The 144,179-nt window shown below is 43.5% G+C and overlaps 2 protein-coding genes across 4 annotated transcripts in view; one reads left to right on the top strand and one right to left on the bottom strand.

Moving 5' to 3' along the window:
• LOC115153633 (potassium channel subfamily K member 12-like) overlaps positions 1-9,469 on the top strand; it is a 50,519-nt gene extending 41,050 nt beyond the window's left edge. The window contains exons 2-4 of the mRNA XM_029699271.1: positions 5,415-5,778; positions 6,961-7,108; positions 7,265-9,469. Coding sequence (XP_029555131.1) covers positions 5,415-5,778; positions 6,961-7,108; positions 7,265-7,660 — 908 coding nt within the window. The 3' untranslated portion in view covers positions 7,661-9,469. The remainder of the gene's footprint in view (positions 1-5,414; positions 5,779-6,960; positions 7,109-7,264) is intronic.
• Positions 9,470-98,039: 88,570 nt separating this feature from the next.
• On the bottom strand, positions 98,040-142,775 carry LOC115152814 (F-box only protein 11). Of its 3 annotated transcripts, none has more exons than XR_003867583.1 (21): positions 142,448-142,775; positions 124,569-124,699; positions 123,761-123,842; positions 123,323-123,467; positions 118,590-118,719; positions 118,134-118,217; positions 117,371-117,503; positions 113,861-113,967; positions 112,194-112,305; positions 111,821-111,927; positions 111,580-111,717; positions 107,389-107,606; positions 107,030-107,210; positions 106,680-106,802; positions 106,195-106,280; positions 105,911-105,987; positions 105,384-105,638; positions 100,978-101,085; positions 100,760-100,810; positions 100,132-100,230; positions 98,040-99,843 (listed from the first exon to the last, which is right to left on the bottom strand). XR_003867583.1 is itself a non-coding variant. In XM_029697649.1 (21 exons), the coding sequence occupies exons 1-21, from the start codon at positions 142,533-142,535 to the stop codon at positions 99,714-99,716; spliced, it is 2,643 nt and encodes an 880-aa protein (XP_029553509.1). In that variant the 5' UTR covers positions 142,536-142,775; the 3' UTR covers positions 98,040-99,713. The 3 variants fall into 3 exon arrangements, 2 of the variants coding, with proteins under 2 accessions (XP_029553509.1, XP_029553511.1); XM_029697649.1 differs by having other exon boundaries at positions 100,702-100,810; XM_029697651.1 differs by having other exon boundaries at positions 100,702-100,810; positions 123,323-123,464.
• Between the last annotated feature and the right edge of the window lie 1,404 nt (positions 142,776-144,179).

Below are 144,179 nucleotides of genomic sequence, written 5' to 3'. Positions count from 1 at the left end.
ACATTGTTTGCATCCATGAGGTAGCAAATTTTTTGTATGACGAGCACTATCCCAAAGCTTGGGGAAGTGTGTTTCTGACCAGCACTGTCCCAGAGCTTGGGGAAGTGTGTTTCTGACCAGCACTGTCCCAGAGCTTGGAGAAGTGTGTTTCTGCCTCATGCAGCCTGCCTGCCTGCCTGCCTGTCCTACTCTGCTTAATGAGATGTGCTGATATGTAATTGGGGCGCAATGAGAGCTGTTCATTTCTGTTGGGGACAAGTTGGAACTCCTTCAGAACGACAAGTGGTAACCTACTGGACACTGACATCAATTCAACGTCTATTCCACGTTAGTTCAACGTAATTTCAATGAAATAACGTGGAAACAACCTTGATTCAACCTGTGTGTGTCGATAACCATTGATAAATACCAATTGTTGTCAGACTTTTGTATACAAAACATTAAGAACACCTGCTCTTTCTATACCATAGACTGACAAGGTGAATCCAGGTGAAAGCTATGATCACTTATTGATGTCACTTGTTAAATCCATGTCAAATGTGTAGATGAAGGGGAGGAGACAGGTTAAAGAAGGATTTTTAAGCCTTGATACAATTGAGACATGGATTGTGTATGTGCGCCATTCAGAGGGTGAATGGGCAAGACAAAAGATTGAAGTGCCTTTGAATGGGGTATGGTAGTAGGTGCCAGGCGCACCGGTTTGAGTGTGTCAAGAACTGCAACGCTACTGGGTTTTTCACGCTCAACAGTTTCCCGTGTTTCAAGAATGGTCCATCACCCAAATGACATCCAGCCAACTTGACACAGTTGTGGGAAGCATTGGAGTCAACATGGTCCAGCATCCCTGTGGAACGCTTAAGACATCTTGTAGAGTCCATGCCCCAACAAATTGAGGCTGTTCTGAGGGCAAAAGTGGTGGGCAGAAGGGCTGAGAATGTTTTGTCGATGGGCCGGGGGCCTGGACAAATCTTTTTGCCCACGCTGGGGCTGTAGACTGCTATATCGGTCCACTAATACAGGACTAATAAAGGCCCAGTGAAAGTGCCCTTTAATAAAAACCTGAGGGTGGATAGCACTTGGATGTGCACCGGAATTGCAAAGCCTTTTTAAAGTAGGTTTTAAATCCTCGCAAAGATCCTATAAAACTGGTTTTGGGAAACGATATCTGATGAGACAATCTGTACTTTCTGCAAAAAAAGTCCCACCTGTCTCTAAAAACGCTCTCTCTGTGAAATGCAGCGTGTGCCAAATGATCCAACAGAGCAAGATCAGCCATCTTCCATCAGAGCAAGATCAGCCATCATACAACAGAGCAAGATCAGCCATCATCCAACAGAGCAAGATCAGCCATCATCCAACAGAGCAAGATCAGCCATCATCCAACAGGGAAAGATCAGCCATCATCCAACAGGGAAAGATCAGCCATCACCCAACAGAGCAAGATCAGCCATCAGAGCAAGATCAGCTATCATCCAACAGGGAAATATCAGCCTTCATCCAACAGAGCAAGATCAGCCATCATCCAACAGAGCAAGATCAGCCATCAAATGCATCTTGATACCATGGTCTGGAATAATGGCTCTGAAACAGCACCCCCTATTCCCTATATACTTTTTAATCAGGACCAATAGTTTATAGTCTTTTTTACATTTTTCTATTTTACCTTTATTTAACTAGGCAAGTCAGTTAAGAACAAATTCTTATTGTCAATGACGTCCTAGGAACAGTGTGTTAACTGCCTTGTTCAGGGGCAGAATGACAGATTTTTACCTTGTTAGCTTGGGGATTTGATCTTGCAACCTTTCGGTTACTAGCCCAACACTCTAACCACTAGACTACCTGCCGCCCCTTACTATTTAGCAGATGCTCTTATCCAGAACGACTTACATTTTCGTGTGCATACATTTTTGTACTGGTCCCCCGTGGGAATCGAACCCAAAACCCTGAAAGCGCCATGCTCTACCAACTGAGCCTCACGGGACCATAATGCATGCACTAAATAGGGAATAGGCTGCCATTTGGGACGCACTCTGAATCAATGCCATAGAGAGGCTATTCTCCTCTCTCAGGACAATTAGTTAGTAATGACAGCTGGAGCAAAAGGGAGAGGAGAGATTTAATCTGGTTTCCTTTGGAGCTTCTTCAGGTCCAGGAGGAGAGAGACAATTAATTAACAACGAAACACTGAGACACTCAGACATGTCTTCATTGAATCTCTTAATTTGGGCTGCCCCTGTACTCTCTAGCAACTCACCCTTTTCCCTCAGCTCACAACCACACCACTGTCGTATAGAACTCCACTACTACAACCACACCACTGTCGTATAGAACTCCACTACTACAACCACACCACTGTCATATAGAACTCCACTACTACAACCACACCACTGTCGTATAGAACTCCACTACTACAACCACACCACTGTCATATAGAACTCCACTACTACAACCACACCACTGTCGTATAGAACTCCACTACTACAACCACACCACTGTCGTATAGAACTCCACTACTACAACCACACCACTGTCGTATAGAACTCCACTACTACAACCACACCACTGTTGTATAGAACTCCACTACTACAACCACACCACTGTTGTATAGAACTCCACTACTACAACCACACCACTGTTGTATAGAACTCCACTACTATTTGCAAAGCATTAAGATCATCACTGTGCTAGAGTTTCTTTTCAAACCAGTATACAGTTTTTCTCCATGCATCTGGAGTCAAAGACTCCATCCACCCAAGTCATAGACTGTTCTCTCTGCTACCGCACGGCAAGCGGTACCGGAGCGCCAAGTCTAGGTCCAAGAGGCTTCTAAACAGCTTCTACCCCCAAGCCATAAGACTCCTGAACAGCTAATGAAATGGCTACCCAGACTATTTTCATTGCCCCCCCCCCCTCTTCTACACTGCTGCTACTCTGTTATTATCTATGCATAGTCACTTTATTAACTTTACCTACATGTACATCAAATCAAATTTTATTGGTCACATACACATGGTTAGCAGATGTTAATGCGAGTGTAGCGACAGGCCCCACACATTGACTCTGTACCGGTACCCCCTGTATATAGCCTCCACATTGACTCTGTACCGGTACCCCCTGAATATAGCCTCCACATTGACTCTGTACCGGTACCCCCTGTATATAGCCTCCACATTGACTCTGTACCGGTACCCCCTGTATATAGCCCCGCACATTGACTCTGTACCGGTACCCCCTGTATATAGTCTCCACATTGACTCTGTACCGGTACCCCTGAATATAGTCTCCACATTGACTCTGTACCGGTACCCCCTGTATATAGTCTCCACATTGACTCTGTACCAGTATCCCTGAATATAGTCTCCACATTGACTCTGTACCGGTACCCCCTGTATATAGTCTCCACATTGACTCTGTACCGGTACCCCTGAATATAGTCTCCACATTGACTCTGTACCGGTACCCCCTGAATATAGCCTCCACATTGACTCTGTACCGGTACCCCCTGAATATAGCCCCGCTATTATTATTTACGGCTGCTCTTTAATTATGTTATTCTTATCTCTTACTTTTTTGGCGGGTATTTTCTTAAAACTGCATTGTTGGTTAAGGGCTTGTAAGTAAGCATTTCACTGTAAGGTCTACACCTGTTGTATTCGGCGCATGTGACTAATAAAATGTGATGCGTGTGAGGTATCTCTCTCTCTAACTCCGCTGCACTGGGCTGATGGTAGAGAGGAACGTGTCAGTGGTTGTGTGGGTATCTATGTGTGCGTGTCTATGTATGGGTGTGTGTGTTTGTGTGTGTAAGTGTGTGTGGGTGGGTGGGTGTGTGTCTATGTACGTGGGTGTGTAGGGGTCTATGTACGTGGGTGTGTGTGTGTTTCTGCCTTCTTCCATGAGTGTGTATTTGCTCTATTAATAACGATCATATTTGAGTGATTTCCGATATAAACGACGAGGTAAAAATAACATTGTGAGTCATAAAGGGAGCTCATCACATTAGTATAATTTATTACTGTAGTTATTAGAGGGATGGAACAGAGAACAGCTACTAAGCCCTGGGTGGAAAGAAATAGTACCCATAAATGGTACCCTATTGCCTATATATTGCACTACTTTTGACCAGAGACGATTTAGAAAATAGGGTGCCATTTAGGACGCAGCCAAAAAAAGACAACGATGGAAAAATCATTTCACCTTCAAACAGAATCTCACTCGATGATCTCCCTGCACTTTGTTTATTGCTTGACAGAATACACCACAACAATCACTTATCCAATCAATTACAGTATGTACTGACAGGTAGAATTGAGTGGCCACAACTACTATACACTTAGTAGGGTGGTGGGTGGTGGCTGGTGGCTGGTGTGTGTCAGCTGCAGAGTCTGTCTCTGACCTCTGACTTCCCATAATAGGAAGTGTCCTTGTTTTGTTCAACTCAACTCAACAAATGCAACACACACACACTCCACAGACATCTAATCCTCATCTTTCGTCACCTCTCACAACTTCTCATTTTTTACATTACATTTACATTTTAGTCATTTAGCAGACGCTCTTATCCAGAGCGACTTACAGTAGTGAATGCATACATTTCATACAATTTCATACTTTTTTTTTTTTTTTTTTCTTGTGCTGGCCCCCCGTGGGAATCGAACCCACAACCCTGGTGTTGCAAACACCATGCTCTACCAACTGAGCAACAGGGAAGGCTTCTCCACTTATCTTTAACACCTAATTGACCAGGAAATGAGTTGACGGAACAAAGGGCCAGATCATGCATCTACAGCAGAAATGTCAATAATTTACAGAGCTTAGCTTCATTACTGTGTTACTCACAAACCCTCCCAAATACTGATGGCCTTGTCTTCTGAGGATGTCCAGAGGAAGTAGAAAGACATGCCACATCGAATATTGCCAGATATTTCAGTTGCAAAATATCACTCACTTTATTTAACTCATCCAATGGTGGTACAGTGCTGGTTAATATACATGCTAGTATGTACCGAGTAGAGTCTAAAACATCTTACCCCAGGCCAGGACTCACTTGGGTTGCGTTTACACATGGAGCCCAAATCCTATCTCTACACATCAGATCTTTTTTGAGCTGATCTGATTGGTCAAAAGACAAATTACTGAAAAAAATATCAGAATTGGGCTGACTGTGTAAACGCTACCTTAGTGTCGATCCCAGAAGAAGGAAATAAGGCATTCAGATACCTGCAATGACCTGAGGATTATTAGGAACAGACAAACAGACTTACATTGTGGTGTGTTAGATGCCTTTCTCTGGGCCATTAGTAGTCTAATCTTCTTTCATCAATCAATCAACCAATCATCCAGTCAATCAATCAACCACTCAATCAATTAAGCAATCCATTACTCTAACCCCATCTCTCTGTCGCCACCTGTAGGTTTCGGGATGTCCACTCCAGTGACGGTAGCAGGGAAGGTGTTCCTGATCTTCTACGGTCTCCTCGGCTGCGCCGCCACCATCTTGTTCTTTAACCTATTCCTGGAACGCATTATCACCCTCCTGGCCGTGGTCATGAAGGCCGTGAGGGAACGGCGCATTCGGAACTCCGGCCTTCTCCCGCCTGGTATCCGCCATGACTTCTCAGCGTGTTCTTTCCCGGGGTGGAAGCCATCGGTCTACCACGTCATGTTGATCCTGGGGCTATCCGCCATCATCATCTCCTGCTGCGCCTCGGCCATGTACACTCCCGTGGAGGGATGGGCCTACCTCGACTCACTCTACTTCTGCTTCGTCACATTCAGGTAAGGTCGGAGGTCGGAGAGGTGGGCCAGACAGTAACTGGCTGGAGGGTTCTCTTTACGAATCTTGAGTCTGACTGAAGGGAAAATCTAATGGGTAGAGTAAATATCCTGTCGTTTTGCCCTTGATCAAGGCACTGCACCGTGACTGGCCCTGTTCTTCAACCTCTTCTTTGGTGTGTGTATGTCTCTTTCCTAAACTTATCTGGTTTTCCAGAAATCCCAGTTGGAAGATTCCTGAGTAGAACTTTATAATAACTCCACGTAATAAAGGAATTATAATGGATTAGTAAATCGTTATTAATCATTACTTTCACATTTGTAAGTGTTAGTAACCTAGTTATTCACACATTTATAAACCACTTTTAAAGTATTTAATAATGATTTATAAGATCATTCATAAGATATTTAATATAGGTCCTTATAAACCATTTCCTAATCATTATTCAACTATTTTTGCGTAGCCTCATCTAAAGTGTGGGCTTTTTGTACTTTATAAATACTTTCTAAATGTTTTGAGTGAAAAGTGTAATTTCTCACCAATAGATGGACATTCCAGCAGTACCTGATGCTCCTTAAGAGTACAGCGACTGCAATTAGAAGGCATCATGTTGATGTTACTACTTAGCGTCGGCTGGTGGAGGTCCTGACGAACCACGTCCAGATAAAGCATCCGGAGTGAAAAAGTTGAATGAAAAAAAGTAGAGCGAGGGAAAAACAAAAAATATAAACGGTAATTAAAAAGTAAAAACCGTAAAGTTGCCAGGTAGCAAAGTAAGGTTAGCAACAAAACGCACAGCAGCATGTAAACAAGTCTGCAAGTTGTGACCGAAAATGACGCTATGAAAGAAGACTTTATGAAAGAAGACCATGACGCTATGAAAGAAGACAAAATGACAAAACATCAAAATGACAAAACATCTTATGAATGGAGTAATGATTCATCAATTAATAATAAACTCTTTAATAATCCATTATTGATGCTTTATTAAGTGGAGTTGTCATAAAGTGCTACTGATTCCTGGAATTAGGAGGTAATAAGTAAGAAATCCTCCAACCGGATTTCTGGAAAACTGGGGAATTTGGGGAAAGTTACTGGAATTCTGAACTCTAGTCTCGGGGGGGATAAATACAGGCAATAAAGTCATACTCTTCTTTTTCTACTTTTTCTTCCTCCTCCTCCAGTACCATCGGCTTTGGGGACCTGGTGTCGAGCCAGAGAGCAGACTATGAGTACCAGCCACTGTATCGTCTGGCCAATTGCCTGTTCATCCTTATGGGCGTGTGTTGCATCTACTCTCTGTTCAACGTCATCTCCATCGTCATCAAACAGGTAGATGTTGAACAATGGAAATTAGTCTGTCAACAATATTGTATTTTTAATCCTCCATCATTTTGTATGTATGCATTGTTGTACTCAAATGGCTGAGGCAACTCTATCTGCATTTTAAATGTGTAATCAAATTCCCTCCATGCTTCTTTCATTCAGGTGCTCAACTGGATGCTTCAGAACTTATGCTGCCAGCGGTGTAAAATAATTTCCAACTCTTTCCCATTGGGTCGCCGCAACGCCATCCGGCCTGGTTCGAGAAGCCGTAAAGGTCGCTTCCGAATCAGACGCACGCCGGACTCGGGGGATTCGGGACCCTGCGAAAGCGATGTGGAGGGAGGAGGACGCAGACTCTCGGGAGAGATGATTTCAATGAAGGACCTGACGGCCTCAAATAAGGTCTCACTGGCACTCATGCAGAAGCAGTTATCAGAGTCCGCTAACGGTTATCCAAGAACGGTGTGTGGGGGCTCGAGACATAACGGGTTCTCTGGAGGAGTGGGTGCTCTGGGGATCATGAACAACAGGCTGGCAGAGACCAGCAACTCCAGGTAGAACTGAGCAGTGTTTCTCGACTTCTAGTCCGTGGACAGGCACTGGTCTGTGGGCTGGGACTTTCAGTCCGAGAGATGAGTAGCTGACTTAATTTAAGCGCTCCCTCAAGGAGTAAAGACCTCAAGGAGTAAAGGTTGAGACACACTGGAGAGAACCCTGCAGGAGAATGTGCTTAAGAAGACATCCTGATGGAGAGAAACAGAGGCGCTTTAAGATTCTGCAAGGTTTCATGTGATGAACTGTACTTGCTATCACTCTTGTCATGCTTGATTATGTCTGGTCCTTCGTTGGAAGAGCATGATGATATGCATGACATTTTTGGGGATGGAATCAACATCCTGTGATGATTGAGGGTGATGATGATGATGATGATGATGATGATGGACAGTTGTAATGATACTGTGGGAAGGAAAGTAACCTTCTTGTAACTGAACTTTGGAAGGTTAAAACACTTGAGGATGCCATGAGGCTATGACCTTCCATTTTTCTCTGACTCAAAGCAACCGGAGAACATTTTCACTGATATAGCAGTGGTATTCTTCAGAATAATTAGTTAGTAGATCTCTGAGGCTGTATGTATCATGCGTCTTAGATAAGATACAGAGAGAGAGAAAGCGAGATAGAGTAGGAGTGCTGATCTAGGATCTGAGACTTGATACATTTTGACTTCTACAGTGTACTGTACTGGAAGAGGCAACTCTGTGTGATCATTATTAGGCTACATCATTATCGCTTCTGAGCTTTTTCAATAAGTATGGCATTTATAAGTAGATTTGAATGTAAAGGTTGAGTTGATACTGTAGCTGTCATTTCTGTATGGTATAACTATGCATTCCATGTCTCATGGTGAAGAACAATAGAAACTCATCTACATATCAGATCCACTTACAGACCTGTCCTGAAGTATGGAAGCTAAATCACAGAGAGACTAACCTTACAGACCTGTCCTGAAGTATGGAAGCTGAACCCTAGAGAGAATAACCTTACAGACCTGTCCTGAAGTATGGAAGCTGAACCCTAGAGAGAATAACCTTACAGACCTGGCCTGAAGTATGGAAGCTGAACCCTAGAGAGAATAACCTTACAGACCTGTCCTGAAGTGTGGAAGCTGAACCCTAGAGAGAATAACCTTACAGACCTGTCCTGAAGTATGGAAGCTGAACCCTAGAGAGAATAACCTTACAGACCTGTCCTGAAGTATGGAAGCTGAACCACAGAGAGACTAACCTTACAGACCTGTCCTGAAGTGTGGAAGCTGAACCATAGAGAATAAATAACCTTATAGACCTGTCGTGGAGTATGGAAGCTGAACCATAGAGAGAATAACCGTAGGGATGGCAAACCTAGTCTCAACTATGTGAATAGAATGACTTGAATGGAGAGTCAAGCTATTCATGTCAATGTTCTGTGATGGGTGGGCCGGCGACCATATTGATTGTACCCATGCGAGGAAGTACAAGCAAGAAATCATTATATTTCTATGGTCTCAACCAATCATCTTGATACTAGTCTAATCTTAAGCTCAGGTGACTGATTCTGTTGGGGAAGAGGAGACAGGTTCAGCACGTCCCTAATCGCCCCACAACCCTTCCTTCTGGCCCTAGCTCTTTGATGTTTAACAATCTGTAAGGTAGAAGCAATATGGTGGAAGCTCCAACACTTCACTGCTGATACCTATCCAAACCCTTCAGATTTGCCAATTTAGGGCCAAGGGGAAGGGTAAAACAAATAATTCAGACTGGCTGGTGTTTTCGTATGGGGTTCATGCTACTGCTGTACTGTGATGTAGCCTACAGACCAGCTCTGTTATGCCAGTCAATTCAGTGAGCTCCTAGTAAGATATTCCGCAACTGAGCCCGAGTGCAGGTCTTCAAACAATCATTTCCTATTTCTCAAGATGGATGAGTGCAGCGAGGAGAGGGGAGGTAGGGAGCTCAGATCATGTTTCAGGTCAAAGAGTATTCTACTTACTTTATGGATGTCTGCAGGCTAGAACTCCTCTCCTCCTCCTGTTCCCCTCTTTCCCTCTCCTTTCCTCCTCTTCTCCTGTTCCCCTCTTATCCTCCTCTCCTGTTCCCCTCTTCTTATCCCCTTCTCTCCTGTTCCCCTCTTCTTATCCCCTTCTCTCCTGTTCCCCTCTTCTCCTCTCCTCCCCTGTTCCCCTCTTATCCTCCTCTCCTCCTCCTCTCCCCTCCCCCTCTCCTCTAACTCCCCTTCTATTTCTCTTCCCTCTTCCTCCTATTCTCTTTTCTTTTTGTAAGAAAGAGAATAAAGACAGGAAAAAGAACAAGTGCTAAAAGTGTGCAACCTGATAATTACAGTGAACATTAAATAAGATGTATTTCTGTAAAAGGACTAATGAAGAAGAGACTCGTGGCCAGAGCAAGGTGTAGCTACTGCAGCTAAGTGAATAAGGGGATCCTATACAACAGGGATCAACTAGATTCAGCCGCGGGCTGATTTTTTTCTTGAGCAGATGATCGGGGGGCCGGAACAGAATTACAAATAATTTGTAGACTACAAATTGACCGCAAGAAGCCCAAACAGATATAATGTTTGACTAAAACATAATAATTTTAAAACTTACATTTGTATACAATCACGTCGTATCTCTCTGTTATGGGCGGGAAAACTTGGAAGCCGATTTCTTAAATTAAAATCACAGCTAATTTCCTGGTGTTTTTTATGTCCAACAGTGAAAATTCGGCCCGCGGGCCGCCAGTTGGGGTAGCCATCTATACAGGTACTTTAACATTTTAAATGGAGCAACTCTGGGGGAAGGGGTGTCGATTAAAGAGGAACATTTGTCTTGTAGCCTTTCATCGAAAAGGATTCTCACACTTCACTGTCATTGTTTCTGAGAAAGAGAAAAAGAGAAAGAGGGAAAGAAAGAGAACAGAACACCAGGTCCTGTCCATCTGACAGTCTTGAGGAGGGGGGAGGAGACAGAGAAAGAGAGAGAACAGAACACAAGGTCCTGTCCATCTGAAAGCTCTGTCTTCAGGAGGGAGAGTCTTTGTGTGCATTCCAAATTACACCTTATATCCTATATAGTGCAATACTTTTGACTAGGCCCCATAGAGTGCACTACATTGGGAATAGGGTTCCATTTGGGACACAGATGGTCTTTGTTCTGGAGACAAAGAGCACTCTGATCCACTATAGAGAAAAGACAGACATGCTCAACAGGTCAAACCTCCCAGATGTCATTATAAAACCCTATATCTTTCAGGCTAATGGTCTCAAAGACAGCTTTTACTATAAGTGCACTGTTTGGGCAGGGAAGGTCATAGGAAGTACGCACTATGAGGAACAGAAAGGAAAATGGAACACTGCTGTTTGGATATAATGGGGGAGAGAGAGAAAGAGAGAGACACCCTAGCAGATACACAGAATAGCCAAGAGCTTAACACAGTCTGGCATCCATCGTTAGCATCTCTCTAGTCCACCAATGCCTACTACTGCTAGCAGGCTCTGCCATCTCTGCATTCAGCTCAGTCACACACTCTCAGTACCCTCTCCGACCATCCTGGTAGGTTTGTCTTTCTTATCAGTCAGCCAGCACGCTATGCATATAACAACACCCTTACTGGAAATATAGCAAATCAAAGTTTTTGGTTGCGTACACAGTTCATCAGATGGTGTAGCAGGTGCAGCGAAATGCTTATCTTACTAGCTCCTAACAGTCTAGCAAAAATGTCAAACACGTACACAAATAATAATAAAACAAGAAATCAGGAATGTCAGAACGAGTCCAGTTAACAACCCAAACATCACTGTATCAGTAATCCAAATGCAATCTGTTTATATACTCCAACAAGATATACTTAGAATGATATGTACAGCAGTAGATATATTACAGTGAGCCATGTTAAGAATTCAGCGTATAAATTAACAGTGGAACTAAATCCAATGTACAGTGGAAAATCCAGTGCATGAATACACAGTTTGAAAACATTAAGAAACTATCCAGTGTTTAATGTCTCTACAGTATATACATGGGACAGCAGAGTTGTGTTTGTGTGTGCGTGCGTGCGTGTGTTTGTGAGTATTGGCGTATGTGTGAGTGTATATGTGAGTACAGGAGTTTGTGTGTGTGTGAGAGCTTGTGTGAGTGAATCTGTCTCTTATTACAGAAGATGGTGCGATGACTGTTTAACAGTCTGATGGTCTGGAGATAGACACCATCTATAACAATAATTCTAGTACGAACTCGAACCCAGGCGCAGAGAAACACAGCAAGCAAAAACATGGCAACCGCACACTAATAAATCAGGGTAACCTGGAAACTATAAAACAGGGTAAGGGTGCCCTTCAGCGGTAACCTAAGGAAACAAGGAAGGGCTCCTGATGTTCCTCCAGGGGTAGCTGAACGGCGACGGAAATCCCAAATAAGTCCGGGGTCCAGAATGTCCCAAGCCGGAACCCAGGATCGCTCCTCAGGACCGTAACCTTCCCAGTCCACGAGATACTGAGTCCCACGCCAGAACTGGTGACTGGAGAGGATGCGTCACACAGTGTAGACTGGCTGTCCCGCTCTCATGCGAGGCAGAGGTGGAGGCCGAGTGGCCGGAACCAGAGGACTGAACACCACAGGCTTGAGTCTGGAGATGTGGAAGGTGGGATGAACCCTTATGGATCGGGGAAGATGAAGATGATAGGCCACTGGATTAATGCGCCGTAGAACTTTGAATGGCCCAACATACCGGGGTGCCGACTTCCTTGATTCCAAGCGCAGAGGCAGATGCCTAGTAGACAACCAGACCATCTGGCCGAAACGCAGGAGAGTACTTGAACGGCGATGACGGTTGGCCTGTCGCTGGACCCGAGCTGAGGACCTCAGGAGTGATGACCGAACCCTCTTCCAGGTCTGACAGCAACGAGAGATGAGACGTTGAGCGGATGGAACCGCCACTTCAATCTCCTGATCTGGAAACAGAGGAGGCTGGTATCCGTATAAAACCTGGTGATAGCCAGAGGACAAACTGGCCAATGACCCCAGAAGAGTACAGAACTCCCTCCAGATACTGGAGGCAAAATGGGGGCCCCGGTCGGAGACGATGTCCAGAGGAAGTCTGTGAAGGCAGAAAACATGCTGAATGACTAGCTGAGCAGTCTCACGGGTAGATGGAAGCTTAAAAAGCAGCGGAATGAAATGTGCTCCTTGGAAAAGCGTCCACAATGACCAGGATGACAGTGTGACCCTCTGAGGATGGAAGACCCATGATGAGACCAGGGTTGAGAAGGTGTTGGAAGCGGATGAAGAAGCCCCAGAGGCTGCTGACGAGGAGTCTTGTTCCGGGAGCATGTCGGACAAGCAGCCACAAAGGTCCGACTGTCCGCCTCCACCGAGGGCCACCAAAACCTCCTCCTCAGAAACTTTAGCGTTCGCTTCCCTACCGTATGAGAGGGGAGACGCGACGAGTGAGCCCACTGACGTACCTTGGACCGTGAGGAACAAAAGGTCTGTTAGATGGACAGCCGTCAGGAACTGCCTTCCTACCTTGTGCCTCCTTCACTACAGTCTCTATACCCCAGGAGACTGGCGCGAGGATGAGCTAGGGATGATGGATCCAAGTGGCCGATCCTCACTGGAGCTGGGGAACTGGTGAGAAAGAGCATCCGGCTTCACGTTCTTAGACCCCGGATGGTAAGATAACGTGAATCTGAACCGAGTGAAAAAAAGAGCCCAACGAGCCTGTTGGGGACTGAGGCGTTTAACCTCCTGGATGTAGGTCCGTCTAAACTGTAAATTGGATGTTCGGAGCCCTCCAACCAGTGCCGCCACTCCTCCAAAGCCAGTTTGACCACAAGAAGCTCCCGATTACCGACATCATAGTTCCTCTCTGCTGGAGTGAGACGCCTGGAAAAGAATGCACAGGGATGAAGCTTTCGGTCTTTAGCCAAGCACTGAGACAGAACCGCACTCAAGCCAATGTCAGAGGCATCCACCTCTACCATGAATGGAAGAGAAGGATCCGCATGAACTAGAATGGGTGCAGAAGAAAACCGACGTTTCAGGTCCTGGAACGCCTTCTCAGCAGCAGGGGTCCAGCTTACATGCCCAGCCCTTGGTGAGCGCTGTCAATGGCGCAGCCACCGACCTAAAGTCACTCACAAATCTCCGGTAGAAATTAGCAAAACCCCCAGAAAACGCTGGACTTGCTTGACTGTGCTGGGCCGTGGCCAATTGACCACCGCTTCTACCTTTTGGGAGTCCGTACACAGCCCTGAAACACGATGTACCCCAGGGAGGAGATCTGAGGAACGTGAAGGTCACACTTTACGGCCTTCACGAACAAGTGGTGAGAGAGGAGTCTTTGAAGAACCTGGTGAACATGTTGGATGTGTTCAACCATGGACCTGGAGAAGATGAGGATGACATCCAGGTACACAAACATGAACTGGTGAAGGAAGTTGCGCAGCACATCATTAATCAGGGCCTGGAAAATGGCAGAAGCATTTGTAAGTCCAAATGGCATGACACGGTACTCATAACGTCCATTTGGGGTGTTGAACGCTGTCTTCCACTAGTCTCCCTGTCTGATGCGCACCAGATTGTACGCATTCCATAAATCCAATTTTGAGAAAACTGTTGCTCCCTGGAGTCTCTCAAAAGGCTGATGATATAAGAGGAAGTGGGTAAAGGTTCTTTATGGTAATGTTATTTAAACCCCGGTAATCAATACACGGATGTGATCCCCCATATCTCTTTCCAACAAAGAAAAAACCCGCTCCTGCAGGTGACAAGGTGATGGTCGAATAAAACCAGCCACCAGCGCCTCCTTAATTTAACTGTTCATGGCTGCAGTCTCCAGACCTGAGAGAGAATACAGCCCTCCTCTTGGAGGAGTGGTGCCAGGCAGGAGGTCGATGGCACAATCGTAGGATCTGTAAGGAGGAAGTTTGCTGGCCCTTCATTTGCTGAAGACCTGACCCAGATCCCAGTAATCCCAAGGCATGCGGGAAAGATCAGGCTTGTCATCCCCAGCCAGGGGAACAGGAAAATCGGAAGCCTCCAGATGAGCAGGGCCGGAAAGATGTGGAGAGAGTTGCTGGCAGGTGGACTGGCATGAAGGATTCCATCCCAGTCAATTTGAGTATTAGGATAGAAAGCCACAGATGTCCAAGAACCAAGTAATCTCAGGAGAGTCCACCAAATGTAACTGGATAAACTCCACATGATAATCCAGAACTCATAGCTGAATAGGCATGGTGAGTTGCTTCACCTTCCCAGACCCTAGTGGTTGACCATCCAGTGCAGTGCCCGACAACAGAATGTCCAGTTTAGTGAGATGCAGCCCCTGTTGCGAGCTAATGTGCAATCCAGAAAACAGCCGGAAGCCCCAGTCTATGAAATCAGGAATGTCCAACTTCCCATTATCCCACCGCAGGTTAGCCGGAAGCAAGGTGCGTACTGGAGCTGGAGACTATGTGACTCGCCAGTATTCTCCTGTCTACTGACAAGTCCTTCCGTTTTCCGTCAGCTCGGGACAGGAGGCACAGAAATGTCCAGACTGTCCACAGTAAAGACAACATTGCTCGTTAATCCTGCACCATCTCTCCAGAGTGGAAAGTCTTGCGCGTCCCAATGTCCTTGTCTCCTCTGAAGGATATGAAGGAGAACCAGAGCCGAATTGAGAACTCTGACTGGGTACTGGACAAGCAAACACAGCATAACAGTGGAACAAACGAAGGATTGACTCCCTCAGCGGAACCCGAAAAACTGGCACCAACTCGGAACCCCTCCATCCTCTCACGCCAACGTTCCCGAAGCCGGTTGTCAATCCGCATGGCCAGAACGATAAGCTCATCCAGAGTGTCAGGGTTGTCCGGGGAAGCCAGTTCATCCTTGAGAACCTTGCTAAATCCGTTCAGAAAGGCTGAGTGAGGTACCTCTGTATTCCAACCGCTCTCAGTGGCGAGCGTCCGAAAGTCAATGGCATAATCAGCTACGCTCCGGCTGCCCTGCCGAAGCGCAATATGTCTTTGAGCAGCGTTCCTGCCACTGATGGGGTGATCAAAAACCCTTTTCATCTCCTTGGTGAAGCTTTGCCAATTAAAACAAATGTCTGATTGCTGCTCCCATATGGCTGTGGCCCAGGCCAGAGCCCATCCTGAGAGCAAGGAGATGACATATGCCACTCTGGAAAGCTTGGTGGGAAACATTGATGCCTGCAACTCGAAAGCCAGCGAGCACTGGAGCAGGAACCAGGATGCCCCTCATAGCGCTCTGGTGCCGGGAGATGAGGCTCCCGATGGGAGGAAGACGTTGAGCTGGCAGGGAGTGAAGGATTAGGAACAGCCACAGGTGCAGCAGCCGTTGCTCCCGTCTGTCCTGTCTGCAGAGTGGACACAAGAGTTCTTAATTCATCCGACAATGTCTGTAGCCGCGCCTCATGGCGACCAATCACAGTTCCATGGTGGGTGAGAGCCGACCATAAATGGTGGAGTCCTGAATGTTCCTCGGACGACTGAGAAATCTCTGCTGGGTCCATTGTAGGCTTAGGTCTACTATAACAATGATGCTAGTAAGAACTCGAACCCAGGCGCAGAGAAACACAGCAAGCAGAGGTAAGGGTAAATCCAGAACTTTTACTTTGAGTCTTAACAGAAACACAGAAACCGCACAAGAGCACACTAATAAAACATGAGACCTAAGCAAAGATAGGTCCTCAGGCCAACTGAGGAACCTAAATAACAAGGCAACCAGGTGAACATAGAAGGTAATTAATCACAGGTGAATCCAATAAGTAATAATCAGGGTAACCTGGAAACTAGAAAGGGTGCCCTCCAGCGGTAACCTGCGGAAACAACAATCAAATAACACAGAAACTGTGACACTATCCAACAGTCTGATGGTCTGGAGATAGAAGCTATTGAACAGTCTGATGGCCTGGAGATATAAGCTGTTGAACAGTCTGATGGTCTGGAGATAGAAGCTGTTGAACAGTCTGATGGTCTGGAGATATAAGCTGTTGAACAGTCTGATGGTCTGGAGATAGAAGCTGTTGAACTGTCTGGTGGTCTGGAGATATAAGCTGTTGAACAGTCTGATGGTCTGGAGATAGAAGCGGTTGAACAGTCTGATGGTCTGGAGATAGAAGCTGTTGAACAGTCTGATGGTCTGGAGATAGAAGCTGTTGAACAGTCTGATGGCCTGGAGATAGGTGCTGTTTTTCACTCTCTTGGTCCCAGCTTTGATGCACCTGTACTGTATCCTCCTGCTAGATGGTAGCGGGGTGAACAGGCCATGACTTGGGTGGCTGAGTTGCCGTTCCAGGGGTGATGCAAACCTCCCTGACCAAGGCCCTCTCCCCCGATTGCTCAGTTTGGCTGGGCGGCCAGCTCTAGGAAGAATCTTGGTGGTTCCAAACTTCTTCCATTTAAGAATGATGAAGGCCACTGTGTTCTTGGGGACCTTCAATACTGGTACCCTTCCCCAGATCTCCGCCTCGACACAATCCTGTCAATATTTTGAGTCTCATAGCAAAGGGTTTGAATACTGTAAATAAGGTATTCCATTTTCAGTACCAGTCAAAAGTTTGGACACACCTACTCATTCAAGGGTTTTTCTTTATTTTTGCTATTTTCTGCATTGTAGAATAATAGTGAAGACTTCAAAACCATAAAATAACACATATGGAAACATGTAGTAACCAAAAAAGTGTTAAACAAATCAAAATAGTAGCCACCCTTTGCATTGATGACAGCTTTGCACAATCTTGGCATCCTCTCAACCAGCTTCACCTGGAATGCTTTTCCAACGGTCTTGAAGGAGTTCCCACATATGCTGTGCACTTGTTGGCTTCTTTTCCTTCACTCTGCAGTCCAACTCATCCCAAATCATCTCAATTGGGTTGAGGTCAGGTGATTGTGGAGGCCAGGTCATCTGATGCAGCACTCCATCACTCTCCTTCTTGGTGAAATAGCCCTTACACAGCCTGGTCACTGTCCTGTTGAAAAACAAATGATAGTCTCACTAAGCGCAAACCAGATGGGATGGTGTATCGATGCTGAATGCTGTGGTAGCCATGCTGGTTAAGCGTGCCTTGAATTCTAAATAAATCACTGACAGTTTCACCAGAAAAGCACCCCCACACCATCACACCTCCTCCTCCATGCTTCACGGTGGAAAACAAACATGCGGAAATCATCCCCTTACCTACTCTGCGTCTCACAAAGGCACGGCGGTTGGAACCAAAAATCGCATATTTGGATTCATCAGACCTAAGGTCAGATTTCCACCTGTCTAATGTCCACTGCTCGTGTTTCTTGGCCCAAGCAAGTCTCTTATTATTATTGGTGTCCTTTAGTAGTGGGTTCTTTGCAGCAATTCGACCATGAAGGCCTGATTCATGCAGTATCCTCTGAACCGTTGATTTTGAGATGTGTCTGTTACTTGAACTCTGTGAAGCATTTATTTGGGCTGCAATTTCTGAGGCTGGTAACTCTAATGAACGTATCCTCTGCAGCAGAGGTAACTCTGGGTCATCCTTTCTTGTGGCGATCCTTATGAGAGCCAGTTTCATCGTAAAGCTACATAACATGTACAACATAACATATACAACATTAGAGATATAAATAAATATTATATTTAGAGTAAGGTACAACATTAGAGACATAAATAAATATTACAACATAACATGTACAACATAACGTATACAACATAACATGTAAATGTCTTAACTTAAAGTAATGATGGACTGTCGTTTCTCTTTGCTTATTTGAGCCGTTCTTGCCATAATATGGACATGGTATTTTACCAAATAGGGCTATCTTCTGTATACCACCACGACCTTGTCACAACCCAACTGATTGGCTCAAATGTATTAAGAAGGAAAGAAATCCCACAAATTAATTGAAATGCATTCCAGGTGACTACATCATGAAGCTGGTTGAGAGAATGCCAAGCGTGTGCAAAGCTATCATCAAGGCAAAGGGTGGCTACTTTGAAGACTCTAAAATCTAAAATATATTTTGATTTGCTAAAAGAAATGTGGGTTACTAAATGATTCCATGTGTTTTATTTCATAGTTTTGATGTCTTCACTATTATTCTACAATGTAGAATCCCTAATCCCTAGATGCACAACTTTGAACCCAGGCTCATAGAGCTCTGGTCCAAAGTAGTGCACTATATAGGGAATAAGGTGTCATGTGGGACACATACCATTACTTTTTACAGATAGATACAGTTCTATGTTGGAATGTTTCCATTGCTCTGTCCTCGGGTTAAAAAGAACTAGACAAAATTACTCAGGTAGTTGAGACTTCAGGCTTGTTGTAGTTAACTGCATGCCATTATGGTGAAGCCATATGAGATCGTTGTATATAAAACATAGATTACTCTTTCAAATATATTTTTCTATAGCTGTAACATAACAGATAAAATAGAAGACGAATGGTTGTATCCAGGACCATCTCTTTCCTTAGCTGCTTTATAATGACACAATTGACACTGAATGGCAAATGTAGTGAGCACAAGCTGCTGCTACAATACACTATATTTCCATGACAAAGAAAGTGCTCAGGGTTGGATATTCATTTGTGGCCGGCCATAATGGAATGGTAAAAATGAGAAGTTTGGACTATGGAGTGTAGCATTTCAATAGCACATGATTCTATTACCCAACAGAACACAGAGCAAATTAAACACCTAGATTGTAATATCTCAGCTAATAGGAATAGCAACTCATTGTAGCAATGTGAAGGTGTGTAGTGTGTGTCCCTGAGCCATTTCAAACAGTGTTCAAAACAACAGATTCCACCAGAGAGGGACACTATGTACAGGACATTCTAGAAACGTATGACATACATTCTAGAAGTTATTATATACATTCTAGAATTCCTCTGATGCAGTCTCTCCTACAGTATAATATCAATCTGTCCTTGTCCCTCTGGAAGAAGAGGGGTGTAGCCTGGGTACAGAACTGCTGGAGACATCGCACTTACTGACTGACTGTGTTTGCGTGTGAGCGTTTGTGTGTGTGTTTGCATTTGCATGCCCTCTTGTGCGTGCATGCACCTGTATGTGTTTAGAGAGAGATGTATTGCGAGTCTTTAAATTAATTACATCTGCTAGTATTGATCCTGCAGATGCCTCTAGATTAGAATTAGATCAAACATCCAATAATAACATGTATTTTACACGAGGCTGAGTGATGATGCATCAAGTTTTTACAACATTAGAGATATAAATAAATATTATATTTAGAGTAAGGTACAACATTAGAGACATAAATAAATATTATATTTAGAGTAAGGTTTGCTCACTTACAAATGTATGCATGAATTCAACTGCCTTACCTTTGTCCTTGCATATTAAAACATCCTTTTGCATTTTGCATTTTGCAAAATGAAACTCCATTGGTGTCATTGGATCTATCTGTCCTGATGCACTCTGTATCGTCTGAGAGGAGACGGGAGACGCGAGACAGGAGGTCTGTCTGGGGAAATGTATATGCATCCCAAATGGCACCCTATTTGTCATTTAGTGCACTACTTTTGACCAGGGCCCATAAGGCCAAAAGTAGGGCACTCTATAGGGAATAGGGTGCCGTTGGGGACACACATATATATTGCTTGTCAACAGCATCATCAATGCTTACTGAAAGGTGACATATCTATTAGTTTTATATCAGTACTTTAATGGAATTTATTTATTCTCATGTGATCATCTGTTCCACAATGTAAAAACCAAACCAGTCTGAGATATTTATTAAAGTTGTCAAAGAAATGATTACTAATGTAGCCACATTTTTTAAGATGACACTGTTTGTACATACTGTTCTATGGATCAGTGAAATGTAATATGACTGGGATGACCATAACAAAACACAGTGGTGGATCAGTGTAATGTAATATGACTGGGATGACCATAACAAAACACAGTGGTTGATCAGTGTAATGTTAAATGACTGGGACGACCATAACAAAACACAGGGGTGGATCAGTATCACGTCCGTTGTTGGAATGAGACCAAGACAATGATAAACAGCTGCCTCTGATTGGGAACCATACTAGGCCAACAAAGAAATAGAACCATGGATATGCCCACCCAAGTCACACCCTGATCTAACAAAATAGAGAATAAAAAAGGCTCTAAGGTCAGGGCGTGACAGTACCCCCCCCCCCCCCCCCCCCCCAAGTGCGAGGAGCTGGCACAGGACGCACCGGGCTGTGGATGCGCACTGGAGACACATTGCACATCTCCGCAAAGCATGGTATCTGAGCCGTGACCAACTCCTCATCATAATTACAAGGAGTTGGTTCTTGTTCCCACCTTTGCTCCGCTCGCCACCCCGTGTGCCTGCTCCCACCCCAAAAAAAATAATTTATTTGGGAGGCTGCCTCTCGGGTTTCCGTCGTCTCCTTGATTCCTGGTCTCGTCGCTGTTCCTCTCTCGCTGCCTCCGCCTGCTTCCCCGGCAGGCTTTCGTATCTCTCCAATACTTCCTCCCAAGTCCAGGCTATTCTCTCCTCAACCTCCTCCAAAGACCAGTATACCATCTCCTCCGGGCACGCTGCTTGGTCCAGTTGAGGTGGGATCTTCTGTCATGTCCTTTGTTGGAATGAGACCAAGGCGCAGCGTACTTAGAGTTCCACATGTTTAATAAATAAGAAACTCACCAAAAACAATACAGAAGAAAATGAAACGTGACGTTCTGGGCTGCTCACAGGCAGCTACACAAAAACAAGATCCCACAATCACAGGTGGGAAAAAGGGCTGCCTAAGTATGATCCCCAATCAGAGACAACGATAAACAGCTGCCTCTGATTGGGAACCATACTAGGCCAACAAAGAAATAGAACCATGGATATGCCCACCCAAGTCACACTCTGACCTAACAAAATAGAGAATAAAAAAGGTTCTCTAAGGTCAGGGCGTGACAATCAGTGTAATGTAATATGACTGGGATGACCATAACAAAACACAGTGTTGGATCAGTGTAATATAATATGACTGGGATGACCATAACAAAACACAGTGGTGGATCAGTGTAATGTAATATGACTGGGATGACCATAACAAAATGCAGGAGTGGAACAAAGATCATCACAGTGTATTTGACCAGTCTGTGACACTGGGCTCATTAACTTGAGGATCATATAGGATCAGTCATCCAGGCTGTATCACATCCGGCCATGATTGGGAGTCCCATAGGGCTGCGCACAATTGGCCCAGCGTCGTCCAGGTTTGGCCGGGATAGGCCGCCATTGTAAATAAGAATTTGTTCTTAACTGACTTGCCTAGTTAAATAAAGGTTCAATTAAATAAATCAAAGAAATTACTGTTTGTGTCTCAAATGGCACCCTATTGCCTATATAGTGCACTACTTATTTTGACCAGGACTCTGAGGGCTCTGGTCAAAAGAAGTACACTATGTAGGGAATAGAGTGCCATTTGAGTAACAACCCATATCTTCCACACTTCTCAAAGGCCCATAAATATAGGAAGCTACGGTATAAAGGGAATAACATGAGAAGCAGCCACACATCCATGATAATGACCATAAACCCTGTGACTTATACTGCAGTCTTACAGGGCTGTTAACAAAGACTGGTCTTCTCTCTAAGGGATTCAATAGTATTGGCTAAAACTTGGCTTTTTAGCTCAACCTTATCTTGAAACCAGAACCACATCTGGCATGTTAAGTCTGTCAAGAGAGATTGAGAAGCGCCCCTCCAACAGTTTTGTTGACAGTTTGTGTAGGTAATAAAAAGCAGAGGGGGATTCATGCTTAATGGTCCAGCAGTGTAATTATCATTTGGTCCGTCAGGTTATATCATAGTCATATATTTTGTTAAGTAACAGTGAGGCTCCCTCAATCATGACAAACACACACACACACACACACACACACACACACACACACACACACACACACACACACACACACACACACACACACACACACACACACACAGACACACACACACACACACACACACACACACACACACACACATTATTTAATTTCTAGGCAAACTCTGTGTGTAACATAACTGTTATCAACTTTTCTTTTCTCTGTGACTGTTGGATGTTCCTGAACAAAGTCCATTTGAAAGACATAAGACATTATTATAAGACCTTATAATTGCTCTTCCATGCTGAGATCAACTTGTGATGCATTATACCTACAGGCTTTAAGTAAAGGGTTACCCAAAAGGTCTATATGTGCGGTTTTAGACATGCAACGGGCTGTTTAAATTAGCCTGTCAGCAGTGACTGTAACAGCTGAGTCACTGGGTGACTCACAAATGATACCCTATTCCCTTTATACCAGACTAAACCGAGGCTCTGGTCAAAAGTAGTGCACTATATAGAGAATAGTGTGCCATTGGTGATACAGACTCTAAGTAAGAACTCCAGCAGAGTGATGCTTGTTTGCTCTACTAGTCAGCAGGGTTGTTAGAAGAAGTCATTGATCTTACGCTTGTTTTTCTGCATCCACAGGGTAAGGAGCTCTGCTGGTCCACCAACCCAAAGCTTTAGTCACAAATACAATGATTCATTTGAAATGTAGAATAGTACTTGAGTCTCCAATTTCAAATATGTACGTTTGAATGGTCTTAGGTTAGGTAGTTTGGCTCCATCTGCACTGACTGTCAGTTCAGGAACTTAGTGTCATGTAAAACTAATGCCACCTCTGGTTAGACCATGTATAAACTAAGGGGTGAATCCTCAAGCCAAATTGTCACCCAGTCTCCCACTGACATTAATAAATGAATAGGTGATCATTTTACTTAAGTGGAAGTTAGGATGCATGCACTTTCAAGTCAGTTGTCAGGTATGTTGTGATCCATCTTTAGATAAGTTGCCTCCCTGTTCTCATCACCATCATCATCATCATTCCACACCTTGGTCCACGTCCCTCCCTATGTCTCCATATTGTTGCACATTTATACCAATGATTGTACTTTTTATTTTTATGTAATTAAAAACTCTAAACCTATACTAAAACAAAAAAGGAGTCACATATTACAGAAAAAAAACATTCATTCTGATAAACAGAGAAAGCATGTGCTTTCTCAGTTTTCTCTCCCTGTAGTATCTCTCTCTCCGTTCTCTGTATGTTTATCTCTCCCTCATTCTCTCTCTGTTTCTCTCCCTGTAGTATCTCTCGCTCCGTTCTCTCTATGTTTATCTCTCCCTACATTCTCTCTCTGTGTTTCTCTCCCTGTAGTATATCTCTCTCCCTTCACTCTCTCGATGTTTATCTCTCCCTCATTCTCTCTCTGTTTCTCTCCCTGTAGTATCTCTCTCTCCGTTCTCTCTCTCCTTATAGTATATCTCTCTCCCTTCTCTCTCTCTTTTTATCTCTCCCTATACAATCTCTCTCTCCATTCTCTCTCTCTCTGTTTCTCTCCCTAGAGTATCTCTCTCTCCATTCTCTCTCTCCTTATAGTATATATCTCTCTCCCTTCTCTCTCTCTCTCTATATTTATCTCTCCCTATAGTATTTCTCTCTCCCTTCTCTCTCTCTCTGTTTATCTCTCCACTGTCAGCAATTCACCCTGCACTAACATAAAGAACATGAGCACATCTACTGCTGCTAATCTGTCATTCTGTCCCTGAACAAGGCAATTAACCCACTGTTCCCCAGTAGGCCATCACTGTAAATAAGAATTTGTTCTTAACTGACTTGTCTCGTTAAATAAAGGTTCAATTATAAAGGAATGACAGGTAGAGTGGAGTTTTACAGTTAGGCTATGTGATGATCATGTGCCAGGCGTGCCTTCAAAATTATTTGTTAATAATGATTTCCATCATAATTTTTTCGCAATAAAGAAAGTTTGACAAAAGAAAATCCACCCCTATAGAACGGATACATTTTGTCAATCTTTAGAACATTTCTTCTATATCTGCCGTTTCCTTTAAATGTCGTAATGTTTTTTTATTTGCGACATTGCTTTTGTCTATTGAACCTGGGTCAATGGAAACCTGCCTACAGTCTTTCTCCATTCTGTCTCTGTTTCTCTCTCTCTCCATATCTCTCTTCACTGTACGTTCTGTAGATGTGGTTCAGCGGCGGCCGCCCATCTGAAGCTGGTGATAACATTGACCTGCGACTGTGTTTGGGAGGATGCAGATGCACTACCATACCACATCCAACCAAATACTGTAACATCAATAAGATGCACACAAAAATACAACTTCTCAGCATAATTTAGCATAACTACTACTGATGTAGGATCTTAATTTGAGCCAGTGTGCTACAGAAGGAAAATAATCCTGCAGCAACAGGAAACATTATTATGTGGATTATAATTAATGGAAATATTTTTGTTAGGGCAAATTTAAGTCTGAAATTGTAAAGTCTCAACATGGAAATTACAAACTTTAGAAGCCTTTTAAAACTCTAATTCATGACAGTTTGCATTTCCTGCTTTACAGTAAAATTCTCTGCAACAAAAGAGTGATGAAATTAAGATCCTACATCTGTACGTGCTCCGAGAACACAAATTGGAGCATGGAATGGTCAGAGTATGAGTACTTTGTTTGTACACCTTTGAAGTATGTATCGATGCAAGTTTCAACTGAAATATTCCCAGGATTATTGACGTAATATGACGCAACCCAGTGGCTGATCCCCACATTTTTAGCAAAAATAATTCAAATAAAATAAAGAAAAAATAAACATTTGGGGTGAGTGGGGGCTTTCCTGTTTCTCATGTTATTTTGGCATTAATACTTGTCACATATCAGATTCAAAACAATGCAAAAATAAATATATCATTTAGTTAATAAAGAGGCATACATACATGGTCTCTTTTTTGTTTTCTTGTTTTCTTTCAAAATGCAGGTGTTTCAGTCTAGCTCAGTGCTTTCTGTGGTGGTGGGACAAGCCAGCAGAAAAGACGGAATGTTGCGCCGTGATAGGCTCAGTGTTCTGTCACTCATGGGACACTACGTCACCACCAACTCTAAGGGTAGACCTCAAAAATTCAAGCCCCTTGGGTGCTACCATAGAGTTATTAACTTAGAAGTGCACGTCCAAGAAGGCTCAAGGTCATTGGCCACAGATAAAATGACATCAAATCACGTTATATCTACAGTAGCTTAGATTGGACTGATCATGTCAACATCATACTTTCAAAATCTTAGCTAGCAGTCATCATCATGAATCAAGTCAACAATCTACTGGCAAATCCTTTTTAATCCTTGTCATATGAAGAGAAATAATGAAGAGAAATTATAGATAAAATGTATCGGTGCTCATCGGCCATTGGACATAAACATTACACAACAAGTTGGAAATCGCAAATTCAACAATGAGTGGTTGGAAGGAATCAGTGGCTAACTGCAAGCCTTGCAAAGCAATCATGAGCCTGCTATTCAGTAGAGTGGCTGTATGATACCAAGTCTAAGATTAAGGGTCTCTTTTCCTAGTTTAAAATGATAAACATTCAACAGCCTGAGGAAAGAACCTGAGGACCTGAGGAAAACGCAGAGTGGAATGTTTACATTTTTTATGCTGGTGGCTGGACGGCGTTCGTGCTTGTTGGATGCATCTTCGCCTTGTCGTTTGTCATTATCCGACTGGCCGGTGTTGCCTGGAGCTCCCCCATCTGATAGCGGAGTAGAAGGAGCTCAGCAAGAGGAGCAAGACAATCAACGATGGTCGTATGTCACGAGCCGTGAAAGCTGAAGACAGCGACTTCCCGCAAAGCAGTCTACACTCCCAACAAGAGGCCCAGAGAGGATACAAACAGCGAATAGTTTTGCCGTCCTGAAGCCTGATCTTCCTGCACCTTCGTCGCTGGGGGTGCCTGTGTTTGTGGCCGCAGTGCCTACAACTGTGAAGTCAACGTTGACAACCTTCCGTCCCTGCTCTGGATCGAGCGGGGCTTCTCCATCTGTCGGAGGCCTGCCACAGGTGCCGGGAGCAATGGGCTCAAGTTATCCTGCCTATCGCCGGGCCATAAAAGGTTCTCCGAATCCTGAGAAGAGTGGGAGGATTTCCTCATCCTTCTCGCCAGCCGTGATTCAGGGAAGCTCCATGGTAAGAAATGTGACTGTTCCTGGTGCAAAACCAATGTCCTATCACGGAGCTCGAGTAAATGGCATTACTAAGCTGCTCCAGAATGTACTAAGTCAGGACATGGACATTGATTCTATCGTAGTCCATGTGGGTTTTAATGACATTATGAAGGGCAGCTCTGAACAGCTGAAACTGGATTTTAAAGATCTGATTAACTCTCTGTTAAACACTTAACAAAACCCATCATATCTGGCCCTCTGCCATCTGTAAATCGCGGCATTGAATGCTTTAGCAGGATTCTTTCTCTTCACAACTGGCTACGTGATTATTGCAGTGCAACAGGTGTAACTTTTGATGACAATTTCGATACCTTTTGGAAAGAAAAATACATTTTGTAAAGAGGATGGGATCCAACCCAAATCATTTGGATCCTGTATCCTTTCACAGCACTGTAAGGCTACATTGAGACAATGACTTGTCAATGACTCAAGCCCAGCTCAGCTAATCCCTACCATTGTGATGCAGAGTTGTCATAATGCTTCAGCAATTGCACGTTATACAAGGGGTGTCAGTAGACACAATATAAGTAACCTAATTTATGTCCCTTTAACTGCCCTGAATGCCTCTACTGATCATACAGCTATTGTATGCAGTAATCATATGCCTATGAACCAGATTTATACTGTTTGCACTAAGCCGGTGTGCCCTAGGAGGAAGTCCACTGTGAGCAGCTCACCCTGCACTAACATAAAGAACATAAGCACATCTACTGCTGCTAAGCTACCCAGTAACGCAATGATAGCAAGTAAGCATCCCAGAAGAAAATTGCTCAAAATAGCCCACGTTAATATATGTAGGTTAAGAAACAAGGTTCATGAAATCAATAATTTGCTAGTAACAGATGACATTCATATTCTATCTCTGAAACTCACTTAGATAATACCTTTGACAATACAGTGGTAGCAATACAAGGTTATAACATTTATAGAAAATATAGAAATGCCAATGGTGGAGGTGTTGCTGTTTATATTCAGAACCACATTCCTGTAAAGCTTAGTGAGGATATCATGTTAAATACTGTTGAAGTAATATGGCTACAGGCTCATCTGCCTCACCTAAAGCCCATTCTTGTGGAAAGCTGCTATAGACCACCGAGTGCTAACAGTCAGTGTCTGGATAACATGTGTGAAATGCTTGATAATGTATGTGATATCAACAGAGAGGTATATTTTCTGGGTAATTTAAATATTATTGGCTTTCATCAAGCTGCCCACTCAAGAAAAGCTTCAAACTTTAACCAATGCCTGCAACCTGGTTCAGGTGATCAGTCAACCTACCAGGGTAGTTACAAACAACACAGGAATGAAAACACCAACATGTATTGATCACATCTTTACTAATGCTGTAGAAATGTGCTTGAGCGCAGTATCCAGATCCATAGGAGGTAGTGATCACAATATAATAGCCATATCTAGGAAAACCAAAGTTCCAAAGGCTGGGCCTAATATAGTGTATTAGAGGTCATACAATAAGTTTTGTAGTGATTCCTGTGTTATTGATGTAAAAATATCTGTTGGTCTGTGGTGTGTAATGAGCAGCAAACAGACACTGCACTTAACACATTTATAAAAATGGATTATTCCAGTTGCTAACAAGCATGCACCCATTAAGAAAATGACTGTAAAAACTGTAAAATCCCCATGGATTGATGAGGAATTGAAAAATGGTATGGTTGAGAGTGATGAGGCAAAATGAATGGCAAATATGTATGGCTGCACAACCAATTGGCAAACTTAATGCAAATTGAGAAATCATGTGACTAAACTGAATAAAAAGAATAAGAAACTACACTATGAACCAAGATAAATGAAATAAAGAAAGATAGTAAAAAGCTTTGGAGCACCTTAAATTAAATTATGGGAAAAAAGGCAAACTCAACTCCATCATTCATTGAAACAGATGGCTCATTCATCACAAAACCAACTGTTATTGCCAGCAACTTTAATGACCTTTTCATTGGGAAGATTAGCAAACTTATGCGTAACATGCCAGCAACAAATGCTGACACTAGACATCCAAGTATATCTGACAAAATTATGAAAGACAAGCATTGTTATTTTAATTCCGTAAAGTTATTGGGGAAGAGGTTAAAAAATTATTGTTGTCCATCAACAATGACAAGCCACCGGGGTCTGACAACTTGGAAGGAAAATTACTGAGGATAATAGTGGATGATATTGCCATTCCTATTTGCCACATCTTCAATTTAAGCCTACTAGAAAATGTGTGCCCTCAGGCTTGGAGGGAAGCTAAAGTCATTCCCCTACCTAAGAATAGTAAAGCCCCCTTTACTGGCTCAAATAGCCGAGCAATCAGCCTGTTACCAACCCTTAGTAATCTTTTGGAAAAAATTGTGTTTGACCAGATACAATTCTATTTTACAGTGAACAAATTGGCAACAAACTTTCCGCATGCTTGTAGAGAAGGACATTCAACAAGCACAGCACTTACACAAATGACTGATGACTGGCTGAGAGAAATTGATGATAAAAAGATTGTGGGGGATGTTTTTTTAGACTTCAGTGCGGCTTTTGACATTATCGATCATAGTCTGCTGCTGTCAAAAAGTATGTGTTATGACTTTACACCCCCTGCTATATTGTGGATAAAGAGTTACCTGTCTAACAGAAAACAGAGGGTGTTCTATAATGGAAGCCTCTCCAACATAATCCAGGTAGAATCAGGAATTCTGTCTAGGCCCATTAATTTTTTCAATCTTTATTAATGAATTGCCACTGGCTTTGAGGAAAGCCAGGGTGTATGCGGATGACTCAACACTATACACGTCAGCTACTACAGTGACTGAAATGACTGAAATACTTAACAAAGAGTTGCAGTTAGTTTCAGAGTGGGTGACAAGGAATAAGTTAGTCCTAAATAGTTATAAAACTAAAAGCATTGTATTTGGGACAAATCATTCACTAAACCCTAAACAACAACTAAATCTTGTAATAAATAATGTGGATATTGAGCAAGTTGAGGTGACTAAACTACTTGGAGTAACCCTGGATTGTAAACTGTCATGGTCAAAACATATTGATACAATAGTAGCAAAGATGCGGAGAAGTCTGTCAATAATAAAGCGCTACTTTACCTTCTTAACAGCACTATTAACAAGGCAGGTACTACAGGCCCTAGTTTTGTCACACCTGGACTACTGTTCAGTCGTGTGGTCAGGTGCCACAAAGAAGGACTTAGGAAAATTGCAATTGGTTCAGAACAGGATAGCACTGCTGGCCCTTGTATGTACACAGAGAGCTAATTTTAATAATATACATATCAATCTCTCCTGGCTCAAAGTGGAGGAGAGATTGACTTCATCACTGCTTGTATTTATGAGAGGTATTGACATGTTGAATGCACCGAGCTGTCTGTCTAAACTACCGGCACACAGCTCAGACACCCATGCATACCCCACAAGACATGCCACAAGAGGTCTCTTCACAGTCCCCAAGTCCAGAACAGACTATGGAAGGCGCACAGTACTACATAGAGCCATGACTACATGGATATCTATTCCACATCAAGTAACTCATGCAAGCAGTAAAATTTGATTTAAAAACAGATTAAAAAAAGACCTTATGGAACAGCGGGGACTGTGAAGCAACATAAACATATGCGTATATACACACACACACGATAGCATACGCACTATACACACACGTACACATGGATTTGTAATGTATATATGTGGTAGTGGTGGAGTAGGGGCCTGAGGGCACACAGTGTGTTGTGAAATCTGTGAATGTATTGTAATGTTTTTAAAATTGTATAAACTGCCTTAATTTTGCTGGACCCCAGGAAGAGGAGCCATAATAAATACAAATACAAATAAAAAAATAAAAACCGTTGGCCATGCTGTCAATGAAGCATGATTTGTGCCGCGGCAAAACAACTGTTAGCTCAGAACTGCAAAATCTGACGAGTGAGTTCAAGATAACTGGGAACTAGGGAAAAACACGGTAGTGGAAGAGCACGGTAGTGTTGAACACTGTAGTGAAGCACTGTAGTGGAGCACTGTAGTGGAGCACTGTAGTGGAGCATGGTAGTGGAGCATGGTAGTGGAGCACTGTAGTGGAGCATGGTAGTGGAGCACTGTAGTGGAGCACTATAGTGGAGCATGGTAGTTGAGCACGGTAGTGGAGCACCGTAGTGGAGCACTGTAGTGGAGCACGGTAGTGAAGGAGCACCGTAGTGGATCACGGAAGTGGAAGAGCATGGTAGTGAAAGAGCACAGCAGTGAATCACGGTAGTGGAGGAGCACGGTAGTGAAGCACGGTAGTGGAGGAGCACGGTAGTGGAGGAGCACGGAAGTGAAGCATGGTAGTGGAGGAGCACGGTAGTGGAGGAGCACGGAAGTGAAGCACGGTAGTGGAGGAGCACGGTAGTGAAGCACGGTAGTGGAGGAGCACGGTAGTGAAAGAGCACGGTAGTGAAGCACGGTAGTGAAGGAGCACGGTAGTGGAGGAGCACGGTAGTGAAGGAGCACAGTAGTGAAGAACAGTAATGGAGGAGCATGGTAGTGGAGGATCACGGTAGTGAAGCACGATAGTGGAGCAGAGTAATGGAGGACCACGGTAGTGGAGCACAGTAATGGAGGAGCACAGTAGTGGAGGAGCACGGTAGTGGAGCATGGTAGTGGAGGAGCATGGTAATGGAGGAGCACGGTAGTGAAGAACGGTAGTGGAGGAGCATGGTAGTGGAGGAGCACGGTAGTGAAGCACGGTAGTGGAGGAGCATGGTAGTGGAGGAGCACGGTAGTGAAGCACGGTAGTGGAGGAGCACGGTAGGGAAGCACGGTAGTGGAGGAGCATGGTAGTGGAGGAGCACGGTAGTGGAGCAGCACAGTAGGGAAGCACGGTAGTGGAGGAGCATGGTAGTGGAGGAGCATGGTAGTGGAAGACGGTAGTGTGCATATCAAAAAACACCCCTAATGTTGTTCCCCTCTCTGGCATTGTGACTGACGTACAGTATAGTACAGTTCTATAGTACATTCATTCCAAAACTCCATATTACAATTTGAAAAAATGTTGGCAAATTAGCTTTTATTGGTTAGAGAACTTATGAAAGAGATTGACACTCTTTGGAAGCAAAGGACCTCATCATCTCACCATTTCAGTTTCTCTATCAGGTTTCTCCTCACAGGCAAGCAGACGTCATCTATGTGAGTTTTCTGCCCATTCTTATCCCTCCCCTCCTGAGACTGGGAGACAGGGAACAGATCACACTGCTGTTTCTAAATGGGAACAGATGAGACTGCTGTTTCTAAATGGGAATAGATCAGACTGCTGATTCTAAATGGGAACAGATCACACTGCTGTTTCTAAATGGGAACAGATCACACTGCTGTTTCTAAATGGGAACAGATCACACTGCTGTTTCTAAATGGGAACAGATGAGACTGCTGATTCTAAATGGGAACAGATCAGACTGCTTTTTCTCAATAGGATTTACATCAACAATAGGAGTATGTGATACAGATAGAATTGCATGTCCTTGATTTGAATAACATCTTACATTATTTACATTTTAGTCATTTAGCAGACGCTCTTATCCAGAGCAACTTACAGTAGTGAATGCATACATTTCATACATTTTATTTCTGCACTGGTCCCCTGTAGGAATCGAACCCACAACCCTGGCGTTGCAAACACCATGCTCTACCAACTGAGCCACACGGGACCACAAAATACTGATGAAGAACATAACCAGACAAGTAAAAGCCACTCTAGGACACAGAGTCCTTGGATCAGGATGTTGGTCAATGGAGGTAACCTGTAATCATTAGTGGAGTTACATTAGAGAGAATAAAGTAGACGGCATCGCTCAAAATCGTGATTTATGACCCTATGTCCGGCTGGGGCGTACATGCCCAAATAAGGGCATCCGGTCAGGACATCCTGGCGGGAAGGTGTCACGTGGTTAGGGTCATATAGTTGCATCTGTCACATGTTAGAGTGTGTGTTATTTTATATCTATATTGCATCTCTTTGAAGTGCTCATAATGATTGATGTGTAGGGACCTCATTGAACTGGGGGGGTTGTGTTTGAACATTTCAAAGAGGATGGCCCCCACACCCCCCTATTTTATTGCTCTTAGGGTTGTTGTCTATGAATTAGGAATGTCCGGGGGGCTATGTGTTGGAGGCAGACGTCTTATAAATACGCCCCAGACACACATGCGGCCCCAGAACACTAAACAAGATTTAAAAAATAAACATGGATTTTGGTAAAGCAGTGATAACCGTAACAACAGAAGCAGGACCGTGGTTGAAACATAGAGAAAAGACCCAGTATAAAGCAATGCCAAAAAAGCGGTTTCTATGTGTGTGTAGAACCCAAATACCGCCCGCAGCTGCACTGAAAGATCAAGCGATGATGTCTAATGGACAGCACTGGGGGTATCAGTTTGATTACCCGGCCCGTAGAGTGAAACTCTATACTGTAGCCGAAGGTGGAGAATATAGAGACCAGACTTTAGGAGTGGACTATGGGGCTGAAGACTGGTCGGTTTTTCGCAAGGTTTTGTGTCCCGAACTGAGAGTTATCACCAAGGGGTATAGCTTGTTCACGGGCTACGAGACCCGTTGGGAAGGTACCCCAGACAGGGTGAAAATACAGAGAAAGAATGGACTTCCATGTGGATGCGTGGAGTTCTATATCAGCAACGAGGAAACCCGCAACCAAAACATTCGTGATGGTGGCCTGACTGGGGATTTCAGGTTGCGCATGCTTATTCCTTTTAAAAGTTGGGATCTAATGGAGTTGAGCATGTTAGAGTTGTTGGACGTTCTTTTTGTACAGAGCCAACAGTGGCAGAGCATTGTTCGGCTAAGGAAGTGCATAATATATACGAATCCTGAGGATTATGATTCAAAGCAATCCCAAGAAGGCTCATCCTCAGAAGGGTCAGCCCCCGAAGAAAACTAAGTACGCGGCTGCGTTAACCACGCCCTGACCCCACCCAAAGGCCTGGTTCTACAATAAAAGGAGGTCCCTTAAAGCCTCCACTTCTTCATTTCAGCATATACCATGGATATTCCTACAACATACCTGGACTCTGATACGTCATGGGGGCCAGACCCTAAGGACTGTATGCCTCGCAGCCAACCATTCTACTCCCCCCAGCCAAGACCCGCGACACCCCCTACATGTCCACAGCCTGAGGATGTGTTTGATGGGGTGGTCAGTACTATTTTTGTGGACACCATCAAGGCCTCTGTAGCCACACTTTAAACGTGGTGATTGGAGAGTATATACGTGAAAAATGTATCGGTTGTGAGATCAATCACCCCAGCCAGCGCCGGCATCCGTGTTTATACGAGCCCCCAAAATACTACTTCTTCAACCATTTTGAGGAGCTGGTGAAAAGACTGTGGTCCTGCAGGTTTATACCTGCGCTGGTCAAAGCCCTGGAGTCTATGGGTCTGTGCCGTCTATTCCCAGAGTTTACGGGGTAACCGAGGCTTTCCTACATGAACTGAAGGAGGCGATCTACATCCACGAGAAACTCAAAGAAATCCGACACACCCTGGTGGACGACAACAAATACCGGGAAGCTGTGGTGGAGGATGTGATGACTTTCTGGCTCAACAAAACCCCAGAGACCGAGTGACAATACCTATTTGTTATTTAGATGTAAAGCAATGGGGAACTATATACATACGTTGTTAGAGAGAATAAATACGTTTTTTCTTTTGAGAGAACTTACAAATGTGATGCATCAAATTATTGAAAATAAAGTGAACAATGTATCATTCTACACAACCCATAATACATGGGCTAATGTAGAGCGTGTGCTAAAAATTGAGCAAATCATGAATCATGTAGGACATACGGGCGAGAGTATGCAATGGACACAACTGGTCTCCCGTCTTGTGGATGATTCTGAAGAACTAGAAACAAACTTGTCTAAGATTTTACTTTATTTGTTTGAAACACCGTTTAATTGTAACATGTATCACATTTGTTGTTTATATACTTATATAGCTGATGTGTGTGTTTTAAAAATTCAGCGACACAAGCCTGTAAATCTAAACCAAATATACAGGGTGTTGCATGCTGGGATCGTTGAGAAAACGGGGACAAGTATCCTGCAACAAATCCTAAATTGCCTGTATATGTAATACATGATGTTTGCAAAAATAAAAATACAAAAATGAAACTGAAATGTTGTCGTTATTTGAAAGTGGCTCATTAACGTTATTGTACCTCAGAGAGGCAGGAAGGATGGCGGAGCAGATGATGAAAAACATGTATTAACCCTGGGTCTTATGGGGTAAGGAGCATTTACAGAGAGCTATAGCCAAAGGAACAGGTAGCCGGTTAGGCGTTGCTCAAGTGGATGATTGGTTAGCCGCGCAGGATGCTTATACTCTGCATAAACCTGTACGAAAACAATTTCCAAGAAATATCGTTTTTTCTACTCATCCCTTGTCCCAGTTTCAGGCGGATCTATGTGACATGCAGGCCCATGCAGATAAAAATTATGGATATTGATACATGCTAACGGTTATAGATATTTTCTCTAAAATGGCCTTTGTAAGGGTCTTAAGAAATAAGAGTGGGGCAGAGGTGACCAGGGCCTTTGGCGCTATCTTGAAGGAAGGAGGAGTCCCCAAGAAAGTGCAGACTGATGGCGGAAAATAATTTTTTAATAATACTTTTCAGAAACTCATGAAGAACCACAATATAGTACATTTTGCCACAGGCTCGGATTTGAAAGCTTCAGTTGTCGAACTCTTTAACAGAACTCTGAAGGAGCGGATGTGGCGATATTTTACAGCTCACAACACGCATAGATATATCGAAATAGTTCAAGATTTTAGTGAAGGGTTACAACTACAGCTACCATAAGTCTTTAAAAATCTGTATGGTTTGTTCCCCCTTCGCCGTAAGAAAATAATTGATTTTAAATTCATAGTGGGGGACACTGTACGTATATCAAAGTTGAGGGGTGTTTTCGACAAGAAATATGAGCAAGGTTACAGTTGCGAAGTGTTCACTGTTACCGAATGTCTACCGCGCATACCCCATGTCTACAAATTAAAAGATTATGAAGGGGAGCTTATAGAAGGATCGTTTTATGAGAAGGAACTACAGAAGGTACAGATGGTTAAAGACAAAGTCTTTCACGTGGAGGAGATTCTAGATCATAAGAGAGAAAGGGGTAAAAAAAATGGGTGTTGGTCCGTTGGAAAAACTGTCCCGAAAAGTTTAACAGTTGGGTTTTAGAGCAAGATGTGGTGGAGGCATCGGGGGTTAACTTAAACCCTCAGGCATGATAAATACAACGTCATTCGCGTGTACACAGGAGTGCATCATGGAACACAGCGGCTTCTACCTGACCCTCCCCAGTAATGCGTCTGCACACGTATATCGTAAGAACCAAAGTTCGAATTATGCAACCAATTTTCCAAAGCCTATAGAGTTATCCGAGGCCTGGGAAGTAGGTCTCAGCGAGATTACATACCCCCACAGCTGGTATAATATCAAAGAGAAGGACCGGGATTTTTATTGCAAAAGGATATCGGAACCTGCGAAACTTATAAAGATTGAAAAAGGGTTCTATAGAACCGTCGACAGGATCGTCTCAGAGTTGAATGAACCCCTAACCCAGAACAATACGGAAATACTCTTGAGCTACAACCCTATTCATAAACGTGTACAAATCTCAGGGACTGCGGCTAGGGGTATAAAGACCACCGGTAATTTAGCCTACATGTTGGGGCTGGTTCCCAATAAATGGACGTATGTGAAAGATAAATTAGCCCCATTCCCTGCGGATATACATGCAGGGTTTTACAACATATTTGTGTATAGCGACATCATACACTACTCAAAAAAATAAAGGGAACACTAAAATAACACATCCTAGATCTGAATGAATGAAATAATCTTATTAAATACTTTTTTCTTTACATAGTTGAATGTGCTGACAACAAAATCACACAAAAATAATCAATGGAAATCCAATTTATCAACCCATGGAGGTCTGGATTTGGAGTCACACTCAAAATTAAAGTGGAAAACCACACTACAGGCTGATCCAACTTTGATGTAATGTCCTTAAAACAAGTCAAAATGAGGCTCAGTAGTGTGTGTGGCCTCCACGTGCCTGTATGACCTCCCTACAATGCCTGGGCATGTTCCTGATGAGGTGGCGGATGGTCTCCTGAGGGATCTCCTCCCAGACCTGGAATTAAGCATCCGCCAACTCCTGGACAGTCTGTGGTACAACGTGGCGTTGGTGGATGGAGCGAGACATGATGTCCCAGATGTGCTCAATTGGATTCAGGTCTGGGGAACGGGCGGGCCAGTCCATAGCATCAATGCCTTCCTCTTGCAGGAACTGCTGACACACTCCAGCCACATGAGGTCTAGCATTGTCTTGCATTAGGAGGAACCCAGGGCCAACCGCACCAGCATATGGTCTCACAAGGGGTCTGAGGATCTCATCTCGGTACCTAATGGCAGTCAGGCTACCTCTGGCGAGAACATGGAGGGCTGTGCGGCCCCCCCAAAGAAATGCCACCCCACACCATGACTGACCCACCGCCAAACCGGTCATGCTGGAGGATGTTGCAGGCAGCAGAACATTCTCCACGGCGTCTCCAGACTCTGTCACGTCTGTCACATGTGCTCAGTGTGAACCTGCTTTCATCTGTGAAGAGCACAGGGCACCAGTGGCGAATTTGCCAATCTTGGTGTTCTCTGGCAAATGCCAAACGTCCTGCACGGTGTTGGGCTGTAAGCACAACCCCCACCTGTGGACTTCGGGCCCTCATACCACCCTCATGGAGTCGGTTTCTGGCCGTTTGAGCAGACACATGCACATTTGTGGCCTGCTGGAGGTCATTTTGCAGGGCTCTGGCATTGCTCCTCCTGCTCCTCCTTGCACAAAGGTGGAGGTAGCGGTCCTGCTGCTGGGTTGTTGCCCTCCTACAGCCTCCTCCATGTCTCCTGATGTACTGGCCTGTCTCCATGCTCTGGACACTACGCTGACAGACACAGCAAACCTTCTTGCCACAGCTCGCATTGATGTGCCATCCTGGATGAGCTGCACTACCTGAGCCACTTGTGTGGGTTGTAGACTCCGTCTCATGCTACCACTAGAGTGAAAGCACCGCCAGCATTCAAAAGTGACCAAAACATCAGCCAGGAAGCATAGGAACTGAGAAGTGGTCTGTGGTCACCACCTGCAGAACCACTCCTTTATTGGGGGTGTCTTGCTTATTGCCTATAATTTCCACCTGTTGTCTATTCCATTTGCACAACAGCATGTGGCATTTATTGTCAATCAGTGTTGCTTCCTAAGTGGACAGTTTGATTTCACAGAAGTGTGATTGACTTGGAGTTACATTGTGTTGTTTAAGTGTTCCCTTTATTTTTTTGAGCAGTATATATCAGAGGGTAGGAGACAGTTGTGTGCCCCTCCTGAGAACAGTTCATATAGAGGGAAAGGATGGCGGGATAGTCACTGTCATTTACGACAAGCCACACTACGTACCTGTAAGCAAGAAATATATTGAGAACATTCTGGTTGAGCTTAAAACGGATCAGAACGAAAACATCGAATTTACTTATGGTAAAACGATTGTAAAACTCCACTTTAGGCCCTCCAAAGCCTCTCTACATATATAATATATTATTCGTATTGTATATATTATTCTTTTTATTTTATTTTTTATAAACATAATACAAATAAATTAAAATGGTTATGGAACACAACCACCATCTCGACCCTAACCGCTACGTCTCATACTATGTTGATCAAGTGGGTAATGGATTACCCGGCTATCATGGATCCCCGGCCATGTACGGTTTGGGGATAGGCGGTATATTTCGTAACCTCTTTAGGATGGTTTTACCATTTATGAAGAGAGGCCTCAGCATAGCCATTTAAAATCAGCGGCTAAAAATATAGTAAGTGAGGTTGTAGCCAATGCTATGAACCGAAGGGCATCACCAGATGCCGAGCATCAAGAAGGCTCGGGGCTTATGATGTTGTCTCGAAGACCAGAAAATAGACCTCCGGGTATTAGACGCAGGCCAGCCCCTAAAAAGCAGAGGTTAACCGTTAAAAGGAACTCAGTAAGTCAAAGATGTGGTAAAGTGAGGTCTGGACCTAAAACGCCAAAAAGGAATACTCGGAAGTATTTTCTAAAAGAACCAAGAAACATGGCTCTTTTGCACCGCATGTCCTCTGAAGCTATAAAGACAGAGCTCAATCTTTTCACGGTCCCCTTAACCCAACATTCAATAGACAGGTCCAGTTATGTGGAGATAGCCCCACTCTCGGCCATTACCGACAACGGGCCTATAGAATTTTTCATACCAGGCCACGGTGACAACTATCTGGACCTCAACAACACCTTGGTGCATTTACGTCTAAAAGTGACGGTACTAATATTGCAAACGATGCCAAAGTGAGTCTCATTAATTACCCCTTGGCCACCATCTTCTCCCAAGTGGATGTGACTTTGGGTGAACGCCTAATCAGTCAAAGCAGTGCCACATACCCCTATAGGGCCATCATGGAGTGTTTACTCAACTACTCCGAAGACACTCTCAAGACACAATTCAGCGCCGGGCTGTTTAGCAACGATACTGCAGGAGTCTCTATGGAATCGATAGACCCTTCCACCGGTGCAAACAAAGGACTGGAGGCACGCGCTCGCTACAGTGTCGAATCTCAAGAGTTTCATCTGCTAGGGCCTATACACTCTGACATTTTCTTTCAAGAACGTTTACTCTTAAATTCGGTTGATTTAAGACTCAAATTAACCAGGGCCAAGGATGAGTTTTGTCTGATGTCTGCCCAAGATGGGAACTTTAGTTTAAAAGTGTTGGGGGCAACGCTTTTTATTAAAAAAGTGTCTATCTCCGGCAGTTCGTCTGGGTCACACACAGGCTTTGATGAAAGGAAATGCCCTTTACCCTCTCCAAAGAATTACCATGAAAACCTTTAGCATACCTGTGGGCAGTAGAATCTGCAGTCAAGAAAACTTTTTTCTAGGCCCTTTACCCCGCTACGTGGTTATAGGTTTGGTTGATCACACCTCTAATACGGGCAGCTTACATAAAAACCCATTTAATTTTCAACACTTCAATGCAGAGTATGTAGCTCTGTCAGGACGGACGTCAGGTCTCTGCTAAGGCTTTCCAACCGCAATTTAATAACAACATATCTGTGCGAGAATTTTACAATCTATTCCTGGCTACCGGGAGGCATCTAAAAGATCTCTCTTTACCTATTGACAGAAATTATTTTGCAGAAGGTTACACATTGTATGCTTTCAATTTATCCCCTGATGATGACACCTCAGAAAATCTGTCTGTGGTGTCCCAAAGTAACCTCAGGCTGGAAATGCGTTTCCGTACACCTTTAGCCTGTTAGCATGATTGTTTATGCGTGCTCTGATTCAATCTTGGAAGTGAATGCCCGAAGACAGGTCTTAGTGGATTATTATAAAGGATCGTTGAGCAAAGACATGAATACCCAAGAGTTGGAGGGGCTCATGACCCGCTTGATTGGAAATTTGTTTATGGAGTGTGGGCTTGTGATGAATTACCTATTGAGAAATGGCCTGAGCGGCCGGCCATGTTTATTGTCAATACCCATCCTAAACACATGCCGGGTGAACACTGGCTAGCTGTGACACTAGAAGATGAAGGAGGAAGAAAAATTCTCAACTTTTTTTGATTCCTACGGCTTTCCCCCCGGTTTTTCACATTTTCCCAAATCTATTAAAGGTTTTTTGACCAAAAACGGATCAAAGATCTACTACAGCATCAAACAAGTGCAAGATAACCTTTCCACTACATGTGGTCAACACTGTGTATTCTACCTGTGTCAAAGAGCCCGTGGAGTTTCTTTTGAAGATGTTATGTCTCTTTATAATGATGATTTAAGAAGCCATGATATAGTTGTAGATTGTTTTGTTAGAAAATATCAAAAGTGTTCAAATACGTGTCCTTTAATCAAGGCGTATGCTCACGTCAAATGTTTCAAGAATGCCACAAATGTTAAATTGCTTAATTTTTCTAATAAACTTTATTGAATTTAATCATAGTCATTCAAAAGTCATTCAAAAGTCTAACCACCCAGAGAGATCGGGATTAGGAAAAGTCCCGGAGGCGTTCATGGGGCTAAATGAGTCATCATCATCCCCTTCATAGGGGGGAGGGTTTGTTGGAGCATCTTTAGGGGTGCTGTGCTCGGTGAAGGGTTTTGTTTTAAAGCTTGAATCTGTTGACGAAGCTTATGGTTAGGCACCCCCGAGAGGGGAATGTTGAGGATTGCCAGGGCCTTAAGAAACTGACGCCACCCTGGTGGTCTTCTGTCATCAGCAACCTTGTGGGCTGCCGTGGTACTTTTAAGCAAGTCAAGCATATGGGAACCCTTGACAACAGCGCCCTGAAGGATAAACTCTCCTTTGTCACTCCAAGTATCGGTCCCCTTTAAGTCTTTTAGCTTGTTCATAATGTATCTAGCATTTTTCCTGTTACGTGCCGGAACATCTGTCAACATGTCATGCATAACATTATCTTCAACAGGCATTTGATCTTCAGCCGGTAAGATCGCAGGTACAGGCATTACAGGGACTTGGCTCTCTAGGTGCGTCATCTTTTAAAGGTTCAGGTAGGGAAAGCGTAAAATGGTTGGTATCTCTCTCACCTTGTTTTACCAAGGTCAAATACCTTTGCAAGAGGTTTGTGTATTTTTTTACCTTATCATAGGGGTTCAATCCTTTTCGGTTCAAAATATCCTTCATGGCCGTATCCAAATCATTTTCCGCTGTTTGTCTGATATTTTCAGGACCCTGCATTTGTTTTTTAAGTCTATCCAACTCTTGTTGAGGCACCAAGTACATTTTATTTGCCATCACACTCTGTGTTCAACCCCCACGCCTGGCAGCAATAAGGCTGGTGATGAAGGGCACTGCTATAGTTAGCAACGGCAGGAGAAAACCCCCAGACTGTTGTAGGCTATGTCTTTTCTTTTGAAGACTGGCTCTTTTATTGGCAAAGAGTTTGATCGCGGTCTTTTGTCTCTTTAATTTTTTTAATTGGGTCAGGGTGAGTGGAATGCGCCCTTTGAGAAGATTCAAAGCAATCTCACATAGGGATAATATGAGATCTGAAGAACAGTGATCCAAGATGGCCTTCCGTTCTTTAGCTGTAGCCCCAACTAGGCTTCTCAAGAGGGGCAGGTTTCTATTTAAACGCAGAGGCATAGCGGTTACTTTTTAGGAACGTACGCAGCCGGCCACTCCCACGGGAACAGGCCTGTTTGGAGCCTCAGGTGTTCTGGAGTATTTGCTTTTAAATCCACGATTAAATAAGAAAATGGCGCTTTGGTAGCGTCCTCATAGCTATCCATAAAGTAGGATTTCCTTCCCGGGTACATCTACTGAGCTAGAGTGTTAATTTGTAGTTTGTCTCTAGGGTTTTTGAACAAAACCATGTAATTGGCGTTCAAACTAATGGTACGGCTGTTTTTACCTTGGTGAAACACATTCTGCACCAAGTAAAGCACGGACAGGTTTCTATGATGAGTATATTGGGTAAAAGCTTGTGCAATTTCAGGATGTTCGCTACCTGCAAATAGCATATCGTCCAAAACCAGCAGATTGTTTTTATGAGGAGGTAAAAGTTCATCATCAGACAGGGATTCAGGTATTCATTCAACAAACTTGATTTTTATTTTCTTCAACAATTCATCATACATAGGTTGATAACATGAATAACACCACACAATATTGTCAGGCTTCTGAGATAACACATGTTCAGAATTCTCTAAAATACTTTTTACAAAACAAGTTTCACCACTGTTGGAGGGGTCTGCGATTATGGCCGAAAATGGTAGTTGCAACCTGGGGTCAAAACCTTCTTTAGCAGCCATTATATCTTAAGCTTTAAGACACACTGGGGCTTGTAGCCTAAGTCAGTAGCCAAAGGACAGCGTGGTCCCGTTAGGTAAAAGCAGTCTCTTGTCATAGACTACCCTGAATCTTTTAGTAAGTGGGGCATTCCTGAGATGGAAGCCCTTTTTATCCCTACCAATTTTTTTGTAGGAGCTCAAAATCTCCAAGTCACTATTCCGATCGTTTATGAACCCCTCGACCAAGCTTGTGATTGATTCCAAGTTTACACGCGGGGCATTTTCGTAGTTTTGAGTCACGCCTTTGGCTTTCAACACCACGTGATTGTCTTTAGTCCTAAAAGCATAGCTTTTGAGCCCACAGGAGGACCATTCTGTGATATGGTCGCCATCTTTGAGTTCATTCGTTAAACCACCCAGATAGTTGCTAAGTGGGGGGTCCAGTCACCCTGTTTGCTTACATAGACCACAGAGTCTGTGTCATGGTAAAGAACCCTCCTCTGAAGCTGCTCTGTGAGGGCGTACAGTTCAAGTCGGCCATAGGCCGTGGTAAATGCTGCAAGAAACACATTTACATTACCCGGGGGTAGAACCCACTTCTTGTTACATCTCCATTGCACCAGGGCAATGTCTTGACTCAAGAATGAAAAATGTGAAATTTCGTATTGGTCCGAAAAAACAAATTCCAAAAATTCTTCGGGGTCTTTAATGATCGACGTTGTTAGCATTGCATATCTGCGAAAGTTTCCTCCAAAGCGAGTTTAAGTACAATTTCGACACATTTCGTTTGGTCTTGTTGACCTCTATTCGGTCGGGGTCAAGAAGTATGCCTTCTCTGTCATGATAGTCTCGAATGTACTTGTCTTTGCTCTCTTGATCTGTGACCGATGCAGGATAGCCTGAAGCCATTTGCTTGCATCTCAAGAAGGTCTTGATGTACTCTTTAAAAAGAGTGTCTGATTTCCTGGAAAAGTTCCACACTTCAAAGATTTTGGCCACACGATACCCCTTCTCTAGAGCCTTTATTAATTCAGGTGTAACCCAGACAGCAGTAAGGGCTCTTTCCTGATCTGAGTGATCACAAGGCTTTTCCTGGTTGTTGTTTTCACTGCAGGTGCGACATAGGGGAAAGAAAAGTTTTCCTTGAGGTCCCTTGTAAGGCAACACTGGTATAAACAAACCCCTAGGTGGGTAGACAGTTGCTTTGATCAGACCAAAATAGTTTTGGGGTAAGTCAAAGTCGCGGTGAATAATTTCAGGATGCCCCATAGGATAGCATGAGGAACTCATTACATGAGGATAAAGAGATGTAAAATCTACATAACCTATTGTCTCGTCTGGTTGCGCTACATACCGCAAGGTCAAAGCATTGGTATGGCCTCCATACAGGGCCTGTCGTGGCTCCAAGGGTTCGGTGGGTCAAAGCTGGAAAGGAAAGCTCGAACATGAGGATCAGACTTTTTGAGTGCGGTCCACTCATGCTCCCACATAATATTCACTTTCAAACCATAAGTAGCCTGTAAAGATTCCAATTTGTCTTGAAACACTAGGTACATTTCACCAAAAGTATTTTGAGTTAGGACACACAAGGCCTGTGGCTCAAAGCAAGATTTACAACCATTGAAGAAACAACCGTTGTACTCAAACACGGTCTCAACACCGTCAATCTGTTTGTATCCATCTACATGATAAGGCCCAAACGCCTTCTCACCCCTATTCAAAGCATGTTGAATAAAAATGTCTTTATCCTGGGCCAAGTACTCCAACCACTGAATGGAGCCACTAGAGTATGACTTGAATTGGCGTCGGTAGTTGTCAGGCGAGGGGATAGCTATAGATGCTGGAGGTAGAAAGTGTGTACGATAGGTTTTCATGCATGCCGATGCAATAGTTGTACAACTCCAGGGGTCAATGCCTGCATCTTTGATGACCTCTGCTCTGAATCTGAGGCACCCCTCGCGAAGGATAACCACGTCGTTGTCACAGTATGACTCCATCTCTTTGTGGAAATCAAAAGTGCTGTGACATACTGTCTCGTACCATGTCATGAATCTCTCTCGCTCTTTGGGAGACATTTGATCACAACCGTACATTTCGGGTCTCGGATAAGATCCTATATAGTGTAGATTCTCCTCAGATGTAAAAAAATGGGGAAACCAACCTTTCACAGAGTTCTCAAAACCTAAGGCCTCAGGCATTTGAGCCAATCTCATGGGTAAGAAGCTTAAACTGTCAATGTATCTCTGGTTGAAAGCGGGGTCTACAAAACACAAGATTTTACTACCTTGAGCTATGACACTGGGTGCAACGCCTTGCTGTATCAGAGGGTTCAAAAGAAGGTACGAATCATATGCTCTAGAATTGTGCGCTATAAACGTGAAGTTTCTGTACTGGGGTTTTCTGAAGTGTTTTAGAAAGAGGAGTGCACAATTGGCTGACCACTTATCCCCATTGAAAGTCATGGTAGATACAAAAATAGGCAAATGAACCCCTGATTGTTGATTAGTCTCAAAATCATAAAAAACATATTTCTCTGAATGTTCATCTTCAGCCAAGGGTTGAATATAACACTCGTGTGGCACATCTTGAACCACTTCAGAGTCTCTGCTTTTCAAAGGCCCTTTACAGATTGGGCAATGTATGATTCCACACACATGAGGTTTAGGGCTGTCTATTTTAAGGTTGTAATTGCATTGACATTTTGGACATTTCCTGTTAATATCACAACTGCTTACAGATTTACAGGCCTTGGGGTGCCATGTTTCAATTTTGTGTTTTTCGTAACCGAACGGCATGTCCTGTGACAATCGGCACAGGGTGTCAGGTTTAAGGGCTGCATCGGACAATTTTCATCCAGACATACAGAACAGTTATAACGGCACGAGTGCCCCCCCTTTCGGGTGTAGCCGGTATGACAGGCTGGACACACATACGGTGCGCCTAAAAATGCTCCGATGTCGTTTTGCACATAAAAGTACAGAATCTGAGGATGAGGTTGGGGGTTGTTTTGGAATTTCAAGAGAGAAGCATTAGCTCTACTGTGGTACAAAACCACAATCTTGATGTTCAGAAAGTTTTCAAATTTGACTATGTCAGAGAATGCCACTGCATCCTGTATGCCCAGACCGACAGCATTTTGAAGCTCTCTAGCCTTTTGTAACGCCTCTAGATCCGTACATCCAGGGTTTAGTAAATGTGCTAGGCCTATTGCAAAGCGTAGCTTATTACCAGGATTGTGAACGTTTATGAGGCATGCCCTTTTATTGTTTATGATTTCTGATTGCATTAGGCTATCAAGTTTCCTTCTCTGACCCCCACCACCCAGGGGTTGCCGTATTATTTGCACTATAAGCTCTAGCGACCTATCGGCTATGATGGATACATTTGATTGAACAAGTCGTTCCAGCAGGGCTATAAATTGTTCAAGATCTGCTTCACCATTGGGGAAAATAAGAGATACAGTGTTTTGCATGCTATCTCCACAAATTTCCAACTGTAAGACATCACGAGGTTTGCCATAATCTCTTGCTCTTTCTAACAATTCGTTGAGAGTATCCAAAACCATCACGTAAAAAACCCTATAATCGAGACTTTGATTCATCCATGTGAAATTGAAAAACTGTCTAATCTCTGTATTGCTGAATTTATTTCTGTACACAACCCTGACACTTCTATCAAGACCATCTCCCTCCTGATTTATTAGACAATTTTCCAATTCCTCAAAAACATCATATTGCGTTACAGACTCTTCTGACATGGGAGTTAATGGCGGGGTGTGTGCGGGTTCCGGTGTAGAAGATCTCAGGCTCTCGTTCATCTGGTTTATAAAAAAACTAGGGTGGGCGGGATTTGCGATAATTGGTTTTCATCGGTTGTTCCTGACTCGTTCATATGTTTAATCATTTCAATTAGGTCGGCGGGAATTTGGGAAAATAGATTTTCGTCTATCGGAATTATGTCTGATACCCACCCTCGTTCATCCATTCAATTAAAGCTTGTAGATCGGGGGTATATTCGCCAAAAGGCTTTTAACTGTCTCAATTATTGGCACGTCCATTTCGGTAGCTATTGTTACCGCCGGTATTTGCGTTTTTTAAACAGTTTGTTGCTTAACAAACGGGGCATTGTTCTACGCCAGAAGGATAGATCCTGACTGTATTGCCGCTCGAGTAAATCAACCATTTGTTTGTGTAGCAAGACATTTCTGGATTTTAAAGCCGTTGAAAAGGCATTGATAAACCCAGCTTGGTCTATTTCAGGTTTGGGTGTTTCTACATAAGAATTGGAGGAATCAAGAAGATTGGCTGCGTTACAGAATATCCAGTTGTCTACCTCATAAATGTCATTTAAAACGTTGAAATCATCCGGTTTCGTTGTTTTATTGTGAATGTCTGGCGCGCCGAAATTCTCCGTGTGTTCTCGGTGTGTATGGTCTTCTGTGCCGTTATACGCCGGGGAGGAGTCTGAAAGAAAATAATATGTACATAAAATAGATTGTTATCCTGTTTGGGCTAGGGGGCAGTATTGAGAATTTTGGAAAAAATATGTGCCCATTTTTAACTGCCTCCTACACCAACTCAGAAGCTAGAATATGCATATTATTGTTCAGGTTTGGATAGAAAACACCCTAAAGTTTCTAAAACTGTTTGAATGGTGTCTGTGAGTATAACAGAACTCCTATGGCAGGCAAAAACCTGACAAGGTTTCATGCAGGAAGTGGCCTGTCTGACAAGGAGTCGTGCGTCTTGCATCTGTTTATTGAAAAGTAAGGATCTTAGCTGTAACTTGACAATTCCTAGGGCTCCAATAGGCTCTCAGAACCCGGGAAAACCCTGAAGGATGACAAGGCGGCCTCTGGCTGAAACAGATTATCGCCTTTGGTAAGTGGCCGATCAGAGGACCATTGAATGAGGCGCGTGCACGATTCGCCCCCGTGGAGAAATTTCATTCGGCTGTTTAGGCTCATTGCAGATTCCCGGTCGGAATATTATCGCTTTTCTACGAGATAAATGGCATAAAAATTGGTTTTAAACAGCGGTTGACATGCTTCGAAGTACGGTAATGGAATATTTAGACATTTTTTGTCACGCCATGCGCCATGCTCGTGACCGTGATGTAACATTCTGATAGTGTCTAGAACTCACGAACAAAACGTCGCTGTTTGGATATAACGATGGATTATTTGGGACCAAACCTACATTTGTTATTGAAGAAGAAGTCCTGGGACTGCATTCTGACGAAGAACAAGAAAGGTAAGAACATTTTTCTTATAGGAAATGTGATTTTGGTGAAGGCTGAACTGGGTGGGTGTCTAAATAGCTAGCCCGTGATGCCGAGCTATGTACTTAGAATATTGCAAAATGTGCTTCATCCGAAAAGCTATTTTAAAATCGGACATATCGAGTGCATAGAGGAGTTCTGTATCTATAATTCTTAAAATAATTGTTATGCTTTTTGTGAACGTTTATCGTGAGTAATTTAGCAAACTGTTAGTAAATTCCCCGGAAGTTTGCGGGGGGTATGCTTTTTCTGAACGTCACATGCTAATGTAAAAAGCTGGTTTTTGATATAAATATGAACTTGATTGAACAGACATGCATGTATTGTATAACATAATGTCCTAGGTGTGTCATCTGATGAAGATCATAAAAGGTTAGTGCTGCATTTAGCTGTGGTTTGGGTTTATGTGACATGATATGCTAGCTTGAAAAATGGGTGTCTGATTATTTCTGGCTGGGCACTCTCCTGACATAATCTAATGTTTTGCTTTCGTTGTAAAGCCTTTTTGAAATCGGACAGTGTGGTTAGATTAACGAGATTCTTGTCTTTAAATAGCTGTAAAATAGTCATATGTTTGAGAAATTGAAGTAATAGTATTTCAAACGATTCAAAAATCGCGCCACTGGATTGAACTGGCTGTTACGTAGGTGGGACGAAATCGTCCCACATGCGACAGAGAGGTTAAACATGAAATATATTAAGTTAAAATGTCAAATACATTTCAGATATAATACTATATATTAACAATACATAATTGAATTACCTTGGCTTTTTTGACGCGGGCTGTTCTGACGAATCGCGGAAACCAGGGGCTTTAGACTTTTTTCACCAGGCCTTGCAGATTCTGCAGGGCATGTCTCGTTGGAGTCTGAAAAAACATTATTTGTCATTGTTTTAACATATTCAATCATAAAAAAATGTATAAATTATAATAAACTATGTATTACTAATAACATATATAATGGCTTCATACCTTGTCCGTGTAGGGCCGTTTCTTGAAGCAGTAACTTTTCGGGCCGGGGGGATTCTGCGCAATGCACTTGCATAGATGTTGTGCCATGTTTGGGGCAGAAATATGTAGCTTGGTTCCTGGCGGGAGTTAGGGTAAACCAGTTCGAACAAAAAGGCAGAATATCATCAATGTCCTCGTTCAGATTACATGAAGCACCCGTGATCCTTCTTTTGGGTCTGTCCGCTGTAAACACAAAAAAATAGCTTTTAATATAGGGTTCACACTTTTTGTTTTTAAGGTATACATTTTCTTAGGGATTTTTATTATTGAACTTACGTCGACAATAGTGTGATGGAGATTAGCTACTTAAAGGGCTGCACGCAGTTTGGTTCTGAGAATCATCTATCCCCGGAGAAGCTGTGTAAAGGATTGAGACCCTACAGACGTTAGATAATATTAACATATATTTATACGAAATATACACATTTTTTTAAATATGAGAAGACGTGCATTTGACATATTACCCCAAAAAATCATTGTCCATCCATTTTAGAATAGCGATATCAAATTTTTAATATCCATACAATTCCCTGAAAATACCTCTCCAAATCTAATATATTATTTTCACTAACTCACCTTCAGAAAGCTCCATTAGGACCGATTCCGCGATTATCTGTTGGCCTGATAACTCTTCTGTCTGTTGGCCTGATGTTGCGCTTTAGGATGTCTTACCGACTGGCTAGTTTCACTATTATGCAATGAGTTTACAGAGCTGGGGGTGCCGTTTTTTCGGGCGACATCCTGTATGCATAAAAGGGTCATATAATGTACTCCCGAATGTCTAGAGACCCAAAAACCACAGGCGGGTGTCTCGACATATTCTGTCTGCCGGTATTGCATTTATGCTTCATAGCACAGCTTGGGGGTGTCCGTTGTAAATTTATATCCCGGGGTGGGGGACCTTTAGTATATGCGCTGATTAGAAAATAACATATGTTTTAAACCCTTAGGAGGTCATCTAGAGAAGATATCTTATGCCTGGGCTTTTTCACTTTTTAGCCCCCACATGCTTGTGGGTGAGATAAATACGTATTTGAAAGGCTTTTGTGGTAATAAAATTGAAAGTGCCTAGCCCAATTGAAGAGACGCCCCCAATCCTAAACAAATTTACACACACTTTTTCTGGTTTCAAAAGCCACCCATGCAGAGACACACCCCCCTTTTTGTTTTGAAACACACACACACAATTACCCTCCCTCACACGCACACACCCCCAGCGCACGCACATGTCATTCTGGAATCCTTTTTTCTCAGGGCCCTGCCGGGGGATGGCTCGAAAATGCATAGTCCCTACGTTAAAGGTGAGATACAGCTTTAAAACCATTTTATTTAATTCATAATATTTAGTACAGACCTTTTTAAACATGCAATAATCATTTAAAATGTTTTACTGTGCAATATTTTAACACGCATTCATGTTTTTTATGTTTAAACAACGTTTCAAGAAATGACAGATTCCCGTTCGTTAAGGGGTAGCTTTAAAAACATTGATTTAATTCGTAATATTTAGTACAGACCTTTTTAAACATGCAATAATAATTTAGAACGTTTTACTGTTCCTTTCTTACGGATAACAGGCCCGTCTATAGGGTTGTCACTGAACCCCACCCGCTGTCTGTGTCCAATTCCCCAGTGTGTCTTAAGGATAGAAGCGGCCATCGAAGTAATTGTTCACGATTTTGGAAAAGACTGTCCAGCTTATTCATCAGGGTTATGAATATAGGGTAATCCCTCCATTTAAAGCTAAACACAGGCATAAAAGAATTCACATCCTTGCAGGCTTTGGAAAATAAATATGAACTGACAGACTTTGTCGCATTTGTACTATCAAATAGTTCACATGCTAAAATTGTCACTTTGGAGTCGGGGCTATAAGCCATTGAAGAGATCCTGATGGCTTGTAAATCATGGCGACACCCCACAAGCTCTTCCAATGCATAGCCTGGTAATTCTGTAGCGCTAAGGGCCTGTTCAATTTGACAGAGCGCTAGGCGTATCTTAAGCCATTCTCTCATATGCAGCGCAGGAGAAAAACTCCCGGGTTTTGCATGATAAAGGGGTCTGGGGCTGCTGTCTGTGAAAATCTTCACCGTTGAATCCTCAGGTTTGAACATATAAGTCATATGGCCATCACTAGTATCCAAAAACGCTTTAAAACATTCTGGGGCCTCACCCCAAAGATCCTCGATGCTTTTATCATTGGGTTCGCGACAAGAGGCGCATAGTACCCCGAGAATTGGCCTAGGAGACATAATTTTCTGTTTTAATGTTCAGGGTTTTAGTTTTAAAATCTTGTTTAGTGTTCTGGGGCCGCATGTGTGTCTGGGGCGTATTTATAAGACGTCTGCCTCCAACACATAGCCCCCCGGACATTCCTAATTCATAGACAACAACCCTAAGAGCAATAAAATAGGGGGGTGTGGGGGCCATCCTCTTTGAAATGTTCAAACACAACCCCCCCAGTTCAATGAGGACCCTACACATCAATCATCATGACAACTTCAAAGAGATGCAATATAGATATAAAATAACACACACTCTAACATGTGACAGATGCAACTATATGACCCTAACCACGTGACACCTTCCCGCCAGGATGTCCAGACCGGATGCCCTTATTTGGGCATGTACGCCCCAGCCGGACATAGGGTCATAAATCACGATTTTGACCGATGCCGTCTACTTTATTCTCTCTTACATTAACTCCACCTGCCAACTTTTCCACCTGCCAACTGTACAAGTACTTCCATAATGGTGACATCACATCAGCACGTACGCAGACACCCACAACTATGTCTTACTATACTTGTGAGGACTTTTTGGGTACCAACAATTGATTCCCATTCAAAAACCTATTTTCCCTAACCCTTAATCCTTTACCCTAACCATAACCTTAACCTAAACCTTTACCCTAACCAAAACGCTTAACTATAATCCTATCCCTAACCCCTAAACCTAAACCCTTAGCCTAAAATGTCTTCACTTCTCTGAATGGTTGGTTTACTAGGACTTCTGGTACTCATAACTATAGTAAAATGTGTACACACACATGTACACACCACAGAGAGGAGAGGCGCTTTGTGTTCTTAAAGAGATCGCTAGAGCAAATCCTAGCTGTAAACCACACTGCAGAACAGACACACACAAACACTGTGCACATAAACACACACTCGCACACACAAATACCCTCTCCCCTGTCCTCCCCTCTCCTCCCATCCTCCTCTCACCCCTCTCTCCTCTTCAGAGCTTTGACTCATGACAGAGCCATGCTACCCCAAGACAGTCTTCACTGGAGCAGAAACATCATTTTGCTCCCCATCAATTTGTCAAGAACTGGCTGTAGCTGGAGCTATTTCCTAGTCTTTCCTCTTGGTTTCCCTTCTGTCATGTTCTATTCCTCTTCCAAACACAAGTGGAATGGATCAAACGGGAAAGTGCACAGTTTATCTGACACACACACACACACAGAGAGAGAGAGAGAGAGAGAGAGAGAGAGAGAGAGAGAGAGAGAGAGAGAGAGAGAGAGAGAGAGAGAGAGAGAGAGAGAGAGAGAGAGAGAGAGAGGCTTGAAGCGGCACATCTCATCCCAGGAAATCACTAAGGCCTGTGGACCGATCAGCTGCAGTTTGAGGAGTGATTGAGCCATTTTGGAGCCAATGTGCTTTCCTTTTACCAAAGCAGGACTGAAAGATCGGATGTCTTTTGATATTTTAATAGTACATTGACAGAAGTGGTAGAGAATGGGGGGGTTATTATTAAAACCAACCCTGTCTCAACAACCCCCCCACCAACATGTTTTATGAGGCAAATCCCAGACCTTGAGTACCAGAGCTTGATAAAGGGAAATAATATGAAGAGCCATTCACACATCCAGCATCTTTGATTTCCATCACTTGTTTGGCTCTGGGGAAAATGCTTATTTTGGAGGAAATGTTTTGCATTACAAAACGATAAGCTTCATGTAACCGATCCAATTCTATCCTGATCTTAGTAACACAATTTATTCATTGTTTTATCATTCCATGAGTCAAAATGTGTCAAACTATGCTTACAGGGGCAATCTGCAGCTCAGACAACAACAAAGCCAAAGAAGCACAGTATTTAGCCCTATAGAACAGTATTTAGCCCAATAACTGGACAAAAAATACCCTGATCTAATTTCCTGTAAGTGCATTATGTAATCTATCTAATCTCATCTGCTGTTGTTTCGTTTGACAGCTTAGCAGCATGAGCTCTGTTGTTTACATCCTATTCATTTAGCTGGCAGAATCAACTCCTCATGCTGAACAGATTACAGCTGTGTAGAACAGAGTACAGACAGCAAAACAATACAATCCCACAGTGCACACACTGGTTGAATCAACGTTGCTTCAATTAAATTACGTTGAACCAACGTGGAATAGATGTCTGTGCCCAGGGGTATGTCTCTAGTCTCAAATGGCACCCTATTTCCTATATAGTGCATTACTTTTGAGGAGGGTGGGAGGGAGGGATGAAATAATGGAGGGGAGGACTTCAGGTTGATCTTCATCCTCAAGCAGTGAGGAAAGAAACTATGTCTGACTAATTGAGTGGATGAGGGGCTTGATGAGGAGAGAGAGAGAGGTAGCTCCTTCTCATTATTGCTTAGTGCAGCACATGTAGCAACACAGCATTGCACTAAGGCACTACACTTGGAGAGGTAGCTCCTTCTCATTATTGCTTAGTCCAGCACATATTGCAACACAGCATTGCACCAAGACACTACACTTGGAAAGGGAGGGCTAAGAAAAAAGGGAAAGCATGAGAGTAGAGGCGAGTTAGGGGAGATAGGGAGAGAAAGATGCATGAGAGGGAGATAGAAAAAGAGAGTGAGGGAGAGAGAGAGAGATAAAGAGGGCGGGAGAGTGCTCTGTAGGGGGTAGACACTAAGGTGGGGAAGGAGAGGTGGCCTAAAAGTGTAGTTGCTTGTAAGACCGGTTCATTGACCATGGTCCCTCTTTTACCCAATGAGTCCATCATGGATGCCAAACCTATACTTGAGGGGAACTCATCTACAGTCAGAGCCAACTGGTTTGGTGGGAACAACCCAGATGACCTTCATGGGGATTGAATACCAGGGCTGACATTGGGGTTTCCATAACACTGTCCAATGTAGATGTTTTTGGGCTGCCACTCCACGTGATGCTTTCTTATGCTACATGTGTCCTGGCACACTTACTGGAAAGCACCCTGATCAGATTCCAGAGGACCAACATATTTTATGAGTCTTGCAGATTGGTACGCCTTGCGTGCATCAGGCTACCTCCCGGGCCCCTGGCCAAATTGAATTCAATACTTTGTTTGAACTTTCCTGGATAGGCCAACTCAACAAAAGCTTTTAACTGCAACTACCTGGTAGGTGTGCCTTGGATGTCTTTTGGCCAATATATACAGTGCATTCGGAAAGTATTCAGACCCCTTGACTTTTTCCACATTTTGTTACATTACAGCCTTATTCTAAAATGGATTACATACATTTTCTCCACATCAATCGACACACAATACCCTAGAATGACAGGTTAATAGAAAGTTTGCAAATTTATGAAAAATAAAATACAGAAATACCTTATATACATAATTGAGTTCAGGTGCATCCTGATTCCATTGATTATCCTTGAGATGTTTCTTCAAATTGATTGGAGTCCACCTGAGGTAAATTCAATTGATTGGACATGATTTGGAAAGGCACACACCTGTCTATATAAGGTCCCACAGTTGACAGTGCATGTCAAAGCAAAAATCAAGCCATAGGTCAAAGGAATTGTGCGTAGAGCTCAGCAACTGGATTGTGTCGAGTCAAAGATCTGGGGAAGGGTACCAAAAAATGTATGCAGCATTGAAGGTCCCCAAGAACACAGAGCCTCCATCTTAAGTGGAAGAAGTTTGGAACCACCAGGAATCTTCCTAGAGCTGGCCGCCCGGCCAAACTGAGCAATCGGGGGAGAAGGGCCTTGGTCAAGGAGGTGACCATGAACCCGATGGTCACTCTGACAGAGCTCCAGAGTTCCTCTGTGGAGATGGGAGAACCTTCCAGAAGGACAACCATCTCTGCAGCACTCCACCAATCAGGCCTTTACGGTAGAGTAGCCAGACGGAAGCCACTCCTCAGTAAAAGGCACATGAAAGCCCACTTGGAGTTTGCCAGAAGGCACCTAAAGACTTTCAGACCATGAGAAACAAGATTCTCTGGTCTGATGAAACCAAAATTGAACTCTTTGGCCTGAATGCCAAGCATCACGTCTAGAGGAAACCTGGTACCATCCAGCATGGTGGTGGCAGCATCATGCTGTGGGGATGTTTTTGAGCGGCATGGACTGGGAGACTAGTCTGGATCGAGGGAAAGATGAACAGAGCAAAGTGCAGAGAGATCCTTCATGGAAACCTGCTCCAGAGCCCTCAGGACCTCAGACTGGGGTGAAGGTTCACCTTCCAACAGGACAACGACTCTAAGCACACAGCCAAACAATGCCATTGTAGCTTCAGGACATGTCTCTGAATGTCCTTGAGTGGCCCAGCCAGAGCCCGGACTTGAACCCGATCGAACATCTCTGGAGAGACCTGAAAATAGCTGTGCAGCGACGATCTCCATTCAACCTGACAGAGCTTGAGAGGATCTGCATAGAAGAATGGGAGAAACTCCCCAAATACAGGTTTGCCAAGCTTGCAGCATCATACCCAAGAAGACTCTAGGCTGTAATCGCTGCCAAAGGTGCTTCAACAAAGTACTGAGTTAAGGGTCTGAATACCTATGGAAATGTGATTTTTACATTTTTTATTTTGATAAATTTGCACAAAAAAATAAAAACCTGTTTTGATTTGTCTTTATTGGGTATTGTGTGTAGATTGATGAGGGGAAAAAACGATTTAATCCAGTTTAGAATAAGGCTGTAATGTAACAAAATGTGGAAAAGGTCAAGGATTCTGAATACTTTCCGAATGCACTGCACACAGTATATACAAATATGCAAGTTTAGACTCTATATTAGTTAACTCTCTATAACTTTAGGCTCTATACAGGTTTACTCTATATATGTTTAGGCTCTATACAAGTTTACTCTTTATAGGTTTAGGCTCTATTCAAGTTTACTCTATATAGGTTTAGGCTCTATACAAGTTTACTCTAAAAAGGTTTGGGCTCTATTTTTTTTTACTCGTGTTTGGCACAGTTTTCCCCCTATGCAATTTTTGTTCTTTTTACAGCCTGGTCAGTTGGGCGAGCGGTTCGCTGATGTCAACGTTATAAACAGAGTGCCCCATGGTGGTGGTGAGATTATGGTATGGGCAGGCATAAGCTATGGACAACAAGCACAATTGCATTTTATTGATGGATATTTCAATGCACAGAGATACCGTGACGAGATCCATTGTCGTGCCATTCATCCGCCGCCATCACCTCATGTTTCAGCATGATAATGCACGGCCCTGTGTCGCAAGGATCTGTACACTATTCCTGTAAGCTGAAAATGTTCCAGTTCTTCCATGACCTGCATACTCACCACCAGACATGTCACCCATTGAGCATGTCTGGGATGCTCTGGATCGACATGTACGACAACTTATTCAAGTTCACGCCAATATCCAGCAACTTGGCACAACCATTGAAGAGGAGTGGGACAACATTCCACAGGCCACAATCACCAGCCTGATCAACTCTATGTGAAAGATTTTCTGATCCACGCTCCTACCTATTTTTTTTTAAAGATATCTGTGACCAAATTATGCATATGTGTATTCCCAGTCACGTGAAATCCATAGATTAGGGCCTAATGAATGTATTTCAATTGACAGGCTTCCTTATGTGGACTGTAACTTATAAAAATATTTTAAATTGTTGCATGTTACATTTCTGTTCAGTTTGAATGATCAGATTTATGCAGAAACAGAGTGCTCCTGTTTCTTAATGTTCCTGGATAGTCAACAGGTGAAGTATCCTGGCATAAGGAATGTTTTTGGATAGTCACCAGGTGAAGTATCCTGGCGTAAGGAATGTCCCTGGATAGTCACCAGGTGAAGTATCCTGGCGTAAGGAATCTTCCAGGGTATTCAACAGGTGAAGTATCCTGGCGTAAGGAATGTTTTTGGATAGTCACCAGGTGAAGTATCCTGGCATAAGGAATCTTCCAGGGTATTCAACAGGTGAAGTATCCTGGCGTAAGGAATGTTTTTGGATAGTCACCAGGTGAAGTATCCTGGCGTAAGGAATGTTTTTGGATAGTCACCAGGTGAAGTATCCTGGCGTAAGGAATGTTTTTGGATAGTCACCAGGTGAAGCATCCTGGCGTAAGGAATGTCCCTGGATAGTCACCAGGTGAAGTATCCTGGCGTAAGGAATCTTCCAGGGTATTCAACAGGTGAAGTATCCTGGCGTAAGGAATGTTTTTGGATAGTCACCAGGTGAAGTATCCTGGCATAAGGAATCTTCCAGGGTATTCAACAGGTGAAGTATCCTGGCGTAAGGAATGTTTTTGGATAGTCAACAGGTGAAGTATCCTGGCATAAGGAATGTTCCAGGGTAGCCAACAGGTGAAGTATCCTGGCGTAAGGAATGTTTTTGGATAGTCACCAGGTGAAGTATCCTGGCGTAAGGAATGTTTTTGGATAGTCACCAGGTGAAGTATCCTGGCATAAGGAATCTTCCAAGGTATTCAACAGGTGAAGCATCCTGGCGTAAGGAATGTTTTTGGATAGTCACCAGATGAAGTATCCTGGCATAAGGAATCTTCCAGGGTATTCAACAGGTGAAGTATCCTGGCATAAGGAATGTTTTTGGATAGTCACCAGGTGAAGTATCCTGGCATAAGGAATCTTCCAGGGTATTCAACAGGTGAAGTATCCTGGCGTAAGGAATGTTTTTGGATAGTCAACAGGTGAAGTATCCTGGCATAAGGAATCTTCCAGGGTATTCAACAGGTGAAGTATCCTGGCGTAAGGAATGTTTTTGGATAGTCACCAGGTGAAGTATCCTGGCGTAAGGAATGTTTTTGGATAGTCACCAGGTGAAGTATCCTGGCATAAGGAATCTTCCAGGGTATTCAACAGGTGAAGTATCCTGGCGTAAGGAATGTTTTTGGATAGTCACCAGGTGAAGTATCCTGGCATAAGGAATGTTCCAGGGTATTCAACAGGTGAAGTATCCTGGCGTAAGGAATGTTTTTGGATAGTCAACAGGTGAAGTATCCTGGCATAAGGAATGTTCCAGGGTATTCAACAGGTGAAGTATCCTGGCATAAGGAATGTTTTTGGATAGTCACCAGGTGAAGTATACTGGCGTAAGGAATGTTTTTGGATAGTCACCAGGTGAAGTATCCTGGCGTAAGGAATGTTTTTGGATAGTCACCAGGTGAAGTATCCTGGCGTAAGGAATGTTTTTGGATAGTCAACAGGTGAAGTATCCTGGCATAAGGAATGTTCCAGGGTAGTCACCAGGTGAAGTATCCTGGCGTAAGGAATGTTTTTGGATAGTCAACAGGTGAAGTATCCTGGCGTAAGGAATGTTTTTGGATAGTCACCAGGTGAAGTATCCTGGCGTAAGGAACGTCCCTGGATAGTCACCAGGTGAAGTATCCTGGCATAAGGAATGTTTTTGGATAGTCACCAGGTGAAGTATCCTGGCGTAAGGAACGTCCCTGGATAGTCACCAGGTGAAGTATCCTGGCATAAGGAATGTCCCTGGATAGTCACCAGGTGAAGTATCGTGGCATAAGGAATGTCCCTGGATAGTCACCAGGTGAAGTATCCTGGCATAAGGAATGTTCCTGGATAGTCACCAGGTGAAGTATCCTGGCATAAGGAATGTTCCTGGATAGTCAACAGGTGAAGTATGCTGGCAAAAGGAATGTTCCTGGATAGTCAACAGGTGAAGTATCCTGGCGTAAGGAACGTTCCAGGGTATTTAACAGGTGAAGTATCCTGGCGTAAGGAATGTTTTTGGATAGTCACCAGGTGAAGTATCCTGGCATAAGGAATCTTCCAGGGTATTCAACAGGTGAAGTATCCTGGCGTAAGGAATGTTTTTGGATAGTCAACAGGTGAAGTATCCTGGCATAAGTAATGTTCCAGGGTAGTCAACAGGTGAAGTATCCTGGCGTAAGGAATGTTTTGGGATAGTCACCAGGTGAAGTATCCTGGCGTAAGGAATCTTCAAGGGTATTCAACAGGTGAAGTATCCTGGCGTAAGGAATGTTTTTGGATAGTCACCAGGTGAAGTATCCTGGCGTAAGGAATGTTTTTGGATAGTCACCAGGTGAAGTATCCTGGCATAAGGAATCTTCCAGGGTATTCAACAGGTGAAGCATCCTGGCGTAAGGAATGTTTTTGGATAGTCACCAGATGAAGTATCCTGGCATAAGGTATCTTCCAGGGTATTCAACAGGTGAAGTATCCTGGCATAAGGAATGTTTTTGGATAGTCACCAGGTGAAGTATCCTGGCGTAAGGAATGTTTTTAGATAGTCACCAGGTGAAGTATCCTGGCATAAGGAATGTTCCAGGGTATTCAACAGGTGAAGTATCCTGGCGTAAGGAATGTTTTTGGATAGTCACCAGGTGAAGTATCCTGGCGTAAGGAATGTTTTTGGATAGTCACCAGGTGAAGTATCCTGGCGTAAGGAATGTTTTTGGATAGTCACCAGGTGAAGTATCCTGGCATAAGGAATGTTCCAGGGTATTCAACAGGTGAAGTATCCTGGCATAAGGAATGTTTTTGGATAGTCACCAGGTGAAGTATCCTGGCGTAAGGAACGTCCCTGGATAGTCACCAGGTGAAGTATCCTGGCATAAGGAATGTCCCTGGATAGTCACCAGGTGAAGTATCGTGGCATAAGGAATGTCCCTGGATAGTCACCAGGTGAAGTATCCTGGCATAAGGAATGTTCCTGGATAGTCACCAGGTGAAGTATCCTGGCATAAGGAATGTTCCTGGATAGTCAACAGGTGAAGTATGCTGGCATAAGGAATGTTCCTGGATAGTCAACAGGTGAAGTATCCTGGCGTAAGGAACGTTCCAGGGTAGTCAACAGGTGAAGTATCCTGGCATAAGGAATGTTCCAGGGTAGTCACCAGGTGAAGCATCCTGGCGTAAGGAATGTCCCTAGGTCGAGCAACTGATTTTGTTTTGTTCAAGCTGGGCTGTAGTGCATTTGGTTCCATTTTCTTTCTATAACACAAGGGTATCAGCCCAGTTCAGGAGCATGGTTTGACATCCCTGTCACTGAAGTTGGAATACATTCTCTTTTATGTCACTGCAAAAAAATATAAATATTCCTATTCAGTTGGGCCTCCCACTCCTCTTTCTATTCTGGTTAGGGCCAGTTTGCTCTGTTCTGTGAAGGGAGTTGTACTGTACTCAGCGTTGTACGAGATCTTCAGTTTCTTGGCAATTTCTCGCATGGAATAGCCTTCATTTCTCAGAACAAGAATAGACTGATGAGTTTCTGGCCATTTTGAGTCTGTAATCGAATCCACCAATCCTGATGCTCTAGATACTGAACTAGTCTAAAGAACAGTTTTATTGCTTCTTTAATCAGGACAACAGTTTTCAGCTATGCTAACATAATTGCAAAAGGGTTTTCTAATGATCAGTTAGCCTTTTAAAATGATAAACTTGGATTAGCTAACACAACGTGGTTGCTGATAATGGGCCTCTGTACGCCTATGTAGATATTCCATTCAAGATCAGCTGTTTCCAGCTACAATAGTAATTTACAACATTAACAATGTCTACACTGTATTTCTGATCAATTTGATGTTATTTTAATGGACACTTTTTTTGCTTTTCTTTCAAAAACAAGGACAATTCTAAGTGACCCCAAACCTTTAAACGGTAGTGTATATCCTCCTAAAATGGACTGCTGCAGGTTCTAACATGTTACATATAGATTACATGTTGCATTAAGATTACGTTTCCCATGTAGGTGGGAATAAACCATAAATGTCATATATTTCATTTAACTCTATGGGATACACCACCTAAATGTCTCAGATGTTGAAGAGACAGGGTATTAAAGATGGTGGCCATGTGTAACAGAGTTAGATCATGTGAGCGGACCAAGTCATCTGGTGTCACTCTAAAGCAGAAAGGTGGAATAAACGAGTCAAGAGTAGGTTTTCTTGATTGAACACAGTTCTCTATTGAGGGATTTCTGACAATACAAACACTCCAACACAGTCAATGAGAATCTCCAAAGGAACAACATACATCTTCTTCTTCTTCTTCTTTAGATGACACAGGATCACATTACGATTATCTTTAAACTATAACAACAATCACATATTCGTCACCGTCTTAATGGATCTTCTTGGATAGCACCTCTCTCTCTCTCCGTAGCCATTCTCCAGAGATAGTTTATCTTCCTCCCTTCTTGCTGGTTCCATCCTCTCTCTTGTAGGGGAAAGAGAATATCTCATTAGTACCGTCAGCTGTGCTTAATTGCCTCTGGTTACCTTGTCTCACATGCCTTGTTGGGCTACTATCCGTGAGCCCAGCCTGCCCTCTGGTGGTCCTTCCACAATCAGAACAGTAGGCTCATTAAACAGCTTGAAATGTTGCCAATGGCGCTGTCTTTTTGGTGGTGCAACTGGTTAGTACATTGTCAAGCAGGGTGGTCACGCATGCTTATGAAGCAAAGGACCACTAGTTGGAGTCCTTGTAGACAGGAACAGTGGAGAAGGCCAAACTGTTAGCAGCACAGTAACATTCACCACAGATGCAGTAAGGGGAATGAGATACTGTAGTGACACCTCTACCATACTGATAAGGCAACTGTATCAATACAAGCCTCTGCCTTTCAACTGTATCAAGACAAGCCTCTGCCTTTCAACTGTATCAATACAAGCCTCCGCCTTTCAACTGTATCAATACAAGCCTCCGCCTTTCAACTGTATCAAGACAAGCCTCTGCCTTTCAACTATATCAATACAAGCCTCTGCATTTCAACTGTATCAATACAAGCCTTTCAATGCAAGCCTCTGCCTTTCAACTGTATCCTGAACTGGACACTTTTATAAAATTAGTGGAAGGGAGGGATGTCCCCTTGAGCAAGAGCCAATTAGCAGTTGAAACAATAATAAAGTCTCTACCCCACCTCTGTTTTGGTAAACAGCTGAGGGATGGGGCTGAAGACATCAAACCACTCTCAAATTCATAACTAGTCAGAGCTATGGATGCAAAGACTGGCCATCAGTCACAGTGGTCAGGTATTTGTGTACTCTCTGTTTAGGGCCAAATAGCATTCTTGTTTGCTCAGTTTTTTTGTTAATTCTTTCCAATGTGTCAAGTAATTATCTATTTGTATTCTCATGATTTGGTTGGGTATAATTGTGTTGCTGTCCTGGGGCTCTGTGGGGTGTGTTTGTGTTTGTGAACGGCGCCCCAGGACCAGCTTGCTTAGGGGACTCTTCTCCAGGGTCATCTGTCTGGTCCTGGCAACTGGACCTTTTTTGGAACACAATTATTTTGTCTTACTGAGATTTTACTGAAAGGGCCCAGGTCTGACAGAATCTGTGCAGAAGATCTAGGTGCTGCTATAGACCCTCCTTGGTTGGGGACCAAAGCACCAGATCATCAGCAAACAGTAGACATTTGACTTCAGATTCCAGTAGAGTGAGGCCATTGTAGTGCCCTCGACAATTTGTTGATATATATGTTGAAGAGGGAGGGGCTTAAGCTGCATCCCTGTCCCACCACACGGCCCTGGGGAAAGAAATGTGTGGGTGTGCTTTTTGCCAATTTTAACCGCACACTTGTTGTTTGTGTACATGGATTTTATAATGTTCGTTTTTCCCCCAACACCACTTTCCACCAATTTGCATAGCAGACCCTCATGCCAAATTGAGTCAAAAGCTTTTTGTAAATCAACAAAGCATGAGAAGACTTTGCCTTTGTTTTTGTTAGTTTCTTTGTAAATTAGGGTGTGCAGGGTGAATACGTGGTCTGTTGTACCGTAATTTGGTAAGAAGCCAATTTGACATTTGCTCAGTACATTGTTTTCACTGAGGAAATGTACAAGTCTGCTGTTAATGATTATACAGAGGATTTCCCCAAGGTTGCTATTGACGCATATCCCATGATAGTTATTGGTGTCATGCCTGTTCCTGCTTCCGCTCACTGGTGATCGAGGGCGCCAGGCTGCCCTTCATTACGCACACCTGTCACCATCATTACGCGCATCTGCGCTCATTGGACTCACTGGAATCCTTCACATTTATTGATTGCCCCTCCTATATCTGTCTGTTCCTCAGTTAGATCCCTGTGTCAGTATTATTGTCGTCATGTAGCTTTGTTCGCTGTTCTTGTTTTGTTTGATGTCCATTTTCCATTAAATATTCACTCCCTATATTTCCTTCTCGTCTCCAGCGTCGGTCCTTACATTTGGAGTCAAATTTGTCTCCACTTTTGTGAATTGGGGTGATCAGTCCTAGGTTCCAAATATTGGGGAAGATGCCAGAGCTGAGGATGATGTTAAATAGTTTAAGTACAGCCAAATGGAATTTGTGGTCTGTATATTTTATCATTTCATGTAGGATATCATCAACACCACAGGCCTTTTTGGGTTGGAGGGTATGCATTTTGTCCTGTAGTTCATTCAATGTAATTAGAGAATCCAGTGGGTTCTGGTAGTCTTTAAAAATGTATTCTAAGATTTGTATTTTATCATGTATATTTGTTTGTTCTTTGTTATAAAGCCAAAAAGATTTCAGACGTGGTTAATCCATATATCTCCATTTTGGATAGATAAGTCTTTGTGTTGTTGTTTCTTTGGAGTTTTCCAATTTTCCCAGAAGTGGTTAGATTCTATGGGTTCTTCAATTACATTGATCTGATTTCTGATGTGCTGTTCCTTCTTTTTCCGTATTATATTTCTGTATTGTTTTAGTGATTCACCATAGTGAAGGCGTAGGCTCAGGTTTTCTGGGTCTCTGGTTTTGGTTGGATAGTTTTCTCAATTTCTTTCTTTGGTTTTTGCATTCTTGAATTAGACATTTTTCGATTTGATAGGGAAGCTGAGGTCAAATATAATGGTTGGGTGTTCTACTCCCAAGTCTACACCTTCACTATTACCATGAAACATTTTGTCCAGGAAGTTGTCTAAAAGGGATTTGTTGTTGCCTAATTGTTTTTTGGTAGGTTTCTACACTACTTTCCTTCCAGCTGTAGCATTTCTTAGTATTATTCAGTTCCTTTGGCTTTGATGCCTCATGATCTGTTCAAGTAGATTGTGATTTTGTGTGATCTGATAGGGATCTCAGTGGACTGACTGTGAAAGCTCTGAGAGAATCTGGGTTGAGGTCAGTGATAAAGTAGTCTACAGTACTACTGGCAAGAGATGAGCTATAGGTGTACCTACCGTAGGAGTCCCCTTGAACCATACCATTGTACATACCATGTACATACCCAGCATGTGACAGAGCTGCAGGAGTTGTGACCTGTTTTTGTTGGTTATGTTGTCGTAGTTGTGTCTAGGGGGGCATTTGGGGGAGACAATGATGTCATCTTCAGGCAGGTGTTTGTCCCCCTGTGTGCTGAGGGTGTCAGGTTCTTGTCCAGTTCTGGCATTTAGGTTGCTACAGACTAGTACAACATGTCCCTGTGTCTGGAAAGGATTGATTTCCAGAATGGAGAAGATGTCTTCATTAATTCTAGTTACTAGTTCTGAACATCACATGCTAATGTAAAAAGCTGTTTTTTGATATAAATATGAACTTGATTGAACAAAACATGCATGTATTGTATAACATAATGTCCTAGGAGTGTCATCTGATGAAGATCATCAAAGGTTAGTGCTGCATTTAGCTGTGTTTTTGGTTTATGTGACATATATGCTTGCTTGAAAAATGGCTGTGTGGTTATTTTTGGCTATGTACTCTCCTAACATAATCTAATGTTTTGCTTTCGCTGTAAAGCCTTTTTGAAATCGGACAATGTGGTTAAATTAACGAGAGTCTTATCTTTCAAATGGTGTAAAATAATCCTATGTTTGAGAACTTTGAATTATGACATTTTGTGGTTTTAAATTTGGCGCTCTGATGTGTCACTGGCTGTTGAATAGTGCGGGACGATTTCGTCCCACCTACCCTAGAGAGGTTAAAAGGCCAGTGCCAGACGACCCGAGGGACCTACTGGGTACATAACTTAAAAGCATGCCTGACATGTATTGCGGTACACAATTGTGGATTGATTTAAAAACCAATAGAAGAATTTCTACAGATCAATGTCCCACCCACGGGACAGTTGAGCTAACGTAGGCTAATGTGATTAGCATGAGGCAGTAAGCAACAACAAAAAATTCTCAGGACATAGACATATCTGATATTGGCAGAAAGTTTAAATTCTTGTTAATCTAACTGCACTGTCCAATTTACAGTAGCTATTACAGTGAAAGAATGCCATGCCATTGTTTAAGGAGACTGCATAGTTTTGAACTTGAAAAGTTATTAATAAACCAATTAGGCACATTTAGGCAGTCTTGAAACAACATTTTGAACAGAAATACAATGGTTCATTGGATCAGTCTAAAACTTTACACATACACTGCGGCCATCTAGTGGCCAAAATCTAAATTGCACCTGGGCTGGAATAATACATTATGGCCTTTCTTTTGCATTTCAAAGACAATGGTACAAAAAAAATACAAAAAAGGTTGTTTTTTTCTTTGTATTATCTTTTACCAGATCTAATGTGTTATATTCTCCTACGTTCCTTTCACATTTCCACAAACTTCAAAGTGTTTCCTTTCAAATTGTATCTAGAATATGGATATCCTTGCTTCAGGGCCTGAGCTACAGGCAGTCAGATTTGGGTATGTGAAAATGTTATAAAAGGGACGGATCCTTAAGAGGTTTTAAAGTTCATTCTAAAACTCACAGGCAGCCAGTGCAGAGACCTTAAAACCGGTGTAATGTACTCTCCATCTGGTCTTGGTTAGTACCCGTGCTGCAGCATTCTGTATGTTTTGCAGTTGACCAATGGATTTCTTTGGTAGACCAGACAGGAGAGCAGTACAGTAGTCAAGCCTGCTTTTAATTAAAGCATGGATGAGTCTCTCTGTATTAGCCTGAGAGAGAAATGTCCGCATCTTGGCAATGTTCCTCAGGATGAAAAAGCTATTTTGGTCACATTCCTAATATGTGATTTGAAATTTAGTACAGAATCTAAAATAACACCTAGGGTTTTTACCTTTGTGTTATATCCTTATTGCCTGTGAATTAAAATGTGTGGCTAGATACTCTCTCTGTGCTTTGGCTCCAGATTCATAGCGATCAAGTTAGAAAAACAACATTAGGTTTGTCTCCTTAATTCCTTTCTTATTGCCTCCCATGCCTCCCCCAGTTCACCATCAATCATAGCTGTAACGTCTGGTGTCCCGAATACCACCGAATGCCATTAGAGTCCCATGGGGCTCTGGTCAAAAGTAGTGCACTATATAGGGAATAGGGTGCAATTTGGGTAATAGATACGGAATGGGAACATAACTGAATAGTTCACCAAAGAAAAAGTTAAACGTCCACTATACAGTTGAAGTCAGAAGCCTACATACACCTTAGCCAAATACATTTAAACTCAGTTTTTCACAATTCCTGACATTTAATCCTAGTAAAAATGCCCTGTCTTAGGTCAGTTAGGATCACAACCTTATTTTAAGAATGTGAAATGTCAGAATAATAGTAGAGAGAATGATTTATTTCAGCTTTAATTTCTTTCATCACATTCCCAGTGGGTCAGAAGTTTACATACACTCAATTAGTATTTGGTAGAATTGCCTTTAAATTGTTTAACCTCTCTAGGGTATGTGGGATGAAATCGTCCCACCTACTCAACAGCCAGTGGAATCCCGTGGCGCGATATTCAAATACCTTAGAAATGCTATTACTTCAATTTCTCAAACATATGACTATTTTACACCATTTTAAAGACAAGACTCTCGTTAATCTAACCACACTGTCCGATTTCAAAAAGGCTTTACAACGAAAGCAAAACATTAGATTATGTCAGCAGAGTACCCAGACAGAAATAATCAGACACCCATTTTTCAAGCTAGCATATAATGTCACAAAAACCAAAACCACAGCTAAATGCAGCACTAACCTTTGATGATCTTCATCAGATGACACTCCTAGGACATTATGTTATACAATACATGCATGTTTTGTTCAATCAAGTTCATATTTATATCAAAAATCAGCTTTTTTCACATTAGCATGTGACGTTCAGAACTAGCATACCCACCACAAACTTCCGGTGAATTTACTAAATTACTCACGATAAACGTTCACAAAAAACATAACAATTATTTTAAGAATTATAGATACCGAACTCCTTTATTCAATCGCGGTGTCCGATTTTAAAATAGCTTTTCGGCAAAAGCACATTTTGCAATATTCTGAGTAGATAGCTCGCCATCACGGGCTAGCTATTTAGACACCCACCAAGTTTGGCACTCACCAAACTCAGATTTACTATAAGAAAAATTGGATTACCTTTGCTGTTCTTCGTCAGAATGCACTCCCAGGACTTCTACTTCATCCACAAATGTTGTTTTGGTTCAAAATAATCCATAGTTATGTTCAAATATCCTCTGTTTTGTTCGTGCGTTCAAGACACTATCCGAAGGGTGACGAAGGGTGACGCGCGGACGCGTATCGTGACAAAAAATGTCTAAATATTCCATTACCGTACTTCGAAGCATGTCAAACGCTGTTTAAAATCAATTTTTATGCGATTTTTCACGTAAAAAAGCGATAATATTCCGACCGGGAAATCCTGTTTTCGTTCAAAGACTCAAAGTTGAAAATGGCCTCTTCACGTGCATGCGCACGCCCGTCTCATTGTTCTCAGATCGACCACTTACCAAATGCGCCACTGTTTTTCAGCCATGGGTTGCAAAGTCATCATTCAACGTTCTGGCGCCCTCTGAGAGCCTATGGGAGCCGTAGGAAGTGTCACGTTACAGCAGAGATCCTCAGTTTTCAATAAAGAGAGTGTAGAAGGCCAAGAAATGGTCAGAGAGGGCACTTCCTGTACAGAATCTTCTCAGGTTTTTGCCTGCCATATGAGTTCTGTTATACTCACAGACACCATTCAAACAGTTTTAGAAACTTTAGGGTGTTTTCTATCCAAATCAAACAATTATATGCATATTCTAGTTTCTGGGCAGTAGTAATAACCATATTAAATCGGGTACGTTTTTTTATCCGGATGTGAAAATACTGCCCCCTACCCTAGAGAGGTTAACTTGGGTCAAACATTTCGGGTAGCCTTCCACAAGCTTCCCATAATAAGTTGGGGGAATTTTGGCCCATTCCTCCTAACAGAGTTAGGTTTGTAGGCCTCCTTGCTCGCACACCCTTTTTCAGTTCTGCCCACAAATCTTCTATAGGATTGAGGTCAGGGCTTTGTGATGGCCACACCAATACCTTGACTTTGTTGTCCTTAAGCCATATTGCCACAACTTTGGAAGTATGCTTGGGGTCATTGTCCATGTGGAAGACCCATTTGCGACCAAGCTTTAACTTCCTGATTGATGTCTTGAGATGTTGCTTCAATATATCCACATAATTTTATTTCCTCATGAAGCCATCTATTTTGTGAAGTGCACCTTAGCACCCCCACAACATGATGCAGCAAAGCACCCCCACAACATGATGCTGCCAACCCCGTGCTTCACGGTTGGGATGGTGTTCTTCGGCTTGCAAGCCTCCCCTTTTTCCTCCAAACACAACGATGGTCATTATGACCAAACAGTTATATTTTTGTTTTTTCTCCAAAAAGTACGATCTTCGTCCCCATGTGCAGTTGTAAACCGTAGTCTGGCTTTTTTTTGTGGTGGTTTTTAAGCAGTGGCTTCTTCCTTGCTGAGCGGCCTTTCAGGTTATGTCGATATAGGACTCGTTTTACTGTGGATATAGATACTTTTGCACCTGTTTCCTCCAGCATCTTCACAAGGTCCTTTGCTGTTGTTCTGGGACTGATTTGCACTCTTCGCAACAAAGCATGTTCATCTCTAGGAGGCAGAACGCATCTCCTTCCTGAGCGGTATGACGGCTGCGTGGGCCATGGTGTTTATACTTGCGTACTATTGTTTGTACAGATGAACGTGGTACCTTCAGACTTTTGAAAATTGCTCCAAAAGATTAACCAACTTTCGAGGTTTTGGCTGATTTCTTTTGATTTTCCCATGATGTCAAGCAAAGAGGCACTGAGTTTGAAGGTAGGCCTTGAAATATATTCACAGGTACACCTACAATTGACTGAAATGATGTCAATTAGCCTATCAGAAGCTTCTAAAGCCATGACATCATTTTCTGGAATTTTCCAAGCTGCTTATAGGCACAGTCAACATGGTGTATGTAAACTTCTGACCCACTGGAATTGTAATACAATGAATTCTAAGTGAAATAATCTGTCTGCAAACAATTGTTGGAAAAACTACTTGTGTCATGTACAAAGTAGATGTCCTAACCGAACTGCCAAAACTATAGTTTGTTAACAAGACATTTGTGGAGTGGTTGAAAAACAAGTTTTAATGTGTCCAACCTAAGTGTATGTAAACCTCCGACTTCAACTGTATATACAAAAGTATGTGGACACCCTTTCAAATGAGTGGATTTGGCTATTTCAGCCATACCCGTTGCTGACCGGTGTATAAAATCGAGCACACCGCCATGCAATCTCCATAGACAAACATTGGCAGTGGAATGACTGGACAGTTTTATCTTTATAAAAAGACTCAATCATGGACACTCTTGGACACTCTTACTGACAGCTGTGGCTGCTTTGTGTTATGTATTGTTGTCTCTAACTTCTTTCCCTTTGTGCTGTTGTCTGTGCCCAATAATGTTTGTACCATGTTTTGTGCTGCTACCATGTTGTGTTGCTGCCTTGCTATATTGTTGTCTTGGGTCTCTCTTTATGTAGTGTTGTGTTGTCTCTCTTGTTGTGATGTGTGTTTTGTCCTATATTTATATTGTATTTTTTTTTTTTTTTTTTTAATCCCAGGCTCCCATCCACGCAGGAGGCCTTTTGTCTTTTGGTAGGTTGTCATTGTAAATAAGAATTTGTTCTTAACTGACTTGCCTAGTTAAATAAAGGTTAAATTAAAAAAAAATAAAAAATAAAATGGCCTTACTGAAGAGCTCAGTTACTTTCAACTTGGCACCGTCATAGGATGCCACCTTTCCAACAAGTCAGTTCGTCAAATTTCTGCCCTGCTAGAGCTGTAGGTGCTATTATCGTGAAGTGGAAACATCTAGGTGCAACAATGGCTCCGCCGCGAAGTGGTAGGCCACACAAACTAACAGAATGGGACAGCCGAGTGCTGAAGAGCGTAAAAATCATCTGTCCTTGGATGAAACACTCACTACTGCCTCTGGAAGCAACGTCAGCACAAGAACTGTTAATCGGGACGGGAGCTTCATGAAATTAGATTCCATGGCCGAGCAGCCGCACACAAGCCTAAGATCACCATGCACAATGCCAAGTGTCGGCTGGAGTGGTGTAAAGCTCGCCGCCATTTGACTTTGGAGCAGTGGAAACGGATTCTCTGGAGTGATGAATCACGCTTCACAATCTCACAGTCTGACTGACAAATCTGGGTTTGGCAGATGACAGGAGAACGCTACCTGCCCCAAGAACTTGATTGGCCATATTAATGCCCATGATTTAGAAATTATATGTTTGAAGAGCAGTTATCCACATAGACTACATGACCAACAGTATCTCCTCCTATGGTCGGTTGGTTACAGCCTCTTTCAGTGAATGACTATATTCACTTCCTCGACATCCTATGCAGTGAAATTCATTAGCGAAAATGATTTATTGTCAGTGAGATGGAGGGCCAGGGAACAAAATTGAAATTGGAGGAGAAGAGGGGGGAGGAGGAGGTAATTGAAGATGGCAAATGTTACCTTGCATCTGATCATTCTGTTTTAACCTGTTGAGGACAGACGTTCCGCTAGCGGAACCCCGTTCCGCCTGCGGAACCCCTAGCCAACAGCCAATGGCATCGCACGGCGCGAAATACAAAACCAACTAAAATACCAAAATTCAATTTTCTCAGACAATCAACTATTTTACACCATTTTAAAGATAAGACTCTCGTTAATCTAACCACATTGTCCGATTTCAAAAAGGCTTTACAGTGAAAGCAAAATATCAGATTATGTTAGGAGAGTACATAGACACAAATAATCACACAGCCATTTTCCAAGCAAGCATATATGTCACATAAACCCAAACCACAGCACTAACCTTTGATGATCTTCATCAGATGACACTCCTAGGACATTATGTTATACAATACATGCATGTTTTGTTCAATCAAGTTCATATTTATATCAAAAAACAGCTTTTTACATTAGCATGTGATGTTCAGAACTAGCATACCCACCGAAAACTTCCGGTGAATTTACTAAATTACTCATGATAAACATTGACAAAATACATAACAATTATTTTAAGAATTATAGATGCAGAACTCCTTTATGCAAACGCTATGTCAGATTTTAAAATATATTTTCGGCGAAAGCACATTTTGCAATATTCTGAGTAAATAGCTCGGCCATCACAGGCTAGCTAATTTGACACCCACCAAGTTTGGGGCTCACTAAACTCAGAATTACTATTAGAAACATTGGATTACCTTTGCTGTTCTTCGTCAGAATGCACTCCCAGGACTTCTACTTCAACAACAAATGTTGTTTTGGTTCCAAATATTCCATAGTTATATCCAAATACTTCCGTTTTGTTCGTGCGTTCAGGTCACTATCCGAAGGGTAACGCGCGAGCGCATTTCGTGACAAAAAAAAATCTAAATATTCCATTACCGTACTTAGAAGCATGTCAAACGGTGTTTAAAATACATTTTTATGCTATTTTCCTCGTTAAATAGCGATAATATTCCAACCGGGCAACGTTGTATTCATTCAAAGGCTGAAAGAAAAAAATTGAGAAGTCTCGTGAATGCGCATCTCAGTCTCACTGTCCCCAGGCTGACCACTTACAAACTCTGCTGCTGTACTTTGCCCAGAGACAGCAGACACCCCATTCCACTTACTGGCGGCTTTAGATTTGTACATGTAGGTAGGGGTGAAGTGACTATGTATAGATAATAAACAGCGAGTAGAAGCAATGTACAAAAAAATGGAGCGGGGGTCAATGTAATAGTCCGTTGGCCATTTGATTAGTTGTTCAGCAGTCTTATGGCTTGGGGGTAGAAGTTGTTAAGGAACCTTTTGGTCCTAGACTTGGCGCTCCGGTACTGCTTGCCGTGCGGTAGCAGAGAAAACAGTCTAAGAATGAGGAGACCAAGGCGCAGCGTGTATAGAGTTCCACATGTTTAATAAAGGAAACTCACCAAAACAATACAAAACAAACGAAACGTGAAGTCATGGAGTGCATAACCTGCACCTACACATAAACAAGATCCCACAGCTCAAGGAGGGAAAAAGGGCTGCCTAAGTATGGTTCCCAATCAGAAACAACAATGGACAGCTGCCCCTGATTGGAAACCACACTCAGCCAAAACAAAGAAATAGAAAAACTAGATTGCCCACCCCACATCACACCCTGACCTAATCAAACTAGAGGAAAATAAACGTCTCTAAGGTCAGGGCGTGACACTATGACTTGGGTGACTGAAGTCTGACACTGCCTATTATTTTGGTCCTGGATTGCAGGAAGCTTGGCCCCAGTGATGTACTGGGCCATAAGCACAACCCTCTGTAGTGCCTTACAGTCAGATGCCGAGCAGTTGCCATACCAGGCGGTGATGCAACTGGTCAGGATGCTCTCGATGGTGCAGCTGTAGAACTTTTTGAGGATCTGGGAAACCATGCCAAATCTTTTCAGTCTTCTGAGGGGGAAAAGGTTTTGTCGTGCCCTCTTCATGACTGTCTTGGTGTGTTTGGACTATGATAGATTGTTGGTGATGTGGACACCATGGAACTTGAAACTCTCGACCCGCTCCACTACAGCCCCATGGATGTTAATGGGGGCCTGTTCGGCCCATCTTTTCCTGTAGTCCACGATCAGCTCCTTTGTCTTGCTCACATTGAGGGAGAGGTTGTTGTCCTGGGACCACACCGCCAGTTCTCTGATTTCCTGCCTATAGGCTATTTCATCATTGTCGGTGATTAGGCCTACCACTGTTGTGTTGTCAGCAAACTTAATGATGGTGTTGGAGTCGTGTTTGGCCACGCAGTCGTGGGTGAACAGGGAGTACAGGAGGGGACTAAGTACACACCCCTGAGGGGCCCCAGTGTGAGCCCCTAATTATATACTAAAACGTACAAGGAGATAGAAATACACACACACACACACAGGCACACAGTGATCCAGTCACAGAGAACAGAGTGGGCAAACAGGTCTAAATCTTGAGGCTGATATGTCACATTAACTGCAAATACACTCATTGAGCTCTAACCAGAGTGGAACTGAGGCAAGCTAGAAACATGTAACTTTCTCTTCACAACGACAGCATTCCTGGTGCTGTTTATTCATCAGTCGCTCCATAAGCAGATGTTGCCTTCCGGAGGGCTGAAGGAGGCAAGGTTACTCGCCATAGATTACTCTCTGTTACTGCAGCAGCAGCATCTAGCAGCAGTAAGTCTTTCAGCCAATCTGCCAAAGATGGAGAGGGTCTCCTCTCCTGTCCACACATCCATCTCCAGCAGTTCTTATCCAGGATGCAATGCGGTGAAGGCAATGACCTGTCAGGCCATGGGAGTCTCTCTGAGTGACAACACTATACACTGTGACTAACAAGCTGGAGTAAAGGGGTGATGGGAGGAGAGTGTATGTGTGTGTGTTGTGTGCGTCCTGCATGTGTTGATTGGAGAGGTGATGGAGGAGGAGAGGAGGACAGTGTCACACCCTGATCTGTTTCACCTGTCTTTGTGCTTGTCTCCACTCCCCTCCTGGTGTCGCGCATCTTTCCCATTATCCCCAGTCTATTTATACCTGTGTTCTCTGTTCGTTTTGTCCGTCAAGCCTACCAGCGGTTTTACCCTTGCTCCTGTCTATTCTATAGTTCCTGTTTTCTAGTTTTCCCAGTTTTGACCATTCTGCCTGCCCTGACCCTGAGCCTGCCTGCCGTTCTGTACCTTGTCACACCACCCTGGATTATTGACCTCTGCCTGTCCTGTCCCTGAGACTTCCTGCCGTTCTGTACCTTTTGACTCTGATCTGGATTACTGACCTCTGCCTGCCCTTGACCTGTCGTTTTGCCTGCACCTGTTCTAGTAATACACTTTTGTTATTTCAACACTGTCTGCATCAAGGTCTTCCCTAAGACGTGATAGACAGGGTATTTGTGGAGGGGGGACAGGGTATATGTGGGGTCAAGGAGGATTACAGGGTATGTGTGGAGGAGGAGGCGGAAGAGGAGGAAGAGGACAGGGTATATGTGGAGGAGGAGGAGGAGGACAGGGTATATGTGGAGGAGGGGGGACAGGATATATGTGGAGGAGGAGGAGGGGGTGTAGAACAGGGTATACGTGGAGGAGGACGACATGGTATATGTGGAGGAGGAGGATTACAGGGTATATGTGGAGGAGGAGGAGGAAGAGGACAGGGAATATGTGGAGGAGAGGGGACAGGGTATATGTGGAGGAGGAGGACAGGGTATATGTGGAGGAGGAAAATAATTACAGGGTATATGTGGAGGAGGAGGAGGAAGAGGACAGGGAATATGTGGAGGAGGGGGGACAGGGTATATGTGGAGGAGGATAAGGAGGAGGACAGGGTATATGTGGAGGATTACAGGCTATATGTGGAGGAGAAGGAGGAAGAGGACAGGGTATATATGGAGGAGGGGGGGACAGGGTATATGTGGAGAAGGGGGGGACAAGGTATATGTGGAGGAGGAGGAGGAGGAAGAGGATAGGGTATATGTGGAGGAGGAGGAGGACAGTGTATATGTGGAGGGGGAGGACAAGTGATACACTACCGGTCAAAAGTTCTAGAACACCTACTCATTCAAGGGTTTTTCATTATTTTTACTATTTTCAACATTGTAGAATAACAGTGAAGACATCAAAAGTATGAAAAAACACATATGGAATCATGAAGAGTGTGCAAAGCTGTCATCAAGGCAAAGGGTGGCTATTCACTGGTCACCCCCAAAGCCTATTCCTCCTTTGGCCGCCTTTCCTTCCAGTTCTATGCTGCCAATGACTGAAACAAATTGCAAAAATCACTGAAGCTGGAGACTCATATCTCCCTCACTAACTTGAAGCATCAGCTGTCAGAGCAGCTCACAGATCACTGCACCCGTACATAGCCCATCTGTAAATAGCACATCCACCTACCTCATCCCTATATTGTTATTTTTATTTTTTTTAATTGCTCCTTGGCACCCCAGTATCTGTACTTGCACATTCATCTTCTGCACATCTATCACTCCAGTGTTTAATTGCTAAATTGTCACAGGGGTCGTTGAAAGAGGACCAACACTTCAACAAAATAACAAAAACGACAGCCAACAGTTCCGTCAGGTACGTAGACAAAACGGAAAACAACTACCCACAAACCCCAAAGGAAAACAGGCTGCCTAAGTATGGCTTCCAATCAGAGACAACGAAAGACACCTGCCTCTGATTGGAAACCATACCCAGCCAAACCTGGAAAACAAAACATAGAAATAGAATACTAGAAAAAACCCACCTATAAACAGAAAACCCAAAACCACCCAACACAACCACCTGTCACGCACTGACCGCTCTACTATGGCAAATGACCTCTTACAAGGGTCAGGACGTGACATAAATTGTAATTACTTCGCCACTACGGCCTATCTATTGCCTTACCTCATTTAAGTCATTTAGCAGACGCTCTTATCCAGAGCGACTTACCTCCCTAATCTTACCTCATTTGCAAACACTGTATATAGATTTTTTTCTATTGTGTTATTGACTGTACGTTTGTTTATTCCATGTGTAACTCTGTGTTGTTGTTTGTGTCGCACTGCTTTGCTTTATCTTGGCCAGGTCGCAGTTGTAAATGAGAACTTGTTCTCAACTGGCCTACCTGGTTAAATAAAGGTGAAATAAAACAAATATATATATACTGCTCAAAAAAATAAAGGGAACACTTAAACAACACAATGTAACTCCAAGTCAATCACACTTCTGTGAAATCAAACTGTCCACTTAGGAAGCAACACTGATTGACAATACATTTCACATGCTGTTGTGCAAATGGAATAGACAACAGGTGGAAATTATAGGCAATAAGCAAGACACCCCCAATAAAGGAGTGGTTCTGCAGGTGGAACCACCACTTCTCAGTTCCTATGCTTCCTGGCTGATGTTTTGGTCACTTTTGAATGCTGGCGGTGCTTTCACTCTAGTGGTAGCATGAGACGGAGTCTACAACCCACACAAGTGGCTCAGGTAGTGCAGCTCATCCAGGATGGCACATCAATGCGAGCTGTGGCAAGAAGGTTTGCTGTGTCTGTCAGCGTAGTGTCCAGAGCATGGAGGCGCTACCAGGAGACAGGCCAGTACATCAGGAGACGTGGAGGAGGCCATAGGAGGGCAACAACCCAGCAGCAGGACCGCTACCTCCGCCTTTGTGCAAGGAGGAGCAGGAGGAGCACTGCCAGAGCCCTGCAAAATGACCTCCAGCAGGCCACAAATGTGCATGTGTCTGCTCAAACGGCCAGAAACCGACTCCATGAGGGTGGTATGAGGGCCCGACATCCACAGCTGGGGGTTGTGCTTACACCCCAACACCGTGCAGGACGTTTGGCATTTGCCAGAGAACACCAAGATTGGCAAATTCGCCACTGGCGCCCTGTGCTCTTCACAGATGAAAGCAGGTTCACACTGAGCACATGTGACAGACGTGACAGAGTCTGGAGACGCCGTGGAGAACGTTCTGCTGCCTGCAACATCCTCCAGCATGACCGGTTTGGCGGTGGGTCAGTCATGGTGTGGGGTGGCATTTCTTTGGGGGGCCGCACAGCCCTCCATGTGCTCGCCAGAGGTAGCCTGACTGCCATTAGGTACCGAGATGAGATCCTCAGACCCCTTGTGAGACCATATGCTGGTGCGATTGGCCCTGGGTTCCTCCTAATGCAAGACAATGCTAGACCTCATGTGGCTGGAGTGTGTCAGCAGTTCCTGCAAGAGGAAGGCATTGACGCTATGGACTGGCCCGCCCGTTCCCCAGACCTGAATCCAATTGAGCACATCTGGGACATCATGTCTCGCTCCATCCACCAACGCCACATTGCACCACAGACTGTCCAGCAGTTGGCGGATGCTTTAGTCCAGGTCTGGGAGGAGATCCCTCAGGAGACCATCCGCCACCTCATCAGGAGCATGCCCAGGTGTTGTAGGGAGGTCATACAGGCACGTGGAGGCCACACACACTACTGAGCCTCATTTTGACTTGTTTTAATGACATTACATCAAAGTTGGATCAGCCTGTAGTGTGGTTTTCCACTTTAATTTTGTGTGACTCCAAATCCAGACCTCCATGGGTTGATAAATTGGATTTCCATTGATTATTTTTGTGTGATTTTGTTGTCAGCACATTCAACTATGTAAAGAAAAAAGTATTTAATAAGATTATTTATTTCATTCAGATCTATAATGTGTTGTTTAAGTGTTCCCTTTATTTTTTTGAGCAGTGTATATATATATACAGATATTTTTAAAGAATCTCAAATCTAAAATGTATTTTGATTTGTTTACACTTTTTGATTACTACACGATTCCATATGTGTCATTTCATAGTTTTTATGTCTTCACTATTATTATACAATGTAGAAAATAGTAAAAAATTAAGAAAAACCCTTGAATGAGTAGGTATTCTAAAACATTTGACCGGTAGTCTATGTGGAGGAGGACAGGGTATATGCAATCAGAGTGAAATTAATAAAGTGAAAGGATGGAAAGTGTCCCTCAAGGCTGAAACATGGGTTTACGCTGTCACAGAAACACCAAGAAGAAAATGTATAATCAGATCCACAACCGACAGACACACTAAACATTCTATAAAATAACAAAATGTCAAATTCCTAGAATAACATACAGTAATGATAGAAATAATCACTAATATTTGACAGGCAAAATAAGTATGAAGTAAAATAATAATGCAATATACCAAATTCCTAGAAGATTTTGTCATGATAGGATGTGTTGGTTGACAAAGTGCATGCAGTATGCAGTATATTACAGAAAGAAAGCATTGAGGCAGGGACAGAATAATGAAAACAATCTGCTCAGGAATATACAAACTGTTGTTCCAAATGAGAGAGAATGAACCCATAACCTATTATCCCAACAAGCAGTGTAGACACACACACACACACACACACACACACACACACACACACACAATACTGTCCTCTGAGCCATAATGACTCAGAAATGGGGCCATGGAAGCACTGCTTGATTTGATAAGATTTGATTAGACCAGACAATCACAGGGGGAGATAAACACATGATTTACATACTGAGAGAGGGAAGGGGGAGAAGGGAAAGGAGGGAGAGAAGGCAAAGGAGGGAGGGAAGGAGGGAAAGGAGGGAGGGATGGAGGGAGGGGAGCAAGAGAGAGACAGAAGTGATGGGAGGGAGGGAGGGAGGGAGGGAGGGAGGGAGGGAGGGTGTGTGTCTGCTTGTACACAGACACACACAATCTTCTGGTTACGTTTCCCTGTTATCTCATCATCTGCTATAAACATACATTTAAATTGTAGCCAATTAAAAGAGGACGCTGCCTGGGATTCTGCTGAACAAATTCCGTCCATAAAATGAATCGCGCCGCAACCTCTTTTACACACTGTGCTGGTTGTGGAGGTGTCAGAGGAAGTCACAGAACGAACACTCAAGTTTGCAGTGCTGTCCCAACATACAGTGGGGGGAAAAAGTATTTGATCCCCTGCTGATTTTGTACGTTTGCCCACTTACAAAGAAATGATCAGTCTATAATTTTAATGGTAAGTTTATATGAACAGTGAGAGACAGAATAACAACAAAAAATCCAGAAAAACGCATGTCTAAAATGTTATAAATTGATTTGTATTTTAATGAGGGAAATAAGTATTTGACCCCTCTGCAAAACATGGCAAAACCCTTGTTGGCAATCACAGAGGTCAGACGTTTCTTGTAGTTGGCCACCAAGTTTGCACACATCTCAGGAGGGATTTTGTCCCACTCCTCTTTGCAGATCTCCTCCAAGTCATTAAGGTTTTGAGGCTGACGTTTGGCAACTCGAACCTTCAGCTCCCTCCACAGATTTTCTATGGGATTCAGGTCTGGAGACTGGCTAGGCCACTCCAGGACCTTAATGTGCTTCTTCTTGAGCCACTCCTTTGTTGCCTTGGCGGTGTGTTTTGGGTCATTGTCATGCTGGAATACCCATCCACGACCCATTTTCAATGCCCTGGTTGAGGGAAGGAGGTTCTCACCCAAGATTTGACAGTACATGGCCCCGTCAAATGATGCGGTGAAGTTGTCCTGTCCCCTTAGCAGAAAAACACCCCCAAAGCATAATGTTTCCACCTCCATGTTTGACGGTGGAGATGGTGTTCTTGGGGTCATAGGCAGCATTCCTCCTCCTCCAAACACGGCGAGTTGAGTTGATGCCAAAGACCTTCATTTTGGTCTCATCTGACCACAACACTTTCACCAGTTGTCCTCTGAATCATTCAGATGTTCATTGGCAAACTTCAGATGGGCATGTATATGTATTCTTGAGCAGGGGGACATTGCGGGCGCTGCAGGATTTCAGTCCTTCACGGCGTAGTGTGTTACCAATTGTTTTCTTGGTGACTATGGTCCCAGCTGCCTTGAGATCATTGACAAGATCTTCCCGTGTAGTTCTGGGCTAATTCCTCACCGTTCTCATGCTCATTGCAACTCCACGAGGTGAGATCTTGCATGGAGCCCCAGGCCGAGGGAGATTGACAGTTATTTTGTGTTTCTTCCATTTGCGAATAATCGCACCAACTCTTGTCACCTTCTCACCAAGCTGCTTGGCGATGGTCTTGTAGCCCATTCCAGCCTTGTGTAGGTCTACAATCTTGTCCCTGACATCCTTGGAGAGCTCTTTGGTCTTGGCCATGGTAGAGAGTTTGGAATCTGATTGATTGATTGCTTCTGTGGACAGGTGTCTTTTATACAGGTAACAAGCTGCGGTTAGGAGCACACCCTTTAAGAGTGTGCTCCTAATCTCAGCTCGTTACCTGTATAAAAGACACCTGGGAGCCAGAAATCTTTCTGATTGAGAGGGGGTCAAATATTTATTTCCCTCATTAAAATGCAAATCAATTTATAACATTATTTGACCATAGCGCTTGATGGTTTTAAAGTTCTTGAAATTTTCCAAATTGACTGACCTTCATGTCTTAAAGTAATGACTAACTGTCGTTTCTCTTTGCTTATTTTAGATGTTCTTGCCATTATAGGGACTTGGTCTTTTATCAAATTGGGAAATCTTCTGTATACCACCCCTATCTTGTCACAACATAACTGATTGGCTTAAACGCATTAAGAAGGAAAAAAATCCACAAATTTACTTTTAACAAGTAACATCTGTTAATTGAAATGCATTCCAGGTGACTACCTCATGATGCTGGATGAGATAATGCCAAGAGTGTGCAAAGCTGTCATCAATGCAAAGGGTGGCTACTTTGAAGAATCTAAAATAAATAGTTTTTTTATTTGTTTACTACTTTTTGGGTTACTACATGATTCCATGCGTGTTATTTCATAGTTTTGATGTCTTCACTATTATTCTACAATGTAGAAAATAGTAAAAATAAAGAAAAACCCTTGAATGAGTATGTGTGTCCAAACGTTTGACTGGAACAGTATATTTATACGGTAGAGAGAGATATTGTATTCATGAGTCATTGTTCAATTGAGGTGATGAGGGTGACTCATTACATAGTTGCTGTAGTTAGTTTCATGCAGATCTGGGTTACAATCACAGGAGGCTTCTGAGGGGAGGATGGCTCATAATAATGTCTTGAACGAAGAGAATGGAATTGCAAACGCATTTGATCTATTTTATACCATTCCAGTCCAGTCATTACCACAAGGCGGTCCTCCCCAATTAAGGTGCTACTAACCTACTGTGGTTCAAATACTATTTGAAATCATTAAAAAACTTTTATGATTTGGTTTAGCCTACCTGAAGTGACAGGTTGGTGGGGTTTGCTCTTTTAGGGCTTTTCTATTGGTTTCATTGCAACAGGCAAGCTCAATTAAGCACACCTAAAGTATTTCAAAGTATTTAAAATAGGTATTTGAACCCAGGTCTGGTTTTATGCACAGTATTTTATATAATGTGAATTTGAGATGACACAGATGTGTGAACACTAAGCAGCTAAGGTTGGCTTCAGGGACAAGGGAGCTGCTATCCATGCATTCAGGCTTTGGTTGGATCTAATTAGGTGTAATTATCAAAGAGAACTATTCATTCAGAGCGCTATGAGCCCCTTCTGGCAGAAATGTTAATTGTGAGAAATTGTGAGTATTATTTTGGTCTGAAGTTGAGTCCCAAATCACACCCAATTCTCAAATCAAATCAAATGTTATTTGTTGCATGTGCCGAATACAACGGGTGTAGAATTAACGTGAAATGCTTGCTTACAAGCTCTTCCCAACGATGCAGAGATAAAACATTATAATAAAAAGCAAAGATAGTAAAATAAAATACACAAGAATGGAGCTATATACGGCAGGTTTTCATCAAGGATCTTTCTGTACTTTGCGCCGTTTATCTTTCCCTCGATCCTGACTCGTCTCCCAGTCCTCACAGCATGATGCTGCCACCACCATCCTTCACCGTAGGGATGGTGCCAGGTTTCCTCCAGACGTGACGCTTGGCATTCAGGCCAAAGAGTTCAATCTTGGTTTCATCAGACCAGAAAATCTTGATTCTCATGGTCTAAGAGTAGTTTAGTTGCCTTCTGGCAAACTCCAAGTGGGCTGTCATGTGCCTTTTCCTAAGGAGTGGCTTCCATCTGGCCACTCTACCACAGAGGCCTGATTGGTGGAGTGCTGCAGAGACAGTTGTCCTTCTGGAAGGTTCTCCCAACTCCAAAGAGGAACTCTGGAGCTCTGTCAGAGTGACCATTGGGTTCATGGTCACCTCCCTGACCAAGGCTCTTCTCCCACGATTGCTCAGTTTGGCCGGGCGGCCAGCTCTAGGAAGAGTCTTGGTGGTTCCAAACTTCTTCCATTTAAGAATGATGAAGATCACTGTGTTCTTGGGGACCTTCAATGCTGCAGAATTTTTTTGCCACCCTTCCCCAGATCTGTTCCTCAACACAATCCTGTCTCGGAGAGCTATGGTCAATTCCTTCGACCTCATGGCTTTGTTTTTGCTCTGACATGGACTGTCAATTGTGGGACATTATATAGACAGGTGTGTGCCTTTCCAAATCATGTCCAATCAATTTGTAGAAACGTCTCAAGAATAATCAATGGAAACAGGGTGCACCTGAGCTCAATTTCGAGTCTCATAGCAAAGGGTCTGAATACTTATGAAAATAAGCTATTTCTGTTTTTTTAAAACCTGTTTTCATTTTGTTATTATGGATTATTGTGTGTAGATTGATGAGGGAAACCTTTTTTTTATTCATTTTATAATAATCAATCAATCAAATGTATTTATAAAGCCCTTCTTACATCAGCTGATGTCACAAAGTGCTGTACAGAAACCCAGCCTAAACAGCAAGCAATGCAGGTGTAAAAGCACAGTGGCTAGAAAAAACTCCCTAGGAAGGCCAGAACCTAGGAAGAAACCTAGAGAGGAACCATGCTATGAGGGGTGACCGGGTCCTCTTCTGGCTGTGCCGGGTGAGATTATAACAGAACATGGCCAAGATGTTCAAATGTTCATAGATTACCAGTGGGGTCAAATAATAACAATCATAGTGGCTGCAGAGGGTGCAACAAGTCAACACCTCAGGAGTAAATGTCAGTTGACTTTTCATAGCCGATCATTCAGAGTATCTCTATTGCTCCTGCTGTCTCTAGAGAGTTGAAAACAGCAGGTCTGGGACAGGTAGCACGTCCGGTGAACAGGTCAGGGTTCCATAGCCGCAGGCAGAACAGTTGAAACTGGAGCAGCAGCACGACCAGGTGGACTGGGTACAGCAAGGAGTCATCAGGTCAGGTAATCCTGAGGCATGGCCCTTGGGCTCAGGTGTTCCGAGAGAAAGAAAGAAAATTAGAGAAAACATACTTAAATTCACACAGGACACCGGATAAGACAGGAGAAATACTCCAGATATAACAGACTGACCCTAGCCCCCTTACACAATCTATTGCAGCATAAATACTGGAGGCTGAAACAGGAGGGGTCGGGAGACACTGAGGCTGTAACGTAACAAAATGTGAAGGGGTCTGAATAATTTCCGAATGCAATGTACAGGGAGTACCAGATCAATGTGGAGCTATATACAGGGAGTACCAGTACCAGATCAATGTGGAGCTATATCCAGGGAGTACCAGATAAATGTACAGAGGTACATTTGAGGTAGATATGTACATGAAGGCAGGGTAGAGTGACTCGGCATCAGGATAGAGAATAATAAAGTATAGTGGCAAGAAAAAGTATGTGAACCCTTTGGAATTACCTGGATTTCTGCATAATTGGTCATAAAATGTGATCTTTTCTTCATCTAAGTCACAACAATAGACAAACACAGTCTGCTTAAACTAATAATACACAAACAACTATACATTTTCATATCTTTATCGAACACAGCATGTAAACATTCATAGAGCAAGGTGCAAAAAGTATGTGAACCCTTGGATTTAATAACTGGTTGACCATCTATTGGCAGCAATAACCTCAACCAAACGTTTTCTGTAGTTGTAGATCAGACCTGCACAATGGTCAGGAGGAATTTTGGACCATTCCTCTTTACAAAACTGTTTCAGTTCAGCAATATTCTTGGGATATCTGGTGTGAACCGCTCTCTTGAGGTCATGCCACAGCATCTCAATCGGGTTGAGGTCAGGACTCTGACTGGGCCACTCCAGAACGCATATTTTCTTCTGTTGAAGCCATTATGTTGTTGAATTACCTCTGTGTTTTGGGTCATTGTCCTGTTGCATCACCCAACTTCTGTTGAGCTTAAATTCACAGACAGATAGCCTTACATTCTCCTGCAAAATGTCTTGATGAACTTGGGAACTCATTTTTCCGTCGATGATAGCAAGCTGTCCAGGCCCTGAGGCAGCAAAGCAGCCAAAAACCATGATCCTCCCTCTACCATACTTTACAGTTGAGATGAGGTTTTGATGTTGGTGTGCTGTGCCTTTTTTCTCCACACATAATGTTGTGTGTTCCTTCCAAACTACTCAACTTTAGTTTAATCTGTCCACAGAATATTTTGATAGCAGTGCTGTGGAACATCCAGGTGCTCTTTTGCGAACTTCAAACGTGCAGAAATGTTTTTTTTTTTTGGACAGCAGTGGATTATTCCGTGTTGTCCTCCCATGAACATTATTCTTGTTTAGTGTTTTACCTATCGTGGACTTGTCAACAGAGATGTTAGCGTGTTCCAGAGATTTAAGTCATTAGTTGACGCTCCTGGATTCTTTTTAACCTCATTGAGCATTCTGCGTTGTGCTCTTGCAGTCATCCTTGCAGGACGGCCACTCCAAGGGAGAGTAGCAAAAGTGCAGAACTTTCTCCATTTATAGATAATTTGTCTTACCGTGGACTGACGAACATCAAGGCGTTTAGATATATTTTCGTAACCCTTTACAGCTTTATGCAAGTCTTCTGAGATCTCTTTTGTTTGAGGCATGGTTCACATCAGGCAATGCTTCTTTACAATAGCAGCTCAAATTTTGTGAATGTTTTTTATAGGACAGGGCAGCTATAACCAACATCTCCATTCTCGTCTCATTGATTGGACTCCAAGTTAGCTGACTCCTGACTCCAATTAGCTTTTGGAGAAGTCATTATCCTAGTGGTTCACATACTTTTTCCAACCTACACTGGGAAGGTTTAAATTATGTATTCAATATAGACAAGACAAATACAATAATTTGTGTGTTAGTTTAAGCACACTGTGTTTGCCTATTGTTGTGATTTCGATGAAGATCAGATCAGACCAATTCATGCAGAAATCCAGGCAATTCTAAAGGGTCACATACTTTTTCTTGCCACTGTACTTGAAGTAGATATGTACAGTTGAAGTCGGAAGTTCACATAAACTTAGATTGGAGTCATTAAAACTCGTTTTTCAACCACTCCACACATTTCTTGTTAACAAACTATAGTTTTGGCAAGTTTGTTAGGACATCTACTTTGTGCATGACACAAGTCATTTTTCCAACAATTGTTTACAGACAGATTATTTCACTTATAATTCACTGTATCACAATTCCATTGGGTCAGAAGTTTAAATACACTAAGTTGATTGTGCCTTTAAACAGCTTGGAAAATTCCGGAGAATGTCATGGCTTTAGAAGCTTCTGATAGGCTAATTGACATCATTTGAGTCAATTGGAGGCCTACCTTCAAACTCAGTGCCTCTTTGCTTGACATCATGGAAAACTCAAAAGAAATCAGCCAAGACCTCAGAAAAAAATTGTAGACCTCCACAAGTCTGGTTCATCCTTGGGAGCAATTTCCAAACGCCTGAAGGTACCACGTTCATCTGTACAAACAATAGTACGCAAGTATAAACACCATGGGACCACACAGCCGTCATACCGCTCAAGAAGGAGACGTGTTCTGTCTCCTAGAGATGAACGTACTTTGGTGCGAAAAGTGCAAATCAATCCCAGAACAACAGCAAAGGACCTTGTGAAGATGCTGCAGGAAACAGGTACAAAAGTATCTATATCCACAGTAAAATGAGTCCTATATCGACATAACCTGAAAGACCGCTCAGCAAGGAAGAAGCCACTGCCCCAAAAACGGCATAAAAAATCCAGACTACGGTTTGCAACTGCACATGAGGACAAAGATGGTACTTTTTGGAGAAATGTCCTCTGGTCTGATGAAACAAAAACAGAAATGTTTGGCCATAATGACCATCGTTATGTTTGGAGGAAAACGGGGGGGGCTTGCAAGCCGAAGAACACCATCCCAACCGTGAAGCACGGGGGTGGCAGCATCATGGTGTGGGGGTGTTTGCTGCAGGAGGGACTGGTGCACTTCACAAAATAGATGGCATCATGAGGAAAGAAAATTATGTGGATATATTGAAGCAACATCTCAAGGCATCAGTCAGGAAGTTAAAGCTTGGTCACAAATGGGTCTTCCAAATGGACAATGACCCCAAGCATACTTCCAAAGTTGTGGCAAAATGGCTTAAGGACAACAAAGTCAAGGTATTGGAGTGGCCATCACAAAGCCTTGACCTCAAACCTATAGAAATTTGTGGGCAGAACTGAAAAAGCGTGTGCGAGCAAGGAGGCCTACAAAACTGACTCAGTTACACCAGCTCTGTCAGGAGGAATGGGACAATATTCACCCAACTTATTGTGGCAAGCTTGTGGAAGGCTACCTGAAACATTTGACCCAAGTTAAACAATTTGAAGGCAATGCTACCAAATACTAATTGAGTGTATGTAAACTTCTGACCCACTGGGAATGTGATGACAGAAATAAAAGCTGAAGTAAATCATTCTCTCTACTATTATTCTGACATTTCAAATTCTTAAAATAAAGAATAAAGAATAATTCCTAAAATAAAGTCTATGGCTTGGGTGGCTGGGGTTGCAAATTAAACAGTTTTTATTATAATTCAATAAATACAGTACAGTTCATAGAGGGGTTACATGAGACTAACAGAGGGGAGAGTTCATAGAGGAGGATTAAATAAGACTAACAGAGGGGAGAACTCTCCCATTAAATAAGACTGACAGAGGGGAGAACTCTCCCATTAAATAAGACTGACAGAGGGGAGAACTCTCCCATTAAATAAGACTGACAGAGGGGAGAACTCTCCCATTAAATAAGACTGACAGAGGGGAGAGTTCATAGAGGGGGTTACATGAGACTCTGGCAGAGGGGAGATGACAAAAATGTGGCCTACAGGCTGATACAGGCAATCTGGCAACCTAAATCCTTTTTTTCCAGTCCACAAATAATATCAAATCAAATGTTATTGGTCACATACACATGGTTAGCAAATGTTATTGCAAGTGTAGCGAAATGCTTGTGCTTCTAGTTCCGACAGTGCAGCAATATCTAACAATTCCCCAAAAACTACCTAATACACACAGATCTAAGTAAAATAACTATTTCACTACATACGTGTTTCAATTTAAATAGGTTCAAATTCCACAAGAAACAGTATGGGCGTACATCCCTCCCAGGTATAGGGCTTTACAGAAAAACGTAAATACCTTCCATTCCACTCAATGTTATGCATGCATAGCAGAGCTTCAATTATCATGCAATCAGTAAGAGCTTCTAAAATCGTGTAATACATAATCAAGCTAAACACACATGCTCTATGGAGCGGCCAAATAAACTAAATCAGAGTGAAACCAGACTTAGTAGGAAGGTTCGGAAATCACCATCGCTCAACAGCAGAGGTAGGGAGCATTGTAACAAAGAACCTATAAATAGTGAGAAATTGAGAAAGACCTAGAACCTAAAAATAGGGAGAGAAGGAGCCACAGTGCTTCAATTATTTTTCAGGAGGGAGAGAAGAACAGAAAGAGAGTGGGAGAGACAAAGGAGAGAAGAAAGAAAGTGGGAAGTTATGCCTACCATGAGAAAACAAATTACTGCATTTACTGTACTGACTCTCGACCCCCAAATAGCAGTGGTTCAAAGCTCGCGACCCCCACGCACACATATGGGAACACTGAAATGGACCACCCACACAGACAATGTGGTGAAGAAGGCACAACAGAGCCTCATCAACCTCAGAAGGCTAAAGAAATTTGGCTTGTCACCTTAAACCCTCACAAACTTTTACAGATACACAATTGAAAGCATCATGTCGGGCTGTATCAGCCACTGCCTCTTTAGCCAGCTATCATCCAGAAGGCGAGGTCAGTACAGGTACATCAAAGCTGGGACCGAGAGGCTGAAAAACAGCTTCTATCTCAAGGCCATCAGACTGTTAAACAGCCATCACTAGCACATTAGTGGCTGCTGCCTATAGGCATAGACTAGAAATCACTGGCCACTTTAAGGAATGGAACACTAGTCACTTTAATAAGGCTTACATAACTGCCATTACTCATCTCATATGTATATACTGTATTCTATGCTATGTATCTTAGTCACTTCGTAATGATTAAATATCTTGCATTACTCATCTCATATGTATATACTGTATTCTATACTATTCTACGGTATCTCAGTCACTTAATGTTTACATGTCTGGCGTTACTCATCTCATATGTATATACTCTTTTATGTACTATACACAGTATCTCATTCACTTAATAATGTTTACATACAGTTGAAGTCGGAAGTTTACATATACCTTAGCCAAATACATTTGAACCAAATTTTCCACAATTTCTGACATTTAATCCTAGTAAACATTCCCTGTCTTAGGTCAGTTAGAATCACCACTTTATTGTATGAATGTGAAATGTCAGAACAATAGTAGAGAGAATTATTTATTTCAGCTTTTATGTCTTTCATCACATTCCGAGTGGATCAGAAGTTTACATACACTCAATTAGTATTTGGTAGCATTGCCTTTAAATTGTTTAACTTGGGTCAAATGTTTCAGGTAGCCTTCCACAAGCTTGCCACAATAAGTTGGGTGAATATTGTCCCATTCCTCCCGACAGAGCTGGTGTAACTGAGTCAGTTTTGTAGGCCTCCTTGCTCGCACACGCTTTTTCAGTTCTGCCCACAAATTTCTATAGGTTTGAGGTCAAGGCTTTGTGATGGCCACTCCAATACCTTGACTTTGTTGTCCTTAAGCCATTTTGCCACAACTTTGGAAGTATGCTTGGGGTCATTGTCCATTTGGAAGACCCATTTGTGACCAAGCTTTAACTTCCTGACTGATGTCTTGAGATGTTGCTTCAATATATCCACATAATTTTCTTTCCTCATGATGCCATCTATTTTGTGAAGTGCACCAGTCCCTCCTGCAGCAAAGCACCCCCACACCATGATGCTGCCACCCCCGTGCTTTACGGTTGGGATGGTGTTCTTCGGCTTGCAAGCCCCCCCCCCCCCCCGTTTTCCTCCAAACATAACGATGGTCATTATGGCCAAACATTTCTGTTTTTGTTTCATCAGACCAGAGGACATTTCTCCAAAAAGTACAATCTTTGTCCCCATGTGCAGTTGCAAACCGTAGTCTGGATTTTTTTATGCCGTTTTTGGGGCAGTGGCTTCTTCCTTGCTGAGCGGTCTTTCAGGTTATGTCGATATAGGACTCATTTTACTGTGGATATAGATACTTGTGTACCTGTTTCCTGCAGCATCTTCACAAGGTCCTTTGCTGTTGTTCTGGGATTGATTTGCACTTTTCGCACCAAAGTACGTTCATCTCTAGGAGACAGAACGCATCTCCTTCCTGAGCGGTATGATGACAGCGTGGTCCCATGGTGTTTATACTTGCGTACTATTGTTTGTACAAAACGTGGTACCTTCAGGCGTTTGGAAATTGCTCCCAAGGATGAACCAGACTTGTGGAGGTCTACAATTTTTTTCTGAGGTCTTGGCTGATTTCCCTATGATGTCAAGCAAAGAGGCACTGAGTTTGAAGGTAGGCCTTGAAATACATCTACAGGTACACCTCCAATTGACTCAATTGATGTCAATTAGCCTGTCAGAAGCTTCTAAAGCCATGACATAATTTTCTGGAATTTTCCAAGCTGTTTAAAGGCACAGTCAACTTAGTGTATGTAAACATCTGACCCACTGGAATTGTGATACAGTGAATTATAAGTGAAATAATCTGTCTGTAAACAATTGTTGGAAAAATGACTTGTGTCATGCACAAAGTAACCGACTTGCCAAAACTATAGTTTGTTAAGAAGAAATGTGTGGAGTGGTTGAAAAACAAATTTTAATGACTCCAACCTAAAGTTTATGTAAACTTTCGACTTCAACTGTATCTTGCATTACTCATCTCATATGTATATACTGTTAGTCCGTTCTGCTCTGACATTAATCGTCCATGTGTATATAGTCTTAATTCATTAATACTTAGATTTGTGTGTACTGGGTATATGTTGTGTAATTTGTTAGATATTATTTGTTAGATATTACTGCCCTGTCGGCACCCGCAATAACATCTGCTAATCACGTGTATGTGACCAATAAAATTACATTTGAGCGCAGTCGCTGCGCAAATGTAGTGAGTCGTAATAGAGCCATAAATGGTGATGCATTTTCACAAGATGCAGGAGTAAAATGCAGTTTATTTCTGTATTTTGAGCTGAAAGTATTTAATCTTCGCAGCCAATATCAACACGGGATATCATGTCACTTCTCTGGAGTCCAGAGAAAACAACATCATATGGCCTACCTGCATGGCCGAACTACCACATTTGGGGCACCGACTTCAGGGGCTATGTTAGTAACCAGATCGTAGAGGTACAATTATAAAATACAACTGGTATAGGCCTATGTTGTGGCCTATTAAAATATGTATTAAAGTATTTTTCCCATTCAGGTTATTCAGTACTGTAAAGTACTTAAGTAAAAATACTTTAAAGCAGGGTTTCCCAAACTCAGTCCTGCCCCCCTAATGGTTCTTCTCATAGCACTACACATCTGGTTAAAATAACCAACTCATCATCATGCTTTGATTATTTGAATCAGCTGTGTAGTGCTAGGGCAAAAAACAAAACGTGCACCCAGGTGGAGCCCCAGGACCGAGTTTCGGAAAAGCCTGCTTTAAAGTACTACATAAGTCATTTTGGGGGGGGGGGGGGGTATTTTTGACAACTTTTACTTTACTACATTCCTAAAGAAAATAATGTACTTTTTACTCTATACATTTTCCCTGGCCCTCAAAAGTAGTGATTACATTTTAAATGCTTAGCAGGACAGGTCATCCTTACTGCCTCTGATCTTGCTGACTCACAGAAAAACACACAATCATTTTATAAATTATGCTTGAGTATTGGTGTGTGCCCCTGGCAATCCATACACTGAAAAAACAAGAAAATGCTGCCTTCTGATTTGCTTAATATAAGGAATTTAAAATTATGTATACTTTTACATTGGGATACAAAAGTATATTTAAAACCAAATACTCTGACCTACTCAAGTAGTATTTTACTGGTTGACTTTCACCCAAGTTGGAGAACCATTGCGGGCGCTGGCGGCCGTCTACTGGAGTGGTGCGCAGAACACAACGCTCAGGGGGATTGAAATAGAGGACAGGCACTTTAAACACAATTTTATTTATAGGGAGAAAGAAGAGTAGAGAGAACTTTTAGCAAGAGAAAGAGGAGAGGAGTGATGTTAGACATCTATGTGAGTAAGATGTGAGATGTTTTACAAAACAGTGCTGATGTTAAAAAGTGCTGATGAAACAGACATTTGAGTTTACACTAGGGGTCTCCAACAGGTAGATCAGGAAAGGAGGGTCCCGATCTGGGGACCACGCAGCCGTCATACCGCTCAGGAAGGAGATGCGTTTGATCTGGGGGAGGAGTTTGAGGGTGCAGGTCCTCCAGTGGGGGAGTTTGGGCAGGATGAGAGTAAAATTCTAGTGATAAATCTTGTGACTGTGGTCATGTTAGAATGGTAAATACAAATATTGGGTAAACTCCCAGTTTGTGAAATGGCATTAACAACTCGCAGGGTGAATTCCAAAGGTATCTATGACGATTACACAGTACTTGCAGCGTTTCCCAAACTTAGTCCTCGGTCCCCAAGGGGTGGACATTTTGGTTTTTGCCCTAACACTATACAGCTGATTCAAATGATCAAAGCTAAATGATTAGTTCATTATTTGAATCAGCTTTGTAGTGCTAGGGCAAAACCCAAAACGTGCACACCTTGATGTCCCAAGAACCGAGTTTGGGAAACCCTGGAGTAAATTTCCACACGTTCTCAGTCTCAATTATATAAGTAACACTACTGCTCTCTGCTGGTAATATGTGGCTATCACATAACATAGAAGGCCTGTATCATGATGAAATGTGACTCCAAAATAGAACATTTCTATATTAACTAACTTTTTCTTACTTAGGCAGAGAACATTTATTTGTTTGACATGAACCAGCATGAATCCCAAAATATTTGATGAATAAATCCCAAGAATAAAGATGGTTTGCCATGGACTGAATTCCCCATCACCTTCAAATAATAATCACAGTGGTTGTCGAGGGTGCAACAGGTCAGCACCTCAGGAGTAAATGTCAGTTTGCTTTTCATAGCCGATCATTCAGAGTATTTCTACTGCTCCTGCTGTCTCTAGAGAGTTGAAAACAGCAGGTCTGGGACAGGTAGCACATCCGGTGAACAGGTCAGGGTTCCATAGCCGCAGGCAGAAAATGTGAAACTGGAGCAGCAGCACGACCAGGTGGACTGGGGACAGCAAGGAGTCATCAGGCCAGGTAGTCCTGAGGCATGGTCCTTTGGCTCAGGTCTTCCGATTGAGAGAATTAGAGAAAGCATACTGAAATACACACAGGATACCGGATAAGACAGGAGAAATACTCCAGATATAACAGACTGAGACTAGCCCCCCGACACAAACAATTGCAGCATAAATACAGGAGGCTGAGACAGGAGGGACGGCCTAGGGACGGCATGGAAGAGCACCAGTAAGCCAGTGACTCAGCCCATGTAATAGGGTTTGAGGCAGAGAATCCCAGTGGAGATAGGGGAACCGGCCAGGAAGAGACAGCAAGGGCGGTTCGTTGCTCCAGTGCCTTTCCGTTCACATTTACACTCCTGGGCCAGACTACACTCAATCATGGGACCTACTGAAGAGATGAGTCTTCAATAAAGACTTAAAGGTCGAGACTGAGTCTGCGTCTCACATGGATAGGTAGACCATTCCATAAAAATGGAGCGTCTATTGAAGAAAGCCCTGACTTCAGCTGTTTGCTTAGAAATTCTAGGGAAGGTAAGGAGGCCTGCGTCTTGTGACCGTAGCATTCTTGTAGGTATGTACGGCAGGACCAAATCGGAAAGATGGGTAGGAGCAAGTCCATGTAATGCTTTGTAGGTTACAGGAAAACCTTGAAATCAGCCCTTGCCTTAACAGGAAGCCAGTGTAGGGAGGCTAGCACTGGAGTAATATGATCAAATTTTTTTGGTTTTAGTCAAGATTCTAGCAGCCGTGTTCAGCACTAACTGAAGTTTATTTTGTGCTTTATCCAGGTAGCCGGAAAGTAGAGCATTGCAGTTGTCTAACCTAGAAGTGACATAGCATGGATACATTTTTCAGCATAATTTTTGGACAGAAAGTTTCTGATTTTTACAATGTTACGTAGATGGAAAAAAGCTGTCCTTGAAACAGTCTTGATATGTTCGTCAAAAGAGAGATCAGGGTCCAGAGTAACGCCGAGGTCCTTCAGTTTTATTTGAGACTACTGTACAACCATTTTCCCCCCCTGGTTGCACATGTGACATTCTGGTAAACATGTGGTAAAACTGATTTAAGTTTGCCGTTTCTGGGTGAGCATTTTCTTCTTTGCTTATAACCTTATAGAGTTGGTTGAGAGCGGTCTTGGTGCCACCTTCGCTTTGTGGCGGTAAATAGACGGCTACAAATAATACAGATGAGAACTCTCTTGGTAGATAGTGTGGTCGACACTAGTCGGAAGTCTTGGAAAGACCGTACCGTGTAGTATCAAAGAGCCCTCACTGCTGCTCAGTCATCCTATTTTTCCAACTTAATTGAGGAAAATAAGAACAATCCAAAATGTAGTTTTTATACTATCTAATAAATATATATATTTAAAAAATTATCCCAGCCCCCATCCCCGCAGGAGGCCTTTTGGTAGGCCATCATTGTAAATAAGAATTTGTTCTTAACTGACTTGCTTAGTTAAAGAAAAAATGTAAAAAGCATTGTATTGGTTGGATAGGCATGGGCTAGAGTAGACGGGGAGTTGCAGTACTAGTAATTTCATTTAAAATCCTTGAAGAGAAGTCAACAAGTGGAGATAGGAGATTTATTTCTACGCAAACCGTTTTATCAATAGGTATTCTTTTCCACCTTTTATTCCAGCCCAGCACCATGTCCATTCAGTGTTGGAGCCTTGGTGTGGGCCAAGCTAGTGCCTCAGCCCCTCAGCGGGCAGCAGATGAGGGACGGGTAAAACTCAGTGCCTGCACGTCCACTTCTTCGACGAGCCTCCGACCAGGGGCTGGGTCAGCACCAAATACATACAGGGCCATGGTGCTGGCTGATGCTGCTATGCCAGACAGCCCAGAGATCAGACTGAAAATGCCTGTCTGTATGGACCCATCTGATGCTGAGGAGAAGGATATGGAGGTGAGACAACCTTTCCGTCTGAATGTACTGCTGCTGGCATTGCATTTCCCTTTGATTAATACTTTATTAATCCACAATCTTTATCTATCTAGACACATTGTTCAATGCATATGTAAGCCAATATCAACCCTTTTTCTATCTTGTAATGTAGAACAAGTTATTTTTTACTTTGAACTTACCACTTAATAATGATAATATACTGTTACTCTCTCTTGTACAGACTGGCATATATAATGCAAACGTGTTGAATATTTTCAGAACCCTGAAAAACAAAAATGTGTTAATTTGCCCTTGCTCCGACAGCTTGATAAGTCAAGGCTGACTGACAAAGATCTGACTGAAGAGCAAGATGAGAAGGGGACGGTGAAGTCAAAGTCTAGTCGCTGTACATCCCACCCCACAGCCGAACAGGGCAGCCCATCGTAGCCGCATCGTGGTCGCCTCCAACAGTGAATGCTTGGCTGATGAATTCAATTCAGAGCAGGCAGGAGGCAGCAGTGAGGATGATGAGGAAGAGAAGGTAGTGAACAGTACATGGAAAGATGACTCACAAACATGGTGTTTTCCGTTTTGCTCTACGACCCCCACAAGCATCTTGGGACTCATCTGAAGTCTGTACAGAAGTTGGCAGCTCAGCTGTCTGTGGCATCCGTACAATTTGGGCTACACACTTATATGGTCCCTCTGGAAAGGTGCGACTCATGAACACGTACGTCGGCTGTTTTGCTCAAGCCTCACAATACTCGTCTGATAGCCCCCTGTACCATTTGAAAAAATTAATGGAAGTACGTTATAGAGTGCTTTCGGAAAGTATTCAGACCCTTTGCCACATTGTTACGTTACAGCCTTATTATAAAGTGGATTAAATGGCTTCCCCCCTAAATCTACACATCAAATCGCATAATGACAAAGCAAAACCTGGGTTTGACATTTGAACAAATTTATAAAGAATAAACTGAAGTCACATTTTACTTAAGTATTCAGACCCTTTAGTCAGTACTTTGTCAACGCTCTAATCACTGGTTGGAGATTTCCAAGAATAAGCAGGAAATCCAGAATTCTCCAACCAGGATTTGTGGAAAACCAGGAAATGTATTGAAAGTTCCTGGAATTTTGCAACCCAGATCGGGTTCAAGTCCAGCTTCTGGCTGGGCCACTCAAGGATATTCAGAGACTTGTCCCAAAGCCACTCCTTCATTGTCTTGGCTGTGTGCTTAGGGGTGGCAGCGTAGCCTAGTGGTTAGAGCGTTGGATTAGCAACCGAAAGGTTGCAAGTTCAAATCCCCGAGCTGACAAGGTTCAAATCTGTCGTTCTGCCCCTGAACAGGCAGTTAACCCACTGTTCCTAGGCTGTCATTGAAAATAAGAATTTGTTCTTGCCTAGTTAAATAAAGGTAAAATAAAAAAGGGTTGTTGTCCAGAGTTGATTCTTGATTTCATCAGACCAGAGAATCTTGTTTCTCATGGTCAGAGACTTTAGGTGCCTTTTGGCAAACTCCTAACGTGCTGCAGAGATGGTTGTCCTTCTGGAAGGTTCACCCATCTCCGCAGAGGAACTTTGGAGCTCTGTCAGTGACCATCGGATTCATGGTCACCCTTCTCCCCCGATTGCTCAGTTTGGCTGGGCAGCCAGCACTAGGAAGAGTCTTTGTGGTTCCAAACTTCCATTTAAGAATGGACTGTGGACTGCCACTGTGTTCTTGGGAACCTTCAAAGCTGCAGACATTTTTTGGTATCCTTCCCCAGATCTTTGCATTCCTTTGACCTCATGGTTTGGTTTTTGCCATGACATGCACTGTCAACTGTGTGTCTTTCCAAATCATGTCCAATTAATTGAATTTACCATAGATGGACTCCCAAGTTGTAGAAACATTAAGGATGATCAATGGAAACAGGATGCGCCTGAGCTCAATGTTGAGTCTCATAGTAAAGGGTCTGAATAATTACATTCTAGATGAATCTGTGCTTCCAACTTTGCAGTAACAGTTTGGGGAAGGCTCTTTCCTGTTTCAGCATAACAATGCCTGCGTACACAAAGCGAGGTCCATACAGAAATGGTTTGTTGAGATCGGTGTGGAAGAATTTGACTGGCCTGCACAGTGCCCTGACCTCAACCCCATCAAACACCCTTGGGATGAATTGCAACACCGACTGCGAGACAGATCTAATTGTCCAAAATCATTAATGCTCTTGTGGCTGAATGAAAGCAAGTCCCCTCTGCAATGTTGTGTAGATAATTTTTTTCTTCATCAATCAATTTGAATCCCACTTTGCAACAATGAACTCCAAGTGGTCGGAATACTTTGAAGGCACTGTTAGCTGTATGTCAACAGTAGGCCGCTAATGATAAGTCAGTTCACCAATGACAAGGCATGTTGAATGAATGGTAGTCAGACCTAACTTGATGGATGAGGTCAGGGATGGAGATTATAGGCCTAATCCACTTGTTTCATATTCCATAGTAAGAGGGGCTGCAGGTAGTCTAGTGGTTAGAGCATTGGGCTAGTAACCTAAAGGTTGCTGGATCGAATCCCAGAGCTGACAAGGTAATCTGTTGTTCTGCTCCTGAAAAAGGCAGTTAACCCACTGTTCCTAAGCCGTTATTGTAAATAACAATTTGTTCTTAACTGACTTTCCTAGTTAAATAAAAAGATGAGACTACTATTTAACTAGGAAAGTCAGTTAGTTAGTTAGTTAGTTGCTCAACATAACGCTTGCAGAGCTGTCGATCTTTTACTCCCGTTACAGCCGGTATGTGCTTAAGTCAAAATAGAAATCTGCATGCTTTTGGTTGCTTGTCTATTCGGCACCTCCCAATGTAAATCACTCATTACTGCCATGCACAGGTCAAGTCTACGACTGCACAATACATCGGAGGTGCCCAAAAAAAAAAAATCTTTCTCTCAGTTGCTTGTAAATTTCTACTTAGACCTTTTTTTTGGAAGCACATACTGGCCGTAATGACGATAGTTGCTCAGCTAAACTGCACATTTGATGTAACAAACTTACAGAGTATACCGAACATTAAGAACACCTTCCTAATATTGAGTTGCGCGACCCCCCCCCCCCCCCCCCCCCCCCAATCAAGGCTTAAAAACCCTTTAACCAGTCATCAACAGGTGACATCAATAAGTTATCATAGCTTTTATCTGGATTCACCTGGTCAGTCTGTCCTTAATGTTTTGTACACTATTGATACTTGCAGAGCTGTTCTACCCATGAGCAAAGATTAAGGCAGTCCCCCGAACCTCTGATGGCGGGGTAACTGCAATTTTGTACAACTGACTAGGTATCCCCCTTTTCAAATAGTTAAGACGGTATACTTCCAGGGTGTTAAGACTTGTCAGCATCTCCAACACATACTGTGGTGCACTCGCTGTACAGGAATAAAATAACCAATTGAATTGATATGGTGTCATAAACAAAATAGTTGTCTTTTTTTTTCCCACAGGAAGCTGTGTTTGTATGCTGAAGACCCTGGCATATAGTTTGCCTTGCTCGTCCAGATGATCGGCAACCTGTGAAGATGCTCCGTTTTGTTGTTGGGGCCTGTTTAGGACATAACTTTAGAAAACGTTCAGATACTGTGTTCTACACAATGCATTTGTCAAAGTATTCATTCTATCTGCAACATTAAACCTTTCCCATCCCTGAATACACCCTTTTCCTTCTCTTTGTAGTTTCTGCTCTTTTCCACAAGTCACTAATGTATTATCATCTAATAAAGTATATTTAAAAAAAAAAATCACCAGTTTTCTCTATCTAGGAAAGTAAACCCTTTTAATTCACTAGCATCTACATAATGGTTATTGAATACTCCACAATATATTAAGTCTGGGTGTTATGGTACATGCATACAATTCAAGCTGTTTGAGAGCCCACAGTCACCAATAAACATGGATGGGGTGGAGGGGAACGTAATAAACCATTTACTGCTGTGTGGATACTTAGTCTCATTCCGTAGAGCTCTAGTGTTACTAAAAAAAAAAAGCTCCACTCCCCTGGTCGGTCCCAGATCTGTTCGTGTGGCGGTGACAACTCCTGTGGTCATTATGGGAAACGGCACAAACAGATCTGGGACCAGACTAGGAAAGCACTACAGTACACCCTGGAGCCTAAATGAAGACAGCTGTGATTTCACAAGGCTGAGGGCTGGATTCAATCCGTAAAACAGAAGATCTGCGTTATAGAATGTCTTTAAATCAATGTTCCTGCTTTCACAGTGAAAGTTGCATGTGTCGGCTCAATCGGAAATTACCCTAAATTTAGGTCAGATTTCCCACAATACGAATTGAATCCAGCGCTTATACTTTGACAATCATACTGAGGTTTACCTGCAGTATGGTCCAAATAGGAAATATGTAGATAAGCATTCATGGCTCCTTGAACTCCATATTGCAGACAAAAAGAAAAGGTGTTCAGACTCGAAACAGCCACAACCAGTTCTAGATCAATTCTAAAAGTCTCACATTTGAAAGTCAACATTGCTGGGGAAAATGTTTTTTTTTTGTTTGTTCTCTTTCACAGAAAGAACGTAGATACTGCGACATGAGTACACTTACAGCAAGTCTATGGTTGAATAACCCCAAAAAACTATTATATTTAATAAAATAAGACATTCAAGTACAGTAACATTTTTGCATGAAAATACAAAGCTACAGGGGAAAAAAGCATTTAAAATCAAAAACTTTGTTTTCACCCAAAAAATTAAAAGCGGAAGTGCTAGGTCATTAATATTTCATTTGTTGTATCCATACCAACGCCACGGGGGTTTTCTGCCTGGAGACATAGGCAGTGTGTGGCGAGGAACTGGTTCCTTTTATGGCTCTGAGCGTTGCTGTGCTGTCCTGCCATCATTCATGGCTCTGTACAATAACTACAGTCTGACTTGACCACTTCGCAAAGGCGGCGGGGGGGGGGCATGAAGATGGCTAGCGTCCATCCACCTCTCCCCAGCTCCGTTATAAAACTGCAATGCTTCCCATTAATTCTCCTTCAACCTGAGTCAATATCTCCGAGTCCGAAATGGCATCCTATTCCCTTCATAGGGCACTACTTTCGACCAGGTCCTCTCCTCTCCGCCAATACGTCGCTGGGAAGGAAAACAAGGGGGGGCGGTGCATCCACAGCAGAACATTTTTCAGTATATAAATGTATGTCTCCTTTCAGCTTGTCTTTATCCACCACAACATCCATTTTTACATATTTTCATGTGTGAAACAATTGAAATATTTATAACAGTTTGTATTGTATTTTTCCTCCTTCCCATGCATTAGTGGACAAGTTAGCTGAACAAAGAGGAGTTTCTGTGTCGGTCCAAAATGGCACCCTATTCCCTACATCGTGGACCACTTTTGACCTGGCCAGCATAGGGTCCTAGTCAAAAGTAGTGCACTATATAGGGAATAGATCCGGAGGTGGGAGGTCCAGCTCAGTTGTGTTGCAGCGTATTGGACTCTATAGGAGGGGCGGAGTCGTACAGTGTGTCTGTGTCGTGCGTAGGCTCTCCGGCTAGCGTGCAGGGGTTTGACAAGGTTCCGGCTCCACAGTCACAGAAGAATCTACAGAGAAGGTACAGAATATTATATTGAAAATGACTGAAGTGGAAGACAGGGAGGAAATATCAACTGATCAAGTAGCCACTGAAATACTTTCACATCTCCAGTCAGCTCTTTAGATTTCTCACATTTCTTAAAGTCAATTACTGTACAGAAACAGATTTGAATGTGAGATATAATTTGGCACAGGTGGGAGAGGTTTTGCACAATATAAAACCAGATATAATTAAAAGTAATTTAGCGTGAAATATCGCTGTCATTAAAAAGGCATTAAACAGAACAGTAACGTACCTATCGTGCCTAATGAACTCAACGTCGTGCCCCTGGTGGCACTTCTTGATGCAGTTCACACAGATGGCGTTGCGGTCTGTTGTGTTACAGGTGTGACACCTGACCACACGAAGGGACAGAACAAAGAAACGGGTGACGAGCCAAATGAGTTTCATCCATTAAAGTGGACAGATGGATCAATGAGTCCAACATTGCTTAAAATAACTTCATCTTTTTGAGAAATACAGACTTAGCATTCTCAATAAACCAGAAAATTAAGAGTTGTATGTGGCTGTTTATCCAAGTTTGCTGACTAACTTCATAATCCTGCTTTCTGGAATACCCCACTGCATGACGATCTCTACCTATATATCCAGATGTGTGTGGAGATCTCTCTACCTATATATCCAGATGTGTGTGGAGATCTCTCTACCTATATATCCAGATGTGTGTGGAGATCTCTCTACCTATATATCCAGATGTGTGTGGAGATCTCTCTACCTATATATCCAGATGTGTGTGGAGATCTCTCTATCTATATATCCAGATATGTGTAGAGATATCTATACACACAGGGTAAGAAATTATTACCTGTAAAAATCGTGCATTGGATAGCTGGTGTAACTGGAAATCTTGTACAGGCACTGACCTCTGCTCACAGCTTTTTCAATGGCATCTTGATTGTTCATTATTTTGTTATCTGGGGGGGATACAGGAGAACGGGAGGGGGGGTTGGATCAGACCAGGTACAGATTAAAAAGAAAGTAATTTAGAGGCAATTTCAGAGAATTCAAAACCACCATTTTGCCAAAGAGACTGAGCATAAGTAGTTCCTATAAATTCTAGTAACAATACGTTCTCTTTTACCTTTCATTGTAACGTTGACACCCGATGCGAGAAACAACCCTCCAAAGCGGTTGTTGAAGATCTGATTGCCCTCCAGGGTTGCCGTGGCATGATTGGTGATCTCAATGCCTGGTGGACATAGAAACAGGTCAGGATCAGCATGGGGGAAGTGGAGATTCAGGACCCCCTAAGCACCTGTGCAGATCTGAGAGGATTTCATTAGTATAATATAGTTAAACTATAATGACAAAGCAAAAACAGGTTTTTAGAAATTCACATCAGTATTCAGACCCTTTACTCAGTACTTTGTCAAAGCACCTTTGGCAGCAAATACAGCCTCGAGTCTTCTTGGGTATGACGCTACAAGCTTGGCACACCTGTATTTGGGGAGTTTCTCCCATTCTCTGCAGATCCTCTCAAGCTCTGTCAGGTTGGATGGGAAGTGTTGCTGCACAGTAATTTTCAGGTCTCTCCGGTGATGTTCGATCGGGTTCAAGTCCGGGCTCTGGCTGGGCCACTCAAGGACATTCAGAGACTTGACCCGAAACCACTCCTGCGTTGTCTTGGCTGTGTGCTTGGGGTCGTTGTCCTGTTGGACCGTGAACCTTCGCCCCAGTATGAGGTCCTGAGCGCTCTGGAGCAGGTTTTCATCAAGGACCTCTCTGTAATTTGCTCAGTTCATCTTTGCTTCAATCCTGACTAGTCCCTGCAGCTGAGAAAACACCCCCACAGCATGATGCTGCAACTACCATGCTTCACCGTAGGGATGGTGCCAGGTTTCTTCCAGGCGTGATGCTTGGCATTCAGGCCAAAGAGTTCAATCTTGGTTTCATCAGACCAGATAATCTTGTTTCGTAAGGTGCCTTCTGGCAAACTCTCCCATCTCCACAGAGGAACTTCTAGAGCTCTGTCAGAGTGACCATGGTCACCTCCCTGACCAAGGCCCTTCTCCCCCGATTGCTCAGTTTGGTCGGCAGCCAGCTCTATAAAAGAGTCTTGGTGGTTTCAAACTTCTCCATTTAAGAATGGAGGCCACTGTGTTCTTGGGGACATTCCATTTTGTTGGTACCTACAGACAATTCCTTCAACCTCATGGCTTGGTTTTTGCTCTGACCTTATATAGACAGGTGTGTGCCTTTCTAAATAAATGTATTTTACCACAGGTGAACTCCAATCAAGTTGTAGAAACATCTCAAGGGTGATAAATGGAAACAGGATGTAATGGAGCTCAATTTTCAGTCTCATAGCAAAAATGTCAAAAAACCTGTTTTCAATTTGTCATTCTGGGTTATTGTGTGTAGATTGCTGAGGATTCTATTTAAATATAATGCACTTTAGAATAAGGCAGTGATGTAACAAAATGTGGAAAAAGTCAAGGGGTCTGAATACTTTGAAGGCACTGTAGATACAAAAGTATGTGGACACCCCTTCAAATTAGTGGATTCGGCTATTTCCGCCACACCAGTTGCTGACTGGTGTATAAAATTGAGCACACAGCCATGCAATCTCCATAGACAAACTTTGGCAGTAGAATGGTGTTACTGAAGAGCTCAGTGACTTTCAACATGGCACCATCATAGGATGCCACCTTTCCAACAAATCAGTTTGTCAAATTTCTGCCCTGCTAGAGCTGACCCCGTCTAATATTGTGAAGAGGAAACGTCTAGGCGCAACAACGGGTCAGCCGCGAAACGGAAGGCCACAAGTTCACAGAATGGGACTGCCGAGTGCTAAAGGGGGTAAAAAAATAAATAATAATAATAAAAAAAAAATTTAAAAGCGCCTGTCCTCAGTTGAAAAACTCACAACCGAGTTCCAAACTGCCTCTGGGATCAACGTCAGCACAATAACAGTTTGTCGGGAGCACCATGAAATGGGTTTCCGAGCAGCCGCACACAAGCCTAAGATCACCATGCACAATTCCAAGCCAATGCCACTCCAGCCGTCACTTGGCATTGCGCATGGTGATCTTAGGCTTGTGTGCTTGCCATCATTGGACTCTGGAGTAGTGGAAACGAGTTCTCTGGAGTGACGAATCACGCTTCACCATCTGGCAGTCCGACGGACGAATCGGGGTTTGGCGGATGTCAGGAGAATGCTACCTGCTGAATGCATAGTGCATTGGAGGAGGAATAATGGTCTGGGGCTGTTTTTCATGGTTCGGGCTAGGCGTGGCAGGTAGCCTAGTGGTTAGAGCGTTGGGCCAGTAACCGAAAGGTTGCTGGATCGAATCCCCAAGCTGACAAGGTAAAAATCTGTCTTTCTGTCCCTGGTAGGCCGTCATTGAAAATAAGAATTTGTTCTTAACTGACTTGCCTAGTTAAATAAAGGTCAAATAATTTAAAAAAATGTAGGTCCAGTGAAGGAAAATCTTAATGCTACAACATACAATTACATTCTAAATGATTCCGCTTCCAACTTTGTGGTAACAGTTTGGGCCCTTTCTTGCATGACAATGCACCCTTGCACAAAGCGCGGTCCATACAGAAATGGATTGTCGAGATCGGTGTGGAACGTAACTATCCTGCACAGAGCCCTGACTTCAACCCCATTGAACACCTTTGGGATGAATTGGAACGCCGACTGTGAGCCAGGCCTAATCATCAGTGCCCGACCTCACTAATATGTAAGAAAGTCCCCACAGCAATGTTCCACCATCTAGTGGAAAGCCTTCCCAGAAAGGGGAAGCAAAGGGGGGGGAGCAACTCGATATTAATGCCTATGATTTTGGACTGAGATGTTCGATGAGCAGATGTCCACATACATTTGGTCATGTGTCCATTTGGGATTGGGCCTCACCTCTTCAACTAACCCACTGCAACACTGCCGCAATTTGGAATTCTAACCCCATTTAAACATTGTGTTTGAGCTGTTTTGTGAGACAAGGGTGGGCTATACTCGGCCTTGTCTTAGGACGGTAAGTTGGTGGTTGGAGACATCCCTCTAGTGGTGTGGGGGCTGTGCTTTGGCAAAGTGGGTGGGGTTATATCCTGCCTGTTTGGCCCTGTCCGGGGGTATCATCGGATGGGGCCACAGTGTCTTCTGATCCCTCCTGTCTCAGCCTCCAGTATTTATGCTGCAGTAGTTTATGTGTCGGGGAGCTAGGGTCAGTCTGTTACATCTGGAGTATTTCTCTTGTCTTATCCGGTGTCCTGTGTGAATTTAAATATGCTCTCTCTAATTCTCTCTTTCTTTCTCTCGGAGGACCTGAGCCCTAGGACCATGCCTCAGGACTACCTGGCATGATGACTCCTTGCTGTCCCCAGTCCACCTAGCCATGCTGCTGCTCCAGTTTCAACTGTTCTGCCTGCGGCTACGGAACCCTGACCTGTTCACCGGACGTGCTTGTTGCACCCTCGACAACTACTATGATTATTATTATTTGACCATGCTGGTCATTTATGAACATTTTAACATCTTGACCATGTTCTGTTATAATATCCACCCGGCACAGCCAGAAGAGAACTGGCCACCCCTCATAGCCTGGTTCCTCTCTAGGTTTCTTCCTAGGTTTTTGGCCTTTCTAGGGAGTTTTTCCTAGGGAGTTTTTCCTAGCCACCGTGCTTCTTTCACATGCATTGCTTGCTGTTTGGGGTTTTAGGCTGGGTTTCTGTACAGCACTTTGAGATATCAGCTGATGTACGAAGGGCTATATAAATACATTTGATTTGATTTGATCCTGGGTCTTTTTACAAAAACGTCTGTAGAGTCAATGGTTTGAGCTACAAGTCATCTATGAAAAGCTGGGACTCAAGAAAAATGCACGTGACATGTTTTGTTCTACGTCGCTAACAAGCTACACAAGAATCGTTAGAAGGTAAGGGTTTCTTCTACATAGGAAATCATAGGACATAGTGTGTATAATACTGTGATAAGCTCACATAGTTGCTGTCACAAACTCCACACAGTTGTTACTGACTAGTTGGATGTTCATTTCCCAGGGAGAAAACAATTTCTGTGCTTACAGCATTCATACGAATTCATTTTGATCAGGTTTTTGCTTGAGAGGACCTTATTTATTTTTACAGTCTATAAAACTCATGAATGCAACTGTTAATGTGAAATTGTTTTGTGTTCCGCCCTGGTCATCCTGAAAATAAAATGGTAAAAAACTTCATTGTGAGGCTAAATATGCAGAAAAATTTAAGTCAGATAAACAAAAAAGCGATTTTAGCTGGAGTCTCGGGACTGATAGGGTTAACGTCTACCTATGACTGTCTATTAATCACATGGAGTCAAAGCTAAATAATGCCCGGTCATGCTCAATACGCACAAAGTCAAATACATTTTTTGCAACAAAAGAAATGAGCATTTCTTATTGGGCCAATCCAAGTAGTCCCTCCCCCTTTCAGTCTGCTTTCCTTCATATGGTGCCTAATGAACACAACTCTGGACTGAACCCTGCTTTCTAGCATAGCGTCGCCCACCTGCAGCAAAGCCGTCAAATATCCTGTTCTTCCTCAGGATGGGGTGGCTGTTGGTGCTGATGAGGACCCCTGCCTGGGCGTTCCTGAAGATATCGTTCTCCTCCAGTAAACCTCGTCCTCCGTTGAATATACAGATCCCTCCGTCACGCCCGTCGTGGATCTTATTCCTCCGGAGGGTGGGGTTGCTGTCTGTCTTTATCCACACCCCCGCCATGGCGTTGTCAAATATCTCATTGTCCTCGATGAAGCCCAAACCTGAAACACAGTCAGGATATTAGCCAAGAGGTCCCCCTTTCATGTAGCATGGTTCCAGAGTTCATGAGGGAGCATCTGAGTGACACAGGAATATGATGGAGCCACTCCACTCAGACCCTGTGAATCCAGGGTGTCTTAACTGTTCTGCATCATGAATTTCATGTAGAAAAGGTACACTTTCTGAAGAAATTATGTGCTTGCTTCACCCCTCCCAAGACAAAATCAAGCTGAGAGGAGAATGGATGGATAGAGACTAACAGTTGGTTTCTCACCTGAGTTGTAAACCAGAATGCCTCCATTTTGACCTCCCCAGATCTTGTTCCGTCTGATTTTGGGATTGCTTCCAGTTCTGTTACAGTGGGAAACATTAACCAACAAATCAATCAATGCATATAATTCAAATCAATAGTATGACAAAAGTGCATAGCAATGTGATAATAAAGGCATTTAACGGATGATTTAAAACCGCAACATGCACTACATTATTTACACAGGTTGTCAGTGGGTCCCACCGTGTGGTTGTCTATTCATTTTGAGTTCCAGCCCTTTCACTGACCTGATTTGAACTCCAGAGTACATGTGGTTGTAGATATCATTGTCCTCCAACACTCCATGGCCGTTGTCGTAGAAGTAGACACCAACCTGTATGACCCACAAGACAAGAGGGGAGGTGGGAGTGTTTAGTTTGCAGGTTATTGGCAAATTTCATTTGTTCATTCATCCATCCGTGGGAGATGAGTGGCCCATGGAGCCAACTGAACTGACAGTGCCCCCACATCTCTCTCTCTCCATCTATTTCTCTCCAGACACATGCATACACACACATTGTGATATTGTTGTATGGTGGTATTGAACATGTTGTATTGTGGATATGTGGTGGTGTAGGGATGTTATATGATGTACCGTTTTATCTTTAGCTCATTCAGTACAAACATAGTTCACTGTTTTATATGTAATGTGGGTGCTTTGGCATGTTTGGCCCCCAGGAAGAGGGATCCCTAATAAATACAACTCTCCATCTACCTCCCTCTATGTCCATACCTGTTTCCCACTATGTATCCTGTTCCTCCTGAGGACAGGTGTGCTTCCTGTGGTCACCCAGACTCCTGCCAGCGTGTTGCTGTAGACCTCATTCTCCTCAATCACCCCCTGTCCCTTTTCATGCTACAGGGGAGACACACATGAATTACATTACTAACATCCTTATCCTCTGTCAGTCTGCTGCCTACTGTATGAAGGTTCATTTAACACTAATATGGCAGGCTAATAGTGGTTAAATATCCTAAAGGGTTGCAGATAAACCACAGCTATAAGCTTCATAAGTACTAAACATGTGATTATGTGCTTTCTTTAAATACACATTTAAAAAGGTTCTAGAAAGCTCTACTTACCACATAGATGCCCCCGTGCTGTCCGTCGTGGATCTTGTTGTGTCGTACGATGGGGCAGCTGTTTGTCCTGATCTGGATCCCTGCCAAGGCGTTACCGTAGATATCATTCCCCTCAATGAGGCCTCGGCCGTCACCGAATATGTAAACGCCACCCTGGTTACCGTTGAAGATGGCGTTGCCCCTGTGATTGACACAACGTGGAAAAATGGTACCATTGACTATCCATTTACACATCAGCATCAATACAACGCAATATAGATTGCATAATGGACAAAGGGAGAGACAAGACAGCGAAAGAGAGCACGAAAGAGGATTTTTTTTTTGAAAAAGAGAATGTATTTGACTGAAACCCCGCTGACCTTATTGTAGGATCGCTATTGGAGGTGACCCACACTCCAGCAAAGTTGTTTGCATAGATCTTGTTCTCGATGAACTGTCCTCTGCCCTTCTCGTGCACGTAGATCCCTCCCGTCTGTCCGTGGTGGATCTCACAGCGCACCACTGTGGGGTTGGCGTACGCCTTCACCTCAAAGCCAGCTATGCGGTTCCTGTGGATGTTGCAGCTCTCAAAGTAGCCCTGCAGGAGGAGACAGTCACGTCAGTAATAAAATCAGAATACCATGGCTATTTCTCAATTAATCTTTTCTCGAATCATCGGATCATCACTCCTCCTTTAAAAAGCATTGGGTAAGAACTTCACAGGAAAGGAACCTTAGACCTTATCCAAAATACAGTTGAGAAGAGCAAGGTGTTAAAAAAAAAAAAAACTTTTCTTTCCTATTGAGAAAATGACCTCAATCCGATGTCTTGTGTAACCAAAAGTAGGAATACATTTCCATGTTTTTAGAAGCTGTGGATTAAGTTTTATGTAACTAAAACCAGTGGTGGGTCTTCAAAACCTACAGTCGGATGAAACCGGAAGGCAACACTTCTCTTTAAGAACAAGAACGGCTACAGAGTGAGTATTTACAGCAGAAAGACAGTTTTATACGCCAGCTACAGTAGAAACCAAGGTTCTTCCTCAATTCTTTCTGCATTACCTTGCATACGCACCTCAAAACACATTGAAGAATGTCAGATGACAGGGACCTTAGACATTCTCCTACAATACGATAGAGAAGGAAGCAAGAAGATGCAAGGGCTGGAGGAAAAATGAGAAAGAGCCACTAGTCACAACTGTAGTCCAGACCAAAATGGAGCGTCATCTCTCAGGGGTAGCCAGACCAGACCAATATGGAGCGTCATATCTCAGGGGTAGCCAGACCAGACCAATATGGAGCGTCATATCTCAGGGGTAGCCAGACCAGCCCAATATGGAGCGTCATATCTCAGGGGTAGCCAGACCAGCCCAATATGGAGCGTCATATCTCAGGGGTAGCCAGACCAGCCCAATATGGAGCGTCATATCTCAGGGGTAGCCAGACCAGCCCAATATGGAGCGTCATATCTCAGGGGTAGCCAGACCAGCCCAATATGGAGCGTCATATCTCAGGGGTAGCCAGACCAGCCCAATATGGAGCGTCATATCTCAGGGGTAGCCAGACCAGCCCAATATGGAGCGTCATATCTCAGGGGTAGCCAGACCAGCCCAATATGGAGCGTCATATCTCAGGGGTAGCCAGACCAGCCCAATATGGAGCGTCATATCTCAGGGGTAGCCAGACCAGCCCAATATGGAGCGTCATATCTCAGGGGTAGCCAGACCAGACCAATATGGAGCGTCATATCTCAGGGGTAGCCAGACTAAACCAATATGGAGCGTAGGGTAGCACATTTTGGGGAATACTCAGAGGTGGAACCCTTCCGTGGGAATTAAAGGGAATATATGGAAATTAACGGAAATATATGCAAATGAATATTAATACCATTTAAATGTAGATGTTTTTTCCATTGGATATATTTACCATATCATATGGAGACAGAAACAGAAACCTTTTACCTTATCATAAGTAGACAATTGCAAATTACTAAATCCTTCCAATAGAAAAAAAACAAAAAACAATTTAGTTACAAATCGAACTTTAATTGAGTTGGCTCTTCACATGGGATGATTTCAATGAACGATCTCCAATGATCCATCGCATCTCCCAAAGACGTTTTCAACATACATCTGTAAAATGATAGTCTAGAAACTAAAGCTTTGGTTGTCTTCCTCTCAAGCTTCCATGTCGACTCCCTGGACTTCCTCAATGTCCAACTCTTGAACATCAGATTGATGCCTCATCTTCACTGTAACTTCCCAAGCTTGTTGAGGATGGCTCATTGTCAGGCTCAAAAAGCCTCAAATTTGCCCGGATGGAGACCAATTTTTCAACCCTTGTATTGGTCAGCCTGTTGCGTGCTTTGGTGTGTGTGTGTGCCAAACAAGGACCAGTTGCGCTCTGAGGCAGCTGTTGTTGGGATTTGGAGGATAGAGGCATCAGGGGAAAAAAGTCCCTTCCACCAGGTGGCTGATGAGATATGTTGGCACAACTGCCATATTGCATCTCCATCCCAAAGCCCTTACTTGGAAGTGTACTTCGCCAGACTGAAAAGAACTATGCCCTCATCCAGGCCAAGGTAGCGAGACACGGATGTTCTCTGCACCAGACAGGATACTCTTGCCAGCATACTTGGGGTCCAACATGTACGCTGCGAGGTGTATGGGCTTCAGGCAGAAGTCTTCACGCTTTTTTATGCATTTCAGAACTGCAGTTTCCTCTGCTTGGAGCAACAGTGAAGTGGGCAGGGCAGTACGGATTTCTTCTCTTACATCTGCAAGCAGAGTCTGAACATCAGACAGGATGGCATTGTCTCCCTCAATCCGTGCAATGGCTACTGCTATAGGTTTCAGGAATTTCAGGCTGCTTACTACTCTCTCCCAAAATACATCATCCAGGAGAATCCTTTTGATGGGGCTCTCCATATCGGCATACTGTGATATGGCCATTTCTTAGAGAGACTCCTTGCCCTCCAGGAGACTGTCAAACATGATGACAACATCACCCCAACAGGTGTTGCTGGGCAGCTTCAATGTGGTGCTCTTATTCTTCTCACTTTGCTTGGTGAGGTAGATTGCTGCTATAACTTGATGACCCTTCACATACTGAACCATTTCCTTGGCTCTCTTGTAGAGTGTATCCATTGTTTTCAGTGCCATGATGTCCTTGAGGAGCAGATTCAACGCATGAGCAGCACAGCCAATGGGTGTGATGTGAGGGTAGGACTCCTCCACTTTAAACCAAGCAGACTTCATGTTCACAGCATTGTCTGTCACCAGTGCAAATAAATACCTTATAGAGACTGGTGTGTCTGTTGTCCCTTCTGTCTGTGCTCTTGTAGAATACTGGTTGAGGGGTGGAGATGTAGTTAATTATTTCTTGCCCATGAACATTCAACAAACCATCAGAGATGATTGCAGAACAGTCTGCTTTCTCTATGATTTGCTTGACCTTCACTTGAACTTTGCATCCAGCAAATTAGTAGATAAAACATGTCTGGTTGGAGGGGTGTATGCTGGGCGAAGAACATTCAGAAATCTCTTCCAATACACATTGCCTGTGAGCATCAGAGGTGAACCAGTTGCATACAGCTCAAGCAAGACATTCATCAGCATTTCTCTGACTACGTTCTTCCATTGAGTAAAAAAAACGTATATTCGAGGTGAAAATGATGAAGCAGACACCTTATCGATAACAGCAGCACCTGGAATCAGAAGTAGAGGGACTTTTGTCAGAGGTTGCTTGTTGTGAGCGCTGAGGGAACTTTATGCACTTGACCAGATGATTCTGCACCTTTGTTGCATTCTTCACATATGATTTGGCACAATATTTGCAAATGTACACAGCTTTTCCTTCTACATTAGCTGCAGTGAAATGTCTCCACACATCAGATAGTGCCCGTGGCATTTTCCTGTAAAGATCAGAAAAAAAATTGTTAAAAAAAATAAAAATACAATTCCATGTACAAATAAATAGTTAAGCAGTTAGATTAAACAACTCCTTTGTAAGATAAATATTTTAAAATGAAACATGTATGGAAACAGGTGAATTAACACGCCTCAGTTAGCAGGCTCAAGCAAGCTAAATCCCACATGGTAGCAAAAACGAACTAGCAGAAACTGTTAACAAGTTAGAAATGATTTAAACACTTTGCTGTAGGCTACTATTTGCTAATTAACAAAAAAGAATGTACGTCATATAAAATATATTCACCCCACCCAGTAGTGTAATCAAAACTTACCAGAAAGCATGTAGTCCTTGGCTCAGACAGTGTAGTAGTGTGGGCTCTATAGCATCTCAGTGCGCAAGATCTTGAGAATCAGCTGTACATGTGATGGAAGAATGCACTGTGCATGCAGAGGGTTGCAGTTCCATTGAATTGGGGATAGTTTAACCAAAATATGCCACAAGACCCAGAATTACCTTGTGTAGCACACAAAAAAAGGTTCACTGTTATAAGCTAACTTTTTTGATGAATTTAAGCAAAATTCCCCAAATTCCCAACCCTTTGCAACCCTAATGAAGCATCATCTCAGTGGTAACCAGACCAGAACAATAGTGTCATCTCACCATGCCGTGGTCGAAGGTGAAGACGCCCACGTCTCTGCCATGGTGGATGTGGTTCCGTCTGATGATAGGGTTGCCATGGTTTTTCACCCAGATCCCTGCCAGAGCGTTGTTGGAGATCTCATTGTCCTCATAGATTCCCTGGGAACAAAGAATGAGTTGCAGAGTTTCACAGCACAGTCTTGGAAATGGGATGATTTGAGTATTCAAGTGCCATATGGAAAGAGTGGTGTGCGTTATCTACCTGTGCATGGTCGGTGATGTAAAGCCCCACGTTCTCACAGTCGCTGATGTTGCAGTGTTTGATGGTGGGACAAGCGCCCTGGCCGCTCACACAGACCGCTGAGCCCACTGAAACCAACAGGTGTAGAGCCAGCCAGGTGAGCATGGTAGAGCCCGGTGTGTCCACTACACTTCTCAGACAGATACCCACCCACTGTCTCAATTCCATGTGTGGAAGACACTGCCAAAATATCGCCCTATGAGCTGTGATCACTATAATACATTTAGGTGTCATGAAAATTAGACTGCACTAGGTAGGTCTGAGATGCTAAAACTATGCTTAGTGAAAGGCAGATAGGTCTGTGGAGAGATGGAGACATTGTGTTGTAAGGTACCTGTGCAAGTGCTGCGTATGATACAGTGGTCAATGATGGGACTGCAGTTGACTGTAATCTCCAGACAGTGGTGGGCATTGTGGTGCTGGGCAGACTTATCATCAGGATTAAACTAAGAGAGGCAGACAAACATAAGGGAGTTAGTTTATTACATAGGACTACGATAGGAGTCATTCATAACATATGACTAACATCCACAACTGATATCATGTCAACAGTTCCCTTCGTATGATGAGGACCACTGTACAGAGCCAATATGACAACACGGTGAGGCCCACTATACAGAGTCAATATGACGATGAGGCCCACTGTACAGAGTCAATATGACCGCCCCCAGTACATCACTGGGGCCAAGCTTCCTGCCATCCAGGACCTCTATACCAGGCAGTGTCAGAGGAAGGCCCTAAAGATTGTCAGACTCCAGCCACCCTAGTCATAGACTGTTCTCTCTGCTACCGCACGGCAAGCGGTACCGGAGTGCCAAGTCTAGGTCAAAGAGGCTTCTAAACAGATTCTACCCCCAAGCCATAAGACTCCTGAACATCTAGTCAAATGGCTACCCGGACTATTTGCATTGCCCCCCCCCTCTCCACACCACTGCTACTCTCTGTTGTCATCTATGCTTAGTCACTTTAATAACTCTACCTACATGTACATACTACCTCAACTAACCGGTGCCCCCGCACATTGACTGTGTATCAGTACCCCCTGTATATAGTCTCGCTATTGTTATTTTACTGCTGCTCTTTAATTACTTGTTACTTTCATCTCTAATTCTTATCCGTATTTTTTGGAAACTGCATTATTGGTTAAAGGGCTCGTAAGTAAGCATTTCACTAAGGTCTACACCTGATGTATTCAGCGCATGTGACTAATAAAATTTGATTATGAGGACCACCGTACAGAGCCAATATGACGAGGACCACCGTACAGAGTCAATTTGACGAGAACCACCGTACAGAGTCATATGACAATATCATGAGGACCACTGTACAGAGCCAATATGACAACATGATGAGGACCACTGTACAGAGCCAATATGACAACATGATGAGGACCACAGTAGAGCCAATATGACAATATGATGAGGACCATAGTACAGAGTCAATATGACAACATGATGAGAACCACTGTACAGAGTCAATATGACAACATGATGAGGACCACTGTACAGAGTCAATATGACAACATGATGAGGACCACTGTACAGTCAATATGACAACATGATGAGGACCACTGTACAGAGTCAATATGACAACATGATGAGGACCACTGTACAGAGTCAATATGACAACATGATGAGGACCACTGTACAGAGTCAATATGACAACATGATGAGGACCACAGTACAGGGCCAATATGATGAGGACCACTGTACAGAGTAAATATAATGAGGACCACTGTACAGAGTCAATATGACGACATGATGAGAACCATAGTACAGAGTCAATATGACAACATGATGACGACCACTATACAGAGTGAATATGACAATATGATGAGGACCACTGTACAAAGTCAATAAGATGAGGACCACTGTACAGAGTTAATATGACAACATGATGAGGACCACTGTAGAGTCAATATGACTTGGACCACTGTTGAGTCCAGGCATACACCAACAGTCAGCTAGGCCCATATTATGTAAGTCGTGGATAAGACCTCACCTTGATGGTCATGTAGCCAACGTATGCATCCTCTGAGCCCTCCATAAAGACAAACGTTGAGTCTCTGGTGTTCTCAATGATCACTTTGTCTGCTACTTTACCAGATGCTGTTGAAAAAAATATAGCATTGGGGGTTAAAAGGGCAGGGCAAAAGACAACACTGGGCTAAAAGTGTCCAGCAAAGATAGTCAATGAACCATGTTGCAAGGTCCAGTGGGGTAGATAGTAGAGGTCGACCGATTAATCGGAATGGCCAATTAATTAGGGCTGATTTCAATCGGTAATCGGCATTTTTGTGGCCAAAAAATGTTTTATACACCTTTATTTAACAAGGCAAGTCAGTTAAGAACACATTCTTATTTTCAATGACGGCCTAGGAACGGTGGGTTAACTGTCTTGTTCAGGGGCAGAACGACAGATTTTTACCTTGTCTGCTCGGGGATTCGATCTTGCAACCTTCCGGTTATTAGTCCACCTGCCTTACATTGCACTCCACGAGGAGCCTGCGTGGCAGGCTGACTACCTGTTACGCGAGTGCAGCAAGAAGCCAAGGTAAGGTGCTAGCTAGCATTAAACTTATCTTATAAAAAACAATCATTCTTAACATAAATCACTAGTTAACTACACATGGTTGATGATATTACTAGTTTATCTAGCGTGTTCTGCGTTGCATATAATCGATGCGGTGCCTGTTAAATTCTCATCGAATAACAGTCTACTTTGCCAAACGGGTGATGATTTAACAAGCGCATTTGCGAAAAAAGCACTGTCGTTGCACCAATGTGTACCTAAACAAACATCAATGCCTTTCTTTAAAATCAATAGACAAGTATATATTTTTAAACCTGCATATTTAGTTAATATTGCCTGCTAACATGAATTTCTTTTAACTAGGGAAATTGTGTCACTTCTCTTGCGTTCCGTGCAAGCAGTCAAGGTATATGCAGCAGTTTGGGCCGCCTGGCTCGTTGCGAACTGTGTGAAGTAGAGGTCGACCGATTATGATTTTTCCATGCCGATGCCGATTATCGGAGGCCCCAAAAATCCGATGCCGATTAATCGGTCGATTTTTTGTGTGTGTGTGTGTGATGATAACAATTACAACAATACTGAATGAACACTTAATTTAACTTAATATAATACATCAATAAAATCTATTTAGCCTCAAATAAATAATGAAACATGTTCAATTTGGTTTAAATAATGCAAAACAAAGTGTTGGAGAAGAAAGTAAAAGTGCAATATGTGCCATGTAAGAAAGCTAATGTTTTAGTGCCTTGCTCAGAACATGGGAACATATGAAAGCTGGTGGTTCCTTTTAACATGAGTATTCAACATTCCCAGGTAAGAAGTTTTAGGTTGTAGTTATTATAGGACTCTCTCTATACGATTTGTATTTCATATACCTTTGACTATTGGATGTTTTTATAGGCACTTCAGTATTGCCAGTGTAACAGTATAGCTTCCGTCCCTCTCCTCGCTCCTACCTGGGCTCAAACCAGGAACACATCGACAACAGCCACCCTCGAAGCAGCGTTACCCATGCAGAGGAAGGGAAACAACTACTCCAAGAGTGAGTAACGTTCGAAACGCTATTAGCATGCACCCGGCTAACTAGCTAGCCATTTCACATCGGTTACACCAGCCTAATCTTGGGAGTTGACAGGCTTGAAGGGGTGAGTATAATTTGTGGAACGTTCCAACAGGAATCTGTTCCAAAAAAAGTAAAGTAAAAGGTTGCCAACCAACAACGCATACAAAGTAGCAACGCATACAAACCTAGCTAACTAGCTGCCAAATAGGCATCAACTCACCACGTAGCTTATTCTTAATGTTTGTCCATAGGCAAACAGACATGTGAGGAGAGACACCGCATCGATTACATGCAATGCAGGACACGTTAGATAAACTAGTAATATTATCAACCATGTGTAGTTAACTAGTGATTATGTTAAGATATAAAAAACTATCAAAGTCTAATGCTAGCTAGCAACTTACCTTTGCTTCTTGCTGCCCTCGCGTAACAAGTAGTCAGCCTGTTAATCCTTGTGGAGTGCAATGTAAGGCAGGTGGTTAGAGCGTTGGACTGGTAACCCAAGGTTGCAAAAACGAATCCCCCCTGAACAATGCAGTTAACCCCGTTCCTAGGCCGTCATTGAAAATAAGAATGTGTTCTTAATCTGACTTGCCTAGTTAAATAAAGGTGTAAAAAAATAAAATAATAATATATATATATATATATAAAAAAAAGAAATAAAAAACGGCAAATCTATGGCCAAAAATACCGATTGTTATGAAAAGTTGAAATCGGCCCTAATTAATCGGCCATTCCGATTAATCGGTCGACCTCTAGTGTGAAGACCATTTATTCCTATCAAACACCGAAATTAAATTAGCCAGAATTGTACATAATTATGACATAACATTGAAGGTTGTACAATGTAACAGCAATATGTAGACTTAGGGATGCCACCCGTTCGATAAAATACGGAACGGTTCCATATTAAATGACATAAGCCTTGAATTTCTGTGTGTTATTATGTTATAATTACGTCTATGATTTGATAGAGCAGTCTGAGCGGTGGTAGGCAGCCGCAGGCTCGTACGCATTAATTCAAACAGCACTTTCGTGCGTTTGCCAGCAGCTCTTCGCTGTGCTTCAAGCATTGAGCTGTTTATGACTTCAAGCCTATCAACTCCCGAGATTAGGCTGGTGTAACCGATGTGAAATGGCTAGCTAGTAAGCGGGGTGCGCGCTAATAGAGTTTCAATCGGTGACGTCACTCGCTCTGAGACCTTGAAGTAGTTGTTCCCCTTGCTCTGCAAGGGCCGCGGCTTTTGTGGAGCGATGGGTAACGATGCTCGAGGGTGGCTGTTGTCGATGTGTTCCTGGTTCGAGCCCAGGTAGGGGCGAGGAGAGGGACGGAAGCTATACTGTTACACTGGCAATACTAAAGCGCCTATAATAACATCCAATAGTCAAAGGTATATGAAATACAAATGGTAGAGAGAGAAATAGTACTATAATTCCTATAATAACTACAACCTAAAATTTCTTACTTGGGAATATTGAAGACTCATGTTAAAAGGAACCACCAGCTTTCATATGTTCTTATGTTCTGAGCAAGGAACTTAAACGTTAGCTTTCTTACATGGCACATATTGCACTTTTACTTTCTTCTCCAACACTTTGTTTTTGCATTATTTAAACCAAATTGAACATGTTTCATTATTTGAGGCTAAATAGATTTTATTGATGTATTATATTAAAGTTAAAAATAAGTGTTCATCCAGTGTTGTTGTAATTGTCATTATTACAAATGTAAAAAATGCACACAAAAAATATTTTTTAAACCAAAAAATAAACAAAATCGTCCGATTATTCGGCATCGGCTTTTTTTGGTCCTCCAATAATCGGTATCGAAAAATCATAGTCGGTCGACCTCTAGTAGATAGACGGGGAGCAGACGGTGTACGGTACAGAAAACAATTAACAGAATGAATACGTACCAGCTCCGATCATTGTGATGGGCGATTCGATGTAAATCCACTCATCAGTGTAGACCCCAGAGTGTACGAATATGAGGCCGTCAAAGTGGGCCTCCTGAACACCTCCCAGGGCATCCTCGATGGTGTCATAGTACTGAGGAAGAGGCAGCATAGAGAAGTGTGTTACAGCGAAGTCACAGTGATCTCATGATGACCAATCACTCAATAACAACCCACAGATTAAAAAGCCTAGTCCTGAACTAAAACGTTAGGCCTATATCAATACAAATAAATTACATTTCTATAGCGCTTTTCATAGAATATCGAAGTGCTTCAAGAGCAAAAAACAAACAAGCAATATATCATGACAGGTCAACCAGTAGAGGCCAGGTCAACCAATAGAGGCCAGGTCTTTGAAAGCTGCATCTTCTGAAGATGGAGAGGGTCAGTTAATGTCTTGAGTGGAGAAAGCTGGTCAGAGGATGGCGATGGAGTCTGCTGATGATCTTGTAGAAGTCTGGTAACCAGCCTGACTTACAGCCACTGGACTTTCTCTTCCACTCTGAAGCACCCACTTGGGTGACACCTCAGCAGCGCTGGGTGCCAGAAAGCTCACCATACAAAGTTCAGAATAGTAGCCAGTCGTCCTCTCCACAACCACTCCCATTACTCTAAAGCTTAGGTAATGGAGATTCTTCATTCAGTGTACATTTTAGTCCAGGACTAGGCTTAAATCGGTGTCAAGGAAACTGGCCCTTAAACTCTCTCAAACAAACACACTTACAAGCATGTTCTCTCTTCCTTTGTATCTGGCAGGATTACTGTAGAAGTGTTCTGCGAAGCCTGGCTTCACGTGTGCTCCTTTATACTGTAAACAAAAACACAATGAATCTGGCCGTTATTATAGCACAGTAATGCTAAATGACGTAAATGTAAAACTAATGGTGGGATTGCTTCTAGAATCACAGCAATCAAGTTGTATCACTCCACTGGAACTTCACTTGCCAAGTTAAATAAAGGTTAAATAATAAAATAAATAAACAAATAGAATTACTGGGACTCCACAGTGTTCTTGCATTCATGTGTCTGTACAAGCTGTTGACTGTTTTAGCAGCAGTAGTAGTATCTGTATGGTTGAGTAACAGTAACTGTTAGGACAGTGAGGGTTTCCATAGGTCAGAGGTCAGTGAGTAACAGTAAGGACAGTGTGGGAAAAGAGGTCATGGGGTCATAGTCCTACCAGCTGCTGAAAGCTCTCCTTCCACGGGTTGGGCTGCTCGTACTCTTCTGGGTTAATCTGGAAGAACTTCCCCGCCTCAGGATGCATCATGGGACGCGTGTACTCAAACACCTCCATGTACAGCCTCTTCCTGTGAAGCAAAGCAAGTCACAGCCAGACAGGACACCATAAGACAGGGTAACTTCAAGCGATAACACACTGTGGGGCGCAGGAGGGGAAAGACAGTGTGTGTTCCAGATTGGATCCATTACATTTGGTTGAAGATACCCAAATTAGGACAACCTAACAATTCCATGCAGAAGCTTTTGAAAATAAACAGAGTCGTGGGTTCAGTGCTAACTAGCATTGCTGGTCCCATCCTAATTCATGTAAAGCATTACGGGACATTAGAATCCTCGTCTTAACCTTTTATCTTCAACCTAGCTTTGCACCTATGGGTACACTCGGAATAGCTAACAGTCCACCTATTATGCCATCGACTTAAAAGGTGAAGTCCAATCAATAGATTAGATTTCTATGGTCTCACCAGCCAGCCAAGCAGCCAACCAAAAGGCCAGCCAGCCAGCCAGCCAGCCAGCTAACCAACCAAGAGGCCGGCCAGCCAGCCAGCCAGCCAGCTAACCAACCAAGAGGCCGGCCGGCCAGCCAGCCAGCTAGCCAGCTAACCAACCAAGAGGCCGGCCAGCCAGCCAGCCAGCCAGCCAGCCAGCTAACCAACCAAGAGGCCGGCCAGCCAGCCAGCCAGCCAGCCAGCTAACCAACCAAGAGGCCGGCCAGCCAGCCAGCCAGCCAGCCAGCCAGTTAACCAACCAAGAGGCCGGCCAGCCAGCCAGCCAGCCAGCCAGCTAACCAACCAAGAGGCCGGCCGGCCAGCCAGCCAGCCAGCCAGCCAACCAACCAAGAGGCCGGCCAGCCAGCCAGCCAGCCAGCTAACCAACCAAGAGGCCGGCCGGCCAGCCGGCCAGCCAGCCAGCTAACCAACCAAGAGGCCGGCCGGCCGGCCAGCCAGCCAGCTAACCAACCAAGAGGCCGGCCAGCCAGCCAGCCAGCCAGTTAACCAACCAAGAGGCCGGCCAGCCAGCCAGCCAGCCAGCCAGCCAACCAACCAAGAGGCCGGCCGGCCAGCCAGCCAGCCAGCCAGCCAACCAACCAAGAGGCCGGCCAGCCAGCCAGCCAGCCAGCCAACCAAGAGGCCGGCCGGCCAGCCAGCCAGCTAACCAACCAAGAGGCCGGCCGGCCAGCCAGCCAGCCAGCTAACCAACCAAGAGGCCGGCCGGCCAGCCAGCCAGCCAGCCAGCTAACCAACCAAGAGGCCGGTCGGCCGGCCAGCCAGCCAGCTAACCAACCAAGAGGCCGGCCAGCCAGCCAGCCAGCCAGTTAACCAACCAAGAGGCCGGCCAGCCAGCCAGCCAGCCAGCCAACCAACCAAGAGGCCGGCCGGCCGGCCAGCCAGCCAGCCAGCCAGCCAACCAACCAAGAGGCCGGCCAGCCAGCCAGCCAGCCAGCCAACCAAGAGGCCGGCCGGCCAGCCAGCCAGCTAACCAACCAAGAGGCCGGCCGGCCAGCCAGCCAGCCAGCTAACCAACCAAGAGGCCGGCCGGCCAGCCAGCCAGCCAGCCAGCTAACCAACCAAGAGGCCGGTCGGCCGGCCAGCCAGCCAGCTAACCAACCAAGAGGCCGGCCAGCCAGCCAGCCAGCTAACCAACCAAGAGGCCGGCCAGCCAGCCAGCCAGCCAGCCAGCCAGCCAACCAACCAAGAGGCCGGCCGGCCCGCCAGCTAACCAACCAAGAGGCCGGCCAGCCAGCCAGCCAGCCAGCCAGTTAACCAACCAAGAGGCCAGCCAGCCAGCCAGCCAGCTAACTGGCCAAGAGGCCGGCCAGCCAGCCAGCCAGCCAGCCAGCCAGCCAGCTAACCAACCAAGAGGCCGGCCAGCCAGCCAGCTAACCAACCAAAAGGCCGGCCAGCCAGCCAGCCAGCCAGCCAGCCACCCAGCCAGCCAGCCAAGAGGCCGGCCAGCCAGCCAGCCAGCCAACCAGCCAAGAGGCCGGCCAGCCAGCCAGCTAACCAACCAAGAGGCCGGCCAGCCAGCCAGCCAGCCAGCCAGCTAGCCAGCTAGCCAGGCAGCCAGCTAACCAACCAAGAGGCCGGCCGGCCAGCCAGCCAGCCAACCAGCCAGCTAACCAACCAAGGGGCCGGCCAGCCAGCCAGCCATCCAGCCAGCCAGCTAACCAGCCAAGAGGCCAGCCAGCCAACCAGCCAGCCAGCCAGCCAGCCAGCCAGCCAACCAACCAAGAGGCCGGCCAGCCAGCCAGCTAACCAACCAAGAGGCCGGCCAGCCAGCCAGCCAGCCAGCTAGCCAGCCAGCCAGCTAACCAACCAAGAGGCCAGCCAGCCAGCCAGCCAGCCAGCCAGCCAGCTAACCAACCAAGAGGCCGGCCAGCCAGCCAGCCAGCCAGCCAGCTAACCAACCAAGAGGCCGGCCGGCCAGCCAGCCAGCCAGCCAGCCAACCAAGAGGCTGGCCAGCCAGCCAGCCAGCCAGCCAGCCAGCCAGCCAGTTAACCAACCAAGAGGCCGGCCAGCCATCCAGCTAACCAACCAAGAGGCCGGCCGGCCGGCCAGCCAGCCAGCCAGCCAGCCAGCCAACCAACCAAGAGGCCGGCCAGCCAGCCAGCCAGCCAGCCAGCTAACCAACCAAGAGGCCGGCCAGCCAGCCAGCCAGCCAGCCAGCCAGCTAACCAACCAAGAGGCCGGCCAGCCAGCCAGCCAGCCAGCCAACCAAAAGGCCAGCCAGCCAAGCAGCCAGCCAGCCTAGCAAGCAGCCAGCCAGCCAAGCAGCCAAGCAGCCATACAGCCAAGCTCCCAGCGAGCCAGCCAACTAACCAGGCAACTAGCCAGCCAGCCAACCAAAAGGCCAGCCAGCCAACTAGCCAGCCAGCCAAAAGGCCAGCCAGCCAAGCAGCCAGCCAGCCAGCATAGCAAAAGGCCAAACAAAAGGCCGGCCAGCCAGCCAGCCAGCCAACCAACCAAAAGGCCGTCCAGCCAGCCAACCAAAAGGCCAGCCAGCCAACCAAGCAGCCAACCCACCAAATGGCCAGCCAGCCAAGCAGTCAGCCAGACTAGCAAAAGGCCAGCCAAGTAAGCAGCCAGCCAGCCTAGCAAGCAGCCAGCCAGCCAAGCAAAAGGACAGCCAGCCAGCCAAGCAAAAGGACAGCCAGCCAGCCAAGCAGCTGCCCAGCGAGCCAGCCAAATAGCCAGCCAGCCAACTAGCCAGCCAAAATGTCAGCCAGCCAGGCAGCCAACCAAAAGGCCAGCCAGCCAAAAGGCCAGCTAACCAACCAAGCAAAACGCCAGCCAGCCAACTAACTAGCCAGCCAGGAAGCTAACTAGCCTGCCAGCCAACCAAAAAGCCAGCCAGCCAACTAACTAACTAGCCAACCAACTAGCCAAGCAGCCAGCCACCTAGCCAAGCAGAAAGCCAACCAGCCAAGCAGACAGCCAGCCAAAAGGCCAGTCAGCCAGCAAAATAAGCAGCCAACCAACCAAAAGGCCAGCAGGACAGCCAGCCAGCAAAATAAGCAGCCAACCAACCAAAAAGCCAGCCAGCCAAGCAGCCAGACAGCAAAGCAAAAGGCCAACCAAAAGGCCGGCCAGCCAGCCAGCCAGCCAAATGGCCAGCCAGCCAAGCAGCCAGCCAGCCTAGCAAATGGCCAGCCACGTAAGCAGCCAGCCAGCCAAGCAAAAGGCCAGCCAGCCAAGCAGCCAGCCAAGCGCCCAGCGAGCAGGCCAGCCAACCAACCAGCCAAGCAGCCAGCCAGCCAGCCAGACAAGCAACCAACCAACTAGACAGCCAGCCAAGCAACCAACCCAGCAGAAAGCCAGCCAAACAACCAACCAACCGGCCAAGCAGACAACCAACCAACCAACCAACCAACCAGACAGCCAGTCAAGCAACCAACCAGACAGACAGCCAGACAGCCAGCAGCCAAGCAACCAACCAACCAGACAGCCAGCCAAGCAATCAATCAATCAATCAAGCAAGCAACCAGAGAGCCAGCCAAGCAGGCAACCAACCAGAGAGCCAGTCAAGCAAGCAACCAACCAGAGAGCCAGCCAAGCAAGCAACCAACCAGAGAGCCAGCCAAGCAAGCAACCAACCAGAGAGCCAGCCAAGCAAGCAAGCAAGCAAGCAACCAGCCAGCCAGCCAAGCAAGCAAGCAACCAGCCAGCCAAGAAACCAACCAACCAGAGAGCCAGCCAAGCAACCAGCCAAGCAACCAGCCAACCAAGCAGACAGCCAACCAGACAAGCAGACAGTCAGCCAACCAACCAACCAGAGAGCCAGCCAAGCAACCAACCAACCAGAGAGCCAGCCAAGCAACCAACCAACCAGAGAGCCAGCCAAGCAACCAACCAACAAAACAACCAACTAGACAGCCAGCCAACCCAGTCAAGCAGACAGCCAAGCAGCCAGCCAGCCAGCCAACCAACCAGCAGACAGACAGCCAACCAACCAGCAGACAGAGACAGCCAACCAACCAGCAGACAGAGACATCCAGCCAACCAGCAGACAGACAGACAGACAGCCAACCAGCAGACAGACAGACAACCAACCAGCAGACAGACAGCCAGCCAGCCAGCAGACAGACAGACAGCCAACCAACCAGCAGCCAGCCAGCCAGCCAAGCAGACAGCCAGCCAGGCAGCCAACCAGACAGACAGACAGCCACTCACCAGAGGATGGGGTCATTGGCCAGTTCGCTGAAGCGTTTGCAGACACATGCTGCGCGACACAGGTCCTGCTCCAGCAGGTAGGAGAAGATCTTCAGAACCACCTCGTCTGGCAGCTTCTCCTGGAGGTAGTGCTCTGCGGGAGCTGCTAGTGATGAACACAACCAAAGGGACACTTTATTAATGGAGGAGGTATTCACACATCCAAAATAATAACAGGAGATGGACAGAAACAAGGTCCAATACAGAGAGTAGGGGCATTTTCAACCTCCAATTCTCATAACATGTTAATCACCAAAACGTTTGTCCTTGGTTTTACTATACTGTGTACGTCATTGTTGTCTTTTAAAGATTTTTGGAAGATTATCCTGGGATGGGCTAAAAGAGATTCTAATAAATACAAATTAAATAACAACAGACTGTTAGAAAGTAATATCTTACCTGTTAAATCTTGAGACTTTCCTGACACTCTGGCACGCTTTGCCCGATGGCCAAAGTCTTCTGTGGCTGAAGTGGAAGCACCCTGCGTACAGAAAGAAAAATAGATTGTTATAAGCCTTGACAGCTCACACGTTTTGATGGAACAGACCATGGTCATCTGCTTAAAAACAACAGTATTAATATTTCAGCATTGTTTTTAATAAATCAAGTTCTTCAATTAATCACCACCGCTAGCGAAATACTTATCAATTATGCAAAGAGGAAAGATGAATTATCAAATTCAGCCCATGGGTAAAAGGGAGCCTCATGCTTAAGAAGACACCATTGTGGGTGGAATGCTGATATTGCTCACTAGTCTAGGTCAGAGTACAGCTTTTTGCAATATTTATTTATAACCAGCAGCACTCAGTCCAAGTTTGGTGAGCTGATTCATTATGGCAAATCCATTTTCAGCAGGCAAACGGATAGATATGTAATGAGTAGAGCTGACATAATACATTATTCTATGTCAGAGATGCATCATGTTTATTCTACATAACAGATTTCTATCTGAACATTCCACAATGCTGTGTCCAGTTGAAGGTGCAGCAGAAGCCCATCATACACCTTTTACCCAGGACCCAGAATGACCCACCACCTCTCGGTGACTCAGGCATGTAGCCACTTAAATATTATGTGCAGTCTTTCCACATACATCACACATAGTGTCTGTCCAAAACGGCACCCTATACTGTATAGTGCACTACTGGTCAAAAGTTCTTCACTATATAGGGAGCCATTTGGAACACATCCCATGCTTATGACTCACCTCCATGTTAGTCTTTGCTGGACACGCTGCTGTTCTCTTGGGTAGTAGAGACTTTCTTCGAAGTTGGTACGGACTATTCTGAGCTCCTGGACCGGATTCTTCTGCAACCATATCTGCAGGGACGTCCTCATCTGGAGAGGAAGAGAGGACAGTCAAAACAACCATTTTCTGCAGGGACGTCTTCATCTGGACAGGAAGAGAGGACAGTCAAAACAACCATATCTCAGGTTTCGATACTGTGACCAAAACATAGCTTTTGCAACCGTTTGACTTGGCAGTGCAACACACATTTTTAAAAATACAAAGGCAGGGGAATGACCGTGTGTGGGGTGCGTGTAGGGCCTATTTGTCTACCACTGTGTAGCCGTTAGCGATGCTAATGCCAGCCTCGCGTCTTCGGGTAGATGGAAATGCAATTAAAGTTAACTACAAAGTAGCCTCTGCCTACCTGGCAGAATCAGGATTATTTGTATCAATCCAGTGGCCATTTGTTTTGAAAACTCCATAAGTGCGATAGGTGGTAAATTGTATAACAATCACCTAAATTATATAGCCGTATTAGCCTACTCCTATCTATACAGAAGTAAATAAAATCATTCAAAATAGGCTACGACACCAGAAAGCATGCTTTGGCGACAGATGAGCATTGGCTTCTTTTAAAAGAAAAAGCTGTAAATGTGAGATTTATTTCATCACATAGCATGCAGTCGGAAGGGCACACAATTTGGGTAGCACGCATGGCAAATACCAAAGATGATTGTTGAGTTGCGACCGTCAATGAAAAGTAGAGACCCAGCCAAGCATTTCGCAATATGACAGTTTGGAAAGCAAATGGCTATTACTTTAAAGAGGAGACAATGAAAAGACTCATCTGTATTTTAAAGTTAGCAAAATTCTCAACTTAATTGAACAGCATAAGCCCCCGCTAACTCAACTCTGGACCTCGAAGCCAGTTCCATTGCACTTTTTTTATTGCTCCCCTCTAATCAGACACCAATTTAAAACCTGGAAAACCAGGTGTGTGCAAATCATTTTCAGGTAGAAAAGAAAACCAGCAGGCCCCGGACCTCGTAGGGTAAGAGTTGAGTACCCATGATATAGCCCATCTTATTGGCTCCAGCTGAGGGCATTGGCCATATCCCCGGTGAGTGCGCATATTCACTATCATTGTTGGGTCAGTGACACTTGAAAGTTCGCTTTTGGACAATCATTTCCTCCTCCAGGTTAGATGGATGTCAGATTGTAGGCAATTTGTGGCTCACCTTCTTGTAGGCCTATTATATTGATCAGACAACGTTTTTATTGATCTGTTTGTCAGTAGAGTAGTCTACCCTGTAAAAAGACCCTGCTACTGTCTCCAGTAGAGATCGACAGATTAATCGGAATGGCCGATTAATTAGGGCCGATTTCAAGTTTTCGTAACAATCAGTAATCGGTATTTTTGGCCACCGATTTGTATTTATTTATTTTTAAAAAAAAACCTTGGCAAGTCAGTTAAGAACACATTCTTATTTTCAATGACGGCCTAGGAACGGTGGGTTAACTGCCTTGTTCAGGGGCAGAACGACAGATTTTTACCTTGTCAGCTTGGGGATTCAATCTTGCAACCTTACGGTTAACTAGTCCAACGCTCTAACCACCTGCTTTACATTGCACTCCACGAGGAGCCTGCCTGTTATGCGAATACAGTAAGAAGCCAAGGTAAGTTGCTAGCTAGCATTAAATGTATCTTATAAAAAACAAAATCACTGGTTAACTACACATGGTTGATGATATTACTAGTTTATCTAGCCTGTCCTGCATTGCATATAATCGATGCGGTGCACATTCGCGAAAAAGGCCTGTCGTTGCTCCAACGTGTACCTAACCATAAACATCAATGTCTTTCTTAAAATCAATACACAAGTATATATTTTTAAACCTACATATTTAGATAATATTGCCTGCTAACATGAATTTCTTTTAACTAGGGAAAATGTGTCACTTCTTTTGCAAACAGAGTCAGGGTATATGCAGCAGTTTGGGCCGCCTGGCTCGTTGCGAACTGAGAAGACTATTTCTTCCTAACAAAGACAGCCGACTTCGCCAAACGGGGGACGATTTAACAAAAGCGCATTTGCGATAAAAGCACAATCGTTGCACGACTGTACCTAACCATAAACATCAATGCCTTTCTTAAAATCAATACACAGAAATATATATTTTTAAACCTGCATATTTAGCTAAAAGAAATCCAGGTTAGCAGGCAATATTAACCAGGTGAAATTGTGTCATTTTGCGTTCATTGCACACTGAGTCTGGGTATATGCAACAGTTTGGGCCGCCTGGCTCGTTGCGAACTAATTTGCCAGAATTTTACGTAATTATGATACATTGAAGGTTGTGCAATGTAACAGGAATATTTAGACTTAGGGATGCCACCCGTTAGATAAATGCGGAACGGTTCCGTATTTCACTGAAAGGAAAAACGTTTGTTTTCGAGATGATAGTTTCCGGATTCGACTATATTAATGACCTAAGGCTTGTATTTCTGTGTGTTTATTATATTAAGTCTATGATTTGATAGAGCAGTCTGACTGAGTGGTGGTAGGCAGCAGCAGGCTCGTAAGCATTCATTCAAACAGCACTTTTGTGCGTTTTGCCAGCAGCTCGTCGCTGTGCTTCAAGCATTGTGCCGTTTATGACTTCAAGCCTATCAACACCCAAGATTAGGCTGTGTAACCGATGTGAAATGGCTAGCTAGTTAGCGGGGTGCACGCTAATAGCGTTTCAAACGTCACTCGCTCTGAGACTTGGAGTAGTTGTTCGCCTTGCTCTGCATGGGTAACGCTGCTTCGAGGGTGGCTGTTGTCGATGTGTTCCTGGTTCGAGACCCAGGTAGGAGCGAGGAGAGGGACGGAAGCTATACTGTTACAAATCGTATAGAGAGAAATAGTCCTAGAATTCCTATAATAACTACAACCTAAAACTTCTTACCTGGGAATATTGAAGACTCATGTTAAAAGGAACCACCAGCTTTCATATGTTCTCATGTTCTGAGCAAGGAACTTAAACGTTAGCTTTCTTACATGGCACATATTGCACTTTTAATTTCTTCAACACTTTGTTTTTGCATTATTTAAACAAAATTGAACATGTTTCATTATTTATTTGAGGCTAAATTGATTTTATTGATGCATTATATTAAGTTAAAATAAGTGTTCATTCAGTATTGTTGTAATTGTCATTATTACAAACAGAAAAAATGGCAGATTAATCGGCATCGGCTTTTTTGGGCCTCCAATAATCGGTATCGGTGTTGAAAAATCATAATCGGTCGACCTCGTCTCCAGTAAAATAAATTAATAGAATTGCATGAAATGTGTTTATAAAAGGCCAAGAAGCATATCTGATATAGCCTATAGGAGGAATGTGCAACTCCAGTCTTCGTGGGCCAGAGTGGTGTCACTTTTCCCCCCCACCCCTAGCAAACACAGCTGACTAAACTAATTGCATTCTAAACTGAAGACCACTATTAGTTGGTCATTGGAGTCAGGTGTGTTAGCTGGAGCAAAAGTGTGACACCAATCAGGCCACCGAGGACTGGAGTTGCCCATCCCAGGCCTATAGCCTAGCCCTACGCTACACCACTATGCACTCAGCCATGCAGTCTTTTTTGCGAACAGTGATTGAGTTATATTATTAGTCTAAATTACGAAGATCTGGAATAGTAGGCCATTTTACATAAGTCCGCAAATGCAATGATGCATGGAATGCTTTATCATAAAAAGTACATTTTTATGGTGAAAATTAGCTTCCACAAACATGAAATTCACACCACCTATGGCTACAGAAACACAGCTAGCCAAACAACAGTCTGGCGCCACCTCAAATAAAGAGTAACTACACACCAGTGCAGGCTCCTCAGGAGGAAGGGGAGGACCATCCTCCTCAGTGAATTACATAAAAACAAAATACTTAAACATTTGTTTTAAAGTTATCCTTATTAGATAAAACAATACTAAAGACATATCACATATCATCAAATAATTTATTAAAGACACACTGTTTTGCAATGAAGGTCTATAGTAATCTCAGCAGCACTCTGTAGGGTAGCATCATGGTGTAGCTGGAGGACAGCTACCTTCTCTCCTCCTCTGGGTACATTGACTTCAATATAAAACCTAGGAGGCTCATGGTTCTCACCCCCTTCCGTAGACATACACAGTAATTATGACAACTTCCAGAGGACGTCTTCCAACCTATCAGAGCTCTTGCAGCACGAACTGACATTGTCCACCTAATCAAAGGAACAGAGAACGAATCTAGAAAAGAAAGCATAAGCTACAGCTAGCACTGCAGTGTATAAAATGTGGTGAGTAGTTGACTCAAGAGAGAAAGAGAATAGTTGAACAGTTCTGAACAAATTAATTTCTTCCAAAATTAAGGGAGAGAGCTATATTTGGTTGTATTATTATAATATTTTTTTTACTTTCACTTTGCTAGCAAATGCAGCTACCTACTTTTGCCTACTAAAACACCCGGCTCAAACAGAGTGGGATGCTATGTTAGCTAGTTGACTATCCAACACTGGACCTCTTCCAAGTCAGTTGGTATTATTCATTTATTGCCACCGGGGCCAGCCGGTGTAACACTGTACTGCATGATTGTAGCGGGTTTACTAACGCGTTAGTTCTAGTAGTTCTAGTTGACTGACAATGTAGGCTGTGTGTAGCGGTTAACGGTCATGATACAATATGAAGGTTTGGCTTGGAAAGGTTTTTTCGCCTCGTCACAGACAACTGATGTGTTGTGCACTGAGGCCCACAAGCGAAGGGAAAAGGTGAGGAGAACACGTAGGTAGATGCGAGAAGGAATTATATACACACAAAACGAGCAAAGTGATTTGTGCTGTTTTTATGTGGCTGATATGAAAGTGAACTTTGCGTCCTCAGGGATGTATTCAATCCGCCGATTCTGTAGAAAAAAAATTCTTAAAACGGAAGCAAACAGAATGGGGATAAACATACCTGAATTTGTCCAATATAAACTGTTGGACTAACAATTACACCCTAGATCAGCTAGATGCAAGCAAGATTGTGCAAAGCGGTATTGAATGGATCACTGTCAACTTGATTACTAACATTTCTCGACCTTGGCACCTTGTAAACTGTCATTCATAGGCTAGATTGTAGCAACCTAAAGATGGGTGCAGGGAAAATGTGTGTATCAAGTCGTAGGCCTAAACCTAGCGAAGTTTTATTGAGCTGGGTGAAGGGAATATGAATGACAGTCAACCAATATGCTGTGACAGAAATAAGGCCATCCTCATGAAGCATTTTTATCATCGTCCCTCATCTTAAAACGCCACTGACTGCCACACACACAAAAAAAGCCATAACAATGACATGATGATAGTAAACCATTCACAGTCAATTCAATACAACAAAATGGTTCCTCTGACAATGTGTGAAGTAGCCTTGTTTATTAAAGTGAACAGGTAAATAAGAGCACAAGGCTAGAATAAAATGGAGGCTAGTCCTAAGAACACTGCATAGGCTATGACTAGTAGAAATGCCAGACTACGGCTGCAATGCAGCGAGCCACATTTCCTTTGCACAGCTCAAAGATGTTTAACAGAGAGGAGTTCTATAAGCCGGCCTGCTTCTCAGATCTCTATGACTGACAGCAGAGTATTTGGCCACATTCCATTCCTCTGCAGTCAAGCTAGGAGTCCCTGCTGTGGATCCATACATGAAGCACTAAGTAATTTGACTTCCCTGTGCCTGAGTTCACATTCACAGCTTCATTAAATAGTACCCGCAAAAAAAAAAAAAACACCAGTCTCAACGTCAACAATGAAGAGGCGACTCCGGGATGCTGGCTCCTTTAAGGGCAGAGTTCCTCTGTCCAGTGTGTTCTTTTGCCCATCTTAATCTTTTCTTTTCATTGGCCAGTCTGAGATATGGCTTTTTCTTTGCAAATCTGCCTAGAAGGCCAGCATCCCGGAGTCGCCTCTTCACTGTTGACATTGAGACTGGTGTTTTGCGGGTACTATTTAATGAAACTGCCAGTTGAGGACTTGTGGTTAGAGCCAGTTTGCGCTGTTCTGTGAAGGGAGTAGTACACAGCGTTGTACGAGATCTTCAGTTTCTTGGCAATTTCTCGCATGGAATAGCCTTCAATTCTCAGGACATGAATAGACTGACGAGTTTCAGAAGAAAGGTCTTTGTTTCTGGCCATTTTGAGCCTGTAACAGAACCCAAAAATGCTGATGCGTCAGATACTCAACTCGTGTAAAGAAGGCCAGTTTTATTGCTGCTTTAATGAGCACAACAGTTTTCAGCTGTGCTAACATACTTGCGAAAGGGCTTTCTAATGATCAATTAGCCTTTTAAAATTATAAATGTGGATTAGCTATCACAACGTGCAATTGGAACACAGGAGTGATGGTTGTTGATAATGGGCCTCTGTACGCCTATGTAGATATTCCATTTAAAAAAAGCCATTTCCAGCTACAATAGTCATTGACAACGTCTACACTGTATTCCTGATCAATGTTATTTTAAAATAAGAAGAAAAAAAAAGTGCTTTTCTTTCAAAAACAAGGACATTTCTAAGTGACCCGAAACTTTTGAACGGTAGTGTACATACAAGATATGCATGTGCAAATATCTGCAAGAAACTGACGTTTTACCATCTGGCTTCATTCACACAGACCAGTGATCACAATGCTTAGCAGCCTACCTACTTAGGCTACCTAACAAAAGTAACCAATAGAAAATATCACTTGCATGGTTTATTACTTGCGATGGTGACTTTCATGAATCTGTCTGGGTGAAACCGTTGACTACCATGACCCCCTCCCACCCCCCCTTCGAGTTCTCATTGGACATGTCATGCCAACTGAACGTGACCCAGCCTATTGAGTATCAACAGTTGCGTTGAACAGAGCAGGTGATAGAACCCAGGGGACCAGGAGAGCATGACCAGAGACACATGGATGGTGGTGTGTGCTGATCATAGAATTACTAGAAGGGGGAAAAAAGCCTTCTCAGTAATTCTAATTCTCCAGTCTAATCTCCCCTTTAACATGTGATAGCATTGGCCATCCTCCCCTTTAACTGTAGTCATTTCCCACTAACTTTACCACTGTGGTCTTCAATCTCTTTCTTACGCACGATATGGGCCAAAAAAATCCAATAGCATTATTATAATATGTTTAACCAAATATTGCAATTGTGATTTGAATTGCAAAATAGATCAAAACACTGGGGTGAACTGTTGGAATCATGGAAATAAAACGATTTAAAGTAAGTGGAAAGAAGCATTGTTCTTGTTTGGAACAATCTGTTGACTGCATTTGACCTAACGGAACAGCATGGAAACTTCTCGTGAATATAACAGTGAGTTAGAACCACTGCTCGAGTGACAGGGGGCGGGGCTTGGTGTGTCTGGGAAGTAAACTACACAAATTACGCATGGCTGAGAGGCCTTTCAGAATATTGCATGCCACGGACTAAATATACTTAGATGAGTTACAGAGATCTCCCTAGAAGGTAGCAACAACAAAACCAGCCTCTATCCTATCATGTCTTTGCAAGCAGCAGCTTCATGACCAGGGCATAAAATTAAACACCTGACAAATGCGGGTAGGTTTTAGGTATTGGTGGGTAAGAAAGTCTACTTCACCAGCCACGTTGGCAGGTGGTCAATTTGCAGGGCTCTACAGTGCAAGCATAACATTCGCATTTGTGAAAAGTCAAGTATGGGCATATGTGCGAGTTGCGATTTCTAGCAGAAAAATGCTGAAGTAGCTGTTTTCAAAGTATTTCTGCTGTTTTGTTTCATAGCTGCTTATAGCACAAATAAATACATATCCTACATTCCACCTTGCGCAGCAACAGCTTTGCGTACCGAGTGAAGCGCTGATAGATTCATTTTTGGAGGCGCTGGCACAGGCATAAACGTTGGTCTAATTTACTCAAGTCAGCAAAGTGTCATTGTTATGGCTGTTTTTTATGCATGTTTCTTGGCTATTTACATTGTTTTGTTTAATGTTAGTTTGAATGTGCTGCTTCCACTGATGGCGAAGAGAAGCTGTCTACTACTAGTCACATTCTCTCTCACACACACACACACACACACACCTCGTGGCCACATTACCACGGTAACCTCCCGCCCTTAAAGGAGCAGCTGAACATTTTCTCTCATCTGATATTTTGGTTAAAATAACAAATGAAATGGAGCAATATGCCACATTACTTCTTACTTATACATTTCTTGTTCTGGAAACAATACAAAGCATGGTCATCAGTTTATGTAATTATGGGGGGAAATTATTTTGGCTGGTAAACAATCTGAGTGGCTGATAGATTTTCTTCATCTACCTGCCACCGTGGTTGAATATAACAAAAAGTTAATTTAGGCCCTGTTCATGACTATTGAACTCTGTGACGAGATCATATTCCAGGCCTGACGAACAGGAGCAGGCTGAGCAGCAATATAGAGTTGTTTGGGGGCGTAGGCTAATGGCAACAACAACAAAAAAATCAAGAACAGCAATGATTCCAGCCTAGTCCTTCCCACTACTAAACTTCTAATCCGTGACCTTCACTAGGTCCAAAGACCATTACATCATCAAAACCACTTCGTAGTTTCAGAGGCAGCAGGTCAGAAAATTTCACCAGAAAAAGCCACGTCCTATGCCTGGAAGACATTGTACAAACGATTCACAACATGACAATGATCGAAGCCTGAACGGTCAGTTGTACAAACAAGATATGGCATATGAGCTGGCTTAGTGAACTAGGCTGGGCATCAGGGTCAGAACGTCTATGTATGTCACGTGTAGCTCAGTTGGTAGAGCATGGTGTTTGCAAGGCCAGGGTTGTGGGTTCAATTCCCACGGGGGACCAGTACGGAGAAAAAAAAATGTATGACATGTATGCAATCACTACTGTAAGTCGCTCTGGATAAGAGCATCTGCTAAATGACTAAAATGTAATGTAAATGTACATTGTGTAATTGGGTCACACAGACAGACCCTGTGAAACTTTCCCTGTCGGTTTGTATCAAGCCTAACCATAGACACGCATAGGCTACACCACATGATAGGCATATAGATAGATATATGTGGCTCTGGGCAAATATGCACTGGGGTCAGTTTATTAGGTACACCCATTCAAGGAAATGGTTTGCTCCTACAGACAGTCACGTGGCCGTGATTTGCTACATAAAGCAAGCAGACAGGCATTCAGTCACTGTTCGATTGAACGTAAGAATGGGCAAAACGAGTGACCTAAGCGACTTAACATCTTACATCTAGATGTTCCACTAGCGGAACGCCTCGCCAATATCCAATGATAGGGCGTGGCGCGAATTACAAACTCCTCAAAAATCCCAAAACTTCAATTTTTCAAACATATTACTATTTTACACCATTTTAAAGACAAGACTCTCCTTTATCTAACCACATTGTCCGATTTCAAAAAGGCTTTACAACGAAAGCAAAACAGATTATGTCAGGAGAGTACCCAGACAGAAATAATCAGACACCCATTTTTCAAGCTAGCATATAATGTCACAAAAAACAAAACCACAGCTAAATGCAGCACTAACCTTTGATGATCTTCATCAGATGACACTCCTAGGACATTATGTTATACAATACATGCATGTTTTGTTCAATCAAGTTCATATTTATATCAAAAAACTGCTTTTTACATTAGCATGTGACGTTCAGAACTAGCATACCCACCAAAAACTTCCGGTGAATTTACTAAATTACTCACGATAAACGTTCACAAAAAACATAAATTATTTTAAGAATTATAGATACAGAACTCCTTTATGCAATCGCGGTGTCCGATTTTAAAATAGCTTTTCGGTGAAAGCACATTTTGCAATATTCTGAGTAGATAGCCCGGCCATCACGGCTAGCTATTTTGACACCCACCAAGTTTGGCCCTCACCAAACTCAGATTTACGATAAGAAAAATTGGATTACCTTTGCTGTTCTTTGTCTGAATGCACTCCCAGGATTTCTACTTTACACACAATGTTGTTTTGGTTCCAAATAATCCATAGTTACATCCAAATAGCGGCGTTTTGTTCTTGCGTTCAAGACACTATCCGAAGGGTGACGTGCCGGCATGTATCGTGACAAAAAAAATGTCAAAATATTCCATTACCTTACTTCGAAGCATGTCAAACGCTGTTTACTGCCCCCTATCCTAAACAGGTTAAGTGTGGTATTATCGTCGGTGCCAGGCACGCCGGTTCCAGTAACTCAGAAACGGCCGGCCTCCTGGGCTTTTCACGCACAACAGTGTCTAGGCTTTACCGAGAACGGTGCGACAAACAAAAATCCAGTCAGCAGCGCGGTGGGGCAAAACAGCTTGTTTATGAGAGATGTCAAAGGAGAATGGCAAGGATCGTGCAAGCTAACAGGTGGGCCTCAAACAGGCAAATAACAGCGTGCAGAATGGCATCTCGGAACACAACTCATCAGTCCTCGTCACGGATGAGCTATTACAGCAGACGACCACCCCGGCCTCCACTCCAATCAGATAAAAACAAGAAGCAGCTCCAGTGGGCACGCAATCACACCACTGGACAATTGAGGAGTGGAAAAATGGCGCATGGTCCGACTTAGCGTAAGTAGCATGAGACCATAGACCCATCCTACCTGGTGTCAACTGTGTAAAGGTGTGGGGCAAGTTTCTGGCACACGTTAGGTCCCTTGATACCATTGGAGCAATGTTTCCATTCCCCAGAGAATTCGGGCTGTTCTGTAGACAAAGGAGGCCCCCGACCCTGTACTAGAGGGGCGTACCTAATAAACTGAGAATGTATGCATGTACAGTCGTGGCCAAAAGTTTTGAGAATGACACAAATATTAATTTTCACAAAGTCTGCTGCCTCAGTTTGTATGATGGAAATTTGCATATACTCCAGAATGTTATGAAGAGTGATCAGATGAATTGCAATGAATTGCAATTAAAGTCCCTCTTTCCCATGCAAATCAACTGAAACCCAAAAAAACATTTCCACTGCATTTCAGCCTTACCACAAAAGGACCAGCTGACATCATGTCAGTGATTCTCTCGTTAACGCAGGTTTGAGTGTTGACGAGGACAAGGCAGTAGATCACTCTGTCATGCTGATATATTGAATAACAGACTGGAAGCTTCAACAGGAGGGTGGTGCTTGGAATCATTGTTTTTCCTCTGTCAATCATGGTTACCTGCAAGGAAACACGTGCCGTCATCATTGCTTTGCACAAAAAGGGCTTCACAGGCAAGGATATTGCTGCCAGTGAGATTGCACCTAAATCAACCATTTATCGGATCATCAAGAACTTCAAGGAGAGCGGTTCAGTTGTTGTGAAGAAGGCTTCAGAGCACCCAAGAAAGTCCAGCAAGCGCCAGGACCGTCTCCTGAAGTTGATTCAGCTGCGGGATCGGGGCACCACCAGTAGAGCTTGCTCAGGAATGGCAGCAGGCAGGTGTGAGTGCATCTGCACGCACAGTGAGGCAAAGACTTTTGGAGGATGGCCTGGTGTCAAGAAGGGCAGCAAAGAAGCCACTTCTCTCCAGGAAAAACACCAGGGACAGACTGATATTCTGCAAAAGGTACAGGGATCGGACTGCTGAGGACTGGGGTAAAAGTCATTTTCTCTGATGAAAACCCCTTTCCGATTGTTTGGGGCATCCGTCAAAAAGCTTATCCGGAGAAGACAAGGTGAGCGCTACCATCAGTCCTGTGTCATGCCTATAGTAAAGCATCCTGAGACCATTCATGTGTGGGGTTGCTTCTCAGCCAAGGGAGTGGGCTCACTCACAATTTTGCCTAAGAACACAGCCACGAATAAAGAATGGTACCAACACATCCTCCGAGAGCAACTTCTCCCAACCATCCAGGAACAGGTTGGTGATGAATAATGCCTTTTCCAGCATGATGGAGCACCTTGCCATTAGGCAAAAGTGATAACTAAGTGGCTCTGGGAACAAAACAACGATATTTTGGGTCCATGGCCAGGAAACTCCCCAGACCTTAATCCTATTGAGAACTTGTGGTCAATCCTAAAGAGGCGGGTGGACAAACATAAACCCACAAATTCTGACAAACTCCAAGCATTGATTATGTCATCTGATGAAAATGAAGTTATTTTCTGCCAAATGTGTTGCACTAATGTATTTTCTGTTGAGGAAAACTATAGTTGTACACAGGGCCTAAAATTGACACCCGCCACCTGCGGGTAGATTTTGGCATTGGCGGATAAGATGTCTATTTCACGAGCTCTTTGGCGGGTGGTCAGGATGCCACAGAGTGAGCACTTCACTTGTATACGTTAATAAAAATAGCCAAGTATGATCACATTGAAAACTACTGCAGCATTTATTTAACAAAGTATTTCTGCCATTTTGTTTCATAGCTGGTAAATGAATCGCGCAAAGTCAAAGAACTATGAATCCTATACAGCCTATCCCACTTCGAGCTGCAACACTGCCAGGTTCGGGACTGTGCACAAGTGAAGAGCAGAGTTAAAGATTTGTTTTTAGAAGCGCTCTGCACAGGCATAAAAGTTGGTCTAATTTACTTCAAACTAAAGTGAGACTATTTACATAGTTTTGTTCACGAGCTAGGTTGTTTAACGTTTGAGTTTCAACTGCTAGGAAAGAGAAGACAACGCAGCTATTTGGCTCAATCTCACAGGCACATGACTTGAGTGGCATTACCATGGTAACCTATCCCTACAGTGAAGCATGATGGTGGCAGCATCATGCTGGGAGACTAGTCAAGATCGAGGGAAAGATGAACAGAGCAAAGTAGAGAGATCCTTGATCAAAACCTGCTCCAGAGCGCTCAGGACCTCCTACTGGGACAAAGGTTCACCTTCCAACAGGACAACGACCCTAAGCACACAGGCAAGACAACGCAGGAGTGGCTTGGGGACAAGTCTCTGAACGTCCTTGAGTGGCCAAGCCAGACCCTAAACTTGAACCCCATCGAACATCTCTGGAGAGACCTGACAATAGCTGTGCAGCGACGCTCCCCATCCAACCTGACAGAGCTTGAAAGGATCTGCAGCGAAGAACGGGAGAAACTCCCCAAATACAGGTGTTCCAAGCTTGTGGCGTCATACCCACAAAGACTCAAGGCTGTAATCGCTGCCAAAGGTGCGTCAACAAAGTACTGAGTAAAGGGTCTGAAAACTTATGAAAATGCACTGCATATGGATGGCATAAAGCCAGGCACATTTAACAGTTAGGCTATTGCTTTATAGATCTAATCAAGTTGGGGTTTGCTCGATCCTCAATTTTCTTATACGACTAGGCTAAGCCCTAGTCGCACAGGACTAGTAATACTAGAGAATGTTGGTTATGGAATTATTACCCCATAATGTCCGTTATTCCAGATGATGACTAGGACGTGAATCGTTTTTTACATTTTTTTTTTTTCAAAACTGCCCCCTGTAATTCCTTTTTATTTATATATATATATATATAAATAAATTGAGCCCAGGCGATAACTGGGCTACATTGATAATTAGAGCTTGGTTCCCAAGTTTCTAAACCATACCAAACCATCTTTGGTATAGTGTCACCATAATATTTGAATTGAGGAAGTATAATCATAAGGATATTTTAGCCATCCGGAGTAGACGTCCTAAATGCCCCCCAGCCTTCAGATGTGAGCTAAACAGTGCACTTGCACTTAATATTTGTTTTAAGTCTGTGGATGCGAAAGCGAACTTTCCATTTCCAAATGTTTAGGCAGTTGTATGCTGCTTTGTGATCTATTTACAGCAAGGGTTACATTAAATATGCGCAATATTTTTTACTGATGCATTTGCCAATATTCAATTAATACACACAAAACATATGAACAAAAGCATTCACTGTGAAAGTTGATACATGTAGACCTTCATATATAGGCCATGTGCAGCACTTCGTTCAATGTATCCAATCAGTTAGTTTTCTTGCTCAAACTACGAGCAACAACTGTCAAACTCAGACATTTATCTCAAAATACAGGGGTGTTGATTCACATGGGACTAGTATTATCAGAGGACCTTGGAGTTTGCCAAAAAACAGTTGATTATTCTGCCTGGATTTGTAACTCTTCTGCAAAGTACATATGATTGACATGGCAGATTTGGACGGGACAAAAATTACAGTTGTGATGTCTTGTGCCAGTAAAACAAATCCCGTCAGAATAGGGCTTAAGGCAAGGACTTTTTCCTCGTCTCGTCTCTGCTGCTGCTGCCTCCGCCGCAATGTTCTCAATCCCAATACGCTGGCTAATTTTGCAATTATGCACATAGCAAGATTGGAAAAGGTGCCAATTCTACGCCGCACTGAAGATTACGTTTCAGAACCGTGGACAGCGACCATATCGAACGCGGGAGAAAGCGCATGTTATAAAATTATATTATATTTATTAGTGTTGCACCATCATTATTATATAATATAACCATATAAAATGTCAGTATCACATGTCTTAGAGTGATGGACTGTGCCATCCCTGTGGCCTCCGCAATGGATTAGTCCACTGAGTAAGGGGCGAATCAGATGGGTGTCTTGTGCACCATGAAAAAATTGCGACTGCTCAACTAAAGAAATCTCGGTCGACTAACAGCCTATCGACCAAACAACCGATTAGTCGACTAAATGGGGTCAGCCCTACAAAGGACACGTAGTGTGTCGGGTTGTGCTCCACCTTTGTTTTAGCATCAACAATGTATCATTACTGGGGAACAAACCAAGACCAAAGATGGGATCCTGGGGGTGGTGGGGAGCAGACAGAATAAAGACCTCGATAGGAAGAAGCTGGGTTCACTTACTAAAGACAGCCAGGGTCAAGCTGCATTGTTCCTGTCATGGTTCCTGTGCCCCACTAGTTAATCATCCAACAGATCAATGGAAATTGGCAACAGAGGCGCATTTAAGATTTTTCCAACATCAGCTAAATGACATTTCAGGTTTTTAGGGTACAAAATTAAAGGAAGATCTAATATAATAGAAACCGTTTAAGAGGTGGTAGTAACAAAAACAAAACAGTGTTTCAGGCCGATGAAGAATGCAAATGTCTATATGTAGGCCTGTAATCTGTAAATGTAGCCTAGGGCTAATCTCTATTCTAGTGTATGCCCTTCCACATCTGAAGTAGACCGAGCCCAGGTCACAAATGCCAGTCGCAAACATTCTTTTTCAACTTCATATGTTTCCCTAAAACTGCATTTAGACAGCAGTCAAATTCTGATCTTTATTTCACTAATTGTTTTTTTGACCCATCAGATAAGTTTTGAAAAAGATCTGATGTGAAGAGATCTGAGGCGAGTTTAACAAGGCTTCTGTTTGCGGTGAACATTTTGCCAGAGTAACAATTTCAGTTGAACGATTTGAATACACATTCAAAAATGTTAGTGAAACACCAAACTACTTTTTTTTAAGGATTACTGACTTTTTAGCGACAATATTCAACCTGAAAATGATTTAGCAATTCCTACTAAATACAATTGAAAGTTTACATGGCCACTTTTTAGCGGCAGTTTAGACCCAAAGCAGACACTTCCATTCGCTACATACTACCTTCTCAGACTGTTCGCAAACGTTTTCAAACTGTCGCGGCTAACACAAAACAAATGGAATATGTTCGCTAATGTTAGGCAAAGTTCACTAATTATTTCCCTTTTTGAACGAATCTCTGATGTGACAGAGACCAATTAGTGGGAAAAATATAAGAATTGTCTGCCTGTTTAAACGCAGCATAACTAATTAGGAGAAAATATTTTCTTACAATTGGAGGTATATTTTGACCAATTCGAGCAGCTAATTAGCTAATAATTGCAATAACATATCCGTAGACTGGTTACTACATGCTGTGGCCACTGCTATTGAAGCTACTAGCGCTGTCTCTGCTCCACACTCCAGCACAATAAGTGGCGGTAATGCATCAACGTAGGATGCCAAAAGCCCCCCCACCCAAAAAAAAAACACAGGACAAGGCTGCTAGGTAGTGTCCTTTGTCCCCGCCAGTTCTGTTAACGGTACGGTAAGTAGCAAGGACACTGGTTCACTGTGTCCTTCGCCTTCCGAGCACTGCTTTCCCGCAGCTCTTAACTTTATGGCGCGCAAAGTAGCTAGCTAGTGTAGCCAACCCAACTACCCTTGCCGTAACATTAAAATAACTTTGGGAAAGCACTGCTTGGCAGGCGGGGGCGAAAGACACAGTGTGCCGGTGTCCTAGCTAGCAGTCGTTAATGGCATTGTCCGCAGCATGTAGTTTGTGTGGTAGTGGGTGCGGCATGTAGTAAGGGTCTGCAGATGGACTAATTCATAATTGTCCAAAATATCAGAATTGGGCTGCCTGTGTAAACGCAGCCAATACAGCCTAGATATTAAAAGTGACATGCACCTCTTCACCTCAGCAATTCAAAGAGGCCTCAGATCACCATTTGAACAGCTGCCTTGACGATATTGAAGCTGCCTCAGCTAACGTTATTTGTATGGCTTGGTCTATCCTGTACTACTAGTGCTGGCCATCTGTCACTTATCCAACAAGTTAGCTAGTATAGTTAATTTATAGTCATTACAATAACGTAGCTGGCAAATTGACTGTAGTAAACCTAGTTTTATCAAGCCAACTGAAAATCACCTAACGTTAGCACTCACAAAAAGCTCTGCTGACGTGACGTTCGGTCCCTTCAGGTGAAATTCCCCTGCATTTAGAAATTAGTCATCTTTGTCTAAACATCCGCTGGCAAAGTACCGGTAGTGAGCCTATTTTTGGAGCTTGTCGCACATAGAACATATACATTGTTTACCTTTGAAATGTTATCTTTCGAAAGATTGCCTGGTTACCACATTGCTAACACACTGTGCGCTTCCGGTGGGTGTCCGACCGTCAGATGTCAATCCCAACACAGCCAGACCTTGATGGTGGTGAAACGCCGCACATTGACAAAATGGAAAGGCTAGCTAGCAAATTTAGATGCGTCAAGCTAATTTAGCTAACTGTCTAATTTAGCTTATGCGAGAGTAACGTTAACCACAGCTAAAACGTGATTTATTCAGCTACTATGTAGTTAATTGAACTATCCATGCTGAATATAATAACCAATATTATTCTCTACAACTGTTGATGTGACTAGATAGGCAACTACCTAATGACAACTGATTTAGCTAGGTGGCTAACGTTAATATTAGCTAGCCAACACAAAACCACAACTCGTCTCCAGACCAAACGCAACTTTGGTTAAGTTAATAATAGGGGAAGGCGTAATTAAAATAAGCTAAAATGTGCCGCCAATGTGCTAATTTAACAATTGTAAGTAAATATGCACTTTGATAATTTCCTAAGAGCTATTCAAACAAAGGCGTAGTTCCTGGCTAGTTGTCTACTGATAACGTCATCATGGGTTGCCAATTTGCTTGTTACGTTAGCGTACTAGCCAGCTGGCTAACTTTACATTCCAGTAAACACTAGCGAGACTACCAAGAAATAGAAAAAACAACCGCATGACAAACTCGTGGGCTAACCATTATTAGACGTATATAATTATAGTCGTTGGTGCGTTTGAACAATCTAGCTAGTTAGCTGGCATTCATCTACGACCTGTAGTCTAGTCAACATCATCAAGGATTCGTTTAGGTCTAGGAACAAACCAAGCCAAACAAAGCGCGGCCTAAGAGATTGTCGACAGAACAAGAAGCCTCGGCGTTTCCTACCGTCTCCACCAAAAGGGAAAGACGTTTTCTACCCTAATTCTTTAAAAGCAACATAGCTATATTCAAACGTTTAATATGAGTCAACAAGTAACAGAACTAACGTATTTCTGAAAAGGTTTAAAATGCGCCCAGTTAGCTTCGCGGTGACCTTACATGCATTACCTCTTTCCTGGTTGTTCCTTTCCGGCTGTACCGGGCGCGGCCTCGACACTCGCCTGGGTCTTCTGCTGGTTGCTCTGACGGAGTTCATTTGCGGTGTTTAGAATAAAATAAATCAAACCCTTCTCTATAGTTGGAACGACGTCTAAGCACGCAATCTAAAATGTTTTTTTCTTCAACATTGCGCAATAAGTCACCCCTTTCCTGCGGCTCGAGAAAAATATATATTTTTGCGTTGCCCCTGCAACCCTTGCTCAGCTCCGTATCACTGTTGCAGGAGGAGCCATTAGCACACAGCGACCGTCCGACAACAAGAACATCACATGGGAAGACTATCCACCAATAGCACATCGAAGTAGGCCGTTTTTTCCTGCCACTGCAAATGGGAATGTGTGTCTGTAATGTCTGAAATTGACTGACTGAGAATGAAACAAGAAAGGCTGTTATGGACTCACTTTACCTTCTGAACTATTGCTATTATTAGCCTACTGTAGCATAATCATCACGATTACCTGTGTGTTAGTACTGGTCTGGAACCAAACCCTGCACACCCCGTGGGTGTCCTGTGCAGAACAGTCAATTGAAACATAAAAGCCTGTGTCCTGTGTGGGGGGGCTAGTAGCCCACAATAGGACTGAAGAACAAAGGCCTATATGGTTAATGAAGCCCAAGCCATGGTCTATAGGATTATATATGATTAATGAATCCCAAGCCATGGTCAATAGGCCTATATTTGGTTAATGAAGCCCAAGTCATGGGCTATAGGCCTATATTTCCCCCCCCCCACCTTTATTTAACCAGGTAGGCCAGTTGAGAACAAGTTCTCATTTACAACTCCGACCTAGCCAAGATAAAGCAAAGCATTGCGACAAAAAACAACACAGAGTTACACATGGGATAAACAAAAGTACAGTCAATAACAATAGAAAAAAATCTATATAGAGTGTGTGCAAATGGAGTAAGGAGGTAAGGCAATATATAAGCCATAGTAGTGAAGTAATTACAATTTAGCAAGTTAACACGAGTGATAGATGTGCAGATGATGATGTGCAAGTAGAAATACTAGTGTAAATAAAAACAATATGGGGATGAGGTAGGTAGTTGGATTGGCTATTTACAGATGGGCTGTGTACAGCTGCAGCGATCGGTGAGCTGCTCAGATAGCTGATGCTTAAAGTTAGTGAGGGAGATATAAGTCTCCAACTTCAGCGATTTTTGCAATTTGTTCCAGTCATTGGCAGCAGAGAACTGGAAGGAAAGGCGGCGAAAGGACGTGTTGGCTTTGGGGATGACCAGTGAGATATATCTGCTGGAGCGCGTGCTACGGGTGGGTGTTGTTATGGTGAACAGTGAGCTGAGATAAGGCGGAGCTTTACCTAGAAAATACTTATAGATGACCTGGAGCCAGTGGGTCTGGTGACGAATATGTAGCGAGGGCCAGCCAACGAGAGCATACAGGTCGCAGTGGTGGGTGGTATATGGGGCTTTGCTGACAAAATGGATAGCACCGTGATAAACTGCATCAAATTTGCTGAGTAGAGTGTTGGAGGCTATTTTGTAAATTACATCGCCGAAGTCGAGCATCGGTAGGATGGTCAGTTTTACGAGGGTATGTTTGGCAGCGTGAGTGAAGGAGGTTTTGTTGCGAAATAGGAAGCCGATTCTAGATTTAATTTTGGATTGGAGATGCTTTATATGAGTCTGGAAGGAGAGTTCACAGCCTAGCCAGACACCT

Source organism: Salmo trutta, chromosome 18 (genome assembly GCF_901001165.1).
Source record: "Salmo trutta chromosome 18, fSalTru1.1, whole genome shotgun sequence".
NCBI lineage: Eukaryota > Metazoa > Chordata > Actinopteri > Salmoniformes > Salmonidae > Salmo > Salmo trutta.
This window is presented reverse-complemented; position numbering and strand designations above follow the sequence as displayed.

Coding starts and splice junctions, on each gene's coding strand:
- LOC115152814 (XM_029697649.1), bottom strand. CDS start 142,535: ATGAACTCCGTCAGAGCAACCAGCAGAAGACCCAGGCGAGTGTCGAGG. Junction 107,211..107,388: donor AATAGCGATCCTACAATAAG/GTCAGCGGGGTT, acceptor TGTCAATCACAG/GGGCAACGCCATCTTCAACG. Junction 106,281..106,679: donor GGATACATAGTGGGAAACAG/GTATGGACATAG, acceptor TGGGTCATACAG/GTTGGTGTCTACTTCTACGA.